This window comes from Mchenga conophoros, linkage group LG7 (assembly GCF_057382185.1).
Source record: "Mchenga conophoros isolate Kocher_MC1m ecotype Shallow Benthic linkage group LG7, M_conophoros_male_GT1.1, whole genome shotgun sequence".
Classification (NCBI taxonomy): Eukaryota; Metazoa; Chordata; class Actinopteri; order Cichliformes; family Cichlidae; genus Mchenga; species Mchenga conophoros.
The window spans coordinates 3,164,798-3,307,219 of record NC_140532.1 but is presented as its reverse complement, the minus strand read 5'-3'; the positions used below and the strand labels follow the sequence as shown (position 1 = coordinate 3,307,219).

The 142,422-nt window shown below is 43.4% G+C and overlaps 7 protein-coding genes, 2 long non-coding RNA genes and 1 pseudogene across 11 annotated transcripts in view; 3 read left to right on the top strand and 7 right to left on the bottom strand.

Moving 5' to 3' along the window:
* cecr2 (CECR2 histone acetyl-lysine reader) overlaps positions 1 to 29,886 on the top strand; it is a 34,488-nt gene extending 4,602 nt beyond the window's left edge. The window contains exons 2-19 of the mRNA XM_085281537.1: positions 11,693 to 11,787; positions 13,774 to 13,957; positions 14,505 to 14,632; positions 14,823 to 14,906; positions 15,296 to 15,363; positions 15,467 to 15,627; positions 18,628 to 18,717; positions 19,422 to 19,581; positions 20,450 to 20,579; positions 20,684 to 20,721; positions 21,492 to 21,583; positions 21,726 to 21,852; positions 22,563 to 22,933; positions 23,048 to 23,194; positions 23,312 to 24,104; positions 24,524 to 26,561; positions 26,883 to 26,939; positions 27,072 to 29,886. Coding sequence (XP_085137663.1) covers positions 11,693 to 11,787; positions 13,774 to 13,957; positions 14,505 to 14,632; positions 14,823 to 14,906; positions 15,296 to 15,363; positions 15,467 to 15,627; positions 18,628 to 18,717; positions 19,422 to 19,581; positions 20,450 to 20,579; positions 20,684 to 20,721; positions 21,492 to 21,583; positions 21,726 to 21,852; positions 22,563 to 22,933; positions 23,048 to 23,194; positions 23,312 to 24,104; positions 24,524 to 26,561; positions 26,883 to 26,934 — 4,758 coding nt within the window. The 3' untranslated portion in view covers positions 26,935 to 26,939; positions 27,072 to 29,886. The remainder of the gene's footprint in view (positions 1 to 11,692; positions 11,788 to 13,773; positions 13,958 to 14,504; positions 14,633 to 14,822; positions 14,907 to 15,295; positions 15,364 to 15,466; positions 15,628 to 18,627; positions 18,718 to 19,421; positions 19,582 to 20,449; positions 20,580 to 20,683; positions 20,722 to 21,491; positions 21,584 to 21,725; positions 21,853 to 22,562; positions 22,934 to 23,047; positions 23,195 to 23,311; positions 24,105 to 24,523; positions 26,562 to 26,882; positions 26,940 to 27,071) is intronic.
* An 827-nt stretch (positions 29,887 to 30,713) lies between these two features.
* ada2a (adenosine deaminase 2a) lies at positions 30,714 to 36,833 on the top strand. Of its 2 annotated transcripts, none has more exons than XM_085281533.1 (10): positions 30,714 to 30,964; positions 31,267 to 31,591; positions 31,759 to 31,975; positions 33,496 to 33,709; positions 33,821 to 33,948; positions 34,560 to 34,650; positions 34,785 to 34,893; positions 35,059 to 35,216; positions 35,565 to 35,767; positions 35,856 to 36,833. In XM_085281533.1, the coding sequence occupies exons 2-10, from the start codon at positions 31,288 to 31,290 to the stop codon at positions 35,944 to 35,946; spliced, it is 1,515 nt and encodes a 504-aa protein (XP_085137659.1). In that variant the 5' UTR covers positions 30,714 to 30,964; positions 31,267 to 31,287; the 3' UTR covers positions 35,947 to 36,833. The 2 variants fall into 2 exon arrangements, with proteins under 2 accessions (XP_085137659.1, XP_085137660.1); XM_085281534.1 differs by having other exon boundaries at positions 30,714 to 30,990.
* Positions 36,534 to 38,847, bottom strand: ribc2 (RIB43A domain with coiled-coils 2). Of its 2 annotated transcripts, none has more exons than XM_085281536.1 (7): positions 38,493 to 38,847; positions 38,004 to 38,085; positions 37,589 to 37,909; positions 37,379 to 37,497; positions 37,107 to 37,280; positions 36,839 to 37,005; positions 36,534 to 36,751 (listed from the first exon to the last, which is right to left on the bottom strand). In XM_085281536.1, exons 3-7 carry the CDS (start codon positions 37,899 to 37,901, stop codon positions 36,682 to 36,684), a joined length of 843 nt encoding a protein of 280 aa, XP_085137662.1. In that variant the 5' UTR covers positions 37,902 to 37,909; positions 38,004 to 38,085; positions 38,493 to 38,847; the 3' UTR covers positions 36,534 to 36,681. The 2 variants fall into 2 exon arrangements, with proteins under 2 accessions (XP_085137662.1, XP_085137661.1); XM_085281535.1 differs by lacking the exon at positions 38,493 to 38,847 and adding an exon at positions 38,191 to 38,395.
* A 20,464-nt stretch (positions 38,848 to 59,311) lies between these two features.
* LOC146569339 (uncharacterized protein F54H12.2-like) lies at positions 59,312 to 60,553 on the top strand. Its single transcript, XM_085281360.1, has one exon. It carries the CDS (start codon positions 59,312 to 59,314, stop codon positions 60,551 to 60,553), a length of 1,242 nt encoding a protein of 413 aa, XP_085137486.1.
* A 6,864-nt stretch (positions 60,554 to 67,417) lies between these two features.
* LOC146569338 (uncharacterized) lies at positions 67,418 to 68,424 on the bottom strand. Its single transcript, XM_085281359.1, has 6 exons — positions 68,406 to 68,424; positions 68,190 to 68,327; positions 67,967 to 68,029; positions 67,824 to 67,883; positions 67,624 to 67,737; positions 67,418 to 67,521 (listed from the first exon to the last, which is right to left on the bottom strand). Exons 1-6 carry the CDS (start codon positions 68,422 to 68,424, stop codon positions 67,418 to 67,420), a joined length of 498 nt encoding a protein of 165 aa, XP_085137485.1.
* A 10,500-nt stretch (positions 68,425 to 78,924) lies between these two features.
* LOC146569337 (putative polypeptide N-acetylgalactosaminyltransferase 8) lies at positions 78,925 to 85,709 on the bottom strand. Its single transcript, XM_085281532.1, has 11 exons — positions 85,532 to 85,709; positions 84,751 to 85,084; positions 84,420 to 84,586; positions 83,787 to 83,973; positions 81,675 to 81,872; positions 81,448 to 81,562; positions 81,140 to 81,325; positions 80,808 to 80,945; positions 80,606 to 80,698; positions 79,881 to 80,051; positions 78,925 to 79,101 (listed from the first exon to the last, which is right to left on the bottom strand). Exons 1-11 carry the CDS (start codon positions 85,707 to 85,709, stop codon positions 78,982 to 78,984), a joined length of 1,887 nt encoding a protein of 628 aa, XP_085137658.1. The 3' UTR covers positions 78,925 to 78,981.
* Positions 85,710 to 87,067: 1,358 nt separating this feature from the next.
* LOC146569334 (putative polypeptide N-acetylgalactosaminyltransferase 8) lies at positions 87,068 to 107,832 on the bottom strand (annotated as a pseudogene).
* Positions 99,204 to 99,945, bottom strand: LOC146569336 (uncharacterized). The gene is made up of 2 exons (XR_014893274.1): positions 99,799 to 99,945; positions 99,204 to 99,721 (listed from the first exon to the last, which is right to left on the bottom strand). It is a non-coding gene; the product is annotated as an uncharacterized LOC146569336 (long non-coding RNA).
* On the bottom strand, positions 105,649 to 106,397 carry LOC146569335 (uncharacterized). Its single transcript, XR_014893273.1, has 2 exons — positions 106,244 to 106,397; positions 105,649 to 106,166 (listed from the first exon to the last, which is right to left on the bottom strand). It is a non-coding gene; the product is annotated as an uncharacterized LOC146569335 (long non-coding RNA).
* A 17,131-nt stretch (positions 107,833 to 124,963) lies between the features above and the next one.
* LOC146569333 (putative polypeptide N-acetylgalactosaminyltransferase 8) lies at positions 124,964 to 135,563 on the bottom strand. Its single transcript, XM_085281072.1, has 11 exons — positions 135,270 to 135,563; positions 130,267 to 130,612; positions 129,972 to 130,138; positions 129,602 to 129,788; positions 128,951 to 129,148; positions 128,724 to 128,838; positions 128,239 to 128,424; positions 127,590 to 127,727; positions 127,370 to 127,462; positions 126,602 to 126,772; positions 124,964 to 126,492 (listed from the first exon to the last, which is right to left on the bottom strand). The coding sequence occupies exons 1-11, from the start codon at positions 135,517 to 135,519 to the stop codon at positions 126,373 to 126,375; spliced, it is 1,971 nt and encodes a 656-aa protein (XP_085137198.1). The 5' UTR covers positions 135,520 to 135,563; the 3' UTR covers positions 124,964 to 126,372.
* Positions 135,564 to 142,422: the final 6,859 nt, after the last annotated feature.

Genomic DNA, 142,422 nt, shown 5'->3' with positions numbered 1-142,422 from the left:
TGTGTCTTCATTAGCTGCCTGTCATCTTCTAACTGAGATGTAGATTTAGAGATGTTGTATTTCATCGTAGTTAATAGCTGGTGTGAAAACAACTTAAACGAGAGTCTTTCATGTACTTTTTCTTTGACTAATAAGAGGAAAACGAGATTGCCCAGGAGTGGGTTGACAAATCTAACAATAAGTCTTGATGTTTTTAGGCAGTTTCAATATCCCACACTATGATAAGAGCTCCTCTGCAATCCCTTTTCATCTCAAACAACAAAAACACGTCTAGTTAGGGTAGCCAATCTCTTTTGCTGCACGTCTGTACACTACAGATCCTATTTGACATGGTTAAAAATGAGCAGTATGGGCAGCGAGTGCAGCTTTTTAGTAGCGTGGATCACTCGGTGGTAGTGTTGTTTTACTTTTCAGTAAAAATTGTACTGTCACTTCAGAAATTTGCAAAACTCAAATATTTCATCGCTACTGTGGTGAAAAAGCTGTTAAGCTTTTCTGCTCATCTCAAATTATCACTTGAAATGGTTGTGCAGCTGTTGGTTTATTGTAAGATCAAAAACAATAGTCCCTGTGCGCTAACAGCATCTGAGGCACTGAATATTACTTTTGTCTTTAGGGGCAATATTTCCAAACAATAGTAAAATCCTCACTGGGGATTTATGCTTCAGCTACTGCGTAGTTATATCACAACTGCATCCCACTTGAAACCCTACATTGTACCCTGACGTGCACCTCCCTTGAAATGTAACAATGCATCGCATCAGTGCAGCCTGCAGCTACTGTGATTGGTCCCTTCAGTGTCATTGATTCCTCCTATGCCAATCATTGTATCAATATAAGAAATAATAATCATATATCATCAATTTAAGGACTCAATAATATCAGCAAGATCCTGAAACAGGGCAAAATACACATGGCAGAGAGTGGAACCACTCTCTAATAGTGACTGAAACCAAAATTATTCCCACTTCATAGCCATCTTTGTAACACCTCAAATGCAGTTTGTGTGCCAGCAATATACGAGAGTACCTGCAGTTTCAAACCCGGAGTATAAAGACTTCATGTTATACATCTACCACAAATACTCAAAAGTGTCACAGCATTGCAGCTCCATTTCTTGCTAAATCAAGAGTGCTGATTTGTCATTTCAAATAGTATGCTAAATTGCATAACGGATACGGTTAGCCAAAAAGTTCTAACTAACTGTAAGCTTTCATCGGTGGAGCAACACCGTTAACTTATATGCTTCCTGATTCAGCTAATGATTGGTTCTTTCAGGGCAGGGCCAGAACTACAGCTGCCACTGGCATTACACGAGTCACTGTTGATTTCTATTGAGAGTTCTGGAAGTGCTATGTAGCTCCTTTAAGGAGCTACATAGCTCCTTAAAGTTTTTTTTTTTTTTCTTCTCCTAGTTGACAGCATCAGGGAGGTCATACTAATAAAAGTGCTTTTGAACACTGCCACCTTCTAGGAGGGAAGTGCGTTTTATAATGGCAATATCTGACATTTTGATCTCTGATAAATTTCCCTTTAAATATATGATGTTATGAGCACCTGCTGATGTCATTATCAAACAACATTAGAATACATGCAGGGAAATGACACGTATCTCTGCTGAGTTTGTTTCTTGTGTGTAATTATGTTTAGATTATATTTTGCACAGTTTTTATAATGTTGTGGGCACCTGGCTAAAAAGTAACCGCGACAAGTGCAGCGCTTTGTACGAAGTTAAATATTTGTCCATTCTCAGCAACCATAAAACAAACAAAAAAAACCAAACATCCTCAAGGGCTTGGCTTAGACAGTTGCCACCATGACACGCTGCTCACGTTTTGGACAACAATGGAAAAAGTATTCTTGGTTAGCTCAGTGCAATACAGTCAACGTCCCCCTGAAAAGATTGGATCAACATATTCAGTGTTGAAATGCAAAATGTTTACAGTTTCTCCTGCTGCCCATTGCCCCAATCCTGTTTCGAAACGGTCTCGCTGTCAACATTTCATGGAGTTGGTGACATCTTATATGTCCTAATACACTGACACCCAACTTCAGTCCTAATTTAAAGAACTGAAAAAACCCTCTTTGGCTTGATTTTTATGTAAATCATGAATTATACACATTTTAATATAATTAACTGCCACTTGTCCTCTTACCTCATACGTAACAACCGTTCCTCTGTGTTATTCGTTTTTGGAGGCCCAGTCTGCCTTGCCTGTTACTGTGCACGAACCCCTGGCATCACCATGACTAAACCCCAGATGGTGGTTCTTTCTCTCCCTTCCCCCCCAGAGGGCTCTTCTCTGGGTGCTTGTCGCTGCTGCTGTAGCCTTTCTGAGGGAGGGGGGCTTCTGTTTTTTGTAATAGCCTCCTGTATGACTATAAAAGATTTCGTCCCATTAGATCTGGTAAATAAGTGAGAGCAGGCTGTCTGTGAGCATGCCCTTGTTTCTGTTGTCTAGAAAGCAAATGGATTAACAGGGGGAGTAGGATCAAGGCTTAAGTGTTGCTCCATCATGGCCCAACTTCAGAGTGAGACTCTCTCCTGCTCCCCACTTATCCTGCATTATAACTGCAGATAGCAGCCATTTAGGATAATACCGGCCTGGCCTCTGTTAGAGGTTGTGATGTGAGGGCCAAGTATGGCTGTTGTGAAGATGGCAGGACATTACTAGCAAATGGGATGGGAATCCCTGACGTTTACCTTCAACCTTGGGCTGCTTTACCTCTTTGGTCATTTCCTGGCAGGAGATTGGATCCCTGCACACATTAACAATGATCCATTCTCTTCCCACAGCTATACTGATCAGTCATCCCTGGCATCCCATTGCCTTTCTTTGCTACTGTCCCACCCACGGAAACATCCCAGCTCAACCTTGCTTATTGCCTTGCAGACGCCAGCCTCTAATAACTTCCTTTCTAGATCGTAACCCCTTAAAGAGTTTTCACACTCCGCAACTGCTGCTGTGACATCAAGAACCTTTTTGCATGTCTTTTTAACGCCCTCTCTTCCATGCAGTGTGTGTGTGTGTGTGGGTGGGTGGGTGGGTGGGTGGGGGGGCTTTGTAATAGTCTGCTGCCCCTCCCCCAGTTGTGATTGACAAGTGAGAGCAGCAGTACATGCATCAGATGGTTTCACATGGGGACTATGTGCACAGAGGGGGAGGTAGAAGGGCACATATACTGTTTTTTCCTCACAGTTCCATTGTTGCAGCACCCCATGGTTCCCTCCCTCTGTCTCTAGTCAGGACAGCATCCCTTCAGTTTGCATTTTCACTCAGCGTCTTTGCAGCCGGTTGTGAAGCAGACATCAGAAGTGTCGAAGAAACAACATGATAAGAAGTTCTCATCCAGTGAGATGGTGTTACTCAAGTCAGCAGATAAGGAGACGACCTAGAGGCAGTTTTTACAGACAGCGTGGCTTTCATCAGGTGTGAGAGTGTGTTTGTGTGAGAAAATGGCACAATGACATCCTGGAGTCAGCTACCGTAGTAGAAAAACCATGCAGGCAGTTTTGAGAATGTTTGTGTCAACAGATTTTAGCAATGCAGTAATGTTGACAATTGTTTAAGAGGTGGCTAGGAAACATGAAACTAGTATTGGTATGAGAGTTAAAGGATCCCTGGTACCTGGACAGATGTCGCAGGATCACTAGTGTATCAAGCTGCAAAACAAATCCAGAACACATCCTACGTATCTACATAATATTGCTCCAATAGTTGGAGTGGAAGTATTTTAGAGCTGTGCTGGCACAAAGAAGAGGGGTGTTTATCAGGGTAGGGTTAGATTTTACTTGAATAACCGGTCCAGCGAGTTACCGGTGGATGTTTCATTTTGTAACAGCAAAAGCGTGGCCTGGTTCAACGTGTTTACTGGAAGGCCCGCTGTTCTCCCCCAGCAATTCTGATGCCTCGACAGAGCATTCAAATGAATTAGGGGGGTGGGTTCCTTCACACAGGGGCTAATGTCGGTTTGAACACGGCCCTAGGAGCTTTTGCGTCGCTGTTTGTGAAAGTCGGGACCTTGGCATAACTGTAAGAGCTATAAGACCCTGTGCTGTGTCGCATCTTATCCTGTGAAATGTTCCATTTAAAGGCAGTGCTACACTCAGCAGCCATCCCACCTTAAAACATGCCCAGATTATAGTTTGAAAGATGTACATCTCCTTAAGTAAAATGAATTGATCCAAAGTTGATCTTTAATTCACATAATTGACATTTATGTGAATTAGCAGCGCATATTTCACATAATCTTTTTAGGCTCCCTACACATGTGAGATTTTTATTTTTTGTGTGTGTGTTTGAACCATCTGTTTTCTCTGTGCGTGCGTGTGTGTGTATGATTCTACTGGGATGTCAGCTGAAGCAGGAAGCTCAGTTTTATATGAGAAAGTTGATGCTATGTGTCCTTAAAGCTGGCAGTGAACACACAAAACGCTCGCTGTACTGGGTGGCCTCCCCTTCTCCTGTGCTTAATGATCCTCTCCCACATACTCGGAGAGGTAGTTCGTGTAAAAGGTTTCCGTCTGTCTGAGAGAGCTCAACTGAGGAAAGATCTGTGCAATGCCCATCCCTCTCCTCCCTTCCCGCGGTCTCCTACTCTGTAGCCAAGCCACCTGTCCCACCTGGCCATGACACTGATACTAAAATAAAACTTAGCAGTAGGGCTGAACGATATATCGCATTTGCGATAATATCGCGACATGATCAAGTGCAATTTTCTAACCGCAAAGGCTGCGATTATACTCTGGACATGTCCAAATTCATGGGCTGCATCCTCCTGAGGCCGCATTTGTAGACCGATTACGTCACAGCGACGCGCCGAAGGCTGTCCAAATTACTACCATATCCCAGAATTCATAGCGCGGCCCAGCCAAACTCCAGTTTCCAGCAATGGCGGCCGCTACTAAGTTTTAAAATTACTCATACTAATCTTTCTGGGTCACAAAATAAACTTTTAACATATTTTCAGGCAAGAAAGTAGTTGTGTAAACATCAAATATCTGCTCGGTTTATCAAGATATCCCATATTTGCAAAAGTGCTTCGACGTTTTCAGAGGCGTCTGCTACCCACCAGCTCGACAGCTAGCCGGGAGCTCGAGGGTTACTGATGCGGCCGAGAACGGCACAACTCCCGGCACATCATTTTCAGATCACCGCGGAGTTTCGCTGCTCGGGTTAAACGTAATATATAAGTCACTTAGACAACCTAAAAATGTTATTGTTGGGCTTTTTTCAGTGTTTTGTTTGTTCGTGAGTAAATCGGTTTGGCTGAGATTAAAGTTATTAGATTAGATAAAATAAAACTTTATTAATCCCCCGGGTGGGTTCCTCCTTGGTTTTCACACAGCTGACTAAACGTCAAACAGAAAACTTATTAAACAGAAGTATGAGACAGTCGAGAATTTACACCAGTGTCTGGTTATATTTTAGATAGCAAGAAGCAGACGGCCGAGTTTATTAAACTCCACCGAGACAGCGGTGACGCTAACCAGAACTAGACCGTCCAATTTCACGCCTTTAAACTTTAAAGGCGTGTTTGTGTGTGTGTTTATACAATTGCTATTATGTTTGCACTTTATGTGTAATGTTTCTGACTGCAGAGATCAGTAAGATGTGTGTATTTTTTATTTATTAGTTTTATTTATTTAATATTATTTTTTTATTGAATGACTGTCTAGTAGTTCACAGATGTCGAAAAACTGAGTGTGGTAAAGCCACTGATTTTTTTTTTATGTATATTTCTGCAATCTGCACATTGTACTGACTTTCATTTTAATGTTTACACCAGGGTTCCTTGTCAGCACTTTATGCTCAGATGTTTGTAAGCTAAAAATAAACTATTGTGTATGTTCAAATATACTGTTGTGATTGAAGAAGTTAAATAAAAATGTCAGTCATCAATTCATGCATCACCTCATGTCATCATAACAGAGGTCTGTCTTCCAGGAAAGAACAGTTTAAAATTAATGTAATATAGTATTGGCCATACTATATGATGTATTGCTTGTCTTTGTTTAATAATACAGAAGACAAAGACCTTAAAAAATAATCGCATCGCAATCGCAATATTGGGGCAAAAAATCGCAATTAGATTATTTTCCATAATCGTTCAGCCCTACTTAGCAGAATGTTTAAACTGACCCAGAAGCTGCGAGTGTATCATGTTTGTTTTTGTCTCTATTCTAAGAGTGGTTTAATTTGCATGGAACTATTATTATTATTATTTTTTTTTTGGTGGGTTTTTTGTTCATTTTGTTTGTTTTCCTTGTCACATATGTCCATGAAGAGATCTAATTCTTGTAGGAATGCCTTGTGTGAATCTTGAGTGTAAAGTGCATTACTTTTTCACTATTTTAAATTTATTATATACATATATATATTTTTAGAAGTTCTTGTTTTGATGAATCAGTCAAATGCATTTGGCACCAACAAAAAGTTGTTGATGCTTTCCTCTGATCAGATGAACCGTACATCCTGAGGATGTGAGGGCGTTTTCCTGTGGTGTTACGGCTATGTGTTCATGTTTGTCATGTGGCAGGAGGTGGTTACGTGCGGGGGTGGAGGGTGTTGTCAGATGATGGCTCCTGGAGGAGCCATGTGTAAGCTGAAAGTGGGAGGGGGGTGGTGGAGGAAGAAATGAAGAAAGAAGTATAGGAGAGGAAGAGAGGAGCCTTTACACAACAAACAGACATCCCTTCCCCCTCCAGCTAGCCATGCACACGTCCTCCAACTGTTGGTGATATAGACCCCGGAGGAGCTGTTAACGGCAGTGGCATGGAAAGTGTCTGCTGTGAGGGTAGCCGGAGAGGCCAACCTCCAGATATTAAAGGCTTTGAGGATCTGCTTTAACCTTGGAGCCGCTGATACAAAATGCCACTTATCTAAACCCCTTCTTTTTCACTCTACAGGTGGTACTGGCCAGAGACACACATGCACACATTTTATCTCAGGTTTTCTCTCTGTGCAGATATGGATTGGGGCACATGATGGGTCCGTTAGCATCCACTGACAAAAGCACATTTCACTTCTATGTGGATATGCAGCGTTTCTGCTTTGCATTGAAATCTGTTGGCTGCTTTTAGCCTTGATAGTGTTTCTTTCAGAAAGTCAGGTCTTCTCCTCCTTTCAGTTGATTCATGTCTCATAACATTTACCACTTTGATTCTCATATCAAAGAGTCAGACTGTGTTTTGTCCCAGTGGTATCATTGTAACCCTTATAACAGCAGATGTGCCCGCACATAATGCAGGTTTATTGAATACACAGTCAGTCCATGATGGACCCGCTCTTATGAGACAGCTGTGACTGGATAGAACGTGTCTGCCTCCTTTAGTACTAAATACAGCTGGGAGAGTTATCAGTCTACATCTCAGTAAACTGTTAACACACACATGTGTTTTGGATCAATACTAGCTGGAGAGATGGGGTAAGATTTAACTTTTAACATGAAAATTATGCTTCTGCGTCAGAGCTACGTTGTAACTTGCACCACAACCAGAATCCCATTTTAATCCTATGCTACAACCTTCTACGTAGCACGATGTGCACCTCCCGAGATGTTGGGGCGACTCATACCACCACGACTTGAGTGGAAGATTGAGGTGTAAGCATAGGAGTTTTTCAGTTACTACATAAGTTATTTCCTGCAGAAGTCTTAATTGAGCTTAAATCAAGCGTTGTCCTGGTTTGTCCATATGTCTCCTTATCTTTTGTGTTTTGCAAATTTAGTGTTTATTTTCACCGTCTCTAGGAGGCATTTGTATAAAGTTCTTTGTCAAAATCCAGCCCTGATACAGATGCGTGGTTACCAAACCAGGCCTGTGGTCTATGTTTAGACAAAGTTTGAAGGAGGAAATTAAGAAATGACTGAAACTTGTTGACTCAGGCAGATACAGTCGGATATAGTCAGACACAGCACATTATTGTCATGGTTTCTTCTTGAATAAGGAGTTGCCTGTATAAATCATATTGTTAAAGACATTGCAAGTAATAGTAGGTTTTATCAATGAAGTGACTGTAAATTCTGGGGTGTTTTGGCAGTTAAATAGGTATAGCTTTAATAATCTTTCCCCTGAGATGTCTATATTGCCACTTCTTACTTGGCCGTAAGCATAAAAAAAGATACCTTTTTACCGTTATCTGCATGAGGTGGACAAAGACTCTGAAAGTGCTTATCACAGATGACTGGACATTTGTAAATAGTTAGATACTTGGAGCCAAAACATACAATCATTAATCTATTTTTATAGTCAGTCTCATTAAAATGCAGTAATTTAGCTTGGTGTAAATGATGGAATAATACATTTAGAAGTTTCAATAGCAAAATTGAATTTCTTTTTTACAGAAGAAGAATAAACAATCATTTGTTTGTATCTGTAAGCTTTGCTGGTGTTCTGACTTTAGTCATGGCAGGCATGCTGTGAGTAGTAACTGGAACCTTTTTAGACACAATAATTTGTACATGTTTATAAAAATGAGATTCAGAAGTAATAGTGTCAACTGGGCTGAATAACAGAACTGAGAATGTAGGCATTTTATTCTGCAAATGTTAATGAAGACTCGTTAGGTGTGATTGGGCCTTTTGAAAAGAACAAGTGGTTAGCCACATTGTCACCATGGGTGTTACTTTTCGCACTTGTCTGCTGCTCTGAATAGACAAAGCAGTGACCCAAACAGTTTAAGTTGTTTCAGTGGATGTGGCCGGTCCATCTCACTGATGATGTAGTGCGGAGAATACCTGCCAAATGAGTTCTACTTTGCTATTCTGCCCTCAGCTCCAGTGAAGCCAACAACTGGTTTGGGTGTGGATAATGTGCGGAGGGAGAGGACAGATAAGGAAGATGGAGAAAGGAAAATGCGGGGTGGAGAGTGGAGCAAGGGTGTTGTCAGGGGAATAATAGAATGCCTCAGAGGCCCTGTAGACACTGGGCAGCAGGGCAGGGGGAGGAAAATGGTGTGAAAGAGAGGAATAAGAGGTTAAGCCAGTGAGAGGAGCAGAGAGAGAAACAGCAGGGGCGTCTGGTGAAAGAAGTGGCAAATACCTTCAGGGCGAATTGCTGATTGCAAGCCAGGCCTACAGAGGGAGTGAAGTGATGACACACACCTTTTGACTAAACCTTGACTCACCCTCCAATCTTTGTCCCAGTATCTGAAATGAATAGCCGGTTTTTCACAGCAGTATCTTGCCAATAAATCTGACAGCTCACCTTGATTTATGCAAATTATAGCCAAATTATATCTTATCAATTATTCAGCTTTTTTATCGTTCGGCCCCATTGATCATTAATGTTAGGCAGTCAAAGTACACGTTTGAATGAATTGTCATTGGTGTGTTTTTTCCTGTTATCTATAGTGTCAGTGCAGTGAGTTTGGGTGCTGCGTTGCGTGTGTGCATGTGCTTATCGAGGCAAAAGGTTCCCACAGGACGCTTCCAGCTGCAGCGGTGTCCCTTGCAGTCCTTTATCGTGCTAACTGTTTGTTAGCAACAGGCCACAGAGGGATTGGTCAATGGATGGGTGAGAGAAGAAAGAGCAAATAGACCCCAGTAATTTCCCCTCCCTTTGCCATCTGACAGACTGTGTGGCACTTCAAAGTTAGGGAAGAGTTGTTCATCCAGTGGGCTGCAGCGAGCCCTCCACTTGCTGTTCTGTACTCAACTCTGAACTCTTTCCCCAGCCTTGGCCCCGGCTTTTTTCAAAGTGTGATCAAAGTGCAGTTTGTCTCTGATGGATGTGCTCACTTTGGCCCAGAGGCTGCCTGACAGGGGACCTGGAAGTGGAAGAGCATGACACAGGATCTCACTGCGTCCTATGCACATGCGCTTACAAACGCCCACGTGTGTCTTTGTATCCAGAGTTAGCTCGCGCTGCGAAAGAGCTCTTCTGCATATGTGACCACCCCATGACGAGTGAGCTAGCCTGAGCACATGTTAAGAACTTTAAGGAGTCTCTATTGTTAAACCTCGGTCTACCTGATCTATACTTGATATACAGTACACAGTACTGCTGTTTAGGAAGGTATTCCAACCTGATTTTCATAACTCGAAGCAAAGTGGCAAAATAATGTCCTTAAATGCAGTCTTGCTTACATTACTGTGAGTTTGTCTATCACTGTTACTCCTGGTCTTGTAGCATGTGCTGCACAACCAGGAGATTTATTAAACTTGTCAAAAATGCTGTAGAAATACAAATGCAATTCTGTAGTATTTAAAACGGTTGGTAATGATCACCCAATTATTGGTATGCACTGGCCTTGACAAGAAATTGTGCCTCGTTTTTAACCACAACAAGGCAAAAGTTGTGGTCGGTAAATCTTACATGTCTGGCTACTTCAGAACTTAAAATAGACTTTGATTTGCTCCTGGCAGTCACGCACTCGTAAAGCCTACAGTTTAAGCCGTACACCTAAAATCCATTACAGTCTGACTGTGGTCACTGTGACCATGTCAATCTTCAGGCTTTTAAAATAGCCTCAGTGCGCTTGTAAACATAATGAGCTGTTCTTCTCAATCACGAGACGTGATTCTTATCCGCTCTTATGAAACTCGCCCTCCTGGTTTGCATTTTTTCTTTCGTTTTTCCTTCATGCTCTTTACGTTCCTAACCTCGAGCAGAAACGTTGATCTTATCCTGTTTTTCAACTTCTTTCACAACCTTGTTGTTTTTGGCTCTTTTTGTTTTTTCATTGAGCCAACTTGTTGTGTACCGGCTTCTGTCATTTCCACAGCAAAGAGGTGTGTACACTGACCTTTAAGGACCTTAAGTAATTGATGCGTCATTTCTTTTCCCTGGTTAAAGCTGAGAGAACCGATCAGCATTTATAGGACTTTCACAAGTACTACAGGTGCAGAAGTACTTGTGAAAGAGGGGCAAGAGTGACACCAACAACAGAAGTTGTTGGTGTGAAAGCAATGGTTATTAGGGGTGGGAGTGGTTAGCTGCGAGCCGTCTGTATGAGCTTTGAAGAGTTTGCTCTGTATCCTGCGGGAGGGTGCTTTTAAATGAAACGGACACTAGGTTGATGGAACACTGTTCATTTGCATTTCCTTCTCTTCCCTCTGGCTCAACTTCAGAGTCCTTGGGTGTGATCAAGGAGAGCTGTGCATGCTGGGAAGCTGTGTGGTGTCCAGTGTCTTGGTTGATCAGCAGAGGAGAAGGGGCATGTCTGTGTTGTAGCTCTCGGTCTCTGCTGCCTGCTGTCCTTTCTTGGTGCTTTCAGATCTTTGAGATTTTGCTCTGCCGGTTATTGCCGCTTCATAAAACCTAAATGACTAACACAATGCCAGGCAGGAGAGGGGTCATGACTGAACTTGAACCTCAGCTACAGCCCAACAAGCACCAGCAAACCAAGACGCCTTAATGAGACAGGATGCGAGCTCTAGCTGTTACACCTCCCACCGAAATCTGCCAGCTTACCTTACACTCATCCCAGCAGTTTCTCCATTTTGATCACATACCACTTCCTTTATAGTGGCCAACAGTCTAAACACACAGAAAGCCACCTGTTTATTTCCCAGTCACAATACTTTTGCCTTTTATTTATTTATTTATTTATTTTTTTAGATAGTTTTCATTTGCGAGATGCATTTCTCTGCTTCCATTATTGCGCAAATCGGCATGTTTGCACAGTTATCGCTTGCTAAGTGCTTGTAGTTTCTTCACATGTTGATTGACTGTGTCCTCTGTGTCCAGGAGCTGGAGAAAGCCCTGTCAGAACAGGACTTGGATTTCCTTGGGGATCTCGTTGCCTGTCTGTTGCAGGGATGCTACCAGCGCACTGACATCACGTAAGTAAAGAATAGAAAAAGAACCTGGCATATAGCAAACGCTGCCAGGTCACATCAGGTCTGCTTGTGTAACACCACCTGTAACACATAAGCCGTTTTCAGACGTGGGATGCGTAACACGGCTGGCATCGTGACGTAGGTCACTTTTGACAAGAAACATGTGTCTGAAGGGGACGACCGAAAAAGTTTTGATTCATGATAGAACCCCGGGGTTGAACCAAAGTTTATTTGGACATAATAAAAATGCAACAAGTTGACTTGTTGCAGATAGAGGTGTGCACATTTCAGAGCTGAGATCGCTGTCCAGTACAGTAAGGAGGTCCCCTTAAATCTTTTCACATTTTAGAAATAAAGCAAAACTTATTACAGTTTTCTAAACAATGAGGGTAAGAACATTAACATTTAATTTTAAGCCCAGTTTTACTCTCCTAATCATGGAGTCTTGAGTGTAGGACCATGTCCAACTTTAGCTACTTTTACATAATTGAACGTGTTAAATGAGGCAGCGTGTAGATGGCTGATGTTTGGCTTTCTTATAGTATGTTTAATATTTTTAGTTACATTTGTTCTGAAAGATAATAAATAGGTGAATATAAGCAGGAACATTCACATTTTCCTGCTGCTTAAAACTGCCCCAAGTGGCGTGGGAAATTTACTTCGTAGCTGACTGTAGGTCTAAGTAGTGGTGGAAGTTGGAATTCAAATTTAGAGTTTTTTTTTTTTTTTTAATGAAGCAGAGGCACAATGGAAAAGAATTACCATTTTTACTTAAATGTGTCAAGATAAAACTTGTCTTTCCATCTTCTTCAAATTAGTCATAATACCCAGGAAGCTTCATAGGAAGTCTGAGTCACGAGCGCAATAACTCACTGAGGAGTCAGAACTTAGTCACCATAAGGAGCGCTGAAAGTAGTGATAGGTGGTATGGTGACATCATGTTTACTACCGCGGTGATCCGAAAACGGCGTAGCCACAGAAACTTTTCTATAAAGTGGTGGGAGAAAGTGAACGCGAAGCAGAGGCTGTTATTCAAATCCGCAAATGTTTTCTACCTCCCATGGGGCTTCCCCTTCGATACGCCTGTTAATCTAACCCATCGTTATAGAGTAGCATAGTGGTACAGTACAGTGATAAGCACAGAGCAGGAGTGATCCAGTTTTTCCAGCCAGGCAGCCGGTAACAAGAGGACAGCCTGCTTTATTGGACTGGACAGGCTCTGGCATCCTGGGGGTGGCTGCTCAGCCCTGGCCTTTCACAGAGCTGCCCTTTTCATCCGCACGCGTTAAACGCTCTGCCGGAGCGGGGGAAAGAAGGGAGGGAGGATGTCGGAGAAAACGAAGGACAGAAAGGAGGAGAGAGATGGGGTAGTAGTGAGGAGGGGCGAGCCTGCAGCTGTGTGAAAAGTGCACGCTGCTCTTTCAAGATAAGCCATTTTTTTTCTCTCCCTCTTTCTCTGTGCTGTTCCATAGATGCTCACCCTTGCCCCAAGCTCTTGTTCTGTTCATGTGAGCTGGAACTGAACGGTACAGATTAATCGGCTAGACCTGAACCGGAACCAACATTTATTTACCAGTTTTCACTCATAGATACAACACAACTCCCCTTCAAAGAAACTAGTCCTTTTCTTCTTCTTTTTTAAACCAGCCCCACCTCCTCTCTTTTTCCAGCCTGTATGATAGTGTGAACCTTGCCTGTTTCCTAGAAAGCGATGCTAGTTTGTACTGAAGCATGCTGCGTTGGGTTTACAGTGCCAAGATTTGCAACTGAATTGGTTGAATCTAGCCATCCATAGAAATCTCAGTACAAAAGTGAAGCCCTGTGTTGGATTGTTATTTTTGACATGCAGCTAGTGCTTAATTCTGATTTAATAATCTTTCATGATTAAGATGCGTAAAAGGACAAATTTACTCGAGGTGTAGCTAACCCAGTAGAGTGACATCTAAAAATCAATACGGCAGAGATGAGTAAGGCCGCTCTACTGTTTAGCCCCCAGGCATTTAGCAGTTACCTGGACGACATCATCAGCTACCGCTGGGAGCTGGAAGAGGGGAAACCCAACCCACTTCGAGAGGGGCCCTTTGAGAGCTTACCCCCTCGCACTCAGGTGGAACTGCTGCACCGGCTGTGTGACTACCGTCTGGATGCTGCTGATGTCTTTGACCTGCTTAAGGTGACTAAAAGAATACATGTGATCATAATAATGTATTCACAATTTATTAAAGAGTTAAACATTCACTCAGTATTGAGTCAGTAATTGTACATAAAAGGTTCCATGCTCCATTAATGCTGCCGAGTTGTGTACATGTGTACTGTTAAAGTTTGCTTTTTTGACAACATGATGAATGATTTCGTTCACCCAGCTGTTCAGCTTTAAAGCATAGTCAGATATATTTGTCACTGAGCAGCTGCCTCGTTTAACTTTGGCCTAAGAGTGCAAGATCTTAGTTTTACTGTTCTTTAAAAGTATATTTACTGCCATGAACTAAGGTGGAGTTATCATAATCTGAGGCTTTACCCCTGTACTGTCAATCGGTTTCTAATTTTTAAACTGTAAACTGCTATAATTCATGAACACTCTTAACAAGATATCGAAAGTACTTATTGTCAGCACATGATTCACGCCTCTGTACGATCAAAGAGCTAAAATGACATCACCCTCTGATGACACACTGCATATTATTTAAGAAATGTTATATCCCCACCCCCGCCACCTCCAGGGCCTGGATGCAGACAGCCTGAGGGTGGAACCCCTGGGGCAGGATGGAAATGGAGCCCTCTACTGGTACTTTTACGGCACTCGCATGTACAAAGAAGAGCCAGTGACAAAGAAAGTAGGAAAACACAGGTAATGCTTCTTTTTCTGTCAACCAAGAATGAATCATCTGCACTTAGCTGAATGTTGAAGTGTTCAGTTGAAATAAAATTTTACCACTTGTTTAGAGTCCTCTTAAGGGTTAATTTACTTGTCTTTTATTCCTACCTAAGCTGTACTTTTAACCTTTTAACCTGCTTTTTTTTTTTTTTTTTTTCCCCAGTGATGAAACAACAGAACTAACATTACCAGAGAAAAAGAAACGTGGAAGACCACCAAAGAAGAGAAAGCTGGAAGATTCACCAAGGTAAACAAAAACAAGAAAAACTTTGCGGTCAGTACTAACAGGGCGGAGACACAGACGTTTAGATTTGGGCATGTGCTGTGCAGATGAGCTCGTCTGTTTCCCGTGTGAAAACGATACTCGCCCAGGTTTTGATGATCTGGGTCTTCATGTCCTTTGCTCTCAGTCAGTTGTTGACTTGACCTTTATCCTACTGCTGGACCCAAAATGTAATAAATGATTAATGGAGTATTTCTTGAGCACACGCTCTCTAACCATATTCTCACCATGTGTGTAGCGAGGAATTTTAATTAATTCCAAAAAGTAGTTGTGGAGGATCAGCTCTTATACCAGAGTTACTTTTAAGCATGCCATTTTTTTGTAGGGACTTCATGGCTTTATATTTCTTACAGTGAGGTGGAAAGTGATGTGCCAGAGATGAAGATGGAACATGAATTGGAAGATCTTCCCCCAACCACAGGTAAAGAAACTTTGTGCTTTATATCCTGACATTTTTTCCCTTTGTTTGCATTTTTCCCTAGAATCAGTGGTCCGATGTTGTTTTTCCTTTCTTTCCTGTGCAGGCCGTAAGCGAGGCGCTTGGTCGCTGGTGTGTGATACAGAGGAGCAGTGGCTCAGTCTGGCAGAAAGCATCAAGGACAAAACCTCCCCACAGGATCGCCACCTCTACCGTGTCATTAGCCAAAACTTCCTGCCTGAGATCAGCAACATGATTGAGCACAAGGTCAGACACCAGAGACACCACCATCAGTCTCCATTACACCAGCATACAACGCCTTCTATGCGTCCTCTGTTTTTGATAGGCTGTAGATTCGTTAATATGAAAGCGATTATACACAGACTTTAATTTGTCCTCGTTTGTGTGACAAGTCACAAGCGCCAGGGCGATTTTGATGAAATACCAGCTCATAAACGGCTAAATGAGACATCCCAAATGTGACAGTGATGACATTTGAATATGCAAATTGAATTTTATTGATGTACACTTGACTGCTGTCTTTTCTTTCTTCCTGTTTCCTTAATCTAATCTCGGGTTTTAAGATTACTGATATTCCTTCATCTCAGTTCAGCTGCTTTTATCTTCTGGTTGTCTTACAATAGTTGTTTGTAGGACCTCTCGACTGTGCTACACAATAGGTGGAGTCAAGGAAAGCTGGTCCCTAGTCAGCTTTTTGGGATTGGTCATATGTCTGTTAAGGTATAATTGGTGTTGAGTGCTTTAATGGGAGATGATATGCACACTCTGCTCCAGCATGTCTAAGCCAGCACTGCTTTCTTTACTTTGCAAAGGAATTAATTTGAGTCACTGACGGCTACAGCTAGTCGAGAAAACCTAGGTTCCTGTTTTGATCCCACCTGATTGCATAAAGATCAGTGGATGCTGTCTACTCCAGTGATGTATAACCAGCCGTGGCTGTTGCTATAGGAACGATCCTTTTTCTGCCGTCATCAGCATTGAAGTCAAGAATCCTGAAGGCAGGTTAATGTCAGCCGAGAGGTCACTCAGTAATTGCAAATGGTTATGAATGAGTGAATTTGGTTGAGTCGTTAATCAGTCACACCCTCTGCTGTTCTACTTGTGCGCACATTTCTATGCATTCTAGTCTGTCTATAGCTTCTCTACATAATATAAGTAGAGCTGGATGAGGGGTTTTTGGCTTGTTGGCGTTTCCTCCGCGCCGCCGCACTCTGGACTTGAAGAGATGGCTCTCTGCCAAACGCGATCACAGTATGGGGTGAAAACTGATTAATTTAAATTTGCTCAAATAACAGATTCAATTAAAGGAATGCACATTCCCATAGTGAGCTTCTTATTTATAATATAGATCACACAGCAGGAGATCACATTAGGATGCTGTGCTTGGTAATTATATTAATTACACTGCCGCTGTGATGGTGTATAGATTCTGTGCTTGATTTGCTGCATAGACCAAATTTATATTAGACAACCAGAAATGAAAGCTTTTCAGAAATGGTGCATGTATACTTTTTCTGTTTGGTAGTCTGTGCTATGAAATGAAAGTTTTGTAAATACTTGTTTGCACTTTGAAATAACAGCAAAGGGGAAAGTGTCTGTGTGATATACAGCTTCTACAAGGCTGCATGTAGTACGTACATGTAGTTTGCAGCCTGCACTGTGATCTGTTTTGCATGGCCATTTTGTAGGATTGTTTGTCTTGCTCTCTCTCAAAGTATGTGTTAGTGCCTGATGTGTGGCTATAAATATCTCTGTGTTCACATGAGAGTGTCAGTGTGTATATTCTCCCAAATCTTCCACATGTCTCAGTCTGCTGTCATCAGCCATTTCACGGGGCACTGACAGCTGGCAGGAGCTCACCTTGGGGCAGAATGGAGACTCTTGAGTGACAGCTTTGCTGTGCTGCAGGATTCTGTCGACCTCTCTAAGTGGTGACACCAGAGGCACTCGATCATGTGTGTGCGTGTCAGATGATGGACTTGCGGTAATACGGGGAAGAATTGTGAAGCCTGGGGAGATGTCAGTGTTTCCCATTGAGGCAAGACAGAGGCGGCGCGGGGGCTCTCAAGCACACATGTGGACTGCCGCCCTGAACTTTTCTACACATTACCAGGCGGAGGCAAATGTGAGAACCCAATTGTTCAGTGTGATTGGGTGTAAGACGTCTGTAGCCTGCCAGCTCCCTGATACAGAGTCGGTGTGCTTTCTGATTGCGCCCATGTGATAGTTCCACAGCTAATTGTCCCATTGATTCATAGTGACCACGTGGGCTTGCGCTGCTACCTTGCTCACATCAGGTGAATCTTTTCCAGTAAGAGCATGTCTAAAGTGGACCCGTTGATAGGTACGTGTCACGATGGACCGCTTGAGACAACGGCAGACATGATCTTATTTTCATTTTTTATGAAAAGATGGTGTTTGAAAACATTATCTAGTTTTAGAAAGCACGTTAGGTTGTAAACATCTGTCTCCTTTAACAGTATTTTTTCATTTTAATCTTCTCCGCAGTGGGCTCCTTCCTCATTTGTTTGCTTCCCTACCTGCACGCACAGACAGTCTGACTTTGTTTATATAGCGGCAAATGCATATTTAGGACTCTCTACTTGTTATCTAGCAAGGTGTTACCTGTGCCAGGGTGGCAGCCCTTAATAGTCCTACATCCTGGATGTACTCTGACATAAGCTGCAGGGGACAGTCCCTGATATAGACAGGATTTCAGAAACCACTTGGCGCTCTGTTGGCTGGTGTTTCCTTCCTTTTCTGTTTGCTCTAACTGGTTCTCTGACACGTCAGCGCTCATTAACCCTCCACGCTCTGTACTGTATATTTTGGATGAAGTTCCCTGCTCAAAAGTTGCCAGATAGGCTATTGTAGAACAGATTGTGCACTACCACAAGCTAACAATAATATCACACAGGTTGTGATTTATTTTTTGGTGCAAGTATGTTAATTTTCTTCCCAAGCAGAGATGGAAGAGTAGGGAGCAAAGGTGAGAGAGTCACTTGGGGGATGGGAGAAATAAATCAATGACTTCGCTATAGTCACTGCTGCACTGCAACACCAGAGTGTCTGTCAGTGTGTTGGCTTTAGACAAAATGAATTACACAAACCGTATGTGATGTTTTAAAAGAAAGTTGCATTTGTGGACGAGAAAGCATTACAGACACAACAGTTTCCAGTTCACGAGTCCCTGTGTGTCATGAGAGGCATGAGGAGCAGAACCAAACTACATGTCTTTTATTTCAGGAGCGTGAGCAGAAGCAGAAGCTGCTGGACCCAAACCCAGTTCGCGTTTCCCAGCGGTTCTCTCAAAATCACATAAAACACGAGGAGAGGGTGAGTGTTTGTCTGTGCTATGCTTTTTAGGTAGTGTTACACACCTAACAATGTCAGAATAAGCTGTGCCGATTTATTTAGCAATACAACGGGCATGTCATCCACTTATCTGGTTTTTAGTGCAAGACAAAGGAGCTTGCAAAGAAAAGCGTCTGGACTTCTTTAAGTTGCTTGAAGACGTTTCACCTCTCATCCGAGAAGCTTCTTCAGTTCTAAGGTCAAATGGTGGAGAGTCCCAGATATAAACCTAGTGGGAGTGACCCCCCCACAGAGGGACAAAAGGACCCCCTGATGATCCTCTAATCGCCTGAGCCAAGGTGTGAAACTGGGTGTGGGTCCCAATCAGCCAGAGTTTCGGGTGAGCTCACTCTCCACCATTTGACCTTAGAACTGAAGAAGCTTCTCGGATGAGAAGTGAAACGTCTTCAAGCAACTTAAAGAAGTCCAGACGCTTTTCTTTGCAAGCTCCTTTGACTACTATGACCTGGATGACTGAGAACCTCCACAGACATATTTAGTGCAAGACATTCCAGCACAGTACATGTTTGCACACGCACTGTGTACATTTATTCTCTCTGCTGTATATGTTGGTTTAGGGCCTGATTGTTTCTTTTATGTACAGAAACGTGTAGTTTTCTATACATCTAGCTTTCCTGGTGTGAGAGAAGAGTAGACTAATAGACTTTGTGGGTGTGTGCATCCAGGACAATCTCAAGGCCGGAATGGAGGAGGAGGAGGAGGAGAAGAAAAAAGATGAAGAGCTGGACAGGCAGGTCCTGCTGGCCGAGCAGAGACGAGAAGAGGAAAGGCTTCTGCAGGAAGAACGGCAGAGAGAGAAGCTAGAGAAGATCAAAGCTGTGGAGGGTAAGATGGTTACCGATATAGATGGAACACAAGTAGCACACTGCCAAGATGTTGTTTGTGTTTAAAAGAAGTTTGAAAAATCTCTTTCCAAGAATTTTAGTATATGCAGAAAGTTGTAAGATATTAAGAAGCAGCAGTAAGTTCACATTCTCTCATCAGTCATGTATCAGCAGCAGGTAGGCGGCTCTGTCAAGGGCAGAATGTATCATGAAGGGCACTCCCCACACAGGCTTTCACATCTTCTTTGCCGTGCTTTGGCTCTCACCAGCTGAAAAATCTGCAGTAGCATAGCAGCATTTGAAGCCTTGAGATTTATGTATAGTACACAGACACTGTGAAAGGGAATGCTCAGGGCCTTTAATCACAGGATCACTCTTCTTCTTCTCTGATGTCATCTGTCAAGGGTTAATGAACTGCTGATTGTGCTTCAGTAGAGGAGCCTCATTATTGTATTATAGATGAACAGCAGGACCTGGCCCTACACTCTGTGTATTGCATATGTGGAATCCTCCTTCAAACATCTTTAATCCAAACGGCAGGGGGGCTGCCAGGCCTCTGTGCCTTTCTTGTTGAAAGATAAAGCGGTTATGCATATGCACTCTCTGTGCTCTGTTCTGCTCTTTTGATCAACTTGGCCTAAGAAAAGATGGCCGATGAATCGTTCTCCTTCACTTATCTGAGCTGCTGCTGCTGCGTGTCACATCTGAGGCCTGGTTTTCATCAATGCTCCCGACAGTCTCAATAGACATCAATACTGTAACTGTAGGGTCTGAATAAGCAATCAAACATTGTTTACCTGCACTCTGAGACTGGCGTTTTTCATTATTTGTGATTTTAATTGCCCCCTGTGTTCACGATTTTCCATTAGAGCGTGCAAAAAGGCGTAAGATGCGAGAAGAAAAGGCCTGGCTGCTGTCTCAAGGAAAAGATCTACCACCTGAACTCCTGAATCTGGAGCCATCCTCTCCCGTCCAGAGAACACGCAAGAATAAAGAATTGTAGGAAGTTGTTCACATTTAGTTTCAGATTCACTATCTGCTTTAGCGACTCATGATTGCTGTTATTTTAGCCCGTCTAACATGCCGTATGTTCAACATTTCAGCTATGAAATTGATGATGACTACACTGCTCTTTATAAAGGTATGCCTGCAGAATTATTACCTGTTGCTATGTTTACATGTATGTACCCGTCACATGACAATTCACGTCATCTGGGCAGATGTGTGGTAGTGTAAACGGGAAGCAGAAGTTGGCTGCTTATAGAAAGTATGTAAAAAGAAGAACAGCTATTGCAGAAAGTAAGACCAGCGGTTTCTTTTCCTTAGTTGACAATGAAGTGGAACTGTTACTCAAAGCAACACACAAGTAACAGCTGGTCTTTGTGTAAAGAGAATGGCTCTGACCCATCAGGCAAAGATGCAAAATCTCTTTGGTGTCTGACGCTGGAGCTTTATCCGTGGATTTGAGGTGATGCCTGCGGGGATTGAGCTGTGCTCCTTAACTGTACCTGAGCAGTTTTAGTCTTTGTAGGAATACCAGGGCCTTAGATTTACCAGCAGCATATCCTCAACAGAAAAACAACACTGCTACACAATAATTAATGTTATCCACTTCAAATGCTGGCAGTTTTAAGGTATTAATTATGGTTCGGCTTACATGTTTCATGCTTTTTACTCCTCGTCATAACACACCATTGTAATGGCAAACAAGCAGGAATAAGCCACAAACTGTATACGAGTTTAGTGATACCGTTGGTTGATATTTATTTTTGTTTTTAGAACCAATGTCGGGGTCTGTGACATTATTTCCAAAAATCTTACATCTTCCCTTTCCATACTAAATGCAGTTGCTGGGTTTAAAACATGTCGATGTAAATTTACAGTCAATGTCTGTTCTACTCTGTTCTTCAGTGCTTGAAGCCCTGAAAGCCCATAAAGATTCTTGGCCTTTCTTGGAGCCCGTTGACGACTCCTATGCTCCCAATTATCATGAGATCATCCAGGTACAGAATACTGTTGTTGTTTTTACAAATGTGTGACATTGGCTTCATGTTTGTATCAGTCTGGTTTGTGCATTAATGCATATATAAAGTTTATTGATTCATAATTTTAATTGCTTTATTTTTATTGTCGTTCTAATTTCAGACTCCTATGGACCTATCCACAATTGAGAGAAAGCTCAATAACGGCGAGTATGTCGCTAAGGAGGAGTTTGTTTCCGACGTGAAGCTGATGTTTGAAAACTGTGTCGAGTACAATGGAGAAGACAGCGGTAAATTAAGCATTCTAAACCATTTTTAAAATAACTTTGTTAAAGGCATCAAAATCCGTTGCGTTATGGATGCATTTTGAAAAAAGAATTTCATATGGACATTGAGACGCAGGGGGTGAGAGTGGGAGAGATCGCAGAAGAAAGGGGGGCGGTCTTAGTACTGTGTTGGGGCCGGGGCCGGGGCAGCCTTGACAGTGATTAATGAGGAGTGATTGAGTTGTGCTCGAGTGCTCTGGGGGATTCAAGTCCTGCAGTGCCAGAGAAACATTCCAGCCCCTAAGCCCCCTGTCTGGAGCCATCCATCCAACTGAATACTCTCCTCAGGGAATGGGGGGAGGTGAGTGGTGAGGAGGCCCAGGGTGGGGCAAGAGTAGAGGGAAGGGGTTGAAGGAGCAAGGGTCAAACTTACGCCCTCTGACTTGGTCAGCTGGTTAGCACTGGGCCAGGACAAGACAGGATTTTTGTGCTCTGTTGGTATGTGTCTCACCTAATGGTCACTTCATGAGTGGCTATTTGTGGGAGTGACTGCATGTAAATGAAGCGTTATTCTTTGAGTATATGAGTAGATGCTATAGACATGTGATGTATGTTTGTTCCTTTGCTGAAGATGTGCGTTTATGTAAAAAAAAAAAAAAAAAAAAAAAAAAAAAAAAAGTTCTCAGGGTTTTATCACAAAAGAATCGCTGATGTTGGTGTCTTCCTGTCCTCAGAATACACTATCATGGCCGAGTCTCTGGAGCGTTGTTTTAGCCGAGCCTTATTAAAACATTTTCCATCTGAGGATGGTGACACGGACGAAGAGTTCCACATCAGTCGAGAAGACAAGGAGCGCAAGGAAAGAAAACGCAACCGTAACAGCAAAGCTTTCGGGCCTGAAAGCTTGATCAGGGCTACTGAGCAAGTACAACGTAAGCGAAGCTCACAAAAGGGCAAAAGTAGTGCAACTTCAGAGGAGGATGCCAGGCTGGCACGGCTGCATCCTCATTGGGCTAACGGCCCCCCTCACCCGCACAGCTTGCCTCCAGGCCAGCAGCATATCCGGGAAGGAGATATCAGGGGGTTATACCACCCAGGGCAACAGGTATCCACAGATAAGACTTTAATCCTTTTTTTAAATATATTTATTTATTGGGAGTCTTAATTCCTGTCTGAAATGCAAGAGGGGTAAAATATAATAAATTCTTTATTTTAACAGCTCCGTCAGCCTGGTCCCCCTGGGCCTCATGGTCCACACATGTATGCCCAAAGAATGGCCATGGATCCCCGCTTTGCCTACCAGGTTCACTTTTCTAGACAAGGAGACCCCAACTTAAACCAGTTGCCTCACAACTTTAACATTCAGGTATGCTTGACCTATTACACACAACCAACCACCTAATTGTGTGTATGATGCATCTTGATGCTGTTATAACAGACAAAGCCAGATATTTCATATTTTATTTTCCTTTTTTCCTCCAAGCAACGCATGATTGAGCCACACCACATGGGGCCTAGGTATCCAGTGGGTCCAGATCCAAACCAGCAGCAGCACTCGTACATGGGTCCGACTCATGGCCCATGCTTAGGACCACGTCCCATGACCCTACAGCCTGGAGCTCCTCCTGAGGCCAGCATCTACCCATCCCACCACCGTCCAGAGGGCCACACTGTGCATCCTATGGGGAACAGGTTCTCAGGCCCGGAAGGATCACCTCAGCACAACTACCCAGGCTTGAGACCTGCTGGCATGCCACTACCTACTATGTGGAGTGGTATGAATCAACAGGGGCAGGAGAGGCCCAGCGGCATGTCTATTCAAGACCCAAACATGGTGAACCAGCGCAACTTTAGTTATGGTGGAATCCCCCCACCTGTGGGTCATAAACCGTGGCCAGAAGCTGCCGGATATCCCAACCATCCTTCCAATGCCCAGTTTCAAATGACTGCAGCAGCCAGCTCCCCTGGGCTCATGTCTGCACGTCCCACTGTGCCCCACTCAGACTCCTCCGGCAGGACACGCTTGGCTTCCATGCTGGAAAGCCCAGAGATGCTGGCCCTGCAGCAGCTGTCAGCCTCTTCTGGACCCCCTGCTGGTGCCCCTCATCAGCACACAGGCAACTTTCAGCAGCCTGGGCCCCCATCAAGAATTGGCAGCATCCCAGCTCACCCCTCTCAACAGCTCCCCCCTGCCCCTGAGGTTCAGCTGCTGCATCCTGCTAGAGACAAAGGCCCAGATAGACAGCCTCCCCAGCAGACAAACTTGCACCCCAAAGGTAGACCTGACCTTCTCTTGCTGTATTTCACCAGTCTGCGTGATAGAGCACTAGACTCTAGTGTCTCATTTGTTAATCAGCACAGCCCCCATCTTCTGTCAAGTACTTCTTACAATTTGACTTTAATTATTTCTCCCAGTAAGCAGCAAATTGAATATTCATCAGTTTGGTTACATTTTTGCTGATATCTTTGAAAACATAAAAGAGATTACATGTCATCATTTCAGCCTCACGGGGACGCCTTTAAATGTTTCTATAACCTAATTGTAAAGAAATGGAACAGAACGTTTTTTAAAATTTGATTTGTTTTGTGCTTCTTTTGGATAAGTGGCATAAAACGGGGACAACGCGTGCATTGTACTTCTAGTCATAGTAAAACAGTCTAACCTGCAACATTGTTTTCTCCTGTACGTTAACAGGCACAACGTCAGAGAACAAGATGGCTGCCAGCAACATTTCCGAAGAAGCTCCATCACACAAAAACATGTTTCCAGTTAACCAAGAGAGCCCATCCAACCCTAGCCCCACAAGGCAATACTGTGGGCTTGCGGATAAAATGCAGAGCCCCCCAGCCCCAACCTTGGCCAGATCAGAACAGAATCCTTCTGGATCAGCGGCCGCACAGAGTTCAGCTGAAAGCCAGTTGGATAGTCGGGGACACTCTGCCAGTGAAAGTAATGGTACCATTCCTGTTTCATCCCATCCCAACTCGAGTAACACTGATCCTGCTCTACACAATCCCCCACAGCTTAAACCAAACAGTCCACAGCCAAATGTTCCAAGCCTTGCACTTCTTCCTCAGAACTTCCCACCACTGGATGTTGCAGCAGCTCAGAATTCCACTCAGCAAATGCCAGACAACTTAAAACTCGCAGATGGTGTAAATCAGGAAGGCAAACCCCAGCAAGCCATTCAAAAACATGAGCAACCTGAGGCGGGCAGCACCTCTCCTGAAAGCCACTCTCAGAGCTCTCCTCAGCCACTGAACCAGAACACACAGCAACACAATTCTCTGCTAACCTCTCATCATGTCCCCCAAAGCATCTCACCACACTGCACTACACAAAGCAGTCCCATGCATGGGATGCCACATGGCGCTACTCAAGGAGCCCAGCCTGGACCCCCACACCCAGCCCCTCTGACCTCTTTGCCACCCAGCCATCCTGCCCCTCTATTACCCTCTCAGCCCAGTCCAGCTGATCTCGGAGATCAAAGGCCTAGCGAGCCTACGAGGCTGGACACGAGAAGCACTGCCATGTCTCCACAGCACACCAGGATGACATCAAGTGTTTATAAACACCCGGCTTTTAGTCCAAATCGCCATCAAACTCAGTTGGTGGGTAGTAATGTGGGAATACAGGCTCCAAGCGGGCCATCAGATGGGCACAATCCAGCCGTACCTCCTCACTCGCAAGGCCCAGAAAATTCAACTATGAGTACTTACGGCATGGGGAACCCTCCACTTCCACACTACAACCGAGCTAATATGAATAGGTCCATACCTCCGTCTGCTCACCACCCATATCATAACCAGTCCATTAATGCTCTCCACAATCTTGCTCCCAACACCAACTACCAGCAGCAGCAGGGAGGGTCAACCTACCCCTACCACGTGCCAGGTCAACCGCACCCTCATGGTCATGGCAATGTGTACCCACCTCATCAGTATCAGCAGCAGCAGCAGCGCTACTATGCCCAACCCCATCCCCAAACTCAGGCCCATAACCAAGCCACGGGCAGAGGGGGTTACCCTCCAGAGGAGTGGCATCGGCCTCATTATCAGTCTCACCAGGCAATGCCACACAATGCCTACTTACCTGTAGCCAGTGCCAGAGCTAATGGTCAGCTAAAGGAGAGCAGTGTCTCACCGCTGGGGTCTGAAGGCTCCAGCGGTACAAGTTTGGTTTCCCCAGGCCCAATGCCAGGAACAGGGACTCATCCTGGAGGCACAGGCGAAGGGAAGTGTGAAAACCAGCAAGCTGGTGGAGGCAGCAGCATTAATGGCAGTCCAGCAAAGCGGCCCCACAATGAGGGCTCAGAGCAACCTGAAAGCCCAAAAGAAATCCTGGACCTTGACAGCCATAATGCTGCTGCTCAACGCCGTAGCATGCAGCATCCACATGCGTCTGTGGCGCACATGACGTCCGGTTTTGTGTACGACCCTCGAGCCTTACATCCAGGAATGCAGCAAGGTGTCGTCCATCATATGATGTCCCAGGCCCGTGGAGCTGGAAATGGATCCCCTTACGCTGGCCAACCATACCCTGATCCACGACACTATGCTGCCCAAAGACCCCACTCACACCTGATGGAAGCTCTGCAGCGGCCCCAGCAGCTTCCCTATTCCCCTGGCCAAACACGCATGGTCATGTACAGACACCCCCGACCTGGGGGGCACTTTCAGGGCATGATGATTCAGCAGCGAGGTGTGGGACCAGAACGCTTCATGCATCCAGGGTAAATTTTTACAAAGTTTATATTGTCAGTGGGTATTTGACTGTTGTTAATTATGATGGCTTAAATATGTTCTGTTTATTACCTGATATATTTATGTCAAAACAAAATGTGAAAATGTCCCCTTGGATCTCAAACTCTGGTGGGCATTCCTTATCACTACTGTAATTTAGTTTGCTTGTTTTAAAGGCTAACACTATAATAAGAAAATAAAATGACCACATCAGTCTCACAGTCTTAACCAAGCAGCATAATGTTGCAGAGTCTTATTGTCCTACCAATGGCACTCGGACTGCAAGAGCTAACAAGTCTATTTATTTACAGACAACAGATGATGGCTGCTCCAAGCGGCCTTGGCAGTAAACAGGGATTGTGATTAAAGTGAGTATAAAGACATTTCATAAATTGTTAAAACTTGTGTTTTATCCTGTTGATTTTTAGGTTTCCAGTCGAAACAGCAAGATGAATACTGCCAGAGGCATTGTTAACTGATTGTTGTTGTTCTCCTTTCAGAGATGATGTTGTCAACGAACATCTGGATAAACCAGTGAGCCAAACCGCTTCTGAGAAGAAGAGACACTTTTTCCGAATATATTTCCTACTGATATTCTGCCACTGTGCAACAGTTTTGTTCAGCAGTGGGATTAAAAATCCAGCCAGGCAGCTGGTACTACAAAGTAGAATTTAAAATGTGAAATGTTACTGAGCCTTGGAGAACAATTCTTTCTCGTGTGCCCTCCACCGCAAGAGCTCACGGAGGTCACTGACAGAATAGCTGTGAAACTGTTAGGAATTCACCGACTTGCTCGAGGACACTCCAGTAGCATGATTGCTTCCCAGCGTGAGCATTTGAACTTTAAACCTCCTGCAGAAGGGGCGCCCCTTTTAACCACTATGTCAACCTGTTAAACACAGGAGACATTGCCTTCAAGAACACTGGACAGCACTCTTCGACGTGAGCCGTCAGATTGTAAAAGGACGGATTAGTGACCACTGAACATAATGTTCTTATCCTGTCTATTGACTGTAGGGCAGGATACTGCACCTACTGACAGGACTGTGAAAAAGAGGAGATGGACTGGGGTTGGTTGTTTGTTTTCTTTTTGACCACGATTTTCTTCTCCAACCATATCTAAACTCAGGTGTACAAAAGGAGGTACTATGAGACTGTCACCCTAACCTAGTCAACTCAAAAGCTCCTGGTAGTTGCCTTGGTTTGTTTTTATGAATGTATGAGTGAATGTGTAGACAGGAAATGCAGTGCAGCAGCTGCTTGTGAAAGAACAAACAACACTGATCATCCATCTGAAGCACAAGTCATCCCACCCATTTCTTGTTCATTTCCACCCAATCTCTAATGTTTTTCTTTCTCTGGAGCACACACACAGTATATGCATCATTCAAAGCTGCCTTCATTTGTTTGAATGTCTTTGAGTAGCAGAGAGGGACCGGCAAGGGTGGTGTCATTATTATCTAAATATGTGTGATTCTCTGTTGTGCACTATGGATTTCTGTTAGTCTGGACATCCTGGAACCAAGTGGCCTTGGATAGTCGTATTTTAGTCGATACTTATTAATGCGTAAATGTATCTAAGAGTGTATACTATATTAATCACCGCCCTTCACTGCACAGACTTATTTCGGACGATATACTCACTGGTGTATATACGTGCACAGAGCAAATGCATACACAAAAAAAATTATTTGGCTATTCGAGTGTCCTCCAACAAGTTTGTTTTAGTTCTTTGTTCCTTTACGGTTCCTTCCCCGTGTCAGTACTAAACATATCCTCAGGGTGTACAGTTTCTTTATACGGGTACTGTTCTGAATTATTTGAAGGAGGAACAGCATAAAGAAAATGAGACTGCAGCTGTGGTAAATCAATCCACCTCATGAAGAAGCTGACTTGTGAGAGTCATTGGCCTTAATAATAAATAACTGCCCCCTTTTTTTTTTCTTTCTTTTTTTAAATATATTGCTTTCGTCAGAGTTAATTGGATTTTAATAGGATCTAATTTGTTACTCTACATTCCACTTAATTTGATGTCAAATCATTTGTCATCACAATGAATTTTGGTTCTTTGTCTGCGAGCCCCACTGGGGAAGTTTAGCAATGGCGAAAAAAAGAATAATCTACCTCATCTAGCCAGTCTGTGGCATCTACAAAGTCTATCCACTTCTTCTCGTACTCTGCCAGACTCCTGTGGGGTGACGTTCTGTGACCAGCATGAATTGATGTTAGCACCACTTTTAGATCTCATGACTGTAGAACTGAGAATGAAATTGCCTTACAATGCTTTACCATCTTTGGCGGGAAATAAAAAGCTTGTGTGTCGGATCTCTGTGACTAATTATGGTGCTCACTGACGACCTCAAGTAGAGGTGATTACTCGGCTGTCTGCAGGTGCTGAGGCGTCCACTGTTCCATGGTATTGCACCTTCATTATCATCATTTTTTAAAAATATTAGAGAATGATGGACAATATTTAGTATTTTAAGATGGGACTATGTCTTAACTTCTACAGATCAAACGCCATTCCACCTACAGGTTGTGGGCAGTAGTCCAGTCTAAGGTCTGTAATGGGCTGTATACAGTTTGGCAGCATTAGAATGTCTTAAGTTATAGGATGTTGTAATGAAATATTCAAGAAAAGAAGCTGGGTCGGGGAAAGCTAGACGCTATGAGACAATTTTGTAAATGTATCACAGAAGACCTGTCATAGATGATTTGCTATTTTGTTAAAATAGGCAGTATTGGTGAGCTCAGTGGGGCCACTAAGGAGGTAGTGTGTTCACTCGTGCTGTCTAATGTATGAAGGGCAGTTTGTTTTATTTTTTTTAATAAGGTCTGTAAGGTTGTGATGTTATCTTATGATGTACAGGTGTGTGTGTTTGTGTGTACAGATGTTTTTTTTTTTTTCTCTTTTCTTCTGGTGCATACAATCGGCACCAGATGACTGGAAGTGCGCGTTCATCTTTCACTTTACTCTGCTGTCATCTCTGCACTAGTTGTAACCCAGTTAGGCGTGATTAAATGTGAATCATATTTATTTGCTGTTTTAAGAATTTTTGTACATTTTTGGACTTTGTTTTAATATAATTCTGGCGTCTGTCTCTTTTTCTCTCAATGTTTTTGATGTTTTTAAGCAGTCGTCTTTTACCTCAGTAGCCATTGGAGAAGAAAAGACCTGTCTTTCATTTTGAAGTGACGTTTACAAGTTCTTATCTGACTGACATAGATTATTTTGGAAATGGAATGGAGTATTTTCTCTACTGTACATTTCTTAGGAATAAAAAAAATGTTTCTCAAACATCACTTTGGCCTTTTTTTTGAGAAATAAACACTGGGTTGGGTTTATTTATTTATTTTTTTAAATGACTATTGGAGCAACTGAAACGTTAAAAATAATGAAATGAAAAAGTCCACAATGTGACGGCTGATGCATGACAATGCATTAATGTATTTGGAGGCTTTACACCATCACTTTTGATTAGTGTTTATCCTCGTGATGAACACCCTCCACAGATTGAATGCTGCTTTGTCTGACCCTTCTCCTGTCAGCAGGAGTCACAGATGTGACGTCAGAGGGCTCCTCCTAATAAAAAGTAATATATTCTTTTGTTTAGGCCTAATGAGGCCAAAATTGGCATTAGAAAGAAAATGCAAATGAGGCATGTAATTAAGGCGCTTTAATTGAGCCCAATTACGCACATTGTTGTGCAACTAGCTTTTAAAATACGGAAATGCAAAACGCAACATGCCAGTAATGCTAAAGAACTACTATATGATCAAAATGTACTAAAACTTGACTTGATGAAGCTGTGGAAACAATAACCAAAGTTTGTTTTGCTTTTATACAAAGGAAACAAGGATGGCAAGTTCTGTGTGTATCTCTTGCCCCACCCACTGCTCGTTTTTATTATCAACAAAACCATAAGGTTTTTGTTTTGTTTTACAAACAGTGAAATGAATTTTCCGTATTTTTCCTCTTTTTTTGTTTGTTTGCAGGGTAATTATGATGTCACCAGCAAAAATATTTTTTCGTTCTTGTTTGGTTAATCGTTACTTTGTTTTCTCTCTTTCTCTCTTGACGACTGGTTTCCGCTGTTAGAGTAACCAATCAAATTATTCCAGGGAAAAGCTTTAGCCAATCATTAGGCTTCTAAGCAAAGCGACGGAGTGAGAAAGAGAAAACATACAACGGAGGTTGTTGCGTCTTGCAGAGTGTTTACTTTCGTGAGTCTGTCGTCTTAAAAGCGCAACTTAAAAGAGAATGCGGACGTTTTTAGCTGACATAGTCGTGCAAGGTTTTCCGATCATCTCTGTTCATAAAGCGACTCTCGCCGGGACTGTTTACAAAGTCGTCTTCACCAGCTAAGCTAGTCGCTGTGCACCAACACTCTGAGTAAGTCGGGCTGCTGTTAGCCTAAGGTAACTTAACGATAGCCCCTGTTTCTTTTTCTGTGTTTAGTCTGCTGTGATAAGTTGTGAATTTGTCTTCTAAAAAGTAATTCTGATTACGATAGAATTTTGTAAGGGAAATAACCGCTGAGGAAGCGGCACCTGGTTGTTTTCTCTGTTTCGCCGGTGTTATAGGTTGGCGTTTTATTTTTACCCCAGAACAACTGTTTTCTGTTCCGCAAAGAGGCTGCCGTGCTTTCTCAGTGCAGTTTGCTTTAACTCGTGGCGTTTTCTGTCTTAAACCAGCTCCCACCTTCTCTACCTAAAATGGCAGCCCTGCTACAGCGACCCCACGCGGCTGTGCTCTGTTTGTCGATACTCTACTTGACCGGTGGCATGTCCATCCCGGACCCCAAGCAGAGAGAGGCTCTAATAAAGCAGGAGTCCTCCATGCAGACAGGTGGGCAGCAGGTGTTGACTGACGCCGAACAGCGTCTGAATGCTCGCCTGTTAAAAATGAAACAAGACGAGATGGAAAGAGAGGAATTCCCTCCTGCTATGCACTTCTTCAAAGCCAGGGAACTCATCAGGAACAGTCCCATCTTCAAGCTGCTGCAGAAAATGCCTAAAGGTAGCTACTGACAGAAACATGGATAGAACCTAATTTTGACACAATAATATTGTATTCTCAAAAGATATTGGAAAATAACAAAATTCTCATTTAGGAAATGTTGCAAAATATTTATGCAGAGTATCACAGTTTTTATTTCATTATAATTTTATTATTCACGGTTTCAGGTGGAGCTCTACATCTCCATGACTTCTCCATGGTAGATGTAGAATGGCTGGTGAAGAACGCGAGCTATCGGCCACATTGCTATATTTGCTTTACTAGCCGGTCCGTCAGATTCATCTTCTCGTCTCAGCAACCGAAGCCTCTGCCATATTGCTCTTCTTGGTCCCTGCTGGAAAGCCTCAGGGCCAAGACCGTGAACACCACAGATCTCGACAACAGGTGATCTTGTCTGTGTTGCAAAAAATAATAATTTAGAAAGAGACAGAAACACTCTTGCGTAACTTTTATGTAATCGTCCCACCGAGTTCTGTAAGCTTCTGTGAGGCTTCTTATTGGTATATTTAGTTTTCTCTGCATTTCCATACATTTTCCTGTCAATGCTGAGATCATGTGTGAGAGCACCCCCGTAACACATGGCCTCGAGTGCACCTCTGATTTTTGACCTCTGGCCTCCTAAAATTAATAGGCAACAGTATCAATTTGTCCTTAGGGATGGGTACCGGTGTCCGGTGCCATCATGGCACCGGTTCTGACATAAACGGTAGTAACCAGACCGAAAAGCAGCGCACATTTCGGTGCTTTATTTCGGTGCTTTTTTTTCCTGAGCTGTGATACACTTTAGATTCTAGCCAATCATTTTACGTTTCCCAGGATAGTAGGCGGGGCCAGGTACGTACGTTCTGTTAGAGCAGAGCTACAGATTAAAAATGTCCAAGGCGAAGCGGTCAAAGTCTGGCTGTACTTCACAGCAAAATATGCAAACTCAGCAGCAACAAGTGCTTTAAGCTGATACTGTGATACTGTCAGAGGAGGAAACACCTCGAAACTGATGAAACACCTGGCGACGCATAGCGTTTTTTTAAAAGCCGAGAAATGCGCCGTATTTGATAGCTTGCTGCGAGACCTCACACTGTGCACGTTGGGTGGGTTGCCAGTTATCGGACCCGGAGCAACATCCCCCAAAAACCCGAAGAATAGAGTCCTGGCCCCTAGCCCTGCCAGTGTAGCAGAAATGATGAGGATGATGATGCAGCAGCAGCCGTTCTTCTCTGCGTGAGTCGCTTAATGTTGTTCGAGTGTAATTTACATTGAGTAGGCTAACCACGTTATTACATTAATGCATGTAAGGTGAACTAACAAACATCATCATAGCTACATGCGGCTGTCCTCTTGTTTGATGGCAGATGCTCCCTTCACCCTGGACAAAAAGGCTAAAATGACCAAAGAAAAAGTGGAAAACAGTTAAACATGAGAGGTTTTTGGACAAAGTTTGTGTTCTCCATTCTTTAAGCACCAGTTCGAGCACCGTTTAAGCACCGGCACCGTTTCAAAAGTACCGATTTGGCACCGGTATCGGATAAAACCTAAACGATACCCATCCCTATTTGTCCTTCTTGTATTTGTATTTTATTGGCACAACTAAGTGGCTTTAAATCTGTGAAATATTACATCCGGATATTATCAGTTAACTGAAACTATTAGGAACAAGGTGAAGTCTCATTAAAGGGAATGAAGTCTGTTATCGTAATCATAAACAGCCCGGCTATTATGAAAGGTAGGACGGTTTAATTTGACAATGTAGTGATTGTTGTTTTTCAAAGAGTTAATAATAATCCTGCATAGTTTTAACTTCAACCTCAGGAAAATGTTAACAATATAATGTTTTGTGCATGTTTGATGTATGGAGTATAAGCCAGTTGTTGGTCTTATCACAACCATATCTGCATACTTGGTCTTAGCATCATGGGCAATCTGACGCTCTTCACTGATAAGGATCCAGAGGCAGTGTACCCCACTCAGACTGTGGTGTGGAGTATATTTGAAGAGACCTTCCAGGCAGCGTATGGTCTGGTTACTTATGCTCCTGTGTTCAAAGACTATTTCTACCAGGGCCTCAGCCAGTTCTACATGGACAATGTTATGTATCTTGAACTTCGCGCTATACTTCCAAAGGTATTTTAATACTTACATTCTAACTATACTCTATATATACTGATTTCCCTGTGTGTCTGATGTACCCAATGGATTCACACGTGTTAATTTCTTCTTCTTTGTTATATTTAGATATATGATTTGGATGGCCGCACTTATGACAAGGCCTGGATTTTGAAGACCTGCCAGGACATCTCAAGGCAGTTTGTAGCAAACCATCCTGACTTTGTTGGCGTGAGAATCATCTTTACCGCCAAAAGGTTGCTGCTCTGAGTGCTTTTAAAAATTAGTCAGTACTATTTATTTATAATTCCACACTGCTTATGACAGATAAAATGCGGATTTAATCACTGATCAATTCTGCCTATAATAATTAGAGGTATTTGTAACTGGGGCGGCACGGTTGTTAGCACTGTTGCTGCACAGCAAGAAGGTCCTGAGTTCAATTCCACCATCAGGCCGGGGTCTTTCTGTGTGGAGTTTGCATGTTCTCCCCATGTTTGTGTGGGTTCCCTCCGGGTACTCCGGCTTCCTCCCACCGTCCAAAGACATGCAGCTTGTGGGGATAGGTTAATTGGATAATCCAAATTGCCACTAGGTGTGAATGTGAGTGCGAATGGTTGTCTGTCCCTGTGTGTTGGCCCTGCGACAGACTGGCGACCTGTCCAGGGTGTACCCGCCCTATGACAGCTGGGATAGGCTCCAGCGCCCCCCGCGACCCTGAAAAAAAAAGGATAAACGGAAGCGATTGGGTTGTAACTATTGGAGCTATTTTGTTATATTTTGTAACTTATTTAATTTAGTTAGTTACTGTTCTTACCGTCTTGGAGCAACTGGAATTGATAAAGTATTCTGTTCCTGTGTATTTCAGGACAATAAACACTAACACAATGCTTAAAGTTGTGGAGCAGGCTATGGAGCTGTACAGAGACTTTCCTGATATCATGGCTGGTTTTGATCTGGTAAGAAACACTTTTACAGTTTGAAATCATTGAAAACAAAACATGCTGGAAGATCCCAAATGGACTGAAATGGTGTCATGGCTTCTATATATGTTGAAAACAAGAACACACGAAAACTTGTGTTTGCGTTACAGGTGGGTTGGGAGGATGGCGGGAGACCCCTGTGGTATTACAGAGATGCCTTGTCGCTCCCTGTAGAGAGAGGGGTCCCACTTCCTTTCTTTTTCCATGCTGGAGAGACAAGTGAGAATTCATCATGATTCCAGTGTACCAGTATAACAATCACAAGTTTGTTTTTAACCCCCATATGTAAAACTGCACAAATGTGAAGTTTACTATATGTTTAATCCAGAGAGTGCAAAAGAGTATTTGTAAGTCATTCATTTTCTTTGTCTTTACTGTGTGCAGATTCTCAGGGTACAGAAGTAGATCAGAACATATTGGATGCTCTTCTCTTTAATACGTCACGCATTGGACATGGATTTGCACTAACGCGCCATCCAGTCGCCAAAGAGTGGTCTAGAAAATATGGGGTTGCTGTGGAGGTGTGCCCCATCTCCAACCAGGTACACTGCTATCTGCCACTATACTGTACATCAGGGGTGGGCAGTTCCAGGCCCCGAGGGCCGGTGTCCTGCAGGTTTTAGATCTCACCTTGGGTCAACACACCTGAATCACATGATTAGTTCGTTACCAGGCCTCTGGAGAACTTCAGGACATGTTGAGGAGCTAATTTAGCCATTTAAATCAGCTGTGTTGGTTCAAGGACACATCTAAAACCTGCAGGGACACCGGCCCTCGAGGCCTGGAGTTGCCCACCCCTGCTGTACATGGATGGTAATGTTTTCCTGTTTGTAGTGCGAGTGGACTAAAACCCTTTGTCTCATCTTCTCCTTCCACATACCCTTACCCAGGTGTTGAAGTTGGTCAAAGACTTGCGAAACCATCCAGCTGCTGCACTAATGTCTGAAAACCACCCGGTTGTCATCAGCTCTGATGACCCCGCCATATTTGGTGCATTTGGCCTCTCTTATGACTTCTATGAAGCTTTCGTTGGTTTGGGGGGCATGCGTTCCCATGTAGGCTCCCTTAAACAGCTGGCCATAAACTCTATCAGGTGAAGCTCTGCTAAGATGTGACTTGTAGTTGCATTGTGTGCGCTAGCATGCTTTTGGGTGACTGATGTTCCTGTGTCTGTGTTTCAGGTATAGTTCTTTGAGTCCCGAGCAAAAGGAGAAAGCACTGTCTCTGTGGCAGAGAAGATGGGATAAGTTTGTCTCCGAAAATGCCTTTTAGTAGTAAACTTGCATTTGAAAACGACAAACAATGATACAAGCAGTCCTTTCTGCTGTGAAAGGGGCCTTTTGTAGGACAGTCGAAGCTGAATCATGAGTGTAAATGTCAAAAACTGCTGAAACAGCCACTGAGTAGGTTTGTGGTCGGCACAAATATAGTGTTGTTGCCCACAATGTTTTGTAATGAATGAAATAATGTGTCATAACATGTCGGCTACTGTGGGGGAAAAAAAGCCTTTAAAAAAAGGTAGAACAGACTCACAATGCCATGTTAAATACAGTAACGGTGTCACACAGCTTTAAGTGATTGAGCTGTTAACTGCTGTTTTATTCTCTGTGGTTCTCTCGCATGTTGCATAAGTGTGACAGGTAGCTTTTGTGTGTGTGTGTTTTAAATCACATGACCTATGGAACATTTTCCTTTAAAGACAGCATTTTTTTTAAAAAAAAAAACATCTGTAAGACTTTTTACTTGAATGTAATTTTAACACTTATGCCTTCAACTGACTAGTAATTAATATTTGCTTATGCAGGCAAAACTGCGCGAAAGACTTGAAACACAAAAAGTAATCATCTTTCAGAGGCTACTTTTTAAAGCAGTATCTGAAATTTAATTAATAGTTTTCAAATCATGCAAACATGAATGTTCTGAACTACATTTCACATAAAAGCAGCTGGTTATTCATTGTTCTTTTTATGTAACACCATCACTGGTATCAGAGCGGTGCATCACCCCTCATCTGCTGCAGGTGTTGAACTTGGAGAAGAAGCTGTCATCAATACATCCTCTTTTAATGTCTGGTTTCCTTAAAAATGAAGCGTTGTTAAAAACAGCGAGACAGTGTACACTGTGTTAAATTTAATAAAAACAATTTTGCTCAAAAGTTACTAACTGTTGTTTGTGTGTTTCGGCCAGTTGGGCGTTGGCGCTGTCCAGGTCTCGCCTCAGCTGCCTGTTCATTCGTGCCTGCTGCCGCTCAATAAGCAGAGTGGTACGAGCTGAGTTCAGGCGCACGCGATCGTGCTGCTCTTCTTCTTGTTTCTTCTCCAGTTCTTTTCTCTTTACATGCACAGACAACACACACATTAGGAGAAAAATGCTTAATATGGGCTAACTTTTAAATAATCCACACTTTGAGTGCAAACATGTATTTTTTTTACCCTCTTCTCCTCCATTTGATGTTTCTGGATTTGAATGATCTGCTGCAGGCTCTCAGGAGCTGTTCTCCTGTCACTGCTGGGACTCAGGCCGGGCACAGCCACCGTACTCGGGGTACCTTGAAACTGGCTTTGCCTGCCATTGATTTCTTTGTCTTGACAGCGCTTTTCTTCAGCCTTTGCCCGTGGAGACACATGAGTAACAAGGTGGAAATAAAAAAATGTTTATTGAAGCCTATAGCAGCGTTTAATGCAGTTAAATTCCTCTGACTCACCATAGACCGATTGAAGTCTTTAGTGGCGATGGCAGCTGCCTTTCTCCTTTCTATCTCAAGGCTCTGAAGTTGCACAGCTCTGTTGTCCATTCCTACTCTGCTTTGGTCATAACGCTGCTCTAAAAATTTCAGTAGAGACTATGACGTGAGCTTGACTTTTGTGTTTGAACTGAGCATGTGTATCAAGCATGGTTTTAAGGCAAAACCCACCTTCCAGCTCTTGTTGATGCCTTTCCGCTGCCTGCTCAGTCTGCTGCTGGGTGAGCCACTCTCTGAGCTGTTCCCTCTGGTTCTGCTGCCTGATCTTACTTTCTGGGTCTTCACCCACCAGGCCAGGAGGCATCATCTGTGCATCACTCTGCTCTACTTTTTTAATACGGCTGGGATCATTCAAATCATACTCTCGCCGATCTTCAGGGTGCTGGTATTGCTGCCTGTAGGCGACAACGGCTTTTTCCAGTGCACGCTTCTCCTTCATTTGGCGGCTGTCGACAATGCAAGCTACTTTGCCATAACGGAGCATATCAGCATCTGCATGACGATCACATGACACACATGTATCACAGTTCACTTTAATGAAGGATTGAATGACATCACATCAGGAAACAAATTTGAAGTAACTCACCATAAGCGTTTTGTTCCTTTTTTGCAGCTTCTACTTGTTCCCTTTTCTCTTTCACCTGCTCATCCAGTGCTTCCTTGTCAACCTGTAGAACAGTCATTTAGAGACAAACACAGTGCGTTAAGCTCCTCTGCCGCGGACTTTCCACTTCTGTTTAATTCAGACCCACAGCAGAGCCTCAAACACGCACCCCGATCGTCCTCAGCTTGTCATTAAAAATCCTTTCTTTTCTTTCAGTCTCTATGTTGCGACGCTTCTCCAGACTGGCTCTGGCGAGGCGCTCTGAAAGTAGTTCAGTTTTAAGCATTTTGGCTCAGCGGTGGCTACAATTTAGCTGAGGATTTGCTCCCATCGGAAACTTAGATTTCAAACACACTGGTTGCTAAGACACCAGTGCTCGCGAGCCGTCGTAAGACCTCGGCTTTTTCCGGAGCACTCACCCCAGATGCCTCGGATCGAAACATTTCAGCTAATGAAAGCAGACCGACTCACATTTGCTCGTCACGTTTTTGAGATGAACATCACCAAACTATCCGATCGATCCTTTTTCCTTCTCCCAGAATGTTAGTTTTGATGTTTCTATTCGGCGTTAGAGCACATTCCTGCCACTTAAGCTCTAAAGAAAAGATGTTTGAGGGACACGCAACAGTATTTTCCCATCACGCTCAGATTAAAAGTTCCCTGATGTCGGTTTCCCATCACTTTTGTATCTTGATGACATATGTCCCCATGCTCATCGATGACATCTCCGTGATTTGGTTGAGATGAGAAATGTAAACGTGCATCTCCACTGACATTCTGGTACTCATGAGCTGAAATGCTTCCAGCATGTTATACACAAGCTCAGCATAATTCTCTGCTCTCTGATTGGCAAGAAAGTTCTGGACAGCCTGCACAAATGCTTCCCAGTCCTGCTGATTTCACTTTCCTTTAGGACACGTCATGAAGCACGAGTTCACTGATAAAAGTAACAGGTGATATTAGCTAGTCTGTCTGCATTTGGTTACAATGAAGCTTCTGACCTAATTTGCAGACTTTATGAGACCTTATCAACGTTACACATGTAGCAGGATGGTTTAAGCGAGGCTCTATCACCTCCCTCCCTATGCTCATTGACGGCATCTGTTGTCGCTCGCTATTTGGTGGCTGCATTTTAACTATGGGGCGCCGTTTGTAAAGTGAAACATGCTGAAATTAACGGCAACATTTTTCCACATTTAGCTCAAAACCTTACAAAAACATGTTTTTTCGAGTCATTTTTTACAACATTTAGTAAAATATTTGTAAATTTTCATATTTAAAACACAATTTTAAATGTTAAATCTAAATGTTAAATGTCATTGTTACAGGAAACTAACTATATACTATACGGATCAACGGAAATACCAAAATAAAAGCTTTACAAAAACCTCCGGTGCAAAAGTGTGCCGGTAGGTAGTGGTCAGATTGGCTGTGGCTGTGTCCCAATTAAGAGACCGCACGCTTGAAGTACGCGCACTACGCGTACTACGTACGGTGCGTACGAGAAGTGCGGAAGTGAGAGGATTGTGAAATGGGACGGTCTACCCTTCTTCGCGCTGTTCAGGTTGCCTAGCAACCATGATACTAACTGCGAGAAATGTTACACACAGCTTTGTGTGACAGAAATGAAGGAGAAAAATGTTTTTTTGTCATGACATCACTTTGATTAGTTGAGTATCTGAGGCTGAGACCACAGGACTGTAAAACATGATTGTTGGGCTTCATTTATGTACTGAACAGTCATTTAAGATTAGTTAGTAAATAACAATTAGCTAATGTTGTTCATGAGACTAAAATCATCTCACTGCTGTAATGTAAATATAATATGGCTTTTATCTATCTATCTATCTATCTATCTATCTATCTATCTATCTATCTATATATATATATATATATATATATATATATATATATATATATATATATATATTACAGCAGTGAGCTTGAACTCTGGGTCAGAGATTCAAGTTGCAGTTATTTATCTTTCCTATCACCTAAAATCTTCATTCAAAGACAAGCATCTTTGACAGTGTATATACAGATGTATTATACATAAGAGACAAATATTTTTCTTTTAATATGTTGGCATTACTAAATTTGGCTCAATGCTTACATACATGTGTAAAAACAAAATGTAGGAGCTGTGATAACTGTTTCTGATAGAATGAGGAGTAGACTAATATATGAAATATTCCTTTATTGGGTGAGAAAATCAGACCATGTCATAACTGCTTTAAGTCACACAGAATAGATATCAGAGCCTTAAACAGGCTGACGTCTGCTAAATGGGTCAAACTGGGCAGAAAGTCTACAAACACATAACATCCTTATAGAATATGATGTAACACTATAGATCAACTTACCTCAGAATATATAAAGCATATAAACAATTACAGCAATATGATGCAACACACACAGCAGCTACTGATCCAAAATACTCAAAGCTTCATAGAACTGAAACAAACATTTATTTTTAGCTCCATCCTGCTGCTGATACAGACTTTAGGTTTCTGAACATTAAACTTGTTGCTGCCTTTCATAGTGTGTAACTTGAAGGCCCTGAGTACTCTGAGTACTTTCTCCCACACTGAAAACACTGGGATGATAAAATTATTTGAACATTACCTAATAAGACTGATTCAGCACAGACAGTTATGTTAAACTTTCCTAGCAGTCCTTCACAAACAGGGAACAGTCTGTCTATTCTCTCCATCTGTCAGCTGCTGCTGGCTCTTCCTCCTCCTCTTCCTCACACACTGCTGAGTTTGTCCTGGTGGATCACCAGGGGTGCAAAGCCTCACAGATGATGTGCAGCAGTGTGTCCCTCAGTCTGTCCTCACTCTGGACACTTGCAGTTGTCACACATGGAAATCAAATGTGCGATAAGCTGCAGGATTCAAATACAAGTGTAACTTATAAACACATGTTCATACTTTTATTCCACAATCAGAGAGAAAGAAACAGAGAGAGAGAGTGCAGGACAGACAGGTGACAGTCTCAGGTGTATGCACTGCTACACAACAGCACAGAGAAGCAGGATTTAGTGTTTGTGTTATTACGAGTGTAAACAAGAGGAGTTCCAGATGGTACAGTGGACACATGTGTGACTGCTGTGATTAAAGCATCTTTCTTTCAGCTTAACGAGTGAACCGTCAGCTTGTTCAAACACACGTTAAAGTCCGTTTGGCTCAACACCACCGAACAGAGGCAGCAATATAACACAGCTCACATTAACAGTGCAGTGAATCCTGCTTGTGCCGTGATATTCAGGACTGCAAACCGAGCAGCATCACTGACTTTCAGCTTGTTGTGTTTGTGGATATATGACTGACTTTAATTATCCATCAAATCATCACATTCTCTGTAAGGTTCTGGACAAGTATAACTGACACCAATATATCAATTACACCAGGAAATGACATGGACACGTTGAAATTAATTCTTCAACAGAAAGTAATTGATCTAGATTGTGAATATAAGGAGCATAATATAATAGATCCAGAAATAGATTCTGAAAGTAACTTTCTCTCTACTTCTGTTAAAAATTGTAATTATTTCACTCAGGAACAATATGAAAAAGAAATTAACCTAGACGGGAAGCTCTCATTAATTCACTTTAACAGCAGAAGTATGTACTCTAATTTTGATTTCATTAAGGACTATTTGCAACAATTTTCTCGCCCCTTTAGTGTTATAGCCATCACTGAAACTTGGTTCAATGTCGATAAAGGAATAGATTTTTGTTTGAATGGATATGATTTAAAATACATGAATAGATTAAATAAGGCGGGCGGCGGGGTTGCTATATATGTTCATAACTCTATAAAATATAATGTTGTAACAACTATGTCTATGGCTATTGATGGAATTTTGGAATGTTTGACTATTGAGATTATGAATGACAAAAAGAGAAATATTATAATAAGTTGCATATATCGGACACCCAGTTCAAGTATTGACACTTTTAATGAATGGATAGAAAAAACGTTTGCTTCGGTGAACCAAAAATTACTATTTATCTGTGGTGATTTTAACATTGATTTGCTAAATCCAACAAGGTTAAAAGCCATTGATGACTTTACTGACACGATGTACAGCTTATCACTATATCCAACAATAACAAAGCCAAGCAGAATAACATCACATAGCGCCACTATTATTGACAATATTTTTACTAATGTCATGGATTTCCAAATTATAAGTGGCCTGCTTGTCTGTGATATAACTGACCACTTACCAGTTTTTACTTTGTGTGACTGTGATTTAAAAAAAATAGATACCAAGATCATGATAGCAAAGCGAACAATAAATGAAGAAGCAATTCATGCCTTCAATTTAGATTTAGCACAACAAGATTGGAGTTCGGTGTATGAAGAGTCAGATGTGGACAAGGCTTATGATAATTTTCTAGATATTTTTACTATGTGGTACAATAAACATTGTCCTGTAAACGAACACATGACAAAGAAAAAAAAGATAAAAAAGTCCTTGGCTCACAAAAGGAATTATTAATGCTTGCAAAAAGAAAAACAATCTGTATAAACAGTTTATCAAAGTAAAAACAAAAGAAGTGGAACAAAGATATAAAGCATATAGAAATAAATTGACTGATATTATAAGAACGAGCAAACAACTTTATTATAGAAGAAGATTATGTGAAAATAAAAACAATATAAAAGGAACTTGGGATGTGTTAAACAACTTAATTAAACAAGGATCTTCTGGAACATCATATCCTGAATATTTTACTGATGCAAATGGTGAAAATCACAACATGAGTAATATTGTCGATGGGTTCAATAAATTCTTCATAAATGTTGGCCCTGAACTAGCAGCGGACATCCCGTGTCATAAAAATGAAAATATCAGTAATATAAAATCAAATCCCTTTTCACTGTTCCTCTCAGCTACAAATGAGCAAGAAGTAATAAATATCACATTAAAATGTAAAAGTAAGTCTTCAATGGATTATCATGACATAAATATGTCTGTAGTTAAACAGGTTATTCTGAATATTGCTAGTCCCTTAACATATATCTGTAATTTATCATTTCAGTCCGGTTGTTTTCCAAAAAAAATGAAAATTGCGAAGGTAATAACACTATATAAAAGTAATGACAAACACAGTTTTACCAATTATAGGCCTATTTCTCTACTGCCTCAATTCTCAAAAATTCTAGAAAAACTTTTTAATTCAAGATTAGAAAAATTCCTTGAAAAACATCAAATAATAAATGTTGGTCAGATATGGTTTCAGAACGCAAAGAACCACTTCAATGGCGATAATTGAGGCAGTAGAAGAAATTACTGATACACTGGATAAAAATAAATATGCAGTTGGTATTTTTGTTGATCTCAAAAAGGCCTTTGACACAATCAATCACTCAATTTTATTGGATAAATTGGAAAGATATGGTATTCGAGGGAAAGCTGGTAACTGGTTAAAAAGTTACCTAACGGGTCGGGAACAATATGTTAGCATAGGGCATTACCATTCAGAGAAACTTGGTATTATAATACCAAGTTTCTCTGAATGGTAATGCCAACACTGTTGGTAATCCCAACACTGACCCTTGGGGAACACCACATGTATACATGTGGTGTTCCCCAAGGGTCAGTGTTGGGACCAAAACTTTTCAATGTATACATAAATGATATTTTTGATGTTTCTCAAGTACTTAAACTCATACTGTTCGCAGATTACACCAACATATTTTTCAGTAGCGATGATTATACTGATCTTGTAATGACCGTAAACAGGGAGCTAAAATTAATAAAAAAAAATGGATGGACATAAATAAATTATCATTAAATATAAATAAAACTAAAGCAATGTTTTTTGGTAATTTAAAATATAATATAGAATTACCAATTATCATTGAAGGTGTACCAATTGATAATGTGAGTGAAAACAAATTTTTGGGAGTTATAATTGATAACAAAATTTCATGGAAACCCCACGTCAGACACATAAAAACCAAAATTTCCAGAAGCCTCGCAGTTTTGAACAAAGTGAAACAATTCCTTGATAAAGATGCACTTCGTACTCTGTACTGTACCCTGGTTCTTCCATATCTTACATATTGTGTGGAAGTGTGGGGAAATACATATAAAAATACAACTAATCCATTAGTCACAGTACAGAAACGAGCACTGCGTATTATTCACAAGGCTGGTTATCTAGATCATACTCACAAATTCTTTCTTCAGGCAAAGTTACTTAAATTTCAGGATCTGGTTAATTACAATACATCCATAATTTTGTATAAAGCTTTTACTAAACTTTTACCGGCAAATTTACAAACTAGATTTGAAATTCGAGAAAAGGTTTATAATGTGAGAGGCTTTGGAGAATTCAAATTACCCAGAACTCGAACAACCCGTAAAGGTTTTTGTGTGTCTGTATGTGGTGTGAAAATCTGGAACAGTCTGAGTTTACAATTGAAACAATGCAAAAATATTCATAGATTTAAATTTCTCTACAAACAGTTGGTCTGGTCACAGTATACTCAATGATGGGTTTTAGTGTGCTCTGTAATGTCTGTCCTCTTACCATTGCTGGTATGGATTCAAAAAAAAAAAAAAAAGTGTGCGTATGTATGTACATATATGTACATGTGTGTGTAGATATATATGTATGTATATGTATGTGTGTTTGTTACTTGTAGTTATTACTGCCTGTTACCTGTGGTAATGCCATTTATAATTTATATATTCTGTATTCAGTTATGAAGGCTCTAATTGTTGTTTGCGAGCTGCCGTTTAGATGCTTGTATCTGCCCGGGGCTGTTGATGGGACTGTATGCAATGATGGGCGTAGCTGCGGGAAGTTTATTGTTTTTTTTGTTGATGAGTGAGTATAGGGGTGGGATTTAATAAGTTTTCTTCGCCCCACTCCTTTTTCAGGCAATTTTAGTTTTTTTGTTTTGTGCATTTTATGTTCAATATAGGTATTTGTTGTGCCTGAAAATGAACAAATAAATGAATGAAAATGAATGAATGAAAATAACATTTATGAAGAAATTTAAAGGGGCATGCCAGTAGGTGCGTATCAATGATTGTATAAAAGATGGACGACGCGACAGCTCCCCAAAAATGAAGCCAAAACGTCTCTATCGCCCCCTGGTGTCTGGCTGCAGTATAGGTCATAAATCCCGCCTCCTCCATGTTAGTGGATGGGACTGGGGTCAGACTAAAATAAATTAATTCTCCTAAGATAAACTTTTTCCAAAGATTCTTTCTTTTGTTATCAATAGTTCTCATCCCGCTGATTGATGTCCAATGAGTCTCCTTTCCCATAAGTTTGATTCTAATTCCTACCGCGGTGATGTTAAATTGGGGTGAAACGTCATCATAGCAGCTTTGACTGGCAGCTGCAGTCACGGAGAAACTTGCGTATCTCTGTCCGGGAATAGCAGATAGAGCGTAGGCTCTGAGAGGATGCCCAGTGTTTACACTACGAAAACACGACTGAGTGTTTTAACCTGACAGCCTGAGGTGTTCTTCAGTAAACTGGACTACCCGACAGAAGGACCCGAGGCCCTGCTGCACTTTTTCGGTAAGTTAAACGTGTTTGTAAGCTAATCCGTAACTACCGTCCTTAGCTAGCTCCTGAGACCTAGCTAGCTAAAATGAGCACTCGGCTGTCAGGGTTCATTTAGCTAACCCGTGCAGGTGAATGAATTTACACCGACTAAAGAAATCAAGAGAAACGCCCCGGGCTACTCAGTCACTAATTACTGTTACTGTACTTTTATTACAAGTATTATACTGTAAAAGCAACAGGCTGCATCCTGCTTCAGCTCCTGTGCAGAGCTGAATATTAAATGTGCAAACAACAGCATGCTTTCAGTCTCTTGCCACATCTGTAAAGACAGTAACTTTTTAAAAAAAAAAAGCTTGTACTTCAGTAACTCCTCATTAATCAGGAAATATGGATTAAAGTACTGTAGTGTACTGTAATACTGAAAAAAATGTAAGAGAACAACTTCAGATCCTGAGTGTGTGAGGACAGAGGAATCAGCGCTATTTCAATTTTGAGGGATAAAATTTATACTTTTGGAAGAGAGAGAGAAAAGCCAAATCCAATCTCCCCAGAACCTCGAGCACTCTTTAACCCCGATATGTTTTAATCGGAGACAGCTCTACTTCTCGTTATGGAAATTACTAGGGCGCGGTCCATCTGCTCCAGTAAAACTGGATTTGAAAATCATCAAATGTGCTCTCACACAAGCGAAAGAATGACCGCTCTGCCTCACTTGGTTCCCGTCCTGGGCTTTCACAATAATCAACTAAGCACTGAAATATCAGAAAACAACAACACAAAAAGTCTTGTAATTCTGACTTGCTTATTTCTGCTGACACAGTAAACTCGTACGGTGTCTCCACCGTCCTCCCGTAACAAACACAGCTTACGTCAAGAAGGTCTCCTACAGGTGAAATTCCGATACAGCAAGACCCAGAAATGAACATCTCTTAGTTTATATGTAACAGTATCAAACCTGGATTTTATAAACTTCAAATAAAATTTTCTTTAAAGTCTGACTGTATATATAAATTAAATTCAACTTTCAGCAAGGCTGGTGATAAACTACCCCTACCAAGTCCACTTTATTGCGTGCTCATTGACTTTCTCTGTTTAAGAGGTGCACTTTACACAGACTTATTGATCTGTCACGCTTATCAGTGGCTCATGGTTGCTTAAAGCCTATGTCTTGTTACGAAATCAGTTTTACCCCGGTTCTTTTATTCGTCGAAACTTCCAGAGACGCCACCGGAACTCAGTAGTCATTTCACAAAACCTTTATTCATCTTTATTCATCTTCATTTAAGCATGCACTTCTAGAAGGGAAGACCAGGCCGGTGTGTCCCTCTGCAAAAAATCTTCACTCCTTTCTCTGTGAAACACAGCTTTGTAGGGGCGACCCCATCATAAAACCCCCCACGGTGTGCTGCAAACTCTGTCTGTGTCTATGTGCACGAGCACATGAATGCCTACATGTGCGTGTTCCCACGTGTCTATGTGAGTGCTCGTGTGTGACTGTGTGCGCATACCTGTGTGTATGTGTGAGTGCACATGAGTGAGTGTGCGTGTGGATGTGTGTGCGTGACAGTTAAAACACTGTGGGTGTAGGTGACTCCCTAGGTCATAAAACCCATCTCTCTTCCAGACCACAGTTATCCAGTTATAAATGTTGAGACCCCCACCCAAACATTCTGTGGGGAATTTCCACTCAGCATTAACTCCTCTCTGTTTTACTTTCACAGTTCAAGTGGGGGAGGGGTCTCCTACAATCTACTCCTAAGTTCACAACACAATGAGGCCTTTATTATATTGAGGGCAGTGTCAATGTCTCTACAATAGTTCTACATTCTATGTTAATGTAACCGGTGTGATTCTGCGTTGTGTCTGATAAAAAAGGTAAAAGAAAGAAAGACCTCCAAGTAAATAATTTGCCCACTCCAGCTCCTCTCCCACAGGGGAATTGTAGAAAAAGGGCTGGCATTTATTTTTACATTAAACATAAAATATGCATTTACACGTAACATATTTGACATAAGATAAAACAAAAACAACAACATGAAATCCGACATACCTGATAAAAAAGGTAAAAGAAAGAAAGACCTCCAAGTAAATAATTTGCCCACTCCAGCTCCTAGACCAAATACAAACAGTGGGGAAGAGGGTTAGCTCAACCCACCACAGCTCCCAAGCTAGCAAGGAGTATATATTCATGCTAGCATTTATGGCGCCTAAAACACATTTATGATACACACATACTACACACTTATAACATCTTACAAAAACAGGCTTAATAATGACAATAACTGAACTAACATCGCAATCATAAACATCAGGGTGGCTAAATATGAATTATGTGTGTTTCAAGGTGTTGGAAAGAAATGACACCCACCTCTCCCACAGGGGAATTGTAGGAAAAGGGGAGAGGCAAAAGGGGTACACTGTATTTATAGTATTGCACCAAAGAAGAAGAAGAAAAGAATGAGGAGGGGCTCTAACTGATAATGAACACAACTACAGGCTTGGAGGTCCTAAAAGTCCGGTATAAAAGGAGCAGTTTGGGGGTTTAGAACACATTTTGTGTAATTATAACAATGTGATTTATGACTCTGTTACATTCACCCCCCAAGAATTACACAAAATCCTAAAGAGTACAACAACAAAAAAAAAGTACAAACCCACACTAACAGATACAGTGGCCTCAAACAAATTCACATCACATATACAATGAATTAGATCAGCAACATAGCTTCCTCCAAGGAGGATAAGAGACCTGAGACCCACTCGGCGCCTAGCATCTGGGGGGGAGGAACCGTAACATGTTTCCAAGGGTGCGATTAAATCTCTCCGTGGTACCATTACCCATGGGGTGGTATGGTGAAGTGTGAGATTTGGCAACGCCACCCAAAACCAGAAGCCCTGCGAGCAGCTCACTCTCAAAACTAGCTCCCTGGTCAGAGTGAATGCGCTGAGGGAAGCCATACACACAGAAGAATCCATCCCAGAGCTTTTTAGCAACTCTCTTAGCTGTCTGATCCTGGCATTGGAATGCATGTGCTAATTTTGTGAAGTGGTCAGTAATCACAAGGACATCCACAGACTTGTTGTTGCTGTCCTCAGCTGACCAGAAGTCAATGCACACAAGTTCCAGTGGAGCACAGGTCTTAATGCTTTCCAACGGGGCCCTAGCTGCTGGCTCTGGGGTCTTGCTGAGAACACACCTGCGGCAATTTCTCACATGATCGCGCACATCCTTCTCCATATCATACCAGAAGAAACGCTGACGAGCCAAGGAGAGTGTGCGAGGTTGACCTTGATGACCAGCATTGTCGTGTATGCCAGACAGGAGTCAGGTACCACAAACTGGAATCTCTTGTGTTTGGTCAGTGGGTCCCTCACGACTCTGTAGAGGACACCATTGAGGAATGTGAGCTTATTCCATTGTTTCAGGAGCCGCAACGTATGTTGGTTCTCATGACAGCGCTCACGTCTGGAGGGTCTGCGCTTACGCTCAACATAGCGGGCTACTCTGGAGATCACAGGATCCCCTGTTTGATGAGACAGGAGATCAGCATGGGACAGCGCATGAGTAACATCACAGTCAGGTGGACTAATGGAGGTCAGGTGACCAGCGAGGGATGTTGCACGCTGGCGAGAAGCAGACTCCCACTCACAGAGGGAAGACATGAGAGAAGACACGTCAACAGTTGACAGAGACACATCAAGCACAGCAGAGGGTGGAGCACTGCATATCGATTGAGGCTGACAGGTCAAACGGAAGGCATCTTGGACACTGGCATCTTTCACATCACTGACTTGCTCTAGCAGCTCAAAGTAGGGCTCCGACAGGAGGCGCTGGGCCAACAGCCTCACAAACGGTTCCCTGCTCAGGGTGTCTGCCACGATGTTCAGCTTTCCAGGAACATATTTGATCTCAAAGCAGTATGGTGCAAGCTTAGAGACCCAACGCTGTTCACAGGCATCCAGCTTTGGCTTAGTCAGAATGTATGTGAGAGGATTGTTATCAGTCCAGACAGTGAACCGATGACCCTTGAGCCAGTGGCTGAACTTATCGCACACAGCCCACTTCAGAGCCAAAAATTCAAGCCGGTGTGCTGGGTATTTGGCCTGACTGCGGCTGAGAGACTTACTAGCAAAGGCTATAGGTCTTGCTCTCTCCTCACCAGCTGGCACCTGGGATAAAACAGCACCCAGCCCATCCATGGAAGCGTCAGTTGAAAGGATGAATGGCCTCTCAAAATCAGGATGTGCCAGCACCGCACAGCTGAGGAGTGCACCTTTGAGTCCCTCAAATGCCTTCTCGCAAGCAGGAGTCCAGTCTTGAGGGGTGAGCTTGCGAAAAGTTCCAGGTTTCCGACTCCCATGGCAGCCTTTAGTCCTCTTCTGACCGGCAGTTAGAGCAAAGAGTGGCTTCGCAATACGAGAGCACCCTGGAATGAAATGCTGGTAAAACATCACCATGCCAAGGAAGGATCTCACTTTCCTCTGAGAAGCGGTGCAACCGTCACCATCCATAAGGTCAGTCTTCTGAAAATTGGCGATAACCCTCACTTTATCCTGATCAACCGAGACACCACCAGCATCCACCACATGACCCAAAAACCTCACAGAGCGTCTGAGAAAGTGACATTTTTTCTGCGCCAGCTTCAGATTGCTGGTCCTCAGGCGAGAGAAAACAATCTCAAGACGTTTTAGGGCCTCCTCTTCTGAAGGCGCAAACACCAGCAGGTCATCAAGATAACACAGGAGGCTGGAAAAGTTCAAGTCACCAAAGATGCTGAGCATCATCCGCATGAAAGATGCTGGGCTGTTGCATAGACCCTGGGGAAGTCTGTTGTACTCATACAGGCCAAGAGGTGTAGTGAAAGCCGTGTACCGTCTGTCAGACTCATGGAGGGGAACGTTGTAGAACCCGGATGTGAGGTCCATGGTGCTGAAGAAAGCATTCCCACCAAGGGCAGCAAGACAGTCAGCCTGATGGGGCAGTGGGTGAGCATCCTTAATGGTTTTGGCATTGAGCCAGCGGAAGTCAGTGCATATCCTCAAGTCACCTGACTTCTTCCAAACCATTACCAGTGGCGAGGCGTATTCGCTGGTGGACTTACTGATGATGCCTTTCATCTCCATGTCTGACAGCACCTCTCGCAACTTATGATAGTGAGCCGGGGGTACTCTGCGATAGGGAAGCCTGAAAGGGCGGTCGTCAGTGAGGTGGATACGATGGACAAAGTCTTTCACCTCACCACAGTCCAGTTTGTCTCTAGAGAACACATCTTGGTAAGTCAACACAAGCTCCACCAATTTCCTCTTCCACCCATCTGACACTTCACAGCCCTCAATATCAATGTCAGCCAACCCAGCATCTTTGAGTAGCTGTGCAGAGTCAGGCACAGAGTCTGATGAGGGGGGAAAACTGGTATGCTGGTCGGTCAGAGTCTCGCAGAGACCTTGAGTGATGGGCAGGTCCTCCACAGCAATACAAGGAAAGACATCCGCAATCTTAGCATTGCGACGAAGTGTCACAGGGCTCTCTGTTGGGTTAAGGACTTTCATAGGGACCCAACGATCTCCCCACATGGGTGTTATAATGCGCCCCACCATTATGTTCTTTGGAGTGGAACGGGCTGACGTGGGTTCCACAACGACAGTACTTCCTGGAGACACAAGGGCAGAAGGTGGCAGCTTTCCCCAAACTATATATTCTTTTTGTGGCAGGAGAGTGACACTCTTCCGCAACCTGACTGTACCTACTTTATCTGGCAACACAGGAGCAGACCACCGTGAGATACAGCTCAGCAACTGCAGGAAGTCTTCACAATCAGTGCCAGTGTAATTGGAGTTAATAAGCTCCCAATACTTTGTATCAGCCTTCATCTTCTGAATGATGGGCCGGATCACATTGCTCCCCACGATGAGCTCATCTTTTTGCCTAGGAACCACAAATGTTGGTACAAGAAACCTAGTCCCATATACTTCAATGTCCAAATCATAGATGCATTTCGGTTGTGTGAGAAGGCCACCGCAACCAACCAGCACCACATTTTCAGGGGCATGCTGCGGAATCAGAGCAACACCAGCGGCTCTTAGCTTGCTATCAGCCTCTTCACTTAGTGTGCATGACATACTTCCTGAATCAAGCATGCCTGTCAGGGAACACCGGCCACTGACCGACACTGGAGTGTAAAACAACTCACTAGCCCTGCCAACTCTTTGTGAACCCATAATAACAGTCTTCTCATCAGAGAGGCTACTACAGCAGTTAACATATATGGCTTCTGGGTCTGTTCCATTTGTGAGGGTTTCATCAACACTGCCCATGCTACCCCTCTCGTTACATGGGCTGGCTAGTTTAAAGCAGCATTGGTGGAAGGAGGGACTGAAATGCTTGGTTTCTGGCGCAACTGTGGGCATTCACGCCTCATGTGTCCAGGGTCAAAGCAGCTGTGGCATAGCTTGTACAGCCTACAATGCACATGGGTTGTGTGTTCATGTGAGCCACACACTCTGCACGAAGCACGGTGAGCACTGCGGTGCCCATGGGAATGACCTGTGGGTTGTGGGCACCTAGGACCAGTGTCTAGTGATGCAGTGCACATGGACAGAACCTTGTCAAACAGTGCTACCATCTGTTGAACACCTGGCTCAGCTGGAGGAGGGCCGGAAACTGGCAAAGATGGGGGCATGACATGAGGAGTCAAAGGAGGACAAGCAGAGGGCTGCTGCACACTTACCATGCCATCAGAAGAAAGAGGCTGACATGTGGCTGCAGAGGGAACAGAGGGCATAGGATACGAGGCTGGCTCACGTGTTACTGGGACTGCTTGAGCACCGCTGGAGTGGGGCTGGCTGTTAACAGCAACAGGGCTCTGATGTGGGATGGACAGACATGCTGTATTATGAGACAAAACACTAGACTGTCTCATTTTCCTCACATAGTTGTCCAGACTGCTCTGAACCTCAGCTGCAGTCCACTCCTCAGGAGCCTTCAGTTGAAAAGACAACGCAAGACTGTGGTCAGGACAGTGATTAATGAACATCGAAACAACCTCACTACCGGGGTCCTCTACCAGCTTGCCGCGCCTGCGGAGACACTCATCAGCAGCGTCAATAGACTTGTTCAACCGGATCCAGTAATCCATGGCGTTCTCACCTGGACGTGGCACAGTACTGTAGAAATCTTTCATGGGCAGGCTGGAATATGTCAAGTCGCTGAAGTTGACCTCAGTATGTCAAACACAGCAGTAATAGGATCATTCCGATTCAACTCAGGGCGGCAACGAAGTGACACCTTGACCACATCTCTGGCTTTGCCAGTCAGTCTAGACATTAATATGGCAAACATTTCTTCATCTGTGTCACAGCTGATTCTGTGCAGATAACATCTCATCATGTCCTCCCATTCACCGATGGGAAATAGATCTGTGTTGTCGCCCTTGAAGTATGGTGGAGCTTTGGTGTCTGACTGAACAACAACCTTCAGCTGGGACTGGTCATTGCAGCTCGAGGGCACATTCTGGGAAGACTGTGGCTGGGTGGGGGCTGGCTGGTGCATAGAGTTAAGAGAGGATGTGATATTTTCCCCAATTTGCTTTGCTAAGTCAGTGATCAAGCTGCTCAACATGTCACTAGTGACAGCCTGGGTGTGTGTTTGGCGTTCGCAAGCAGCTGGTGTGGAGCTAGCTGCTGGCATTAATGGTGAGTGCATCACTGACTGGTCTACAGTGTGGGCACCAATACCTGGGACTACTGGCCTACCCCTCCCAAAGCACTTTGGAGCAATCTGATGACCCCTCCCCAAACCAAAGGTCATATTACTCCCCACAGAGAACAGATCAGGCAAAGCGCTATCCATAGTTTCCTCACTTAACATGTTGGCCCAAGTGAGATATCACTGTTTAACAGCAAAAAAAAAAACGAGCCTAACCCCCACACACAATTATGCAAAACTTCACAAAACAATGAAATGTGGGGAGAAGAAAAAAAACATCAAGGAATCAAAACACCATAGAAAATAAAATAAAATGTTGTTTTCTCCTCTCAATTAAAACAGGCTGTAAAAGCCAATATCAATAGAAAAAATAAATAAATTACAATCCGTGCCTGTATAATTTGAAGCAACAATATGAAACAGTGACAGAAATGATCACCTACGTATTTGCCCTTTAAGTTCACACGAGAGAGATAATCCCATACAGCTTATGACAAAATTTGATCTGAAGTGATTGATGGCCCTAATCACGACCTTTTGACCTCCCGCCCCTCCCCCCCGGAAGCGTGTAATGAGCGTGACGAATCGCATCCAGAGAAGGGGGGTGGGAAACCCCCCGCGTGACGAATCGCATCCTGAGAAAGGGGGGTGAACCCCGGAAGCGCGCCATCTGTTGCTAACCGTGTCGAATCGCATCCTGAGAAAGGAGGGGGGAACCTCCGGAAGAGCGCCATCTGTTGTTGGGAAAAAAAGTTTTTAGTGGGAGGGACTGCAGCGAGGGAGGAGAATAAAAAGCAGAGAGGAGGAGTCCGTCACAATTTCTAAGTCACACACACACACAAGATGGATTCTTTCCTTCTGCAGCCCAGCAGCGGTCCTGTTTACTTGGACGGTGAAGAAATCTGCTCTCCCGCAGAACCCTCGAGCATGGGCGGCAGCAGCAGCGAGTGGGCCTCGTCGATTATCAGCGATACGCCTGTCTCTGTCTACAGTACCAGACCCGAAGCAACCGCCACTCCGCGGAAAGAAGGAAGAAGTAAGAGCGTCTTCATGTTCCGCAGCCAAATTCCAGCACCGAGAAACTTGCGAGGAGAATGGCCTCTGCCTGCTGAGGGTTGTGGAAAGTGGGGCTACATATTCAAATATGAATCAGGGGAGCTCTGGTTTTATCAGTTGAACGAAGGAGAAAGCTTGACGGAATCGAGCAGCATTGTGAAGCTGACTCCCAATGACTGGGCCGTGCTGAAGCTGCTGGTTGCGATGGCTATCGGAGAGGCAAATGAGGATTTTCCCATTCCTGAAGAGGAAGATGTTGCCGCTAAAAGACCCCGGAGAGAGGTAGATTCTCCTCCCCCTCCTCCTCCTTCTCCTTTCGGCTTCAATGATGAAGAAGAGCATGATGCTGCTGATGATGAAAAAGATCCTCCTTCCCCTCCTTCTGTCTCCTCTGATGAAAAAGAGGATACTGACCCTGCTGTTGAGAATGACGAGGATAAAGAAAAGACCCCCTCTGTAGAGGATGTTTCCTCCCCTGATGAATCAGCTGTTGAATCAGCTGATGATGATGATCATCCTCTCTACACAGTTACAGAAGAAGAAGAAGAAGATGATGAGCCCCCAGCTCCAGAAATAAAAGAGGAGAAAGCAGCTCCTGAGAATAAAGAAAACATTCCCCCAGCTCCAGAAATAAAAGAGGAGAAAGCAGCCGCTGAGAATAAAGAAAACATTCCCCCGGCTCCAGAAAAAGCTACGGAAGAAGAAATAGAAGCTATTCCCCCTCCCCCGCCGCGGAACGGAGGCATACGCTTCAATGATGAGCAACTGATCAAGACTAAAACAATCTTGTCAACCGTCTGGTCTTCAGGAACCACAGCCACGGGGAGATGGAGAATGAGAGCCAGCCTGCGCTCAACTGACGAATCTGATGCGCCTGACATTTTTGTCATGGAGAAATTCAACCCCGACTGCGGATTATTTCGCAGCATGATGGTTATACCAGCCAAAGAGTGGGTCGTAAGAATGCTGCAAGTGAGGAAGGATATTACAATTCTTTTTCAAACTTGCCGCTGCTGGAGGGATGCTGTAGGAGTAAGGAAATGTCTCAGCTTCTGAAAATCCCCGCCCCTCCCGGACCACGCCCCCCTTCCTTCTGTTTTAAAAGTCCGATCAAAAAGCCTTTTTTAGCTCAGAGAGAGAGATGGACTCTGCACCCCTGCTTCGCGATGAGGAGACCAGCTCCACCGATTGTTTTTCTGACGAGGGCGAGCTGGTACCCGACACTCCCGGCTACTACGGGCCTCTGAAGCGCCAGAGGCGGCAGCGGCAGCAGCATACCGACGAGATGGACGGCTGGGCGTCTTCTTTATTCATCGACACTGTGAAAACGGCTGTGTATCATCTGGTCAACTTGGTGATAAACAAGCATCGCACCGACGAATGTAATGGCTGTAAGATAGACCATCCCAGCCAGAGACAACACGAGTGCCTGCAAATTCTGGAGGATGATTTTTATTCCGACAACTATTATAACATCAGAAAGAAACTGCTCACTCCTCGCTTTGTCCCTTCCATTCAACGTCTGCTGATTGCCCGCAACATCAAGACTGAGGACGTTAAAGTTGGGATGGTTGCGGAGACTCTGCTTCATGAGCTGAAATCGGTGAGGAAAGTCTTTGACGCCATCACAGACGCTTATGACAATTTGGTGGGGCAAGACGTGGTTAAAATCGGGGAACTCCGTTTGGTTACGGAGTTTTACAAAGGTTGCTGATTCTTATCCTGCATGCTTCCTATATTTAACCTTGTTTTTTAAATCATGTATTCTGTTTCTTTTTAAAAAACAAAAAAACAAAAAACTACCTCGTTTTTTAATTCTGCTTTATTTTAATCATGTATTCTGTTTTTTTAAAATCCTACCTCATTTTTTAATCGTGTATTCTGTTTTTTAAAATCCTACCTCATTTTTTAATCGTGTATGCTTTAAAAAAAGTATCCTGTTTGTTTGTAACCTTTTAACATGTTTACCTCATGTTTTTAAAAAAAGAAAAAAAGAGTTTTTGTAACCGTTTGACTCTATAACTGTGTTTTATCTCAGGGTTTTGAATAAAAGTGTATTCTGTTTCTTTTTAAAAAACAAAAAAACAAAATCCTACCTCGTTTTTTAATCATGTATTCTGTTTTTTAAAATCCTACCTCATTTTTTAATCGTGTATGCTTTAAAAAAAAAAAAAAGTATCCTGTTTGTTTGTAACCTTTTAACATGTTTACCTCATGTTTTTAAAAAAAGAAAGAGTTTTTGTATTCTATAAGTGTGTTTTATCTCAGGGTTTTGAATAAAAATGTATTCCTGTTTTTTTTTTTGTAACTTACTTGTATTCCTGTTTGTATTCTATAAGTGTGTTTTATCTCAGGGTTTTTGAATAAAAATGTATTCCTGTTTTTTGCATGTTAAACCCTCTGGTTTTGAATAAAAAATATTTAAAAAGCATTCATCTCTGGTTTTTGAATAATGTATTCCTGTTTTCTGCACATTAAGCCCTCTGGTTTCGAAAAAAATAATAATAAAAAACATTCATCTCTGGTTTTTGAATAAAATAATAAAAGCCGACTCCTGCGACGTTATAACGCAGACGAGCTTTTTATCAGAAGACGAGATGGCCGAGAAAAGTGAGATGAAAAAAGTGTATTACGACCCGCATCACCCAGGTAGTTTCGGAGGAGTAAATAGACTCCGACGTGCTTTAGAAGATGAAACTGGTAAAAAAGTTGATATCCGCAAGGTGCAGAATTTTTTATCCGAGCAGGACGCCTATACTCTACATAAGCCGGCGCGAGTAAGATTTAAGAGAAATAGAGTGTTTGTGACCAAACCCCTGAAGCAGCTTCAGGCCGACCTGTGCGACATGAGACAGCTGTCTGAATACAACGACGGATTCAATTATTTATTAACCGTCATAGACGTATTTTCAAAAAAGGCTTACGCCCGCCCCCTGAAAAGGAAGACGGGTTCGGAAGTGACTGAAGCTTTCGAATCTGTGTTGAGAGAGAGTGAAATACCGGAAAATTTACAGACCGATGCGGGAAAAGAGTTTTTCAACAAGAGTTTTCAAGCTCTGATGAAAAATCACAGCATCTCCCATTTTGCTACCGCCAGCGACCTAAAGGCCTCGGTGGTGGAGAGATTTAACCGCACCCTGAAAACGAGGATGTGGAGATATTTCACCGCGCACAATACCAGACGCTATCTGGAGGTGTTGCCCGACCTGTTAGAAGGATATAACTGCAGTTATCACAGCAGCATTAAAATGGCACCTGCCGAGGTGCGCCCCGAGAACGCGGATCAGGTGTTTCGCAACTTGTATGGAAAGACACCCGCCCGTCCTAAAATAAAGTTGAAATTTAAGAGGGCGGATCTGGTGAGGATATCCAAATTGAGAGGAGTATTTGATAAAAAATACGAACAGAGTTTCACGGATGAAATCTTTACTGTGATCAGGGTCCTTCACCGATCGCCACCCGTGTATAAGCTACAAGATTATGACGGCGAGCCCATCGAAGGGTCGTTTTATGAGCCCGAGCTGCAGAAAGTGAAACTGACCGAGGACAAAGCGTTTCATGTGGAGAAGATTTTAAAGCGGCGCACAGTCAGAGGGGAAAAACAGGTTTTTGTCAAGTGGAAAAACTGGCCGGATAAATTCAACAGCTGGGTGAAAGCCTCGGAAGTGGTAGGCGTATAAAAAAAGAGACCCCTCGCATCATTCGGCTCATTTTTTAAAATTCATCATGGAGTCCGAAGGGTTTTACGTGACCCTGCCTTCCAACGCCAGCAAGGGCTTATTTAAAGATAACACCAGCGGCTGCTACACAGTGGATCTGGCCAAACCCCTCGAGCTGACCGGAGAATGGAGCGTGGGCTTATGCGAATTCATTTATCCGCGCACATGGTACAATCTACCGCCGGACGCCTCCTACTTGGAGCTGATGCGGACGACGGAGGAAGATCAGCCCCTGGTGATTTTAAAATTCGGCAGGGGAGGTCATTACGGACGCGTTAAAGATCTATTGGATCACCTGGTGCCGGCGATCCAAAAGTACGACCCGTCCTTCGAGGCTTCATTCAACAACATCACCAAACGTCTGGATGTCAAAGGAGTCGGGAGCCATAAAATAAAGGTCTTCCCTCCTCTGGCTTACATGCTGGGATTGAAAACGAACGAGTGGTGGACTCTGTCGAAGCGCTCTACTCGGTATCCGTGCGATATGAACGCGGGCGTATATAACCTGTTTCTCTACACCGACATCGTTCAGTACCAGCCGGTCGGTGACAGTTACTCACCGTTGCTCAGCGTCCTTAAGGTGAAAGGCGATTACGGAGACGTGATCAGCATCAGACATAATACGGTCCATTACTTGCGCGTATCTAAAAAATACATTAAAACCATACGCGTAGAAATTAAAACGGACCGCGACAGATTCGTGGATTTTGTTTACGGGAAAACGATAGTCAAGCTGCACTTTAAACCGGCTTGAGAATGGCGGCGCGTCTCCCGCAGGACCCCCACCGTTTTGTGAGGTATTATGAGGGGCAGGTGGGAGGTTCCCTTCCGGGTTTTTACGGAGCGCCCGTGATGTACGGCAGAGGGATAGGATCCATCTTCTCCAGACTGTTTCGTTTCGTGTCTCCTCTCTTCAAATCCGGGTTCGCCGTAGCTAAACCTCACCTGAAAACGGCCGCAACCAATATCGCTACAGACGCTGTGAAAAGAGTGATGGGTAAGCTGACAGAGCCTCGCCAGGAGGGGGCGGGGGGTATGATGGTCCTCTCCCGCAGGAAGAGGAAACGCCCTCCGGGCGAGCGGATTAAAAATAAAAGCGTCGGAGTAAAAAGTAAATCAGTTAAGGCTGGCAGTGGGAAGAGAAGGAAGCCCCAGAGGAGCTCGGACATATTTTAGAAGAAAATAAATAAATAAAAAAATGTCTCTCTTACACAAGAAATCTGCCGAATGCACCCTTGCCGAACTGGATCTATTTTCGGCTCCCATGACCCAGCTATCCATAGAGGATAAAAAATATCAAGAATGTCAGCCCCTCTCTGCTTTGAACGACAACTCACCCATTGAATTTTTCATCCCCGGAGACGGGGAAAAGTATCTCGATCTGAACGACACCATGCTCCATCTGAGAGTGAAAATTACGGAAAAGGATGGGAGCAACATCCCACCCGATGCAGGGGTAGCCCTCATCAATTATCCTCTCAACACAATTTTCAGTCAGTGCGACGTTATTCTGGGGGATCGATTGATTTCGCAGTCCAGCGCCACCCATCCTTACAGGGCCATGATTGAGACGCTGCTCAACTTTTCAGAAGACACTCTAAAGAGTCAATTCAGCGCCGGTCTGTTTTACAAAGACACTGCCGGAGACATGGATTCTATAGTTATAAGCAACGGGCCGAACAAAGGGATAAAACAGAGAGCCGTTTTCACGGCCGAGTCGCGAGAAGTGGACCTGCTGGGTTCCCTCCACGCTGATATTTTCTTCTGCGAGAGGCTCCTGCTGAACTCTGTGGATTTGAGAATTAAATTGATACGCAACAGCGATGCCTTCAGTCTGATGGGAACTCGGGATTCGCAGTTTGCCCTGAAAATAACTTCGGCCTCTCTGTTTGTTAAAAAGGTCACGGTCTCGCCGGCCGTCAGGCTGGGGCACGCCGCGGCCCTGATGAAAGGAAACGCCCTCTATCCTCTTTCGCGCGTTTCTGTGAAAACCTACTCCATCCCTGAAAATTCCAGGATCTGCAACCAAGAGAATCTCTTTCTGGGAGCCATGCCCAAATACGTGGTCCTGGGCATGGTTCATCACGACGCCTTTACCGGGAGGAGGGATCTGTCGCCTTTCAACTTTAGACACAACGATGTGGAGTATCTGGCGTTGTGTCAGGACGGCAGGCAGGTGCCCGCCAAAGCTTTCCAGCCACAGTTTGACCGCGGAAATTCGGTCAGGGAGTTTTATCACATGTTTTCCGCCACGGGGAGACACCTCAAAGATTTACCTCTGAGCATCGACCGCCGGGAATTTAATGAAGGGTACGCCCTTTTTGCCTTTAATCTGGAACCCAGCGAGGATGCTGACGCCCTGTCTCCCGTCTCCAACGGGAATTTGAGGCTGGAGATGAGATTCAGAGTTCCTCTGCCTCAGACCACCACTCTCATAGTGTACGCCTGCTACGACTCAATTTTGGAGATTGACTCTAAAAGACAGGTGCTGGTGGATTATTACTAAAAAAATATATACATGGATAACCTTCAGCTGGAGCACATTCTACATCGCGCCTTGGGAGACGTTTTCTGCGGGGTTTGGGCCTCGGACCAGCTGGCCTTTTTGAGGCGCGACTTTAAACCCCCCGCCTACTTTATAGTAAACACTCACCCCTCGCACTTGAGGGGAGAACACTGGCTGGCTCTAACTCTGGAAAGGGACGGTTCCTCCACTTTTTTTGACTCTTACGGATTCCCTCCCGACTTTGCTCACTATCCCTCGGTCATCTCAGAGTTTCTGGAAGGCCGCTCTGACAAAATACTCTATCACGATCGTCAACTTCAGCACCCTATGTCTGTCGTTTGCGGGCAACATTGCATTTTTTATCTATGTCACAAGGCTCAGGGGTTATCCGTCGGTAAAATACTTTCTCTGTACTATAACGATGTGTTTAAAAATGATGACATGGTGTCTGACTTTCTGAAAGGACGCTGCCCCGCTCGCTCTCGCAGAGGTCATCACGGGGCGTGCTCCTTACAAAAGTTTAAAGATGTGTGTATCGAATAAAGAAACGTAAACAAAAAAAAAGTTTGTTGCAGCGTTTTTTATTTCATTTGTAAACAAAAAACATTTGATTTTACATAGAGGTCCAGGTCGGGGAAAGCGTTATTTTGACCCGAGAAGGTTTTCTCCCCCTTCGCGCAGGTGTCTGTCCTCCCTCCTCCTCCTCCACAGATTTAAGACGCGCATACTGGTCGCGAGCTCTACGGTTATGTATTGAGGATGAGGGTATGTTTGTTTCGACCAAAGTAGTTAAAAACGCGTTCCATCCTTTCGGTCGCGTTTGGTTTTTACTTTTAAAAGAGAGGGAGAGGTTTTTAAATAGATCGATCATGTGCGAACCCCGCACCGCATCCCCCTTGTAAACAAATTCACCCCTCTTTGTCCATCCTCCTCCACCCTCAGCTAATTTCTGCATAATGTAGCGGGCGTTTTTGCGATCTCGAGGGGGTAAGGATTTTAATACTTCTTCCATCATTTCATCATCCTCCTCTCTGGGCCGCTGCACCTGCTGCTGCACTTGTTGCTGCACCTGCTGATGCACCTGCTGCTGCGCCTCCTCGGGCGGGAGGTGGAAAGTCACCCTACTCTCCTCGTCCCGGTCCTGTTTAGAGAGTGTGAGATATCTCCGCAGCAGAGACTCGTATCTTTTGATTTTTTCATACGAATTTAGCCGCGGATCCTCCAGTATGGCTTTCATCTTTTCGTCCAAATCGTCTTTGGCAGTTTCTCTGACGGTAGGCTCGGTGGGTCGGGTCAGTTTTTTCAACTCGTGAGAGGGAACGAGAATCATTTTTTTAAACATCTCAGCGTTTTTGAAATATTCCTCCCAGCAGGTTCCCCAGAATGGGTACGGCTGCGGACAACAGAGGGAAAAGAAACCCGCCCGTTTGTTTCTTTAAAACTTGACGTTTACGGTTTAAACTCGTTTTCTTGTCGGCCAGCAGCCTGATGATCTTTTTCTGGCGTTTCAGTTTTTGGTATTGAGGAGCGGAAAGAGGTATGTTTCCCCTTAAAAGATTTAAAGCTATCTCGCACAGCGCCTGGAGGAAATCCGGGGAGCTGTGAGCGAGAATGTCTTTGCGTTTCTGCGGCGACGCGTGGTACAGAGCTTGCAGTAAGACTGCGTTTCTTTTTATACGCTGAGACATGGCTACTTGGGTTTAGGCAGGTAAATGACGGGGTACTGCCCCGGAAGCAGACCGGCGCGCACTCTGTAGCGTTCTGGGCACGAGGGAGTGAGATCGAGGATTAAATACCCGTGGGGCTCCTCGGTGGCGTCTTTGAAACTGTCTGAGAAAAATGTTTTTTGCGAAGGGAAAATCTGACGGGCCAAAATCTCAATCTGCAGCTTGTCTCTGGGGTTTTTAAACAACACCATATAATTGGAGTTTAAGCTGATGGTGCGGCTGTATTTACCCTGATGGAAAACATTCTGGGTCAGCATCATGACCGAGACGTTTTTATGGTGGCGGTATTGAGTGAAAATTTTAACCACTTCCTGGTGATCCGAGGCCTGAAAGATGACGTCATCCAGCACCACCAGAACGTCTCGGAAATCTTCAAAAGAATCAGGCAACCCCTCGACAAATTTAATGTTTTTATTGGTCTTTGAAAGCTCCTCGTACATGGGTTGAAAAGAAGTATAAATCCACACAATATTCGCGGGCACAGTATCCATGACGCGTTCAGTTTTCCAAAACACACTTTACAAAATGAGTTTTCCCACACCCGCTAGGACCCACAACTAGACAGGAAAAAGGCACTTTCAGTCTGTGATCAAAATCAGTTTCCTCCATTTTTTTTTTTTTTTTTTAGAAGAAAACTAAAACAAAAACACTAGTACCCGAAAGGCAGAGTTGTGCCGTCTGGAAAGAGACGTCTCTTGTCGTAAACCACGCGAAACTTTTTCTGAAATGTTCTGTTTTTGAGCACAAAGCCTCTCTTATCCCTCTGAATACCGTTCTGAGGGGTCTCGAGCTCCGCCTCTTTCATACCAGAAAGGTAACTTTCCACCAACCCGCTCATACTGTCGAAATTGACACGTTCGCAACATTCTCTCGTCTGCGTTATTCCTTTCATTTTTACCACCAGTTTCTTTTTGTTTCTGGTACGGTAGGCGTAACTCTTTGGACCCGCGGAGACAAATTCCTGGATGGTGTCCCCGTCTAATTCGTCCGTGAGATCCCCTAGATAGTTGCCCAGCTCTAAAGGTTCCTCCCCCTCTTTCACTACGTAGATCAGAGAGTCGGTGTCGGTGTACAGAACGCTGCGCTGCAATTTTTCTAAATACTCGTAGAGTTTTAGACGGGCGTAGGCTGTGGTGAAAGCGGCGATGAAAACGTTATTGGTAGCGCCGGGAGGTATCACGCACCGCTCGTTATAGCTCCACTGAATTAAAGCCACTTCCTGTTTTTTGGTCTTTAAAAAAGAGACGTGTTTAAAGACGTACTGTCCTGAAAAGACGTAGTTAAAAAACTGACTCGGCTTTCTGACCAGAGTGGTCTGAGTCAGGTTGGTTCTCTGAGCAAACTTTCCCCAGAAACTGTTGAGACACAATTTCGAAACTTGTCTTTTGGCCGGATTCACCTCTATTTTTGACGGGTCTAAACGTATGCCCTGATGCCTGTGGTACTCTTCCACGTATTTGTTCCTCTCATCCTCGTCGCGAGCTTCCGGAGGATAACCGGAGGCTTCCTGTTTGCCTTTGAGAAAAGTGTTAATATAACCGGCGAAAATATCGCTGCTGCGACTATCAAAGTGCCAGACCTCTGTGATTTTAGCCACTCTGTAACCTAATTCTAAGGCTTTGTTAAACTCGACGGTGACCCAGACCCCGGTGAGAGCTCTGGCCTCGTCGTCGTGAAGGCACGGACCGCTTTGTTGATTAGTCTCGGCGCAGGTGCGACAGAGGGAGAATATTAATTTACCTCCGGGGGTTTTGTACGGTAGAACGGGGAAATAGAGCCCGCGCGGCGGGTAAACGGTGGCTCTGATCAGCCCGAAATAACTGCGAGGGTCTGCAAAATTCTCTCTGATGATTTGGGGGTGATGCAGAGGGTAAGCGCGCTTGGCGTTGACGTAAGGGTACAGGGATGTGACGTCTACGTAATACACATTTTCTCCTGGCGAGGCGCTGTAACGCAGCCTCAAGGCCGAAGTGCGGCCTCCGTAAAGTCCCGAGCGAGGAGACAGAGGTTCCGGGACTTCGTAGCTCCGCATAAAATTTATAACCTCCTCGTTCGATTTTTTCATCTTGTTCCATTCGTGCTCCCACAGAGTGACCGTGCGGACTCTGTAAACGTTTCTCAGCTCCCGGAGCCTCACCTCGGCAGAGGCGTGCAGGTCCCCGTAAGGAGCGCGGGTCAAAGGGCAGATTTCCTCAGGCCTGTAGCATTTTGGACAGCCGTGATAAAAGCATCCCAGAAATTCCCACACCCACTTTTCCCCGTTAATCAGCGCGTATCCGTCGACAAAGTACGGGCCTATTTTTTTCTCCCCACCGGTTGTGAGAGCGTGTTGAACGGGAATTTTCTGAGAGTGAGCTACCCACTCCAGCCACTGAATGGACGCGTGCGAATAGGCTCTGAACCTGCGCCCGTAGTTGTCGGGCGAGGGAATGGCCAGACTGTTTTCGGGTAGGAAATTGGTGAGAAACACTTTCATGCAGGCTGAAGCTATAGTGACGCAGCTGAAAGGGTCTACTTTAGTTTCGCCTATAAAACCGTCTCTGAACTTTACGCACGCCTCTCTCAGGATATTAACGTCGTTTCGACAGTAATACAGGGACTCTTTTTCAAAGTTAAACACTCCCCGGGAGGCCTTGCAGTGCACACGCAAAAACTCTGCCCGTTCGGGGGGTGACATGCGCTCCACCCCGTAATCTGAAGGAGGAGGGTACGGACCCGAGTATTTTAAACGGTCCCGCGAGCTGAATTTGTGAGGAAAAAATCCCTTGGATTTGTCCTCGAAGCCTAAAGCTTTGGGCATAGCGCTGAGACACATGGTGAGAAAAGAAAGCGAGTCTATGAATTTGAGAAGGAAATCGGATTCTGTGAAACATATAATTTTATTGCCTTGCATGATGAGAGAGGGCGTCATCCCACCCCCCACCAGGTGACTTAGAATTAAATAGCTGTCAAACCCTTTCGCGTTGTGCGCAACGAACGTGGTCTCTCTATATCTTTTCCTTCTGTATCTTTGGAGAAACTTTTCAACACAGTCTACACCGTAAGCGTGCCACTCTTCTCCTTCTAGAGATTTTGTGCACACTAGGTAAGGGACGTGCGCCCCCTCCCTGTCTGGGAAGGTTTCAAAGTCATAAAAGATTATGGAAGCGTTATCAGAGTTTTCATGTTTCAAAGGTTGGATGTAACACAGGTGTTGATCGTTGTCGGGAGGAAGCTCCGCGCGACAGATTTTACATCTGGCGGCTGTGCACCTGTGCATTCCGCGACGGGAGAGGTGCTTGCAGTCCGGACATTTATACAATTGTTGACAAACGCTGAGGTCTGAACCGGAGTGAATTCTAGGTTGTTTGTGCTTTAAATAACACGCACGTGTGCGACATGATCTGTTACAATCCGTACAGATTACAGAGTCCAGAAAGTGAGAGGGGCATGCGGGGTCAAAACAGAGGTTGCAGCGGTTTTGACAAAAGTGTTCCTCTCTTTTATAATACCCGCGGTGACACTCCTCGCAAATGTACTGGATTCCTAAAAATGTTTTTAGATTTTTTATCCCGTAATAGTGATGGTGGAATAAGAATAAGTACAGCGGGTGAGGCGTGTTCGGGTAGTCTGTTTCGATTAATGAAAGAGTTCTGTCCTCGGGCGGGCGGTAAAACACGACGATTTTACGTTTTAGTATTTGTTCGAATTTACCTATGTCGGTGAGAGTTACCTGAGTGCGATCGCTCAACCCCGCTAAACGCTGCAGCTCTCTGCCGCGTTCCAGGGCCTGTTTATCTGTGAAATGAGGTTGAGTGAGGTGAATCAGGTTGATGGCAAAACACAGATTATCGTTTTTGTTTTTTACCACGTACAGACAGCGACGCTTTTTGACTAGAATTTCATCATCTAACATTTTTTGAATCTTTTTACGCGGGTCATTACTGCCACCGCCTCTAGGATTTCTAATTACTTGCACAACAATTTCTAGGGGAGAGCCTGCGACGATCGCTCCGTTTGATTGTATCAGCCTGGCTAGCAGGTCCTCAAAAACCGGTACAGTGTTTTCAGCGCTTTCGTCGTCGACGTTAAAAACAGAGTGATTTCGCGCGTGCTCGCTGAGCATATAGTTAGGGCTGGACCAGGTGACCCTGAATCCTCCCTTTGTTATGCTGCAATAGATGTAGGCTGCCGGGGGATTCCCATGATGCATTGAGTTTTTCCTTTCCAGTCACCTTTCTCACTCACTATGTATTAATAGACCTCTCTGCATTGAATCATATCTGTTATTAACCTCTGTCTCTCTTCCACAGCATGTCTTTATCCTGTCTTCCTTCTCTCACCCCAACCGGTCGCAGCAGATGGCCGCCCCTCCCTGAGCCTGGTTCTGCCGGAGGTTTCTTCCTGTTAAAAGGGAGTTTTTCCTTCCCACTGTCGCCAAAGTGCTTGCTCATAGGGGGTCATATGATTGTTGGGTTTTTCTCTGTATCTATGAAGCGCCTTGAGGCGACTTTTGTTGTGATTTGGCGCTATATAAATAAAATTGAATTGAATTGAATTGAATGATCTCCAGTTGAACCCGGTCGTTACAACTAACTTCCGGTCTGACCCTATCCGCTAGATCTACAAAATTATCCCTGACGTCGAGGTAAAATTGAGCGAGGTCGCTCGCTTCATCCGGAGAGGGAATGTTAAATACTCGCCTTATTTCGAAATTATTAAAATGTTCGCGGCGAGTCACCGCATCGTTCTGTACCCGAGATCCTCCTCCTCCTTGTTGATGCTCCGCAGGCCGGTCCTCCTCCTCCCTGGGCTGCTGATGATGATGCTGCTCCACCTGCACCTGCTGCACCTGCTCCTCCCCCTGCTGCTGGTCGTAGAGCTGAAGAGCATTTTCTATCGGCTGCAGAGGGTCAAAGTTCAGTAGACCGGCAAGCCGTTCGTTTTCAATGTTTTGAAGGAGGACCTGCAATGCGTTTTCTAAAGGTTGTAGTGGATCGTTTGGTGGTGGGGCTATATTGTTTTCTATCGGTGGGGCTAAATGTTCATCGTTTCTGTTTAATTCTGCCACGGCTTCCAACAAAGCCTCAGGAATGCTGTGTTCTTCCGACATGATTTTCTTTATTTCTTAATTCACAGACTTTTACATGCTTTTACTTTACAGGTCCTTGTGTCTGTATATCGATGCATATGTGCGAACTGTTATGGCGTACATGAAAGCGAGGTTTTCAAGGATTCTCTTCTTATGAAGCATCCGTCGAGCTGTAAGAAAAGACGGACAGAATGTATTTTTAAACCTTACATTTTTTATTTTTATAGAGCAGAGAAGTTTAATAGGATCGATTCATCCCCCCCGTCAATTACCTCTCAGTCTCCTGAGAGGAGCTCTCAGTCTCCTGAGAGGAGGAGGAGCTCTGGACGGTTCCTCCTCCTCCTCCTCAGCCTGATTTTCTTCCGCCTGATTTTCTGTATCGGTCTCTGTCGGTGGGAAATAAAACAGAAGAGATTTAAGAAAACAATCTCCTCCTTCCTATTTTTTGAGAATGAAAAAACTTTTTATTTACCTCGCTCCTCCGCCCGATTGTCTGTAGCGGGGGATTGGTTAGGTATATCCGCAATCTCGGCTGCCGAGAAATAAAACAGAAGAGATTTAAGAAAACAACCTCCTCCTTCCTATTTTTCGAGAATGAAAAAACTTTTTATTTACCTCGCTCCTCCGCGCGATTGTCTGTAGCGGCGGGGGTTTGTATAGGTATATCCGCAATCTCGGCTGCCGAGAAATAAAACAAAAAGAGAAAGATTTAATAAATAAAAACTTTCTAGCACGCTTTATACCACTCCAAGTCGGGAGGGGCAGTATAGCACACTCTGATTACTCCGCCACATCCTGATATTTATCGAAATGACGGATATTGCATCATATTGTTTACCTTTTGGTTTAAAAGGTATTTTCCTGCAGTTCTCCCGGTATGCGTTGACGAAAATAACGTCGTCGTCGTCTTCTTCTTCTTTTCGCTGCGGCGGGGTCTGTATATTCTCGATTACCTCTGTCGAGAAATAAAGCAAAACTTTTTTAAAAATCTGCTCCGGGTCGGGAGGGGCGGTATAGCACACTCGGATTACTCCGTCACATCCTGTTATTCAACAAAATGGCGGATAATGCATCATATTGTTTACCTTCGATTTTAAAACTTTTTTCTCCGCGGTTCTCCCGGTATGCGGAGACGAAAATAGCGCCGTCTTCTCGTTCTTCTCTTCGACGCGGCGGCAGCGGAGGTTCTGCGGGGGATATGGCTTCTAATTCGCCGCGGAAAACGGCCGGATTTTCGCTGTTACTCACTGCACTATCAATTGCTTCTGTAAGTATCAGAGCATGGTTAAATCAAGTCTATCTAAACTTATTTAAAAAATGGTATATACTTATTTAAACATACCGTAGTCCACTTGCGTGAAATCATTGATGTAGAAATCTAAAAGAAAGTAATCAAATTATTGACATCTCTGTTGATATATATAATTTAAAGTCGTAAAGAAAAAAACTTACCGGGGTGAGGTATGAACAGTTCTGGCGAGATGGCCCTGGCGCTCTGATCGGCGGTGTTGTTTGAACGGAATGCTGACATAATATTCACGGATTCTTCCTCGCGATTGGTAGAACTGTCACAGTAGGGGCTGAGCAGATAACGACTCCCCTCCCGTTTCTTCTCTCATTTTATCCTAGTCTAGCGAAGCATCTGTTTTTCGCATCTTTCTCTTGACAATACCGATAGTTAGAGAGGGTTGTTTTTTTTTGATTGCCTTCTTGCGAACGCCGTCTGTTTTCCACATTCTGCAACGGTAAAATATGGCTTTGAGACGGGTATTTGTTTTACCAAATGGACAATTGCTGTTGACAAAACTCGCCTCATGGTTGACTCTTTCCCACAGAGGGGGGTGCTTTAATAAACTTATTCGAATATGAGCTTTTTTTTCCGCTAAGGCTTATTTTAGGGGAGGAGATGTACGAAATTATTTACCGGGTTACAAGCAATGATAATATCGGCTGTTGACTCCTCAACGTCATCATTTTCTATCTATTGAGAAAACCCATTGTAAAAGTACCCGCGGTGTGTGTGTGTGTGTGTGTGTGTGTGTGTGTGTGAAACAAGATCGCCTGTCGCGGCAATTATGGTTTGTTTTTTCAGTCTCTTGTAAAAAGGACTCTCAAAAGGAAAAGTAGTATTCAATTTTTTACACATAGGCAGCCTGTAGGTTACAAGCGGATAGAAAGTTCTTCTTTTCATCACAAGCTATGGTGTATCTTAAAGGTTTTTTTTTTTTTTTTTTTTACAGCGTCTGTATTATAGGAAAATAAAATACTATTGAAATCTCTACAGGAAGTCACTCTTTATTTCCATTACAAACGCCGGTGCAGCTTAAGAAAGTAAAATTACATCCGCTCTGTCTCTCTATACATCACAGAATCATCTGCTGCATCACCGCTGTGCTTAGGGAACATGACGCAACAGGCCTGAAAATGACTAGACACTTCCGGAGTATTTCCGGTAGGGTCATAAGGTCCGGATCGATGCCTTCCATAGTAAATATGCTGTATTTGAATATGTCATATTCAAAGCCTTCTTCTTTGGGAGAGCAGATCTCATCGGACACAGGACCGCTGTGGGGCTGCAGAAGGAAATCCATCTTGTGTCTGTGCCTTAGAAATTGTGACGGACTCCACCTCTCTGCTTTTTTATTCCCCTCCAACAGATGGCGCGCTTCCGGAGGTTCACACCTCCTTTCTCAGGATGCGATTCGACACGGTTAGCAACAGATGGCGCGCTTCCGGGGTTCACCCCCCTTTCTCAGGATGCGATTCGTCACGCGGGGGGTTTCCCACCCCCCTTCTCCGGATGCGATTCGTCACGCTCATTACACACTTCCGGGGGGGAGGGGCGGGAGGTCAAAAGGTCGTGATTAGGGCCATCAATCACTTCGGATCAAATTTTGTCATAAGCTGTATGGGATTATCTCTCTCACACGTGACAGAGATGCCTGTAAGCCAAATTGCAGGGCATCGATCACACAGTCGTTATAAAAACCTGTGAGTCAAAGCGCAGGGCACAGGATTCTGGGACACAGCTGCAGAGAGGAGGCGGGAAAACAGCGGCAGCAGAAGGAGGAGGGGTGGATCGCGGATTGGCGATGTGACGGGTCAGCGGCACCAAGTGTAACCGGTGTGATTCTGCGTTGTGTCTGATAAAAAAGGTAAAAGAAAGAAAGACCTCCAAGTAAATAATTTGCCCACTCCAGCTCCTCTCCCACAGGGGAATTGTAGAAAAAGGGCTGGCATTTATTTTTTACATTAAACATAAAATATGCATTTACACGTAACATATTTGACATAAGATAAAACAAAAACAACAACATGAAATCCGACATACCTGATAAAAAAGGTAAAAGAAAGAAAGACCTCCAAGTAAATAATTTGCCCACTCCAGCTCCTACGACCAAATACAAACAGTGGGGAAGAGGGTTAGCTCAACCCACCACAGCTCCCAAGCTAGCAAGGAGTATATATTCATGCTAGCATTTATGGCGCCTAAAACACATTTATGATACACACATACTACACACTTATAACATCTTACAAAAACAGGCTTAATAATGACAATAACTGAACTAACATCGCAATCATAAACATCAGGGTGGCTAAATATGAATTATGTGTGTTTCAAGGTGTTGGAAAGAAATGACACCCACCTCTCCCACAGGGGAATTGTAGAAAAAGGGGAGAGGCAAAAGGGGTACACTGTATTTATAGTATTGCACCAAAGAAGAAGAAGAAAAGAATGAGGAGGGGCTCTAACTGATAATGAACACAACTACAGGCTTGGAGGTCCTAAAAGTCCGGTATAAAAGGAGCAGTTTGGGGGTTTAGAACACATTTTGTGTAATTATAACAATGTGATTTATGACTCTGTTACATTAACACATTTCTAAACTCTAAAATAAGCTAAAAACTCCTACAAATCCCCCTTTTTATCTGCCCTATGGCAGATAAAACTAAACTAAATCTCTCACCATAATGTTTTCATACTGTGACTCCCCATTTCCCAAAAGTGGCATCATGGTGTCGGCCTTTGTATCAGATTCTCCCACAGCACGATTGATGAGTCTTACGAACAAGGCTCTGATACAAGGCACACAACAACACCCACATGTCACTAATACTGCAATAAAAACAAACAAAGAAACCATAATTGACATAATGAAACATTTCCATTGCCCAAAGACAGAGGTCATCCACGCTTCCAGCGGGTCATCTAATCCCGAATGCTCCTACATTGCGGTGGACAACGTCTTTAGGCCTTCCAGAACTCGGGTCACAGAGCCGTCAGGAACTGTTATTTGGAATGAAAGTACAATACATATCCCCAAACATCGCGCAAACGCCCCCTTTTTCTCCCAACAACATATCTAACGCCATCCGATTTTGTACTGCCATTAAAAATGTTGGACTCAACTGTTCAGCAAGCCCTTGCATTTAATGACAGCACAAAGATCAAATGTATACCAGATTGTGGACCCTTTAACGTAGTCCAACTCTATACCGCCATAATAATCAAAACACTCATCTGATTTACCTGTTTCACTACGTTTGGTTCGCTTCACCGTGGCCTGTGATGGTGGAGTCGCTGGAATGGATTCAGGTCTGTCTCTGGGCAATTCACTTATAAAAAAATCACAGTTACAATAACCACAGTCACACCTAACACTACCGTTTCTCTCCAATTCCCCCTCAACCAGCCTAGAGAAGTTAACATAAATTAAATGTAGATAAAAAGGCTCGTCTGTTTACATCTCTCCCTCGCAGAAGGCTTCTCTGCAGAGCATCAAATCTGCATGGCAAAGTGACACACTTTAGGTGATCTTCATCCTTGGGAAAAGTGGTGTCAACTATTTCCCAGTCTCCTAGTATTTGTGCCTTACACAGAATCACAATTCCATCGCTGGACTTCCTCTGCGCTGTCACTTTTGGAGCTTGGCACGCTCTCTCCATCCCTCAGGTTCTCATGTTCCAACGCTGCTGAAGATTTAAGGCAGAGCACGTCGTACACCTTAGTTGTCTTCCTCAGCGTCAACATTGAATCTTTCATTTTATTTAAAATCTTGCTGTTTGAAGTCTCCTCTTGATCTCCTGGAAGCTCAGTAGCACAGCTCTCTGTGTGATGTCTGCTGTGCTGAAGATGATCTCTGATCCTCCTGAAGCCTCTCTCCTGGCCTCAGCTCCCATCTTGTGGACGATCCTCTCAGCCACTCCTTCTCGTCATGGCACCTCATGACATCTACAGATTAAAAAATGACACTCCTCTCGCCACACGGCTTTCACCATGTGTCAACTCCCCAATGAGACATGTACAAGAATGTTGCACATTCTCTCTAAAACAATCTCCAGGGTTTCCCACTTGGAGCAGCCATACTCCAACCTGTAACCCTGTGTAAAAACATTAACCAGCAGTCACATGTTAAGCTTGTTTAACTCCCAGCTCCACCTGGAGCCTGTAACCTGGAAGACAAATCTGTTAAATCAAACTTCACATTTGCAACCAACTATAGATCATGAGAGTGATAAAGTACTCAGCATAACAGACAAGTATCATGTGCAGGTTTTCTCCAATCATTAAATCACTATTATTACCATAATTTGTCCCAAATCATGAATCATCCCAATTTATTCCACAATTTAATCTGTGACTTCCCTTAAGCAATGTCACTCCACCCGTTTTATCACTATGAGTTCAATAGTGGCCAGCTAATGAGCCCATCTTCAACTATTCCATAAACACTGCATCCCTTATTTGTTTTTCTCATGTCACTTGTTTGCTTCTGCTGAATCCTCCACAATGCACTCTTAAAGAAAACAAACATTAGCAACACATGGATCGTGTGGTGGGCAGGCGTCGGCCATCCACATTCCAGAGGTGCCGTAAAAGGCCATAAAATTAAGCCTGCTGTAAAAAGAATGACACTGGTTTCAACACAGGAAATTTCTCACGTTATTCACATCGTCAAAGTAACCTTCAACATTTTCCCAACAACACAGTGTAACAGCATCACCAACTCATAACCTGTAGTAGAGAAACAAACATCCACCGATTGTTCTGTTAGAAATCACATCATCAAATCACATGAAGAACTGTAATGCTGTAGAAAAGAGAATGCAAATGTTAGCGCTGCGCAGGTGTGTACACACTTTCTCACAGTTTCCTCTGTGAGCAACACAAGGTAGTGAATAACACCCCTGGTAGATGCACAGACACAGAAAGTGGCACTTAAAAGGTTAAATCGTCACGCAACCTCGAATGTTGCTGTCATCTTTCTGCTCCTGTAAAAGGAAACACATAAATTCATCCACCCTTTTGTCCTGTCTAGGTGGAGGTTAACCTTGAATTGTGGTCAAGTCTTGTCAGCTTTTACCAGTCAGTCAGTTTGTTTTTATTTCCATTTCATTCATTCATCCATTCTTTCTTTCTTTGCTGATAGTGGAACTCATCGTCGCATTTAGTTTCCACTCTCAGCAAAATGACGTCATTTCAAAAAGAAAAAGAAGAACTTTAGATCAGATTACATCGCTGAATCCTTTTTAGGCAGGGACTCTCATTTTCTAATTGTCCCAGATAAGTGGCTTTCTCCTGAGCCCATTTTAATGTGGAGAAACTCACTTGCAACAATTTTCTTGACGACGTGTAGCACTTTTAATTCCCGACGTGCAGATCTGCTTAAAGAAAAGAAATTCCCAAACAGAAATCAGTGCACTGTTCAAAAATAAAAATAAAATGACAAATGACAAATAAAACTGAAAAACAAAAGAAAATAAAAAATACAGAAGCCCGGTCTTAGGACTTGTCACAGAATATTCTTTCTCTCATAGGTGAGAAAACACCAAATCTAAAACTTGGTGCCATGGTAAAACCTCCCCCATACTTCAGAAACAAAAACAAAACAAAAAACAAAACAAAAACAAAAAATCTGCTAGTTTCACTCATTCAAACTCTGGCTGCAGGATTCTGTTCACCCCTGCTATCATGTTCCCCAAAATAATACTAATTCAGTCGTCTATGTATCAGTTCTCAACCCACTCAATAAACCAGACAGGATGATGGTAACAGCATTACCTACTTAAAATTGTGTTTGATCTTCATTACGTGTGTGTGTGTGTGTGTTAGTCGGGTTAATACATTTTCTGTTTTTATGTATCCTTTTATGTACCTTCCCCCCTTTTTTCTGAAACAAAACTCCGTTCACTCCAAATTTTGTTTCAGAAACATCTAAATGAAAAACTCTGTCATAGTCAGGCACAGCTAAACCCCAAATGCTTGCAGGTTACCATAGGCAACCACGCTGTGTGTTGTCAACCCCTTCTACAAATGCCCTCTTTTAATGTGTTACACTTTGTGTATGATTTTTTGTTATCTCTGGTGCATATTATCTGCATGTGTGGTGTCACCTTTCCATTTTTCTAACGTGTCACCTTTCCATTTTTCTAACAGTACACTTGCATACCTCAGTGCTTGTCTTCCTCCCCCTTTTGTGGTGGTCTGGACACTGTGTCAATCCTCCACTTCCAGGCAGTCGTTTGTCTCCCCAGATTCCTTAACCTAATTTGATTCCCCACACTAAAACAGCAGCCTCAGTCCTCTTCTGCTCCTTTTCTTCTCTCCCACTTTTCAGTCCAATGGCAGTCAGTTTTCTTCAGCTTTGTCTCGTGTATCTCTTTGTCCCACTGTCTCTTTCATTGCCATCTCGCTCCAAACATGGCAAATGTCAAGCTCAGACAGTCTTCTCAAAAGTCCTTCACACACAGTGAGGTTGCAGCTTGCTGGAAACGCATCTCCATCCATCCAATCTAGATGGTGGTTCTTCTCTTTCTGATGCCGTTTGCCCACAGCGCTGCTGGACCTCTCTGCTCAGAACTCTGGTATTGTCTCTTGGACTCCTGTCCACTGTTGATGTTCATGCTCGTGCTTCTGAAACTGCACTTGGTGTCTTCAGGGAGAGATCAGCTTCCTTGGAGCTTGCTTGTTCAGGACGAGGACGAGAAGCTGCAAAGCAATTCAGCCAAAAATTCTGGCTGGGTGTTTCTATTTTTTCTAATGATTTTAACCTATAATTTTCTCCCGACTGCTGCCCCTGGAGAATTGATCCAGGTCCGTTCCCCACCTGTAATCGACAGACTGAGAGACTTTCATTATTCACTGTGACTGCATATGTTTTCATCACTCCTAAAGCAACACATCTCTACTTATTTTGTTTTGATCTCTACTGACTTTAAACCCCAAAAATGATATTTCTATTTGGTCTTAACCGCAAACACAAAAATCTTCTTGATGTTGTTGTTAATTATTTTCATCCACAATACTCCAAATTATGTTTTCTTTTGTGTCCAGCAGGGGAAGAAGATGACCTGTAGCGTCACTGCTTCCCCCAGTTGGAGACAATTTCCCACTCACGCTTCCACACTTTTTATTTTCTTTGTTTTCATCATTTTCTTTCTCTCTTTTTTATATATCTGTTTCACATCCCTGAGTCTGTGTTGGTAGTTCAATCTGTGGGTTCCAGTTTTACTTTGAAGGTCTGCGTCTCGTCTTGTTAATTAGGATCAGCTGTGCCTCCCTCTGGTTTGCCATTTCGTGCTCCTCTGTGTGTGTATTTATAGTGTGGGTTGCCTTTACTGGTTGCCTTTTACTGTTGTTTCTCTATGTCTCACTGATTTTCATCTTCATGTTTCTTCCTACTACTCGTTTCAGGTTTGTTCTTTAGTTTTCCCCAGTCTAAGTTTTGGTAGCTCCCCATTCCTCATTTGCTGTTTTTGCCGCTTTGCCACCCCTGTAAATAAATGCTCACTCGCATTACAGCATTTGCCTGCATTTTGGGTCCTTCCTTCACAAACAACACACGAGGTATGTACCAGCTCACTCCTGGTGGCTACCTGGCGGGGCCTGGCACCTGTTGCTCGGTCAGGCCTCCTCCGGGGTGCGGGGGGCCCTCGGGCCTCTGGGCCTGCGGCTCGGTTCACTCTGGCACAGCTGGCTGCCGGCAGAGCCGGCGGGCACGCCGGTGCAGCCCCCTCTAGCTTCTGCTCGGTGACTCCTGGGTGACGCCTTGTCTGGGGATCCTCAGCCCTTCCCATGAGGGTGGCACGGATGCCCCTCCGGTGGTCCTCCTTGGGCTCTTGCACTCTGGGGCCTCTGGATGTCTGGGGCCTGGATCTCCTCCATGCCTGCTTCATGCCCTGGGGGACGGGGCTATGGCTCGCTACATCCTCTTGCAGACCATTACATGTGGAAACCATTTGAATACAAGCGCGCTGATCCACACAGGTGTGCACACGGGTGTTCACTGTTTGTAGACTTAAATTACACCTTTCTTGGCTGCTACTTCAAAGCACATTGTGCGCTGTCTGTCCTGCGTGCTGCACAACAACATTCAATATTTAGTATTTACTGCTGTTTACACTTAGCTAGATTAATGTGATGGTGTTGTGTTTAGTATGTTGCTTTGGGTTTTTTTTGCTTGTTTTCTATTCTTCTTCTCTCAACAGGTGATCCAGGAGATTTTTTTTTCTCCCCCCCTCTCTCACTGTCCCTCTCCCCTTCTGTTTTTCTTTTCCTTCCTCTTTCTTTCTCCCTTTCCTATCCCTCACTCATGTCTGTCCCGTCTGTAACAACTGAAAATAAAATAAAATAAATAATAAAAACAAAGGTCGATCAAGTGTATTTATAGTTGGTGTCTGCCTGTGCTTCTCGTCGCGTCGTCTGTGTTTCTCTGTGAATCTCCCGTGTAGTCTGCATTATTCCATGTTTCTTCGTGTCTCTCTGCTCCTCGCTCCATGTCCTCCATTTTGTATTAGTTTTCCCAGTTTAGGTTTATGTTCGGTTCTGCCCACACCTTGGTTTTGTGCACTGTAAATAAAACCCACTTGCACCTCCGCCATTGTCTGCTATTGGATCCTCCTTTCTCACCCTCCACACGACTGCCGCCCCAGCCGTGACAGTTTGTCCTGGACTTCAGCTACAATGAAAAAGACACAAAGCTGGATTTATTCTGTGTCTTTGCTGCACAGCTGCCTCTTCTCCTCTCATCCTCTCCCCCTCCCTCTCCTGTTTCTACTTCAATCATGAATCTGATCAATGATCAGCTGATCGGCTCTCTTGTTTGTTTATTGCTCACTTTGCGCCAGAAAGAGGAAACCAGCGGATGTCGCGCTAAACAACAGCAGCACGTTTAAGCTTGATCAGCTGTTGTTAGAATTTATTTAATATTAATTTCTAGTATCAGCTGATGTTTGCTGGAGCCACAGCTGTAAAGCTGCTGGTCATGATGTCGGTTTGGATATGTGGTGAGAGGGAAACATGAAGATGAAACCAGGAGATGTCCTTACTGAATCATCAGAGCTGTGATGGAGAAACAGGTTTACCTTTTAGGTGACATGAATGAGTTGAAGGGAAGTTATGAACTGTTTCTGAGAGACAAATAACACCAGGATCCTTTTTTAAGTAGCTGACAGCTGGTAACTGTGCAGGTGCGGATCTAGCAAAGTGTTGCCAGGGGGCCAGGTAGGGCATTAAAAGGAAGAGGGGGGCACAAAGAAATACTTTCTTATTCTCATTTAAAATGTCTCACTTTTAAAAAAATAATTATCTGAATCTTACAACAAACGATTGATAGATTGATGCATATATACCATCAGAACAGTGTACATCACTGTCACAACGGCGTTTATTTTCATTCAAAGGCTTTATGATTTTTCCTATAATGGTGGGCCGGTCTCTAGTCAAATTCCCCGGGACGATTTTTTTTGTCCCAGTCCAGCCCTGTAAGCAGCTCATCTGCAGTCTGGTGTTACCTACATCTTCCTATTCAGAAGGCAGAATTTCCGAGTTCTGAGTACAATCGAAAGCACCACGACTGCAGTTTTTGTGTTGGATGTAAAAAGCAGGCTAGGATAGAATCAGGCGTGGGATTTCTCTCGTGGAAATGTGCACATTATTTTTTCCTTTCTATTGGTAGGTGGCACAGTGCACTTGTGGCAAGTAAGCAAGTTAGAAGACTGGCAATCTTGCTGGGTATCCAGTTATGGAAGCAACACATTAACAAGAGAATTCTGAGTAAAACCAAAGTTACTTTCCCTAGTAATTAGTTACTCTGAAAGTAACGAGTAACTTGAAGTAACTGAGTTACTTTTGATAGAAGTAACCAGTAATGTAACTAAGTTACTAATTTAAAGTAACTTACCCAACACTGGTCTCCACAGTGGTCTCCATTGTAGCTAAACATTTAATAAGTAAAGCAACATTTTGAAACCCCAATTTCCAAGCATGAGTTTTACTTTTACATGTACTGTGACAGAATACGTAAAGATGGATTTGTTGTACAGTGTGTTGCAGACAAATGAGGTGCAATTCATGGCACTTCTAGTAAGGGCATATATAACTGGAAACATCCTCCTAGGATTTTACGACTGTGTCCCTTTGTTTCGAATTTTGAAAAAGTCTCAAAGTTTGATGTTGTATTATAAAATGAAAATCTTTGGTAAAAAAAAATCACATTTCCTTTTTAGTTTTTTTTTTTATAAGAACTTTGACATTGAAAATATTTTAAAGAAAATGAAATAATGTCCACAAGAGAGCATCCTGGAGTAATTTATCCACTGCTCTATGAGCGGAGTTCAAACACACTTTAAAACGGCTTGGCTATGTGTTGACTTTGCCATCTTTGACCTGTACATTCCCGCATTAGAAGTTTCTGGTTTGTAACTTCCAGGCATCTCTTTGTCTTTCTGTTCTTCAGTTCTTTGCCCTTGGAAAGAAAACACAAAGAGTTATAAATTCAGCCATTTTATTTAATTTTTTATTCATTTATTTTTTTTGCCTGCCCTGTCAAGATCTGTAACAATCAGAATTATTGTCTGAAGGACAAGAAAAATGCCCAACAGATTTATTTTCCCAAGTGGATCATTATGACTTTTGCTCTACTGTACCACTTGATTGTCATAGTTTATTCAATCTTTATTATTCATTTATTTTTTTTACTTTTAACTCATTACAATCAGAGCGGATAGGACCGGGGGATGGAAAAGAGAAAGAAGAAGAAAAGTCGGGAAGACAATTAACAAAAGGAGAGAGAAAGACAAATAGAGGAGAAGAGAGAGAGAGGAAAAAGACACTAAAAACTAGTTAGATAACCTAGTAAGAATAAGAAAAAACAAAACAACACAGTAGGGAAATCACGGCAACAACCAACATAAGCATGAGTAACAGTAAATAATAAGTACTGAATGTTACCGAGCAGCATACAAGACTGATAATGCATGATATGTTTAGGGGCAGCAGCCAACCAAGATAGTATGTGTCTGTGAGTACCTGTTTGTACACAGGCAGGTACTCAGGTGTGAGCACCTGTGTTTGTAAGCCCGCTTGTATTCCTATTCCATGGTTCTCAATGTAACTTACAGTTTGTTTAGTTAGGAGACAAACAGTGTTCATTCAACCTCTTCTGAGAAATAGTAAACCATAACTGTGCTCCACATATCCCGACTTTAAAAAAACATGGGTTAAAAAAACTTCATTATGTGGTACCTGAGTGAAGTCCCAGTATATCCCCATTCCTTTCTGCACAGCCTCCTTACAGTTGTACAGGCCAGGCTCAGTTTCTTCTGTGCCTATGTCAGCTAAACAGCGGTTGTCATTGTACTTATGTGCCTTGATGCCACCAATGTAGAGCTCACCCGTTCCACGATAATATGCCAACTTAAAAGATAAAAGAGACAAAGGTCAAAATGATATCAAGATGTAAAAAAGTTAAACAAATGACACAGACAACAGGGTTTCAGACCACAAGGGATGATCATAAGCATGTGTAACTTATGTATGTGTTTTAATATACATAATAAATACACGTAATCTGAATTTGGCTCCGCCCTCCTTGCTTCCAGCAGGACTGCAAAATTAAACATCACTCTCTGGAAGTCCCATTCATTTGTTTTACATTTGTGCCTTTGTGATGGTTCTTGAGCTCAACCAGTGTGTAGCAAAGAAGGAACTTCAGTTTAAGCAACTTTGTGTTTCTGTGGACAAGAAATTATCTTAATGCCACTGCACATACACAAATGCATGTGCTTGGAGTGGGACATCCTGTGTGTGATTTAAAAATACCAGCCGCACTGGAAGCAGTCTCAGGTTGAACAAAGGTTTAAAATGGTTGACTTTTGTTGGTGTTTTTTGTTTGTTTGTTTTTATCTTAACTTTATGAATGCACCTCTGTTACTCATGATTCTGGACAAACATGTCACTACTTCACTTACTTGAGAAACATAATAGTGGCAGTTGTAGGCAATAGGTGTGTGACCTGGTACTGGACCTTGGTCTAGGCACATGTCAGCATCAAGGTTCTTCATCTGTCAATATGATGGATAAAAGCAAATCATGGAAAAACACAGATTCCCACAAATCCCGCAGGACTCGACTGTAACAAACTTACTAAGCAACAGAGAAGAGTCAACTTACTCCTCCGTATGCGAGGAGGTCGTCCCAGGGATCCAGCTTAGGATACACATTATCCAGGTACCATTTGAAAGGTTTACAGTTCAGCCTTTCTCTGAGTTTCTTCCTCTCTGAAATGTCGCCTATGTCAATTCCATGATTCTGCAGGAACAAAGAAAAAGATGTGAATCGATTCATAGATTGTGACTGAGGAAGAATTTGAAGAAAGATTTTCGTTAAATGTCGATGCTGAAAACACAAAGAGCTCTCAAAGGCCTCATGACTCTGTGAACAGGAGAATGAAATATCCTTTAGAGAAAACATAATTTGCTGTTTGTGTCAGTGCCACAAAACACCTCAAATGGGATGTTCCAAGCCAAGTTAACGTTGTGCTTGTATTCATCCATCCAGATCTCTGCAACTCTGAGGGCATTTCTCTTCATGGCAGGACCCAGGTCAGGCATGTAGGGCTTGTGGGCCCTCTCGATGTGGGCGATCTTGGAACATGGAACAACTTCAACACTGCCTCCACATGTCCATACCTACATGAAAAAAAAGTGCACCTTAAAACAAATACATATTTCATCACTCATGACTGCTCCACAACTCTTCTTTAAAATCATTATTATGAAAGAAAATTTATAACCATGTGGACTTTACTCACACGAATTCCCAGCTCAACATTTTCTCCACCATACACTTTCATTCCTTCATCAAGGACTCCAATTTCCCCCAGAAACTTTCTATCAGCAACCAGGATCCCCATGACAGATGGACTCCTAAAGTCAAAGAAGAGAACTCCATTTTAACTATTGTACATTGATATTAGATCATAATGATAGAGTTAATATGGCTGTTATATTGTTAAACATTGATTTCACTTGAACTTACTTGCCAGGCAGTGAACCGTCATTAAGTTTGTAATACTCGGGTGTAAAACTCTCATACATGCACCACAGAGCCCAGTCGAAGGCGTGTGCACTGGGATGATATGTAGTAACCTTGAGATCATCAAAGCTGACTTTATCAAACACCGGGGAAACCACCACAGTTCGGTCAGCTTTAATCTGTGTCAGCAGAGGTTCAGCCCTGTATGAAGGAGGGGAAAAATGATGGTTCAAAACATGTTACATAATAAGTGGAAGTCACACCCTTAAAGACTTCAGTGGAAGCACACACCCAGCTGTGGCATTTAATGGTCACTTCACTTGATCTCTTTTATTTTTCAAAAGATACACCCACCTGTTCAACTTTTAACTGATGCACAGGGTTGGGATGCTGTGACAGTTTGTTGTTTTAAAAATAATTCTTTAACAAAAAGATTGTCTAAGCAGCATCTGCGTCATCACCACCAGCACCATAACACAAGTTAATTACTGTCTCAGTAAATCTGCTCAATGGTTTGAAGACCATAGTGTAGTTGTACAGAGATCACTGCTCAGTGGGTTACTGGGAAGTTGCAACTGTGTGTAACGCTTGTGTGTTTAAGAAGGTAAACATGTTAATCTCAGCAAGTTTATTCTGAAACTATGGCACCAGCCAGCTATCCCATGTGGAAAAGATATATATAAATCTTATAAAGTTTGTATCTGTCTTGTGTGAAACTTGTATGAAAAGCATACAAGAGTGAAAACTAGGGATGGACATAAACGGTAGTAACCAGACCGAAAAGCAGCGCACATTTCGGTGCTTTATTTCCTGAGCTGTGATACACTTTAGATTCTAGCCAATCATTTTACGTTTCCGAGGATAGTAGGCGGGCCCAGGTACGTACGTTCTTTTAGAGCAGAGCTACAGATTAAAAATGCCCAAGGCAAAGTGGTCAAAGTCTGGCTGTACTTCACAGCAAAATATGCAAACTCAGCAGCAACAAGTGCTTTAAGCTGATACTGTGATACTGTCAAAGGAGGTAACACCTCAAATCTGATGAAACACCTGGCGACGCATAGCGTTTTTTCTAAAAGCTGAGAAATGCGCCGTATTTGATAGCTTGCTGCGAGACCTCACACCGAGCACATCTACTGCGGGTGTGGTGCCTGTTATCGGACCCGGAGTTAGCAACATCCCCCAAAAACACGAAGAGGAGAGTCCTGGCCCCTAGCCCTGCCAGTGTAGCAGAAATGATGATGATGATGATGCAGCAGCAGCCGTTCTTCTCTGCGTGAGTAGCTTAATGTTGTTCGTGTGTAATTTACATTGAGTAGGCTAACCACGTTATTACATTAATGCACGTAAGGTGAACTAGCAAACATCATCATAGCTACATGCGGCTGTCTTCTTGTTTGATGGCAGATACTCCCTTCACCCTGGCCAAAAAGGCTAAAATGACCAAAGAAAAAGTGGGAAACAGCTGAACATGAGAGGTTTAGGACAAAGTTTGTGTTTTTTCCATTGTTTAAGCACTGCTTCCAGCCAAGAGTGATACCATATATGCCCCATAGCTGCAGAAAAGGCTAACATTGTTATCTTTTTACAAAAAAACAGCTGAATATGAGAGGTTTTTGGACAAAGTTTGTGTTTTCCATTCTTTAAGCACCGGTTTGAGCACCGTTTAAGCACCGGCACAGTTTCAAAAGTACCGATTTGGCACCGGTATCGGATAAAACCTAAACGATACCCATCCCTAGTGAAAACAGATATAAGATCCCATGAAAAATTATATAAATGAAACTTGTATGTTTTGGATAGTTACTAAAACAATATATGAAAGTAGCCACTTTCATTAGCAAATCATATGAGCCTTATTCACTATATGAAGTAGGCCAAATCTGATGCAAGTCTTTTATAAGTTTTTTTCTATTTCTTTTCCGTATGGGATGGCCTCAAGTCAGTGGTGGAAGTTTGTGATTGGTAAAGATATTTATGTCATAAATATCATATATAAATGTGTTCTATACTGCAATGTTGTAATATAATTAAAGAAACTATTAGAAATATCCTAATAACAGAAAATAAAACACCTAAACAAGTGAATGAAAGCATATATTTCTGCCATGTTCCTACCACATCTCATGGACTTCAATGTGTGCGTCCAGGATGGCCACCACGTCAGCAGTAGCAGCCCTCCACCCGGATACTCTGGCATGAGCGAGACCTCTCTGCTCACTGTGCCTCACTCTCACAATACGGAGATTAGGGTTCTCCTGCTCAAGCGACTTCACATAAACGTCAAGGTCACCCTTCAGATTGTCTGAATGGAAAAGAGAAAATTATTCGTTGTTTTTTTGTTTTTAGTTTGTTTTTTGTTTTGCTTTTCCCTGAATTTTCGGCTGGGTCAGTCATACTATAGTCAGTGATTTCTATCTCTGCCCTGCAACAGACAGGCGACATGTTCAGGGTGTAAACTGTCTTTAGCTGTATGAAAGTTGGGAGAGGCTTCGGAAGCTTCAACCAAGCATGAAAACTGGTTTGACTACAAACATGCATGACATGCTTGTGAATGATTACAAGTGTTTTGTACATCTAACAAATAATCTTTATTTAGCTTCCAATGATTAATTTGAACTGGTAGACATATACAGGAAAGGAATGTGAGAGGCGTGTACATAAGACAACAGCTACATTGTCAGTCTGCACTCATTGGCAGTAATTTGCATGGCCAATAATTAGAGTTGTTTTTTAAAATAACCAACTCACCATTAGAACTATGGTCGTCCACCATTATTATCTCCTTCAGCAGGTTTTCAGGGGTGCGGTCGATGATGCTGCACAGGGCTCTTTGGAGAACAGACAGGGCTTCATCCAGGTAGATGAGCACCACACTGAGACTCGGCAGGTCCTTGGGGTAACTCTTTTTCAGACACCTATTTATTAAAAAGGATTATATGAAATGCCACTGTATTTGTTCAGAAATATGAAATATTTAGCAAGCGATAATCTGGGTGGACTTAGTTATTTGGATTTTCTTTTCTTTGCACGTACACGAGAGAGAATGAAAGATTAAAATCATGAAAAATGAAAGTTGTACCGAGGATCTCTGGTATCTGGAAGAGGTCGATCCAGAGGGAGGCGATCGCTCAGAAAAACATTGTACCCATACTTCTCATACAGGCTCTGAGCCTTTCTTTGGTCATCCTCAGAGAGATCTTCCCCCCATGTCTTGAACAAGTATGACTTAGGGAACAGTTTCTTAGGCTTTTTCATTCGGGCTGCCTTGGTTTGGGCTTGGATATTTGGATCACATTCCTTTTGCTTCTCTGCTTGCTGTTGGACCTCTGCTGATTTTCTGTGTCTGTGGCTGTCTTCTTCTAGCATCTTCTGCATGACCTCCTGCTTTTTCTCAAAATGTCTGAGTGCATCGTCTTCGGTAGAAAACAACATCAGCAAAAACATGATCAAGGAAATGGAACAGTTAATATTCCTACTAAACAAAACAAACACTGCACAAAATAATGTGAAAATTACAACATAAAACACATTTATAGTAAAGGTACAAACACCTGTTAAAATTTGACCTCATCTGTCGTTAATAACAAAAGTTCAGTTAAAAGCCATTTATTTATTTATTTTAATAACTGTACATACTCTTGTTCCATGACTGCCTTTTGTATTTTTTCTTTCTTTTTATTAATAAATATTCTAAAAACTTGTCACATCTTCAGTACATGTGTAGCCAATACCCTTTACTGCCTCTCAACTTATTTTTAAGATTTCAACTCCTTTTACTACTGGATCTCTTTTTTATTTGTGGTGCAAGTAATATAGGTACCATGAAATCATAATTAATATTAATATGTGACAGAACTCACTTAGATTGCTGATGCTTGCCTCCAGGTTGGATAAACTTTTGATCATATGCAGTGTGTCCAAATCTTTATGGGTATCCACACCAGGTTGGCATCTGTTCTTCAGAAACATGCCTAAAAACAAGAGGCCCACTATGGTCCCCAGTAAAAAGAATGGCCGCTTTGTCCACGCTCCCCTCATAGTGATAATACATAGAATGCCTAACAAGGGAATAACACCTCAGAGAACACGTACAGCAAAGCTCAGCTACTGACCTGACGGGATCGACTAGCTTGTACCTACTTTGCATTGTATAAAACGGTTGGGTTAACTCTACATGGGCAGACTCTTTGGCATCCCTGCCCACCCATTCAAGACACAGGTGATCCTTGTGTGCGCTGATGTCACTGCTCCTTTAATAAAACACCTGAAGTTCCATGTCACACCCTCATTTTTAACATACTGCTCAATGAGTAATAATAATAATAATGGATTAGATTTATATAGCGCTTTTCAAGGCACCCAAAGCGCTTTACAATGCCACTATTCATTCACTCTCACGTTCACACACCGGTGGAGGCAGCTACAGTTGTAGCCACAGCTGCCCTGGGGCAGACTGACAGAAGCGAGGCTGCCATATCGCGCCAACACCAGTAGGCAGTAGGTGAAGTGTCTTGCCCAACGACACAACGACCAGGACAGAGAGCCCAGGGATCGAACCGGCGATCTTCCGGTTACAGATGCACTTCCCAACCCCCTGAGCCACGGTCGCCCTGAATAGACAACTGTTGTGAACATACACTTTGAATATATTGTAATTTTCATTTTACTGGCTGTTGATTGTTTGGGTAACATGCAACGTCTGTTGTCTCTGGCCCTACCAGATGGCTGGCCACACCTGAAGATCATGCCACGCACCTGCAGCTGATCGTCGGGGGAGCTATTTAAGACTGCATCGGTAATACCTATTAAAATACTGGAAACGCACGTCCCTCAAACTTGTACCAGACAGAACAAATGTCTAATTAAAATACCCCCCCCCCCCCCCCAAAAAAAAAAGTTGTATGATCTGTGTTGGAACTGAAACTGAGTAAGAAAAGAACAACATTTTAAAACTGCGATATTCAAGCATGATTTTACTATTATGTGTGTACTGGGACAGAATATGTGAAGGTGTATTTGTGGAAAACAGATTTGCTGTACAGTGTGTGGCTGCATGAGATATGCTGTTGTATTGAAAGGCAATGTAATTCATGCCACTACTAGTAAGGGCATAGGTAATTGGAAACATCCTGCTAGGATTTCAAATGCGTCACTTTGTTTCTAATTTTGAAAAAGTCTCAAAGTTTGCTGCTCTATCATGGACGAAAAATCTTTGGCACAAAATAATTAAATTTTTAGGATATTTCTTTAAAATAACAAATTTGACATTAATTCATTTTGTATAAACTATTTTCAATTTTTCACATTTCATTTTTAGATTTTTTTATGAGAACTCTGACATTGAAAATATTTTAGGGATAATGAAATAATGTCCACATGAGGGCATCCTGGTTTAATCTTTCCACTGCTCTATGAGCAGAGCTCAACCACACTTTCAAAGGGTTTGATTGTGTTTTGATTTTGCCATCTTTGACATGTACATTCCTGTAATAGAAGTTTCTGGTTTATAATTTCCAGGTATCTCTTTGTCTGTCTGTCTGTAGCCATGTAGCCACACTCAGGTCATTCAACCTCTTCTGAGAAGCAGTAAACCATAACTGTGGTCCACATATCATGACTTTAAAAAAACCTCACTTAAAAAAACAAAACTTCATTATGTGGTACCTGAGTGAAGTCCCAGTATATCCCCATTCCTTTCTGCACAGCCTCCTTACAGTTGTACAGGCCAGGCTCAGTTTCTTCTGTGCCTATGTCAGCTAAACAGCGGTTGTCATTGTACTTATGTGCCTTGATGCCACCAATGTAGAGCTCACCCGTTCCATGATAATATGCCAACTTAAAAGATAAAAGAGACAAAGGTCAAAATGATATCAAGATGTAAAAAAGTTAAACAAATGACACAGACAACAGGGTTTCAGACCACAAGGGATGATCATAAGCATGTGTAACTTATGTATGTCTTTTAATATACATAATAAATACACCTAATCTGAATTTGGCTCCGCCCTCCTTGCTTCCAGCAGGACTGCAAAATTAAACATCACTCTCTGGAAGTCCCATTCATTTGTTTTACATTTGTGCCTTTGTGATGGTTCTTGAGCTCAACCAGTGTGTAGCAAAGAAGGAACTTTAGTTTAAGCAACTTTGTGTTTCTGTGGACAAGAAATTATCTTAATGCCACTGCACATACACAAATGCATGTGCTTGGAGTGGGACATCCTGTGTGTGATTTAAAAATACCAGCCGCACTGGAAGCAGTCTCAGGTTGAACAAAGGTTTAAAATGGTTGACTTTTGTTGGTGTTTTTTGTTTGTTTGTTGCACCTCTGTTACTCATGATTCTGGACAAACATGTCACTACTTCACTTACTTGAGAAACATAATAGTGGCAGTTGTAGGCAATAGGTGTGTGACCTGGTACTGGACCTTGGTCTAGGCACATGTCAGCATCAAGGTTCTTCATCTGTCAATATGATGGATAAAAGCAAATCATGGAAAAACACAGATTCCCACAAATCCCGCAGGACTCGACTGTAACAAACTTACTAAGCAACAGAGAAGAGTCAACTTACTCCTCCATATGCGAGGAGGTCGTCCCAGGGATCCAGCTTAGGATACACATTATCCAGGTACCATTTGAAAGAGAAAGGGCTGAACTGTAAACCTGAGTTTCTTCCTCTCTGAAATGTCGCCTATGTCAATTCCATGATTCTGCAGGAACAAAGAAAAAGATGTGAATCGATTCATAGATTGTGACTGAGAAAGAATCTGAAGAAAGATTTTCGTTAAATGTCGATGTTAAAAACACAAAGAGCTCTCAAAGGCCTCATGACTCTGTGAACAGGAGAAACAAATATCCTTTAGAGAAAACATAATTTGCTGTTTGTGTCAGTGCCACAAAACACCTCAAATGGGATGTTCCAAGCCAAGTTAACGTTGTGCTTGTATTCATCCATCCAGATCTCTGCAACTCTGAGGGCATTTCTCTTCATGGCAGGACCCAGGTCAGGCATGTAGGGCTTGTGGGCCCTCTCGATGTGGGCGATCTTGGAACATGGAACAACTTCAACACTGCCTCCACATGTCCATACCTACATGAAAAAAAAGTGCACCTTAAAACAAATACATATTTCATCACTCATGACTGCTCCACAACTCCTCTTTAAAATCATTATTATGAAAGAGAATTTTATGACTCTGTGATCTTTACTCACACGAATTCCCAGCTCAACATTTTCTCCACCATACACTTTCATTCCTTCATCAAGGACTCCAATTTCCCCCAGAAACTTTCTATCAGCAACCAGGATCCCCATGACAGATGGACTCCTAAAGTCAAAGAAGAGAAATTATTTTACAACTACTGTATATTGCTGATATAATAAAAAATAAATTGAAATATAATGAGAGATAATAAGGCTGTTATGTTGGTTACACTGATTTCAGTTGAACTTACTTGCCAGGCAGTGAACCGTCATTAAGTTTGTAATACTCGGGTGTAAAACTGTCATACATGCACCACAGAGCCCAGTCGAAGGCGTGTGCACTGGGATGATATGTAGTAACCTTGAGATCATCAAAGCTGACTTTATCAAACACCGGGGAAACCACCACAGTTCGGTCAGCTTTAATCTGTGTCAGCAGAGGTTCAGCCCTGTATGAAGGAGGGGAAAAAATGATGGTTCAAAAAATGTTACATAATAAGTGGAAGTCACACCCTTAAAGACTTCAGTGGAAGCACACACCCAGCTGTGGCATTTAATGGTCACTTCACTTGATCTCTTTTATTTTTCAAAAGATACACCCACCTGTTCAACTTTTAACTGATGCACAGGGTTGGGATGCTGTGACAGTTTGTTGTTTTAAAAATAATTCTTTAACAAAAAGATTGTCTAAGCAGCATCTGCGTCATCACCACCAGCACCATAACACAAGTTAATTACTGTCTCAGTAAATCTGCTCAATGGTTTGAAGACCATAGTGTGGTTGTACAGAGATCACTGCTCAGTGGGTTACTGGGAAGTTGCAACTGTGTGTAACGCTTGTGTGTGTTTAAGAAGGTAAACATGTTAATCTCAGCAAGTTGATTCTGAAACCGTGACACCAGCCAGCTATGGCCTCAAATCAGTGGAATGAACAAGTGAATGAAAACATACACTTTTGCCATGTTCCTACCACATCTCATGGACTTCAATGTGTGCGTCCAGGATGGCCACCACGTCAGCAGTAGCAGCCCTGCACCCGGATGCTCTGGCATAAGCGAGACCTCTCTGCTCACTGTGCCTCACTCTCACAATACGGAGATTAGGGTTCTCTTGCTCAAGCGACTTTTAAAGGTCACCCTTCAGATTTTCTGAATTGTATAAAGAAAAAGATCCTTCGTAGAACTTTTTGTTTGTTTTTTTGTTTTCCCAGGGTTTTTGGGTGGGTCATTGACACTACAGTCAGTGAGTCATACTTTGGCACTGCAACAGACAGGCGACTGTGGCGGGGCGTGGTCTGCGATGCTGCTGCAGGTGAGATGGATGCACCTGCATGGCATCTACTATCATGCCTCGCCAACTTAGAAGTCTTTGCTCAGTCTGAGTTGTTGTGTTGGTGATGTGTGCGGCTGGCAGCAGGAAAGCTGTGCCCGTTCGTGTGTGTTTAACAGCAACTGTGAAATAAAGCGTGCTGAAAAGCATTGAAATGTTACCCGGTCTGCCGTGGTTTATCACAGCAGACCTATTCAGAGTGTACACTGTCTCTTGCTGTATGACAGGTGGGAGAGGCTTCAGCCCTCTCATGAACCTGAACTGGATAAGCAAACAAAACTGAATGGCTAACTGGCTGGATTGGTGGATCATTTTAAATGAACCAAGCAAGAAAACTAGTTTGACCACAAACATGTGTGACATGTCACAGCTTCTGCAGGAAAAGTGTATTTGCAAAACCACTGTTTTAAAGGTTAACTGATTAGAGAGACCAAGTATGATTCAGTGTTTTGTAATTATCTGTTTGTAAATATATTGTGAATGATTAGAAGTGTATTGTGCATCTAACAGATAATCTTCAGTTACCTTTTGATGATTAGCTTGAACTAGTAGACATAAACAGGAAAGGAATGTGATAGGCATGTAGGGGAGACCGGGGACAGTTGTGACATTTCTGTCTGTATCTTGGAGATCTTTTAAGGTAGTGGATTCAAAATACAATGCAAAGTATTTACATGTCTCTGCTATTAAATAGTAGAGCTATTCTCTCTGCAACGCAGTTGATAATCGCATGGCATCGTCTCAAACACAAAGAGTGAAATGTTACAATTAACCCTATAGTCTGGATTAGTTGTAACATACCCTGGGGTGAGATGTAACACAATGAAACAAGGGTACTGACAAAATCTTAACATGTAATCTTTTTTATTCAACACCTGAATGCACTTATAAACATTTATGTAGCTCTCTCTCTCTCTCTCTCTCTGTGTGTGTGTGTGTGTGTGTGTGTGTGTGTGTGTGTGTGTGTGTGTGTGTGTGTGTGTGTGTGTGTGTGTGTGTAGGAGTGTTTGACAGAGTGCAGAAATATAGCTTTTGAACATATTCTAACAAAAAAAGGCAACTTTTCACCAACTGAATATTTCAATCATTTTGTTTGGCCTTCATTGAGTCTGGCCTCATTGGCTCAGTGGGCATTATAACCTGCAACTCTTGCACTAACATTTGAACATAATAATAAAGCTGAAAAAAATGTAGCTTTGGACCAGCTTCATCAACTGATCTGCATGTGTTTTTGTCAAGTTTTTAATCACCATCGGAATCACAGTGGTGACAGATGTACGGCACTCCTGGAGTGCAGGCCTCATGAGCCCACAGAGTACAGGCCAGGCATTTAACCCAAGCTTCTTCTGGCTTTGAGTTATCCATGCACACGATACAGAAATTCTCAACAGCATCTGAGGAATCTGTGTTGTCCTGTTCAGTGTTATTCATTTTTAGATTTTTCTTTCGTGATGTGGAAAGCTTGGATTGTTTTAGATTTGTGGAAGTGGATTTGCCTTGTTTCTGGCACAGCCTCTTCTTTGGGAAACTTATTTTCCTCCTTCTCTGGTCTGCTTCAAGGGCCATCTTAACTGGTGTATCTGTAACATGGTAGACTAATGTGCCTGTGTTAATTCAGCTCCATATTATTGTGTGAAGTTGCACTGGGTTGGGAGTGGTTTTGTGTGTGTGTCACATTTTTGGTGAGCCAATGGCTGGAATGGGGTTGGACTAATTAGAGGCAGGTGTACTTGATTGCACTGATACACTGGTCTACTTATAGCCCACACTACAAACACTGCTGTGTCGTTTTGTCTCTCTGTGCAGATATGTTTGGGATGGATGGGTTTTGTCCTATGAATTCTATAGTGAAAGTGTCGTTTTGTCTCTCTGTGCAGGCCAGGGCCTATTATATGCCACAGCCTAAAGGCAGCAGAGTTGCAGAGGCTGGAGTGACCACTGGCTATATGCTTACAAGGTGGTGGGTCTCCAAGGACAACTTCTAACCCTGTTACAGGCAACACGTGGAGTGCAACTGGCCGTGTGGCATAGCTGGCTCTGGCCTTGAGACTGTGTGTTTTTTATACGATTCATAAATGGGACACTGGACTGTTTTATCTTTTATCTCTTGATATATTTTTTTGTCAATAAATTATCTTTTAGAATTTTATTGACTGTCATCTTTTTGCCCACGACAGAGACGGTTGGTCAGACCTAGAATCTTTCTTTGGGTGTGTTACAACTGGCGTTGTCGACAGGTTCTGGCTACCATAATCTGTAGTGGGCAAAAGCAAGATGACTGATCAGAGTGAATCACAGTCTGGCCCAAATAGAGAAGCACCAGTTTCTAGTGCAGGGTTTAGGCCCTTTGGTATGATCCCTATGTTTAATATGGTCACAACTAAATTTAGAGGGAAGGATTCAGATATTAGTCTAGGTGAATGGAAAAGTAATTTGCAGACAACATTTGCTTTGCAAGGAGTTCCTGTAGATTTTAGAGCAGAATTAACACTCTGTTGCTTAGAAGGCAAGGCTAAAAGAGAGATTTTAATTCTAGCACCAGAGAAGCGTAATTCACCTGAGCTAATTTTTAATGAGTTAGAGAAGTTGTATGGGGATAAAACAACTGCTTCGGTCCTGCGCTCTCAGTTCTTCAATGCTCGTCAAGAAACACATGAAGACATCAATTCATTTGCACTGAGATTACAAGAACATTTTCTCAGGTTAAAGAGGAAGGACCCTAGAGGTATGAATGACGAAGATATTCTTCTCAGAGATCATCTGGTTGAAGGCTTGAGAGACACTGCCCTTAGAGGTGAATTCAGAACAAAAATTCTAATGAATGATCAGTTGACTTTTGCAGAAATTAAAGCAGAACTAATCCTGAGGGAACACGTTTATGGTGAAATGGTTGATCCAGTCCAGTGTTTTGCTGCCAAAGGTGAAAGATACAAGACCTGTAATGCTAAGGATATGGAACAGATCAAATCAGAGTTGTGGGAGGACATGAACAAGCAAATGACCACACAATTCAATGATTTATCACAGACTTTGATCAAAGAAATCCGATCAGAACTTCATCAAGCTACACAAAAGACTTTGGACTGGAAACAGACTGACCAGTCCAGATCAAGAAAGAAAGGAGGGAGCAGACCCAGAGTTTACTCAAACAGGTATGATGAACAAGGTAGCCCCATCTGTAACACGTGTTCCCAGCCAGGCCACATAGCTCGGTTCTGTAAAAGCACGCCTAGATCTGGATCGTTAAACTAGACGACACCACTGTGGCGGCCCAGACAGTGGGTTGTGTCAATGCCAATGGGCCTCAAACTGATGTGAAAAAACTGATTGGAAAAGTTCCTAAAGTCAGCTTGTGTCTTGATGATGTCCCAATACAGTGTATTCTGGATACTGGATCAAATGTGTCACTGATAAAGAACAGCTACTTCTCTAAACACTTTGGCAGTAATGGGATGAAATTGAAGGATGCAAGCAGCTGGCTGGCGCTCGAGGCTGCTAATGGACTAGATATTCCATACCTGGGTTATGTATTGCTACATGTGAAGATTGGACAGGTGGAACTCCCTGAATGTGGTTTTTTGGTGATTAAGGACCAATGTTTAACCGACAGTGAAGGCGTCCTGGGTATGAATGTTATTTCACAGCCTACCTCTCCTCTAGTGGGGCCGAACAGAGAGCTTGGACTACTGCTTTTCAGATTTGTGCCAGTCAGGCACGGTTTGCAGCTTCAGATGGGTCCATTGGGTATGTACGTACCATAAATCGCCATCCTATACAGATTCCCCCTCGGAGTGAGATGTTGGTTTGGGGTCGTACGAAGACTGGAGTGGATGGCAGGGATTATCAATGCCTGGTGGAACCTGTCGAGGTGGGTGAAGTCTTAATTGCTAGAACATTATCTACAGTCCATGATGGGAGGCTTTTGATTAGGGTCCAAAACCTTAATGACTCACCAATGTACCTTTACAGACATCAGAAGTTGGCTAAGACTTTTATTATTGACCCAGCAGATATCATACAAGAGAATAGTGTGAACATGACTCGTGTTGGTGTAAACACAGTTAGAGTGAGTATGGACCAAACGCAAGCCCTGCCCAAGGATAAATGCATGTTCCCTGATTTAACTGATCTTCATTTGTCCACAGAGGAATTGGAGAAACTGCAGGCTTTATTGCATAAGCACCGAGCAGTGTTTGCTGTGCATGAGGAAGATTATGGATTGACAAGCACCATGCAGCATTCAATTCCTACAGGCAATGCTGCACCAGTCCGTGAACGCTATAGACAAATTCCACCAAAGTTATATCAGGAGGTGAAGAGTTTTATTCAAGGTATGTTGGATGCTAACATCATTGTGCCTAGTTGCAGTCCATGGGCTTCTCCGGTTGTGTTAGTCCGTAAGAAGGATGGGACACTTAGATTTTGTGTGGATTATCGTAAACTTAATGCTGTGACCCATAAAGATGCTTACCCTCTTCCAAGAATAGAAGAGTCACTTGCCAGTTTGGGTAACGCAAAGTATTTTTCCACACTTGATCTTGCCAGTGGATATTGGCAGGTTGGGGTGTCCCCACCAGACAGAGAAAAAACAGCCTTCACTACACCCATGGGTTTATTTGAATTCACCAGAATGCCCTTTGGCTTGTCAAATGCATCAGCCACCTTCCAAAGGTTGATGCATGTATGCCTGGGTGAAGAAAACTTAGTCTGTACTTGTCTACTTAGATGATGTAGTAATCTATTCTCCAGATTTTGACACCCACTTGGTTCATTTGGATGCAGTCCTTGGTAAACTGTCAAAGCATGGCCTCAAATTAAAACCCAAGAAGTGCTGTCTTCTAAAACCAGAGGTTCAGTATTTGGGTCATCGTGTTTCAGCAAAAGGGGTTGCTCCAGACCCTGACAAGATTAAATGTATTCAAGAATGGCCTATTCCAACTGTGAAACAATTACAATCATTTCTGGGTCTGGCAGGCTATTATCGGAGATTTGTGAAAGATTTTGCAAGAATTGCCCAACCATTAAATCAAATATTAGTTGGAGCATCACAAAATTCTAAGAGGAAGGATGTTCCCTTGTCCACTAAATGGAACTCTACATGTGACACAGCCTTTAGTTCTTTAAAAATGGCTCTAACATCTGCACCAGTGTTGGCTTTTGCTGATTTTAATCTACCTTTCATCTTGTACACAGATGCCAGCAACCAGGGCTTAGGAGCTGTACTTGCACAAGTTCAGGATGGAAAAGAGAAAGTAATTGCTTTTGCTAGTAGGAGTTTGAGCCCTTCTGAGAAAAATGATAAGAACTATAGCTCCTTCAAACTTGAGTTTCTGGCCTTGACCTGGGCAGTAACCAAGAAATTTGTTGAATATCTGTATTGTGTACCCTTTACAGTTTACACAGACAATAACCCTTTGGTACATTTGAGTTCAGCCAAACTTGGTAGCTTAGAGCAGAGATGGGCAGCACGTCTGGCTAGTTTTCAATTTGAGATCAAATATAGGCCAGGGCGTATTAATCAGAGTGCAGATGCACTATCCAGATATCCATCACCTGTAGTATCCGAGGCTACAGAGGGACAAAGGGAAGAAGTAGAGGTTCCATCCTTTAAACAGGTTGAAGTAAATGTGGTCAGAGCAATGTGTGTTGGCGTAAGCAACTCTAACCAGGAGGGTTTACAAAATGTAACCTGTGGTGTGCCTCTGTTTCCTGAACGCACGCCATCTCAGTGGTCTGCCTTGCAAGGGGAGGACTCAACGCTAAGAAGGGTGGCCTGGTATCTACGGAGGGGCCATCAGCCAAATAAGCATGAGAGGCAACAGGAGTCTAAACCTGTTCTCTGTCTTCTGTGGCACTGGGAACGACTGTCACTAAAAGATGGAGTGCTGTGTCGGACATCACATGATACCAAGGAGGTCGATCCAGTAGTTCAAATTTTGGTTCCTGAGGGTGAGAAGTATTCTATATGGCAACTGTACCATGAATATGCAGGACACTGGGGCCCAGAAAAAACAATATCCCTCATTAAAAGAAGATATTTCTGGCCCAAATTAAATGCTGATGTTATAAATTGGTGTTCCCAATGTAAGGCCTGTGTACTGTGTAAAGCGGCTGCTGCGAAACATGCTCCTTTGATTCCCATTAAGACATCTGCACCCATGGAACTGTTGTCTGTAGACTTTTTGTCTATAGGTGGTCCAGAAGATCTGTATCATAATGTTTTGGTCATGGTGGATCACTTCAGTAAATTTGCTTGGGCTGCAGTTACAAAAGATCAGACTGCAGTGACGACAGCTAAAGCACTTTGGAGCAAGGTAATTCAGCCCTTCGGTGCACCGAGACAACTGCTGTCAGATCAAGGTCCTAACTTTGAATCGCAACTAGTGCAGGAGCTGTGTGAATTGTATGGTATAAAGAAGGATCATACAACACCCTATCACCCAGCTGGAAATGGGGCCTGTGAACGGCTTAATCGGACTCTTCTGGGGTTGCTGGGCACATTAGGTGAAGAGAGGAGAAACTGGCGAGATCACCTGCCTGAGATGATCCAGGTATATAACCATACAGTGCACAGTTCTACAGGATATTCACCACATTATTTGATGTTTGGAAGGCATGGATTTCTTCCCCAGGATCGGCTGATGGGCCTTACTGAAAATGCGGGCTGCTCTTCTGTAAGCAACTGGGTGCAATACCATCAGAGACGGCTGCAGTATGCCTTCCGAAAAGCTCAAGACCATAGAGACTCTGAAATGTCCCAGCAAAAGAAATATCATGACCTAAAAGCAGATGCTCTTCCATTGCTGCCTGGAGAGAGAGTATTGCTACAGGACTTGAGAGCAAGGGGCCGAGGTAAGTTGGCAGATAGGTGGGAGCAGCGACCTTATGTCGTCATAAAACAAGCAGATCCTGATTTCCGGTGTATGTGATTAGACAAGAAGGGGGAAATGTTGAGAAAGTGATGCATCGTAACTTAATGAGACCTTGTTTGCTACCTATGCAACAAGATATGCAGAACTCTAGGAGTGAGGTGGAGACAGCCAGGCAGGAAGATTTAAAAACTGGAAATGCATTGCCACACACTGGTAGATCTCCAGCTGCTCCACCCTGGGTTGGGTTTTGGCTTCCTACAGAAATCCCTCTCGAGGCTGAAGGCATCGAGACAGGACTCATTCATCAAGAACCCAGACAGTCAACAAGAACAACCAAAGGACTGCCTCCACAGAGATTTGGAGACTAATATTTATAGATTACACGGTCATTGGGACAATGACCATTTCAGCAGGGAGGGGTGTAACATGGTAGACTAATGTGCCTGTGTTAATTCAGCTCCATATTATTGTGTGAAGTTGCACTGGGTTGGGAGTGGTTTTGTGTGTGTCACATTTTTGGTGAGCCAATGGCTGGAATGGGGTTGGACTAATTAGAGGCAGGTGTACTTGATTGCACTGATACACTGGTCTACTTATAGCCCACACTACAAACACTGCTGTGTCGTTTTGTCTGTCTGTGCAGGTATGTACTGTGATGAAATCAGATATGTTTGGGATGGATGGGTTTTGTCCTATGAATTCTATAGTGAAAGTGTCGTTTTGTCTCTCTGTGCAGGCCAGGGCCTATTATATGCCACAGCCTAAAGGTAGCAGAGTTGCAGAGGCTGGAGTGACCACTGGCTATATGCTTGCAGGGTGGTGGGTCTCCAAGGACAACTTCTAACCCTGTTACAGGCAACACGTGGAGTGCAACTGGCCGTGTGGCATAGCTGGCTCTGGCCTTGAGACTGTGTGTTTTTTATACGATTCATAAATGGGACACTGGACTGTTTTATCTTTTATCTCTTGATATATATTTTTGTCAATAAATTATCTTTTAGAATTTTATTGACTGTCATCTTTTTGCCCACGACAGAGACGGTTGATTAGACCTAGAATCTTTCTTTGGGTGTGTTACATATCGGTGAGTATTGCTGTTTGTTTCCGTTTTCTTCCCGTTAAAGGGGTTTTTCTAGATCCAGCTTTTGGTAAGGGTCGCACATCTTCTGGGTTAAAGCCCAAGCAGGTCTGTTGGTTTTCATCACAGCCTGATGAGGGAGCAGCTTGGAGGTCAGTTAGAAGACTGGAGATGTGAGCATCTGGAGGAGTGGTCATGTCGTCAGCTGTAGGACTGGTGAAATGAGCAGCAAGAAGAGCGGACTGTTGGTCAGCTGGAGAAATGTCCATATGGACTGTTGGAGAACGACAATCTGTGACCTGTGATGGAGCAAAGTCACTTTCCTCAAATATGTTTGGATTTTATGGCCAAATTCCACAGCACTGGAATTCAGCCTGTATATTCTTTGGCGTAGCTGCTGCTGGAAGTGCCATCCTGACGAGACCTGGTATTTCATATATTGTCATGGTCTTTCCTGGATTCATTCTCATCCAGGAATCACTTGCACTGTTCACCATCTTTTTCAGTGGGCCATAAACACTCCTGTCGAGTGGTTGGAGTTTGTGACGACAGTGAGGGGGAAATGTGAGCATCACAATTCCATTGCTCTTGCAGAAGTCAATGGCTGCAACTGACAGGTGTGAACTGTGGTTATCCATGAGAGGAATCACTTTTTCATGGCGGACCTTGGTGTGGTTTGCAGAGTGCTTCAGAAACATGAGGAACTCTTCTTCTTGCATCCATCCTTATTGATTTCCACTGCCAATACTTGCTACTGGCCCATCTCGGACAAAGTGGTCTGCATAACATGTGTGGGAAACATCGGAGGAATTGTGTTGCCAGTGGCATTGACTGCACATACAAGGGTGACCAGTGAACCTCTCTCTGTTGATGTCATTGCCCCAACTTGTTTAGTGCCACGTTTTGCAATCACTCTGTCCGGGGTTAATATTCCATATGTCATTTGCAGTTAAGTTGTGTCTCTTTAGCAACTCATCAAATTTTTTGAAAAACGTTTGTGACCCGTGGTAGGTACCTATTTAAAATAGGACAGAGCCGTAGGCGCACAGTCAGTTTAAAAGAGTTTAATTTTTAATACAAAATAAAAGAAACAGTGTAACAGCAGCACCTAAAAACAATTAAAAACGTTACCTTATTAAAAAACGATAAGACTGTACGATTGCCCGTGAGGCAGGACAAGCGCTGCGGAGAACAGTTTAAAAACAAATCGACATAGCACACAGGTTAAAAATGGACGGCAACTCACACATGACCCCAAATGGGTAAAACACTATAGAAAAAAAAAGGCAAATCTTCGGTGCCGTCTTCACTCGGGCCCCCCGCTGTGCATGCAAGAGCGGGGAGACGAAAAAGGATTTGTTTTCCCTGCAGCGCCTTCACCGCCTGCGAATCAATATCTGTGGTGCCTACTGATACAGAAAAAGTAAAACAAAAAACCAAAACCATCGACAGCCGCAGCAGTCAGTCTGTCGGCTTACACCAGTTTAAAACAAATTAAAACACACTGATGCGTCGGGTCCTTTGCCCGCAGCCAGAAATCCACCTGGCAAAGCAGCAGCTCGGTACTCTGTGAATAAAAGGCAGGAGATCACTAGCTGGACAATAAAACACAGGAATATTCCTCCACTGAATTGGTTTTGTTACCTGTCCACAAGTTCGTGTCACACCCTAATAAATGTGGGTCAGTGGCGATGAAGTCCACTATACCGTTCTCACGGGAGCAATGTTTCCCACCTACAAGGGTGCAAATAACTGTAAACCTCTGCCAACAGCCAGAGCTCAAGTGGTACATTTTTGTGTAACCTACCGTTCTAACAGAAGTTTAGGGGAAGACCCGTATCAGACTTTCGTAGTTAAGAAACATCAACTTGCCCAACTCGGACCAAGCACTCGCAGTTTCAGGTTTGCAGAGGAATACCCAATTGCCCACACCTGCGCTTATGAAAGGAGCGAAGACCAGCTCCGCCCACCAGGGGTGGTCCCAAGTCTCCAGGTCTCACCTGTCACATTCTCCCCCCTGGTTTTTGCATTGGCGACCCAACAATAAAACTTTAAAGCCACGGTCTATAAAAAGCTGTAACTGAATGTACACTAGGTGGCCTGGCTTCAGCTGATTGGGGCAGATGATGTGGATTGGAATGGTGGCCAGCTGTTGAGCGTGTCGTTCTTCTAACTGTACCACTTTCAGCTAATGGAGTGGGGACACTACACTGTGGAGTCAGGGTACCAGGCTCAGTCCCACTGGACTGCGGCCTCATTACTATAGCCAGGTCTTCTGGGGGTTGTTGGGGACAAGTTGCAGAATCAGTTTGTACACTTTGGGGGTCACCTCTTGGGGACTCCCTTCGTTGCCACACATAAAAGTCTCCCTCATCCTCAGACAAGGGTAACCGGTCAGGTGAACTTCTAGGGTTAGGAGTTTGCTGGAGCTCTGCCCTTATTTTCTCACAGATATCAGCAGGGATCGGCTTGATCAATTGTCTGTTAACCTGTCTTTTCTGTTCTGGATCATGGAGTGGGGCCACTGTACACAGGACCAGCATCAGCAGGGGCACGGACAATACAATACGGTGTAACACCCCAAAAATCTTGGATTTTATTCCGTCCCCGAATGCTATGATCTCTCAAATACACTAACTGATGCAATGGCAAGGGGTCAGAAGCTGGGGCAGGTTGACGATCTGCACGCAGCGTCGCTGCTGCTTTGGTGCGGTTACTCACACCTTTATAAGCTACATCTAGACGTTTCTGATGCTCTTGGACCCAAGTGTGCACCGGGCCATGGGTGGGTTCCTCCACTCTGCCTAACAGGAAGTCAATTGGGAGCTGGGGCTCTTGGCCAAACATAAGAAAATAGGGTGACTCACCGGTAGTTTGATGGATTGTGGTATTGTAAGCAAAGGTGAGCTGCTGTAAATACATGGGCCAATGACGCTTTTGCTCAGGGGGCAGGGTTCTCAACAGATCATGCAGAGTCCGATTAAAACGCTCACACTGGCCATTACCTTGTGGGTGGTAAGGAGTGGTGCGAGTCTTTTCCACACCATATAACTGGCATAGCTGCTGAACTAATGCTCCTTTAAAACTCCTCCCCTGATCGGAGTGGATCCTAGAGGGAACACCAAAGCGATAAAACCACTCATAAACCAAAACACTGGCCACAGTAGTTGCCTTTTGATCCTTAGTAGAAACGGCCTGAGTGAACTTTGAAAACACATCAGTAAGAATCAATACATTTTCACGGCCATCAACGGAGGGTTCAAGGCATGTGAAATCAATTGCCAGAATCTGATTGGGCCTCGCAGCCATGAGGTGACCCATGGTTGTTTTAGGTTTGGGATAAACTGCTTTAGCCTGCGCACAACGTTCACATTGCTGACAGTAATCCTGAACCTCCTTAGACATACCTGGCCAATAACACCTCTTGCGTATCAAGTCTGCAGTCCTGTCAGTTCCCTGATGACCATGGTCATTATGCAAGCCATGTAAAACCTCATTCTTGAGACTCTGAGGGACCACTAATTGGCACACTGGTTCCCCCCCATCTGGCTGAAAGATCTGCCGATAAAGGACGCCCTCCTTTTCTACCAGTTTCCTCCACTGGCGCAACATTTCCAGCACTGCTGCTGGCAAATCTCTTCTCTCCTGGCGAGTAGGGCCAGTTCCTCTGCGCCAAAACTTCAAAAAACCACTAATCGTGGGGTCCTCCCTCTGCAAAGTAGCAAGGTCTGCAAGTGAATGAGAGGGTAAAACCGAAATCATAGATTGGATTACTTGCTGGGGTGGTAAAACTGTTTGCACTAAAGAGTCTGGAAGGGAAGTACCAGGAAGCAGTGTTTCTAAAGACACAGTTTGATCGGATGGCTGACACTGTCGGGACAAAGCATCTGCATTGCCATTTGTATGACCCGGACGATACTTAATTGAAAAATCAAAAGAAGAGAGCTGAGCCGCCCAGCGCTGTTCCAAAGCTCCAAGCTTTGCTGTAGTCAGATGGCTCAAGGGGTTGTTGTCTGTATAGACAACACACCTGTTACCCAGCAAATATTCTCTGAATTTTTCAGTCATAGCCCATTTCAAGGCTAGGAATTCAAGTTTCATGGAGCTGTAATTGGACATGTTACGTTCCGTGGGCTTTAGCCCTCGACTAGCATAAGCTATAGGACGCACCTTGCCATCAGCTTGCTGTTGTGAAAGCACTGCCCCCAGACCCCAGTGGCTGGCATCAACCTCCAAGATAAAAGGTTGTGAAAAATTAGCATAAGCCAATACGGGGGAATGCACCAACCGAGCTTTCAACTCTTGAAAGCTATTTTCACACTGCTCGGTCCAAACTTCCTGCAATGCACGCTTGGAGGGGCGTTTGTGCTTAGTCCCAGCCAGTTCGGCCACCAGCTGGTGGAGCGGAGCAGCTAGGGATGCAAAACCTGGAACAAAGCGGCGATAGTAACTAGCAAACCCTAAGAATGATCTCAATTCAGCAACAGAGCTAGGAGTTTGCCAATTAGACACCGCAGATATTTTGTCTGGGTCCGTGGCTACCCCGTCCTTGGAGATCACATGTCCAAGGTACTTTACCTCTGTCTGCAGAAAACAGCATTTTTCCAACTTGGCCTTCAAGTTTTGTACCCGCAAGGTCTCCAGTACTGCTCCTAGGCGCTGAATATGCTCGTCTACTGTGGTAGAGAAGACAATCACATCATCCAAGTACAACAACAAAGACTGGTGATTCTGGGAACCAAACATTCGCTCCATCAATCTCTGAAAGGTGCTTGGTGCATTACAGAGGCCAAACGGCATGCGGTTGAACTCAAATAACCCAAAAGGAGTACAGAAAGCAGTTTTCTTTTTGTCTGGCTCAGCAACAGGGACCTGATTGTAGCCACTAGCCAAGTCCAAGGTAGAGAACCAACATGCACCTGACAACACATCCAAGGACTCCTCAATTCGGGGCAAGGGAAAAGCATCCTTCCTAGTCCTTGAGTTCAGCAGACGGTAATCCACACAAAGCCTAATACTGGAGTCCTTCTTTTGTACTACCACGATTGGGGATGCAAAAGGGCTACAACTTTCTCTGATCACCTGACTCTCCAACAGGTGTTGAATATGGGCCTTAACGCTCTCATACTCTGAAGGTGGAATCCGTCGATACCGCTGGCGGACCGGAGTCTCATCTAAAAGTGGGATCTCATGAGTCATTAAATTGGTACACCCTAAGTCACCATCATGAGAAGAAAAAACAGATTGGTAGTCACGCAAAAGGGCCCTTACCCTGTCCTGATCCTGTACAGTGAGGGCTGAGAGATCAATTGCATTAATTGCAGTTTTCAGAGGGTTGGATTCCACACTCTGGGTTGCCATGGTAACACGTTTTTCCTCTCCCAAATCTTCCAAGAGCCTGGTCGAGCCATCCGATTGGCTGACAATTTCAACGTGGCACAAGGTGCCAAGCTGACTGCGAGGTGGCAAAATGGCCTCAGTTAATCCCACATTGGTAACTGGGATAAATGCAGTGCCACTGACCACCTGGACCAAAGCTGGAGAAGAAAGGAGACCATGAGGCAAACCGGCATCTAATGGTTCGAAAAGCGCTGTTCCAGTGTGTGCTGAAGGGACTTTCCGACATGTAGTTGGTACAAACTTCATTGTGCCTGCGGGGATGCAAATTTTTCTCCTACCCTTAACTCTCACTGGGCCACTAACTTGTGCTTCAGGCTGTAGCTGCGCTGTATGGCAACGCTGCAAAGCCTGCTGCCAAGGATCCTCCTGCACTAAAGGAAGGTCAAAAAGAGCAAAGCCATGTTCCAAAAACAGCTCCCTATAACACTCACGGATCACATTCATGCCGAGTACTCCACATATTTCTGAGTTGGGGCTGGGCTCCAAAGGATCTCTAACAACTAACACACCACGTTTCGGTATGTGCCTCCCTAACACTTGGCAATCAAGCTCCAGGTAGCCAACATAGGGAATATCTAGCCCATTAGCTGCCCGTAACCGCAGCCAATGGCATGCTTTCAGTTTCTCTGGACCCCAGTTCTTAAAATGTTTGGCAAAAAAACTCTCCGTGATGGTAGTGACCATGGATCCAGTGTCTAATAAACAGGAGACATCTACCCCTCCCATATTAATGGTAACCTTTGGACAGGAGCCTACCAACTTGGGTGGGGGACCAGACATTTGAGCATTACAACTGTTGGAGCCAGTTATGTCCCCATCTGATATGTGTCTCAGCATAACAGAGGGTGCTAGTTTTCCGCCTGCATGGAAAACGTACCCTGCCCAGATGAGCTCCTGCTAGGGGCTGTAGATTCAAAGGCTACTACCCTCTCATTATCACAGTCTTTAGCAAAATGGCCAGGCTTCTGACACCGTCTGCAAATAACCTGCCTTCCTCTCTGCGTGAACCTAGACTTGATGTATGGGCAACTCTCAACTCATGTGTAAGCTGATCAATCTGGGCCTGCTGCCGTTTTAACATTTCCTTAACCTCTGCTAATTCTGACCCAATAGTATCCCTTGGCCCCTTTGTTTGTCCTGTATGCTGAATGCTGTAGACTGCTGGGACAGAATAAGTCCTGAACCGGCCGGGTTCTACTCCTACTCTGCCTTCCCGCTCCCACCTGAGGCCTTCATCTCTTAAAGTATGGAGGTCATAATCTGGATGTTCGCGAACAATCCTTTTAAGCTCGCGGCTCAAATTTCCATCCCGGACACCCTCTACAAACTGATCAGAAAGCAGTCTAGCAGCCTCAGGAATTCGCCTCTCTGGACAACTTTGGATCATTTTGTCCATGAGAGAAAACAATGCATGGGAGAATTCCCTCAGTGACTCTCCTTCTTGCTGCCTTCTTGCATAAAAAGCTTCCTTAACAGCAATAAAGGACATGGGGCAACCATACTGGCTAAGGAGAATATCAAAAATGCAGTCTGGATCTTCTCTTACTTGCTGGGACCTATATTTTATTTCCTCACGAGCATCACCAGTCAAATGATCATAGACATAATGGGCTCTATCAACAGGGGCAAGTCTACGAGTGCGCATTACAGATTTTATTTCCTCCACCCAACTTTGGACACCAATTTCCCCAGTTCCACTAAACAGGGGGCACGACCTCTCTCTAGGGATATAAACCAGCCTCTCTTGGAGAGAGCCCTCCATAGAGGTAGAGTCATGAGGTCTACAGGGGCTAGAAATGCCTGATTGGGACTCCATAATAAAAAAATAAAAACCCTCAACAGTAAGTGCCTACTGTGTTTAAATGCAGATTACACTTTGTTACCACCAGGATTTACCAGCTGCTGCTTTGCCTAAATAAATAAAAAAATACAAATATAAAACAGTTTAAAACACACACCCATAAAAATAAAAATTTTACACAAACCAACTGACTAATCGCTGTGCACACCTAGAGGCTCGTCCTGTCCGACAACGCCAGTTTGTGACCCGTGGTAGGTACCTATTTAAAATAGGACAGAGCCGTAGGCGCACAGTCAGTTTAAAAGAGTTTAATTTTTAATACAAAATAAAAGAAACAGTGTAACAGCAGCACCTAAAAACAATTAAAAACGTTACCTTATTAAAAAAACGATAAGACTGTACGATTGCCCGTGAGGCAGGACAAGCGCTGCGGAGAACAGTTTAAAAACAAATCGACATAGCACACAGGTTAAAAATGGACGGCAACTCACACATGACCCCAAATGGGTAAAACACTATAGAAAAAAAAGGCAAATCTTCGGTGCCGTCTTCACTCGGGCCCCCCGCTGTGCATGCAAGAGCGGGGAGACAAAAAAGGATTTGTTTTCCCTGCAGCGCCTTCACCGCCTGCGAATCAATATCTGTGGTGCCTACTGATACAGAAAAAGTAAAACAAAAAACCAAAACCATCGACAGCCGCAGCAGTCAGTCTGTCGGCTTACACCAGTTTAAAACAAATTAAAACACACTGATGTGTCGGGTCCTTTGCCCGCAGCCAGAAATCCACCTGGCAAAGCAGCAGCTCGGTACTCTGTGAATAAAAGGCAGGAGATCACTAGCTGGACAATAAAACACAGGAATATTCCTCCACTGAATTGGTTTTGTTACCTGTCCACAAGTTCGTGTCACACCCTAATAAATGTGGGTCAGTGGCGATGAAGTCCACTATACCGTTCTCACGGGAGCAATGTTTCCCACCTACAAGGGTGCAAATAACTGTAAACCTCTGCCAACAGCCAGAGCTCAAGTGGTACATTTTTGTGTAACCTACCGTTCTAACAGAAGTTTAGGGGAAGACCCGTATCAGACTTTCGTAGTTAAGAAACACCAACTTGCCCAACTCGGACCAAGCACTCGCAGTTTCAGGTTTGCAGAGGAATACCCAATTGCCCACACCTGCGCGTATGAAAGGAGCGAAGACCAGCTCCGCCCACCAGGGGTGGTCCCAAGTCTCCAGGTCTCACCTGTCACACATTGCTACATTGTGTTTATTAAAACTGGTGGTCCTTTCCAGTCACCTTTCTCACTCACTATGTGTTAACAGACCTCTCTGCATTGAATCATATCTGTTATTAACCTCTGTCTCTCTTCCACAGCATGTGTTTATCCTGTCTTCCTTCTCTCACCCCAACCAGTCGCAGCAGATGGCCGCCCCTCCCTGAGCCTGGTTCTGCCGGAGGTTTCTTCCTGTTAAAAGGGAGTTTTTCATTCCCACTGTCACCAAAGTGCTTGCTCATAGGGGGTCATATGATTGTTGGGTTTTTCTCTGTATCTATGAAGCGCCTTGAGGCGACTTATGTTGTGATTTGGCGCTATATAAATAAAATTGAATTGAATTGAATTGCCAGACTTGTAGCCTCTGCACTTCTAATGGACAAAGTTGGGTTTAGTTTCATGTAGGCTGAGAACCAGTCTGGTCCAGCCCTTGAGAATGTGTCCCATCACTTAGGATATTTGCGTCCATGTTTCACTGATATGCCAGTTCTTTTACCTGTAATTTTAATCACGAAATATGCTAGTATTTCTGATATACTATATTTTAAATTGCCACCATTACAAATTTCTAACTTTCCCTTGTCTTATCCTTTATCGGTACAAAGTGACATGGAAAATGGCATACAATTTTACCAAAGATCTATTGGACTTGCCCTGATTTCTAACATCATTTAATTTCTTTATTTATTTCACACATGGTTCAACAGTGTTTCGTTTCCTACATACAGATCCTCCTTCCCATTAATATACCACTGCACCCATGGGTGAAAAGGAGCAGGAAGAAGAATAAATTCTTGTTAGCACCTGCCCCCTATCTGCAATCCAATTATTCTTACAAGAGGGCGCCAATAACCTCCAAAAAACCCCTCTAACATGTATCTTTATGTAACAATGCAAAACTAAACAACAAATCAGTATAATCAGCAATATACAGCACTAAATGGCAATGAAAATTTTTCCTTCCACATTTAGCCCAAATTGCTTTCACGTTCTTCATATTGATTTTAGCACAAAATAGACTGGGTGGACTAAATTGTCTTTGCATGTACACAAGAGAGAATGAAAGATTAAAATCCTGAAAAATAAAAGTGGTACAGAGGATCTCTGGTATCTGGAAGAGGTCGATCCAGAGGTAGGGGGTTGCTCAGAAAAACATTGTACCCATACTTCACAAACAGGCTCTGAGCCTCTCTTCCCTCCATTTGTCAAATCGAATTAAATCGCTTTTATTGTCACATCACATGTGCAGGTACACTGGTACAGCACATGCAACTGAAATTCTTGTGTGCAAGCTTCACAAGCAACAGAGGTGTGCTTGAACAAGAATGACTTAGGGATGAATTTTTCAGACTTTTTCATTTGAGCTGTCTCATTTTTGGGTTGAATATTTACATCACCTTTCTTCTGCTTCTCTGCTTGCTTTTGGACCTCAGCTGATTTTCTGTCTGTCGCTGTCTTTGTCACGGCTAGTAGGGCAGGCTGTGTGTAATTTAACGAAGGACCCAAGATGCAGGCAGATTTTAGATGCGAGTGAGTTTTATTAGGGAGGTGAAACAAAGAGAAACGCAGTGGGCATGACACCGAACCTAAGGATTACCTAAATTGGAGAAAACTAAGAAAAGACCAGAAATGGAGATTCAGGGAAACTACACAGGAAAATGCAGGGAAATACACAGACAAACCAGCAACGCACACAAGAAAAAACAGGGCTTAAATACACACAGGGCAATCAGGGAATGGGAGACAGGAGGGAGTCACAGCTGGGATGAATTGGACATGATGAGACAAGGGGAAGCAAAATTAGACAAACTAATGTAGGACATGGCACTGTCAAAATAAAACAGGAAGTGACATGAACACAGAGACTCAAAACTAAGACAGTACAGAAGGAACACACATCCTCTGCATGACATCCTATTTTTACTCAAAACATCTGAGTGCATAGTCTTCAGTAGAAAACAACACGAGTAAAAAAACACAATCAAGGAATTTCAATAGTTAACATTCCTACTCAACAAAAGAAACACTGCACAAGAAAATACTGAAAACTAGAGCATAAAAAGCACATTTATAGAAAAGGGACAAACACTTGTGTTATAATTTGACCTTGTATGTCATTAACAAACTGCAAAAGTTCAGTTAAAAGCCATTTCTTTCTTTCATAACTACACATACTGTTCTTCCATGAATGTTTTTGTTTGTTTGTTTGTTTGTTTGTTTGTTTGTTTGTTTGTTTTATCACAACTTATTGTCATGTATTCAATACATGTGCAGGCAATACCCTTTACTGCGTCAATTTATTTTTACGATTTTAACTCCTTTTATTACTTGATCTCTTTTCTTTTTTATGGTGCAAATACTATGGGTACCATGAAATCATAATTAATATTAATATGTGACTGAACTCACTTAGATAGGTTGGAAAAACTCCTGCTCTTGCTCTTGACGAAGGCGGTCGCACTTTTCTCCTCCTCCTCCTCTCCCTTAGCTTCCCTGCTTAGCCTCTTATGTCCTTGTCTAGTCTCGTGTTTTTTGTATTACTTTTCCCTGGAACACTCTCTCACAGTCTGCTCTCTAAAACCTAAAAGAGGAATTATGGATTTGATCAACTGGTCCCTAAATGCAATTGACACCCCTTTCTCAACGAGAAGTTTGGGCTCGGGTGAGCCTGAGTGCTGAAGATATCTACCTATTCGGAACCATGATAAGAGGGTTCTGGCTGATTGGAGCTGGCTTGGCCCTGACTTATCAAAGAATTACACTGAACAAAAATATAAACGCAACACTTTTGTTTTTGCTCCCATTCCCCATGGGATGGACGTAGAGACCTAAAATTCATTCCAGATACACAATATAACCATCCCTCCCAAACAGTGGTCACAAATCAGTCCAAATGTGTGGTAGTGGGCACATCTGCTATATTGAGATAATCCATCCCACCTCACAGGTGTGCCACATCAGGATGCTGATCTGACATCATGAGTAGTGCACAGGTGTACCTCAGACTGCCCACAACAAAAGGCCACCCTGGAATGTGCAGTTTTGTCTCACAGCAAAATGCCACAGATGCCACAAGCAACGAGGGAGCGTGCAATTGGCATGCTGACAGCAGGAATGTCAACCAGATCTGTCGCCCGTGCATCGAATGTTCATTTCTCAACCATAAGCCGTCTCCACAGGCGTTTCAGAGAATATGGCAGCACATCCAACCGGCCTCACAACCGCAGACCTCGTGTAACCACACCAGCCCAGGACCTCCACATCCAGCAGGTTCAACTCCAAGATCGTCTGAGACCAGCCACCCAGACAGCTGCTGGAACAATTGGTTTGCACAACCAAACAATTTCTGCACAAACTGTCAGAAACCGTCTCAGGGACGCTCAACTGCATGCCCGTCGTCCTCATCGGGGTCTTGACCTGACTCCAGCTCGTCGCCGTAACAGACTTGTGTGGGCAAATGCTCACATTCGATGGCGTCTGGCACGTTGGAGAGGTGTGTGCTTCACGGATGAATCATGGTTCACATTGTTCAGGGCAGATGGCAGCTGAGAATGTCCCAGTTCTTGCATGGCCAGCATACTCACCGGACATGTCACCCATTGAGCATGTTCGGGATGTGCTTGACCGGCGTATACGACAGCGTGTACCAGTTCCCACGAATATCCAACAACCTCGCACAGCCATTGAAGTGGAGTGGACCAACATTCCACAGGCCACAATTGACAATCTGATAGACTCCATGCGACGATGTGTTGCACTGCATGAGGCAAATGGTGGTCACACCAGATACTGACCGGTTCTGGGTCCCCAGACCCCCAATAGCGCAAAAAACTGCACATTCCAGGGTGGCCTTTTGTTGTGGGCAGTCTGAGGTACACCTGTGCACTACTCATGATGTCAGATCAGCATCCTGATGTGGCACACCTGTGAGGTGGGATGGATTATCTCAATATAGCAGATGTGCCCACTACCACACATTTGGACTGATTTGTGACCACTGTTTGGGAGGGATGGTTATATTGTGTATCTGGAATGAATTTTAGGTCTCTACGTCCATCCCATGGGGAATGGGAGCAAAAACAAAAGTGTTGCGTTTATATTTTTGTTCAGTGTAAGAAAGCAGAACTGGCTGTTCAAACCCCCACAAGGCTGCCCGCTGGGATTGAAACGATGGGAAGAGGCGTGAGTTTCTCAAAATGGGCTCATTGAGTCAGTACGGATAAGATCTTGGAGAGGCTACGGCTGCTGTGAATACTCAGAATAAGATCTCTGACTGTAGACTGGATACATCTCGGAAGGGCTCGCTCAGAATAACATCTCTGGGTGCAAATTGGATGACATCTTGGGGAGGCACACTGTCGTGTGTTCTCAGAATCAGCTCCTTGAGCACAAGAATGACAACATCACAGAGCGCAAGTATGGCAAAGCTCGCGGCTCTCCAACGGAAGATTGAGAGACCAGTGTTGGACTGTAGAACAGCTTTGAAATTCATATGAGCTGTTCGCACTAAAGTAAAAACCACCATCACTTCATGCGGATACCCCCTTTGGCGCCAGCTGCGGTCTCAAGGCTGGAGCTGAACAAAAACACCCTGATAACGACTGTGTTTAGTCTGTTCCTTCCCATTCCATACAAGGCCACCTGGGTTGGCTGGAAGACTGTTTACTTAGCCTGGCAGGACGAAGGACACTCTCTCAGGTGAACTCTGGACACACACACACATACATATACACTGATATGCACACACTCATCCCCCCTCCCTTTCCAAACGCCTTCGACGCTTATCCCCTTCCGATGCTGCACCCTTTACCCACTCCTGTTGCTTGTCATGTGTTTCTTTGGTGTATTAAGAGTTTTTTCATGTGCTGAGGTGTTTTTTTCTGTTCTCAAACTGATCTCCCTGTTGGAGCTCAGTCTGGGGGGAGTTATTGTTTTCTCCTTATCTTTCCTCATGTGGTGCATTTTCCATTGTTATACCTCTCTGACCTGTCTTCCCCATGTGATGTTTTGTGTAATGTATGTATGGTCGGAGGGTAAGATGGCGCTGCCATTGTGTGCAATAGGTCGGCAGCCTTATGAAATTTCCCCTTGTGGGACTAATAAAGGTATATCAATTCAAGTCAATCATATGCGGTGTTTCCAAATGTTTATTGGTATCCACACCATGTTTGTATCTGTTCTTCAGAAACATTCCCAAAAAGGGGATGACCAGTATGGTCCCCAGTAAAAAAAAAAGGCCTTTTTGTCCACATTCCCGTCATGGTGGTAACGCACTGACCTCCTAGTCAGATAATAAAACTTCAGAGACATTAAGCTACTGAACTGCTGAGATAGTTTGTACAGACTGTGGTTCATGTAAATTCAACTGAAAATGACCCCAATGACCCCCAAGTAAGAACAATAGCCAGTTTACTCATGAAACCCTTACAAAAACGACTCAGCTCAGCGTCACCCGTACATGTAAAATTCTTCCTGCCTACTGCCACAATGTCTTCGGTGGAAGAGCTGCGAGAAGAGGTTGTGCATGAAATGCACACTCTGTCCAAAGATCAACTAGTGTCAATCTGCGAGTTCCTTGGCATTGCAGAGAAAATAGATGTTGGCAGAAAAACACGACTGTCACTGCTAACACACATCCAAATACACATTGAGAGAGAAGGTATAACAGTACTTGAAGATGAAGGAATGTCAGAACTGTTGTTGCTTAATGATAAGATTGCTGAAGTAATGAAAGAGACAATTGTTGAGACTGAACCAAATGCAAATGAAGAGGGTGATTCAGGACACAGAAAGAAACCAAACACTGCACCCACGCTGGTAACAGAGACAGCTAATGCAGTCAACACAGCGGTTATTTCTCACTCCCAAGGTAATCGCTTTGTCCCTAACTCATCTCTGTCAAGTACCCCCCAACGACCAAGCCCTTACTGGCAGAAAGATTTCAAAATATCAGGCCAGATTGGCGAACCAGGTCAAAAAGATAAACTGACATTTTCCAGTCTTGCTCACCAGATCGAAAATGGACTGAGCAGAGGCTACTCAGAGCTTGACATTGTAGATGCTGTCATCAGAGCTATCTTGCCAGGTATGCAACTACGCAGCTATTTGGAGGGAAAAGCTCAACTCACCCTTCCGACTCTACGCCGCATACTGCGCTCCCATTTCCAGGAGAAGAGCGCCACCGAACTGTATAAACAACTTGCCTCTGAGGTACAGACCCCAAAAGAGACTGCTCAAAGCTTTCTAATGAGAGTCTTAGATCTAAAGCAGAAGGTCTTATTTGCTTCCCAAGAGTCAGAGTCAGGACTCAAATACGACCCAGCTTTAGTCCAGCGTATGTGTTTACACACCATACTCACAGGCTTCCAGAGTGACAGTGTCAGGATAGATATGCAGCCGCTCCTGTTAGACTCTAAGACACCTGATGAACTCCTGTTAGAGAGGTTAAATATGGCTTGTGCCAATGAGGCAGAAAGGAAAAACAAGAAGAGATGTTTAGCATCACAGACTGCTACAAGTGTGAGTGCAGTGCAGTCAGATGATGTGTCACCAGCTAAGAACCCTGTGAAAGAAGTTAAAGCTAAGATACCACCTGAGCTTTTAACTGAGTTAGCGGAGCTTAAGACAGGTGTAGCCTCCCTGAAAGGTCTCAGTGCAGAGATAGCTCAGATTAAAGAGACTCTACAGCAGCCAGTGGCTGGTCCTCAGTCATATGCCCCACCACCAGTTATGTAGTATGATAGGGACCAGCAGTATTATAGCTTCCAGGGCCCCCGTCAAAGACCACCACCCCCTCAGTATCCTGTACAGCACTACACAGGTAGTCCAGCCCGCCGTGAGAGGAGGTGCCACATCTGCCAGCAGAATGGAGTCAACGAGCGCTGCACCCACTGCTACCTCTGTGGGAGTAGAGAACACTTTCAGGCTGGATGTAGAAGCAGAGGTATGAGACCATATAAAGAGAAACATTTAAACCAGCAATGGTTACCACCGAGGGACGAGTGTTAACCATGCCCATCATCCAGAAGTCCCAACATTGCTCCAACTGTAAACAAGAAAAGTCAGGCATGAGACAGTGTTCAGCATGTAAAAACGCACTTTATTGTTCAAGAACATGCCAGAAACAACACTGGAGACAACATAAGAGACAATGCACTGGCTTAAAGACTAAGAAAGAAAATGAGACTGTCCAGGTACCACTGTCGCCAGCTCATGTAAATTATTCCCCTCACAAAGTCACATCTCTGGTGGGCAGGCAGTGTCTGGTTGAGTGTTTCCTGGACGGCCACAGGCTTCAAGCTCTATGGGACTCAGGCTCACAGGTATCAATCATCGATGAGAAGTGGAAAAAGGACTATCTGCCACACACAGAGCTGAGAGATGTAGCAGATATTATGGACACATCTGAACTCACCCTGACCGCAGCAAATGGGACCAACATGCCATATCTTGGGTGGGTTGAGACAACCTTCCAACTTGTTTCCGGAACGGAACAAACTGAGAAATTGACCATCCCCATGTTGGTAATGAAAGGTTTTCAGCTCACATGCCCTATTATAGGCTACAATGTAATTGAATACATTGTGAATAAGACTGACCAAGCTAAACTGTACAGCACAGTGAGAAAAGCATTTCCCAGCCTCAAAAGACACAAGGTGAAAGCTTTTATACAGGCTGTTAGTGCAGATGCAGTTGACGAGTACAAAGTGATGACAAAGAAAGACTGTATTACTGTACCTAAAAAAAGCCACATGCATGTTGAGGGTCGTATAGCAGCAGGGCCATTTAAACAAGATATGGTCATGATATTTGAGCCAGACTTAAACCCCCAGTGGCCAGACAATCTTGAGTTTTTTGACACTTTGGTTAAAGTTAAGAAGGGTACTTTACCCGTCATAACACTAGGTGTTTCTAACCCAACTGACCATGAAATTGTCATTCCAGGCCGTACATTAGTTGGCTCGGTTCAGACTATTACAGCTGTTTTACCTGCCCAGGTGTTTGAAAAAGCCAAATCTGTAGCTACTGTTAACCAGACAAATACACAAGCCCAGTGTTGCGCTAGTGAAGAGTGGGACCCACCTGTAGATCTTAGCCACCTGGGTGAAGAGCAGAGAGTATTAGCGAAACAGATGCTCAGAGAGGAATGCCAGTCTTTCTCTAAAACAGACAATGATAGACAGGCTGTATTGAAAAACTGAAAATGACCATATCACTCAAAGTCTACGAACCAGTCAAACGCACATACCTGTCTGTGCCACGGCCGCTCTACCAAGAGATGAAAAGTTACCTGCATGATTTAATAGCACAAGGCTGGGTCAGGAAGTCAGACTCGTCATACTCCTCACCAGTTGTTTGTGTTAGAAAAAAAGATGGTACTTTAAGACTGTGCATAGACTACAGAGACCTGAATCGGAAAACCCATCCTGATCGCCAGCCCATCCCACGCGTCCAGGACATTATGGACAGTTTGGGTGGAAACTGCTGGTTTTCGCTTTTAGATCAGGGGGAAGCGTACCACCAGGGGTTCATGTCAGAAGGAAGTCGTCCACTCACTGCTTTTGTGACCCCCTGGGGATTATATGAGTGGATTCGCATCCCCTTTGGACTTATGAATGCCCCTGCAGCATTTCAGCGCTGTATGGAAGAGTGTCTGGATGGACTGCGCGACAACATCTGCATCCCCTATCTGGATGACACATTAGTTTACAGCAAAACGTTCAAAGATTACTTGGAGGACGTGAGAAAAGTGCTCCAGAGATTGAGAGGCTTTGGTATAAAGCTTAAGCCAAGTAAGTGTGACATGTTTAAGTCTGAGGTGCGCTATTTGGGCAGAATAGTGTCTGCAGAGGGCAGTAAAGTGGATCCTGCAGACTCTGAAGCAGTCAAAGCCCTCAAAGGTATAAAACCACAAAATGTTGGTCAGCTCAGAAAAATGTTAGGCCTTCTCTCCTACTACAGACAATACATAAAAGACTTCTCCAGAAAAGCAGGTTGTTTGTATGAACTGTTAAAAGCTGACAAAACCTCAGAGAACTCAGACACCACAAAAGGGACAAGGGCAAGACCAAAGAGAACCAGTCAAGTTGTGCCCTCCTCAAAACAAATCGTGTGGACTGGCCAGCATCAAAGTGCGCTTGAAGAACTAATAGACTGTTTGCTCCACCCACCAGTGCTGGGGTTCCCAGATTTCACACAGCCGTTCATCGTACACACAGACGCCTCACACAAAGGGCTAGGCGCAGTGTTGTACCAGAGACAAGATGGTAAGCTGCGAGTTATTGCTTATGGCTCCCGTACTCTAACAGCGGCTGAAAAAAACTACAACTTCCATGCAGGAAAACTAGAATTTTTAGCATTGAAGTGGGCTATCACTGACAAATTCAGAGACTATTTGTACTATGCCCCAACATTTACTGTCTATAGCGATAACAACCCGCTAACGTACATTCTGTCAACAGCCAAACTGAATGCCACCACATCAAGATGGGTCGCTGAGCTCGCTGATTTTCACTTCACCATTAAGTACAAACCAGGGAAGGAAAACAGTGATGCAGATGCTTTATCAAGAATGCCACTTGATGTCGAAACCTTGATGAGAGACTGCTCTGAGGAAGTGCCACCGGACACTATTGCAGCTGCTATCCAGGCCATTGAGGTACAGAAAGACACACCTGCTGCATGGACACTCTCAGCTGCAGCAATGTCAGTCACAGCAGACGGTGAGCCAGCAGAAGCAACATTCACACCCATACCAAAAGAACAGCTTAATGAAGCGCAAAAGTCTGATCCTGTTATAAGCCCTGTATTACAGTGTAAACAGACAGATTCAAAACCACTGCCCAAAGAGCTAAGAACATTTGACCCTAAGACAAAATGTTTGTTCAGAGAGTGGGGCAAGTTAAGACTAGATAACAATGGCATCTTGTACAGACTCACTTCTGCCCGGAAACAGCTAGTCCTGCCAGATCAGTTCAAAAAGACTGTACTTGAAGAGCTGCACAATAATATGGGCCATCAAGGTGTTGATCGCACAATGTCTTTGATACGTGAACGCTTCTTTTGGCCACACATGCAGGCAGACATCGAGCATTATGTGACCAACGTTTGTTCCTGTGTAAAGCAGAAAAAGCCCAGCCATGAAGCAAGAGCTCCTTTAACAAACATTATAACTACGCAACCCTTTGAGCTGGTGTGTATAGACTTTCTCCATCTTGAAAAATGCAAAGGCGGTTATGAATATATTCTAGTGATAACTGACCACTTCACACGTTTTGCGCAAGCCTATGCCACCACCTCAAAGTCAGGCAAAACTGCTGCAAACCTGATATTCAATGACTATGCCCTAAAGTTTGGCTTCCCCTGTCGCATTCACCATGACCAAGGAGGTGAATTTGAAAATCAGCTATTCAGTCAGCTCAAGAAACTTTGTGGCATGGCCGGTTCTAGGACAACACCCTATCACCCAATGGGGAACGGTCACGTTGAACGTATGAACAGGACATTGTTGCAAATGCTTAGAACGCTAACTGAAACACAAAAGTCAAACTGGAAGGAATCTATCAACAAGCTAATGTATGCATATAATTGCACACGTTGTGAAGTCACTGGCTACTCCCCATTTTACCTACTGTTTGGACGGTCACCCAGGCTACCAGTAGATATGCTCTTTGGACTGTACTCAGAAACAGATTTTAGTGACCACAGAGACTACGTTGAAAAATGGAGAAAGGGCATGGAACAAGCATACTCTATAGCAAATGAGAATGCAAAGAAAGCTGCTGAAAAGGGCAAAAGACACTACGACACAAAAGTAAGGAGTTCTGTGTTACAACCTGGCGAGAGAGTTCTGGTCAAAAACCTGACACCTAGAGGAGGCCCAGGGAAACTGAGAGACTATTGGGAGGACACTGTTCACACAGTAGTCAGACAAATGGGGCCTGACCTCCCGATCTATGAGGTAAGACCGGAGAGAGGCAGAGGGCGCTCTAGAGTGCTTCACAGAAACTTGCTTATGTCATGTGACCACTTACCTTTTGAATAAGTGCCTGAAAACGATAATCGTACAAGACATGAACAGAAAAAGACTGATAAACCCGTCGCTGTTGTGCCAGACTCTGATGATGAGGGCAGTGTTGATGAATACCGCTGTCATTACGCACCACCTCAACCTGTGTCCCAGCCATCAGAACAAGAACGTCTCACAGCAACGTCTCAGCCCGCAGCTTCAGTCCCTGCTCTTGCACCAACACCAGAGCCTCTTGCTGGAGACCATCTGGAGGCGCCTGACCCAGCTGTCGTGGAGACAACTTGTGAGGAGGCAGAGCCCGCTGCAGGTGACATACCTGCCCCTCCTCCACCTGTTGTACTCGAGAGACTTGAGGAGGAGACACCTCAGCGGCCACAGCGAGAGAGACACCCGCCAAGACGGATGACGTATGACCAACTGGGCACCCCATCTTGCTACAGTGTTCAGCCAGCACCGCAACTGCTTCCTGTGTACCCGGGCCTGGTTCCATGGTTTCCAGCTGTGCAGTCATACTGCACCCAGCCCATTGGTTTGTATGAACTCCAGCAAATGTAAGTTGACACTTTTTCACTGATGACTTGAGAACTGTACTTACAGACTGTCATCAAGAAAAAGACATGAACCTTTCCCCATCTGTGGATTATAACCATAGACAATAGACTTTGTGAAGACTCACATATGGACTGGTTATAGACTTTGTCTTCAGTCACCAGTGATGGACTGTGGTGAAACAGGTGTTAAACCCACAGAATTGAGGACATTGGTTCACCCTGCTGTTGATGTCCTGACTACAAGAGAATATAGACTGAAAAGCATCTTGTTGGTATAATGTCGAGACGACGTTTTTTGAGTGGGGGAGAGTTCAAGGTTCAAGGTTCAAGGTTCTTTATTTGTCACATGCATAGTTATACAAGTATAACACACAGTGAAATGTAGCCTGACACGCTCCTCGACATGTGCAAAAAAATTGGGGGGGGGGGGGGGGTGTAGAGGAAAAACATTATATATATATATATATATATATATATATATATATATATATATATATATATATATATAACACCCAGCACGCCCCTGCGGGCGGTTTATCCTTCAAGCTCGGGTCCTCTACCAGAGGCCTGGGAGCTTGAGGGTCCTGCGCAGTATCTTAGCTGTTCCCAGGACTGCGCTCTTCTGGACAGAGATCTCCGATGTTATTCCCGGGATCTGCTGGAGCCACTCGCCTAGCTTGGGAGTCACCGCACCTAGTGCTCCGATTACCACGGGGACCACCGTTACCTTCACCCTCCACATCCTCTCAAGCTCTTCTCTGAGCCCTTGGTATTTCTCCAGCTTCTCGTGTTCCTTCTTCCTGATATTGCTGTCATTCGGAACCGCTACATCGATCACTACGGCCGTCTTCTTCTGTTTGTCTACCACCACTATGTCCGGTTGGTTAGCCACCACCATTTTGTCCGTCTGTATCTGGAAGTCCCACAGGATCTTAGCTCGGTCATTCTCCACCACCCTTGGGGGCATCTCCCATTTTGACCTCGGGACTTCTAGGTTATACTCGGCACAGATGTTCCTGTACACTATGCCGGCCACTTGGTTATGGCGTTCCATGTATGCCTTGCCTGCTAGCATCTTGCACCCTGCTGTTATGTGCTGGATTGTCTCTGGGGCATCTTTACACAGCCTGCACCTGGGGTCTTGCCTGGTGTGATAGACCCCAGCCTCTATGGATCTTGTACTCAGAGCTTGTTCTTGTGCTGCCATGATTAGTGCCTCTGTGCTGTCTTTCAGTCCAGCTTTGTCCAGCCACTGGTAGGATTTCTGGATATCAGCCACCTCCTCTATCTGCCGGTGGTACATACCGTGCAGGGGCCTGTCCTTCCATGATGGTTCCTCGTCTCCCTCCTCTTTCTTGGGTTTCTGCTGCCTGAGGTATTCACTGAGCACTCGGTCAGTTGGGGCCATCTTCCCAATGTATTCTTGGATGTTCCTTGTCTCATCCTTGACTGTGGTGCTGACACTTACCAGTCCCGGCCCCCTTCCTTCCGCTTAGCGTACAGCCTATATATATATATATATATATATATATATATATATATATATATATATATATATATATATATATTGGGTGAATGTGCAGTAGTAGCAGTAGTAGTGTGACAGGTTGAAGGACTACTGCATATAAAACTGTTCAGTTAATACTAATTCATATTAGTTGATATAAGGACGAAAATAATGTAAATATGGTAAGAAAATGGTTAAGAGTTTATTATTTTTCATGTTATATTAATGGCTTTCATGTTACTTAAGAGAACTACAATCTATACATCAGTGATCGGCTAGTAAGCCTTTTCTGGGATCAATTAGTAGTGTCTCTATTCTCCACTAGGGGGCTTTCGCGCATTCTCCTCACTGCATTAAACTACTGCATGAGAGACGCAAGTCATAATCACTCTCGTGATTCTTTTCCCCCTGTTTTCAGGGGTGTAACAGAAGCACAGCATGAGTAGAGGTCTCTTTTTTTCCTCTTGTACTTTCCCATTGTAGTGTACATTTCAGTGTTTTTCTCCGACTTGTATGCACATGTAATGTCTGTGTTGTGTGTGTAAGGTCGGGGGGGGGGGGGGGGGGTCCCATTTCACTGCAGGGCAACCTGCAGTCATACTGCACAGCTGGAAACCATGGAACCAGGCCCGGGTACACAGGAAGCAGTTGCGGTGCTGGCTGAACACTGTAGCAAGATGGGGTGCCCAGTTGGTCATACGTCATCCGTCTTGGCGGGTGTCTCTCTCGCTGTGGCCGCTGAGGTGTCTCCTCCTCAAGTCTCTCGAGTACAACAGGTGGAGGAGGGGCAGGTATGTCACCTGCAGCGGGCTCTGCCTCCTCACAAGTTGTCTCCACGACAGCTGGGTCAGGCGCCTCCAGATGGTGAAAGCTTTGATTGATTGATTGATTGATTGATTGATTGATTGATTGATTGATTAATTGATTGATAGATAGACTAACGAAAGAGTTTTGTGCGTAACATTTTGAAATTATGGCAATTGATCATGTTGATGAGATAGAGTTCTCAGAAACTCATGTATCAAATCAATCATCTACAATACAAAGGGCATTAAATGTATATAATATTCATGTAAATGTTTCACAGCAGAAGCTATGCGGACTAATCTCTTGCAACGGTTGTAGAAGGATCGAATGGCCAGTAGCAATGCGCCAGACACCCCATACTCCCAAGCACCTCCCACAGGAAACTCTGAGGGACATGGTGAAATGCCTTCTACAGGTCCACAAAACACATGTAGACTGGTTGGTCAAACTCCTATGAACCCTCAAGTATCCTCGAGAGGGTAAAGAGCTGGTCCAGTGGTCCATGACCAGGACAAAAACCGCATTGTTCCTCCTGTATCCGAGGTTCGACTAATGGAACCTCGGATACAGGAGGTTCGACTAATGGACGGACTCTCCTTTCCAGTACCTTGGTACCTCTGCCAATCTTGAGGTGCCAGAATCTCTTCGAGGCAGTCCGAAAGTCTTTTTCCATGGCCTCTCGGAACTCCTCCCACACCTGATTATCACCATGACAGGCACAAACTATCTTGTGGCTGCAGCTCAATGCAGCAGCTTTGGCAATGCGACCTAGGGTGTCCTGGTGCCACGTGCACTTATGAACACCCTTATGTTTGAACATGGTGTTTGCTATGGACTAATGGTGATTTGCACAGAAATCCAACAACAAAACACCACTTTGGATCAGATCCGGTAGGCCTTTCCTCCCAATCACGCCCCTCCAGGTCTCACTGTCATTGCCCATATGAGGGCAAAGCACAGACGACCTTTTCCCCGATCCAAAGTTGCAGGGAACAAACCCTCTCGTCCACCAGGAGAAACCACAAAGGACAGGCAGCAAGCCAAGGAGATACCCCTGTCTTCCGCATCTCACCAATAGCAACTCCAGACTGAGACAGAGTCCAGCCCCTCTACAGGAGACTGGTTCCAGAGCCCAAGCTGTGCGTTGAGGTGAGCTCGACTACAGGGAGTGCAGAATTATTAGGCAAATGAGTATTTTGTCCACATCATCCTCTTCATGCATGTTGTCTTACTCCAAGCTGTATAGGCTCAAAAGCCTACTACCAATTAAGCATATTAGGTGATGTGCATCTCTGTAATGAGAAGGGGTGTGGTCTAATGACATCAACACCCTATATCAGGTGTGCATAATTATTAGGCAACGTCCTTTCCTTTGGCAAAATGGGTGAAAAGAAGGACTTGACAGGCTCAGAAAAGTCAAAAATAGTGAGATATCTTGCAGAGGGATGCAGCAGTCTCAAAATTGCAAAGCTTCTGAAGCGTGATCATCGAACAATCAAGCGTTTCATTCAAAATAGTCAACAGGGTCGCCACGGCGTGTGGAAAAACCAAGGCGCAAAATAACTGCCCATGAACTGAGAAAAGTCAAGCGTGCAGCTGCCAAGATGCCACTTGCCACCAGTTTGGCCATATTTCAGAGCTGCAACATCACTGGAGTGCCCAAAAGCACAAGGTGTGCAATACTCAGAGACATGGCCAAGGTAAGAAAGGCTGAAAGACGACCACCACTGAACAAGACACACAAGCTGAAACGTCAAGACTGGGCCAAGAAATATCTCAAGACTGGTTTTTCTAAGGTTTTATGGACTGATGAAATGAGAGTGAGTCTTGATGGGCCAGATGGATGGGCCCGTGGCTGGATTGGTAAAGGGCAGAGAGCTCCAGTCCCACTCAGACGCCAGCAAGGTGGAGGTGGAGTACTGGTTTGGGCTGGTATCATCAAAGATGAGCTTGTGGGGCCTTTTCGGGTTGAGGATGGAGTCAAGCTCAACTCCCAGTCCTACTGCCAGTTCCTGGAAGACACCTTCTTCAAGCAGTGGTATTCCTCAAAAATACAACTTGCCTAATAATTCTGCACTCCCTGTATATCTAGCTGGCACCTCTCAACCTCATGCACTAACTCAGGCTCCGTCCCCACCAGAGATGTGAAATTCCATATCCCAATTGTGAGTCTTGTTAGACGGAGATCGGTCCACCAGAGCCCCTGCTCCTGGCAGCTGCATGACACACATTGTACCCAACCCCTATGGCAGCTCCTGCGGGTGGTGGACCTAAAGGAGGATGGGCCCATGTCCAGTCTGTGCCCAACGGGGAACAAAGACCCGGCCACCAGACGCTTGCCGTCGGGCACCCTCCTCAGGCCTGTCTCCTGGGCGGGGCCCCGGTCACCCTATCCTGGGCAGGGTAAACTGTTCCCTTAATTGTATAATCATACGGGTCTTTTGAATTGCTGTTTGTCTGGTCTCTCACCCAGGACCAATTTGCCATGGGAGACCCTACCAGGGGGCAAAAGCCCCCCCCCTCCCCCCCGACAATATAGCCCTTGGGATCCCTGGGACACAGAAGGTAGCGATTCACGGAGGGGGGAATGTTGTCTGTCTAATGTAGAAAGTTTTTGATTTAAAATTGAAACAGGCAATGTGGAGTCGGTATGAACAGTGTAATGGAGCACCTTTAACAGAATGGGATCTGCTTAAAAGTAATGGGAATCAGTTACACTGAAGCATTAGGAAAAAATAAATGAGCAGTTTTATTCAGGACTGTGTGTTTGTATTAGTTTTTCATTATGATGCACTACATTCCAGAGAACTCTACAAAATAGTCAGATATCTGTTCCCTTTTAGGCATGCATCCTGATGTTAGTCATGTTTAAATTAAATATTTAAATTATATTATATTTCAGTTGAATGATATTCCTTCATAGGTCTTTACCACATTTATTTTTCATTAGTAACATAACAGACATAAGATCTATAAAATACATTTCAAAATCTTTTAACTACCCACTAGTGCCAACAGGACTGTGATGGACCGAGTTGAAAAAAAGGAGTCCCAGGAATTATTAGAAAAATATAGTTTCCATTTATTTAACCCCCAAAAATTATATTTACAAGAATAATAAATGTTGAGCTCATAAAAGAGGTCAAAGAAACAAAACTGAACTCAGGCAAAGACTGCAAACGTAACAAACCAAATGACTGCTACAAACATACATAATTGACCTAAACATGAAATGACATACAAGGGTATATACAGGGAGTGCAGAATTATTAGGCAAGTTGTATTTTTGAGGAATAATTTTATTATTGAACAACAACCATGTTCTCAATGAACCCAAAAAACTCATTAATATCAAAGCTGAATGTTTTTGGAAGTAGTTTTTAGTTTGAGCTATTTTAGGGGGATATCTGTGTGTGCAGGTGACTATTACTGTGCATAATTATTAGGCAACTTAACAAAAAACAAATATATACCCATTTCAATTATTTATTTTTACCAGTGAAACCAATATAACATCTCCACATTCACAAATATACATTTCTGACGTTCAAAAACAAAACAAAAACAAATCAGCGACCAATATAGCCACCTTTCTTTGCAAGAACACTCAAAAGCCTGCCATCCATGGATTCTGTCAGTGTTTTGATCTGTTCACCATCAACATTGCGTGCAGCAGCAACCACAGCCTCCCAGACACTGTTCAGAGAGGTGTACTGTTTTCCCTCCTTGTAAATCTCACATTTGATGATGGACAACAGGTTCTCAATGGGGTTCAGATCAGGTGAACAAGGAGGCCATGTCATTAGTTTTTCTTCTTTTATACCCTTTCTTGCAGCCACGCTGTGGAGTACTTGGACGCGTGTGATGGAGCATTGTCCTGCATGAAAATCATGTTTTTCTTGAAGGATGCAGACTTCTTCCTGTACCACTGCTTGAAGAAGGTGTCTTCCAGAAACTGGCAGTAGGACTGGGAGTTGAGCTTGACTCCATCCTCAACCCGAAAAGGCCCCACAAGCTCATCTTTGATGATACCAGCCCAAACCAGTACTCCACCTCCACCTTGCTGGCGTCTGAGTGGGACTGGAGCTCTCTGCCCTTTACCAATCCAGCCACGGGCCCATCCATCTGGCCCATCAAGACTCACTCTCATTTCATCAGTCCATAAAACCTTAGAAAAATCAGTCTTGAGATATTTCTTGGCCCAGTCTTGACGTTTCAGCTTGTGTGTCTTGTTCAGTGGTGGTCGTCTTTCAGCCTTTCTTACCTTGGCCATGTCTCTGAGTATTGCACACCTTGTGCTTTTGGGCACTCCAGTGATGTTGCAGCTCTGAAATATGGCCAAACTGGTGGCAAGTGGCATCTTGGCAGCTGCACGCTTGACTTTTCTCAGTTCATGGGCAGTTATTTTGCGCCTTGGTTTTTCCACACGCTTCTTGCGACCCTGTTGACTATTTTGAATGAAACGCTTGATTGTTCGATGATCACGCTTCAGAAGCTTTGCAATTTTGAGACTGCTGCATCCCTCTGCAAGATATCTCACTATTTTTGACTTTTCTGAGCCTGTCAAGTCCTTCTTTTGACCCATTTTGCCAAAGGAAAGGACGTTGCCTAATAATTATGCACACCTGATATAGGGTGTTGATGTCATTAGACCACACCCCTTCTCATTACAGAGATGCACATCACCTAATATGCTTAATTGATAGTAGGCTTTCGAGCCTATACAGCTTGGAGTAAGACAACATGCATGAAGAGGATGATGTGGACAAAATACTCATTTGCCTAATAATTCTGCACTCACTGTATAATGGCTGATCAGACCATTGTGACACATGAGGGGTAACAAACAAAACACAATCATAAATCACAAACGATGCAGTACAACCTAGTTTGCTAATAAACTAAACACTAAAGAAGAAAATCAAAAACCCCATTAAACCCTAAACTCAAATATTTAATTAAATACAAATACTTTGTTTTTAAAGTAAAGAAAACACCCATTCTCCCCTTCAGCAGGAAGTGGTGGTGTGGTCCAATTATCTTCCTTTGCATTTAATGGTTTCAAACCCTGGCTACCATCTTTTGTCCAGCAACTCCCAGGGATTATGGCAGGTAAGAAATAAAAAGACAAAGGTTAGTCAGAAAGCAAAGAAATGAAGTATGAATACATAAGTAAACTAAATGCGCGCGCTTACAAATAGAACAAATGTATCCAAACCAATCAATAAAGTTATTGGAAACTAAAATGTATTACTATGTTCAAATGAAGAAAGAAAATACAAAAGTTACCGACTTTAGAGTGTGGCCACGGGTTTGGCCATCACAAGGACAGATATGAATTATAGATTTTGCTATGGTAACTACCGTTAAAATACTGGAAACTCAAGTCCTTCAAACTTTTAACAGACAGAGCAAATGTGTTATTAAAAGATATTATTTTATGGTCTCCATTGTAGCTGAAACTTAATAAGTAAAGCATCACTTTAAAACTGCAATTACCAAGCATGAGTTTTACTGGGACAGAATATGTGAACATGGATTTGCTGCAATTCATGTCAACTCTTGTACAGACATATAATTGGCAACACCCTGCTAGGATTTCACAACTGTTTAACTTTGTCTTGAATGTTGAAAAGACTCAAAGTTTGTTGTGCTACTCTAGACTGAAAATCTTTGATACAAAACCTATTTAATATCTAAGGTATTTTTACAAATATCTTGGCTTTAAAATCTGTAATACACACACACTCACATTAAAAGTATTGGAAGCAAAAGTAAATGTATTGTTCTCAATAGAGCACCCAGGTGTAACTTATCCACTGCCCAATGAGCAGAGCTCAAACACACTTTAAAAGGGTTTGATTATGTGTTGAATTGTCCATCTTTGACCTGTACATTCCTGTATTATAAGTTTCTTGTTTATAATTTCCAGGCATCTCTTTGTCTGTCTGTTCTTCAGTTCTTCGCCCTGGGAAAGAAAGCAAAGTGTTAAAAAAAAGGCAGCTAGTTTGTTCAGTTTTAAGACTAACAGTGCTCATTCAACCTGTTCTGAGATGCAGCAAACAACTTTGTAGTACCTGAGTGAAGTCCCAGTATATCCCCATTCCTTTCTGCATAGCCTCTTTACAGTTGTACAGGCCAGGCTCAGTTTCTTTTGTGCCCGTGTCAGCTAAACATCGGTTGTCATTGTACTTATGTGACTTCATGCCACCAATGTAGAGCTCACCCGTTCCACGATAATATGTGAACTTAGAAAGGAAGAAAGAGAAAGAGACAGAGAGATACAGAGGGCAAAATGATATTAGGATGTTAAAAATGCTAACAACAGACAATAAGGAACAATAATTAACTTCTTCGATCTCTGTGGACTGTGACATTCATTTCAGATGGAATTGCACGCACAAATGCTTGTGTTTTGAAAGAGACATCCTGGGTGCGATCTAAAAATACCAGCTGCACTGTCAACAATCCTGAGCTTAACAAAGAGACAAGCTTAAAGACAAAATTACTCAGTTGTAACCCTTTAAAGCTTGAACCATGAAATAATTGCAAGAAAGGTTTTGAAAATAGAAAATAGAGTGTTTACCATTAAAAATTTTAAAAATATGAGTTCCAAATTTATTTTTTCTTCATTTTTTGCTTAAACTTGTGTTGTGCAATTTGTTGAGGTTGTTTGGGGGGGAGGGGGGGAGTCTGAAAAACTCCCAAATTTGTATCAAATATGATACAGTATGCGTTAAAAGATTTAATCAATTTATAGTGTTTTTCGTTTTGATTTTTGTTTTTTACAACTGCACTGCCTTATAATCATGATTGTCAACATAATTATAAGGTGCTTCACTTACTTGAGGTCCATAGTAGTAGCAATTGTAGGCTATCGGTGTGTGACCTGGTACTGGACCTTGGTCTAGGCACATGTCAGCATCAAGGTTCTTCATCTGTCATCAGGAGAACATTATGAATATTACAAATGGAAACAGGCAAATCATCAAACACAGATTCCCACACATTGTGCAGGACCTCTCTGTACCAAACATACTAAGCATCAGAGAAAAGTAAACGTACTCCTCCGTATGCGAGGAGGTCGTCCCAGGGATCCAGCTTAGGATACACATTATCCAGGTACCATTTGAAAGGTTTACAGTTCAGCCTTTCTCTGAGTTTCTTCCTCTCTGAAATGTCGCCTATGTCAATTCCATGATTCTGCAAAAAGCAAAATAAGGTGTTAATCAGCTTATAGTTTCATGTGACTGAGGAAGAATCTAAAGAGAGGTTTCCTTTGAATGTCAATGTAGAAAAAGCTAAGAGCACTCAAAGTCTCATAAAGTTGTTAATTAACCAATGTTTTTTTGCGTCATGTAAGTAAACAAATGAAATATCCCTTAAAGAAAGTGTCATTTGCTGTTTGTGTCAGTGCCACAAACACCATGCCACAAAGTTTCTTCCTCTCTGAAATGTCGCCTGTGTCAATTCTATGATTCTGCAGGAACTAAGAAGAAGATGTGAATCGATTCACAGATTGTGACTGAGGAAGAATCTGAAGAAAGATTTTCCTTAAATGTCAATGCAAAAAAAGCTAAAACTCAAACACACAAAGAGCACTCAAAGCCTAATATGTACCCATAACTCATCTCCTCATGACTCTATGAACAGGAGAATGAAATATCCTTTAGAGAAAACATAATTTGCTGTTTGTGTCAGTGCCACAAAACACCTCAAATGGGATGTTCCAAGCCAAGTTAACGTTGTGCTTGTATTCATCCATCCAGATCTCTGCAACTCTGAGGGCATTTCTCTTCATGGCAGGACCCAGGTCAGGCATGTAGGGCTTGTGGGCCCTCTCGATGTGGGCGATCTTGGAACATGGAACAACTTCAACACTGCCTCCACATGTCCATACCTACATGAAAAAAAAAAGCACAATAAAACTCAGTCACTATTCTTTCCATGGCTAAGATATAACTTTGGACCTCATCTCCTTGTTTGTATTACATAATTCATTTACTTGCTACCTGCACCTTCAGTTTCTATGGTATGTTTATAGCCATTTTAAATGATCTGCAGATTCGGACACCTGTGGTGATTATAACAAAATCCAGAAGATCCATCTGCACAAATATTCTATATAATCTGATGGCAAAGACACTTATGTTTGCTTTACTATGAAAGAGAATTTATAACCATGTGGTCTTTACTCACACGAATTCCCAGCTCAACATTTTCTCCACCATACACTTTCATTCCTTCATCAAGGACTCCAATTTCCCCCAGAAACTTTCTATCAGCAACCATGATCCCCATGACAGATGGACTCCTAAAGTCAAAGAAGAGAACTCTATTTTAACTATTGTACATTGATATTAGATCATAATGATAGAGTTAATATGGCTGTTATATTGTTAAACATTGATTTCACTTGAACTTACTTGCCAGGCAGTGAACCATCATTAAGTTTGTAATACTCGGGTGTAAAACTCTCATACATGCACCACAGAGCCCAGTCGAAGGCGTGTGCATTGGGATGATATGTAGTAACCTTGAGATCATCAAAGTTGACTCTATCAAACACCGGGGAAACCACCACAGTTCTGTCAGCTTTAATCTGTGTCAGCAGAGGTTCAGCCCTGTATGAAGGAGGGGAACAAAGAAAAGGTGGAAAAGTTAGTCAACTAATGTGTACATTTCATTAATTGCTGACATGTCTGGGTCAACACTCTTCAATCACACTATGCAGCATGACTATGGCAACTGGTATAAACTGGAATTATGTGTCACAGTCTGGCTGGCAGACCGTGGGGATGTGGGGAAAGGAGGACCAGATCACCAGACATGTAAAGTGTTTGTATGTGAGAAAGAAAAACGTATTACTCTCAGCAAATCTGTCGTGAAACTTTGACACATCCATGGCCTCAAAAAATCACTGATGGCAATTTATATTTGGTAAACTTGTAGCTAATCTCATGAAGACAGCATTGATATGTTCTTTAACACAATGTGGTAATATAATGATAAAAGAAAACAGAAAATATAAGACTTAAACCAACAACTGAATATATGTATTTCTGCCATGTTCCTACCACATCTCATGGACTTCAATGTGTGCGTCCAGGATGGCCACCACGTCAGCAGTAGCAGCCCTCCACCCGGATGCTCTGGCATGAGCGAGACCTCTCTGCTCACTGTGCCTCACTCTCACAATACGGAGATTAGGGTTCTCCTGCTCAAGCAACTTCACATAAACGTCAAGGTCACCCTTCAGATTGTCTGAATGGAAAAAGATAGTTATGTTTTTTTCTGAAGGAAGTGTGGGTAAGGAAGTGATACCAGCAGATTCAAACCATCTAAAGAAGAAAACTAGTCCCAAACATGTGTGATGTGATAGTCTTCACTCAGCTTTTGATGATATATTTGAATTGGCTTATAACCAATCGTTTGTATCCAATTTACCATTAGAACTATGGTCATCCACCATTATTATCTCCTTCAGCAGGTTTTTAGGAGTGCGGTCGATGATGCTGCGCAGGGCTCTTTGGAGAACAGACAGGGCTTCATCCAGGTAGATGAGCACCACACTGAGACTTGGCAGGTCCTTGGGGTAACTCTTTTTCAAACACCTATTTATTAAAAAGATCAGAAATTTGAAATATTTTAGCAAGAAATAGACTGGATAGAGTAATTTTTTTTCTTTGAATGTACAGGAGAGAGAATGAAAGATTAAAATGAAAAGTTGTAAAAGTTGTACCGAGGATCTCTGGAATCTGGAAGAGGTCGATCCAGAGGGAGGCGATCGCTCAGAAAAACATTGTACCCATACTTCTCATACAGGCTCTGAGCCTCTCTTTGGTCATCTTCAGAGAGATTTGCCCCCCACTCCTTGAACAAGACCGAGTTAGGGAACAGTTTTTCAGACTTTTTCATTTGATCTGCTTCATTTTGGGGTTGGATATTTGCATCATCTTTCTTCTTCTCTGCTTGCTTTTGAACTGCTGGCTGTTGGACTTCTGCTGATTTTCTTTGTTTTTCTCTGTCCTCTTCCAATATTTTCTGCATGATATCCTGCTTTTTCTCAAAACCTCTGAGTACTTTGTCTTCAGTAAAAGAGAATGTAAGAAAAAACATGATCAAAGAAATGGAATGAGTAACTTTCATACATGCACTCATCTTCTACATTTACTACCTCTGTTTACATGCATACAGAAGGATAAAAACAAAAGCATAAATAAAAATACACTGCACGTTCAAAAGCTAAAATTGCAGTATTAAACACTGTTAGATTTGTGTTCTCATGAGTAAATATATTGATTTATTTTATGTTGGGAGAGACGATTTTTCTGATTGTCGTTTTCTGATTATCATTTTATTTTGAAAGAGATTTTACTTTGGTGATTGTTTTTTCATTTCCTCTTCCTGTTCCGTGTGTGTGTTCAGTTGGCGCGAACTGCAGCAATGATGTATCTCATTCCCTTCCTGTGTTGCTAACAATAAAAGAAACGGGCAAAGTAATCAACCAAGTGAGTGTATTATTAAGAGAACATGGCCGAAGAAGAAGAAAACTCTTCAAGCTCAACAGGTTATGGGCCCAGGCGTGACACAACAGGAGGAAGATGGCAGAGGTTAGTGTTCAACGGAGACGAAAACAGTTACGAACTTTGGGAGGCGAAGTTTCTCGGCCACATGCGGATCATTGGCCTAAAGGACACTATATTATCAGTCACTAACCCAGATGCAGAGAAGAACGCTGAATGCTACGCTGAACTGATACAGTTTCTCGATGATAAAAGTCTGTCACTGGTAATGAGAGATGCGGCTGACGACGGAAGAAAAGCTTTAAAAATACTACGTGACCACTACGATAGTAAAGGCAAGCCCAGAATCATCGCACTGTACACAGAGCTGACGTCTTTACAGGAGAAACCAGATGAGACAGTGACAGATTATATTATCCGAGCTGAAAAAGCAGTGACCTCCCTAAGAAATGCAAAAGAAGTCATCAGTGATGGACTTATTATCGCTATGATTCTAAAGTGGCTTCCTGAAACTTACAAGCCATTTGCTATCCACACAACTCAAAGCAGTGAAGATTTAACATTCACACAGTTCAAAAGCAACCTACAAAGTTACGAGGAAACAGAAAAATTTGACAACAAAGTAAAAGTGGATAATGTGATGAAGGTTGATTTAACATCAATCACCTGCCATGGATGTGGAAACAAAGGACATTTTGTAAAAGATTGTCGCCAAAAGGGAACACCTAAGTGGTGTAACTACCATAGAAGCTCGACACACAGTGATGAGACATGTAGAAGAAAAACCAAGTACAGAGATGACGCAAAACTAACTGTAGTAAAACTAGAGGGCAAGAAAGAAGAGCAGACTTTTGTATTTAAAGTCAGTCAAAGACCTCTGACTACTGACATAATGAGAGAAGGACTAATGGTGGACTGTGGTGCGACTTCACACATCATTACGGAGAAGAATAAGTTCATAAAGTTCGACGAGACCTTTGATCCTGGGGAACACTACATGGAGCTCGCTGATGGATCCAGGACAAACAACATTGCACTCAAGAGGGGAGACGCGAACGTCTCTCTACGAGACACACAAGGACACTGTACTACCATCACACTGAGAGATGCCCTGTTCATCCCATCCTACCCTCAGAGCATATTTTCAGTGAAGGCAGCTACAAACTATGGAGCACAGGTGATCTTCAAGAAGGGACAGAACGAACTAGTGAACAAAGATGGGACAGTCTTCTCCATCGAAGAATACAACAGACTCTACTATTTGAAAACGGTAAACATTGAAACATCACTCAATGACATAATGTCCTGTGATACTGTTAATCTGGCTTGTGATGTAAAAACATGGCACGAAATTTTAGGACATTGTAATGTTAGCGATGTGTTAAAACTACCTGATGTTGTAGATGGCATGAAAATCACAGGCAGTGGGATGCTAGATTGTAATGTGTGCACAGAAGGGAAATTCACTAACAACAGAAACAGACAAAGCGACCCAAAAGCGAGTGAACCATTACAGTTGGTACACACTGACCTAGCCGGCCCTATTGAACCAAGTGGCCAAAGTGGTCATAAATACGCTATAGTATTTACCGATGATTTTTCAGGGGCAGTGTCAGTTTACTTCCTAAAACAAAAAAGTGACACGACAGAGGCCACAGCAAAGTTTCTAGCCGACTGTGCACCATACAGCAGTGTTAAGTGCATTAGATCGGATAATGGCACAGAGTTCACAAGCAGTTCCTTTCAGTCTCTTTTAAGGGAAAAAGGCATAAAGCATGAAACATCTGCACCATATTCTCCTCATCAAAATGGCACAGCTGAGAAGCAATGGAGAACTCTCTTTGAAATGGGGAGGTGTCTCTTACTAGAAAAAGAGCTGCCAAAAGAATTATGGCCTTACGCCGTTCAAAATGCAGCTCACACCCGCAACAGATGCTACAGTAACAGGACTAAAAGTACACCATATCAAATGTTAACAGGGAAAAGACCAGATCTCTCAAAACTGTGGATATTTGGATCAGACTGTTATGCATACACACATAACCACAAGAAACTTGATCCCAGATGTGAAAAAGGAATATTTGTGGGTTATAGTAAAAATAGCTCAGCATACCTGGTCTATAACCCTCGCACAGGAAAAGTGTCAAAACACAGGCTTGTGAGATTTATCAAGAAGAACACTGTTGAACAACAAACACAGACTGATGAATATGACTCAGAAATTCAGACTTATGAGTATGTAGTACCCTCAAAAGAAAGTACAGGACAACAAAACGAAAATGCAACAGAGAACAGACCCCCTAGAGATGAGGAAACCACCACAAACGAACCAAACCCTGACATAGAAAGACATGAGGATGATGAGCAAAAACAAACTGAGCGCTATCCTAACAGAGAAAGGAAACCTCCCAAATATCTAGAGGATTACACATCTAACTGCAAAGATTTAACAAATGTAACCTCTGTGAGTGTTGATTACTGTTACAGAGCAACCTGTGGAATCCCCCAAACCTATAAAGAGGCGCTGAAATCACCAGAAGCACCAAGGAGGAAACAGGCAATGACAGAAGAAATCAACCCTCTGAAAGAGAATGACACATTCGAACTGACTACTTTACCTACCGGTAGAAATACCATTGGAGGAAAATGGGTCTACGCCCTCAAAGAAAATTAACAAGGACAAATATTCAAAACCAGGTTTGTAGCAAAAGGTTACAACCAGACACAAGGGATAGACTACCAAGAGACATTTGCACCAACAGCAAACATGACATCTGAATGCAAACCCAGATCCACACCGTGTGATCTAAAAACGGATACTACCACGTGTGGAGAAAATGATGGAAATGAGACTGTTAACTCAAGAGAGTATAGAGAAATAGTGGGCAGCTTGATATATGCCATGACGTGTACGAGACCAGATATAAGCTGGGTTGTTAGCAGACTATCTCAAACACTAGCTCAACCCATGAGAGAGGACCTAGTAATGGCAAAGCAAGTCCTCAGGTATCTGAAAGGTACAAATGACTTTGAACTGATCTTTAAGAAAAGCAGTGAGGATCTAGATCTAATTGCTTACGGTGACTCTGACTGGGTATCCTCTGTAAAAGACAGACGCAGTACAACAGGCTACTGTTGTGCACTTACTAAAGAGGGACCAGTAATATTTTGGAAAACAAAGAAACAGCCTACAGTGGCACTCTCAACATGTGAAGCTGAATACATTGGTCTTGCAACCACTACTCAGGAGAGCATGTATTTAACCCAACTGTTAAACGGCATGGACAAGAAAAGATACACATGCACGAAACTGTTTGGGGACAACCAAGGGGCCATTGCTTTGAGTAAAAACCCTGTGAAGAGACAGAGGTCCAAACACATTGATGTGAAATATCACTTCATTCGTGAGGCGGTAAATGAAGGGAAAATCTGCATTGAATACTGTCCATCAGAAGAAAACTGCAGACATACTAACAAAACCAGTCACAAGAGTGAGACTCAGAAAGTTTCAAAAATGTTTCTTTGGAAATGCATAAGATGCTATGGGTTGATAGCATGAGAACAAGGGGGGGTGTTAGATTTGTGTTCTCATGAGTAAATATATTGATTTATTTTATGTTGGGAGAGACGTTTTTTCTGATTGTCGTTTTCTGATTATCATTTTATTTTGAAAGAGATTTTACTTTGGTGATTGTTTTTTCATTTCCTCTTCCTGTTCCGTGTGTGTGTTCAGTTGGCACGAACTGCAGCAATGATGTATCTCATTCCCTTCCTGTGTTGCTAACAATAAAAGAAACGGGCAAAGTAATCAACCAAGTGAGTGTATTATTAAGAGAACATGGCCGAAGAAGAAGAAAACTCTTCAAGCTCAACAAACACTTTAATTGAACAGGGACATAAACTTGTGTTATCATTTTATCTCATTTGTCAACAATAAACTGCAAAAGACCTATTTATTTCTTTTTATAACCATACTAAGGGTGCTTTCATTAATGTCTTTCCCCCTATACTTTTTACTAATAAATCATTGGCGGGCATTGACTTAATGTCATATCTTCAATACATGTGCATGTAAAACTGCCTCTGAATTTAATTGATATTTCGCTTAATTTTATTACCATATTTAACTTTCTTTCTTGTATAAAACCCACGGGTAGCATTTAATCTTAATAATAATAATAATCATCTAAAAGAGAAACTTTAATCTGACTGAACTCACTTAGATCGCTGATTCTTTCCTCCAGGTTGGACGAGGTCTTCATGCGCGGTGTGTCCATCTCGTTTTTAGTGTCCACGCTATGTTGGTGTCCATTCTTCAGAAAGATGCCGAAGTACAGCATGACCCCCACAGCTCCCACTAACAACAACAGCCGTTTTATCCACGTTCCCCTCATTCTGATAACACACCAGCCTCCCAGCCAGACAATCCAACGTGAGAGGACACAAAGAAGCACACACACACAGCTCATCTACTGACAGGACGAGATCAAATAGCTGATAACTTCTGATGTGAATGCTATTAAATCGTTAGTTGAGCAGACACGTGAAGATCGCTACCCGCCCATCGCGGCAGGTACGCCCTGCAGCAAGCAGCGTCAGGGTCATGGGCGGGCCCTGTGCGTCCAGACCTGCCCAAAAAAGTGACTGTGCCTCGTGAATGTAACAGACAATAAAAGATATATTGTATATTTAAGAATTCTTTGTAAGAATAGTGTGTTAATAAACATGGTCCAGCCAAATTAATTAAAAACAACTCTCATCTCCTCATTGAATAGCTAACCAGTCAATTAGCCTGTAGTCCAAGCGGGCAGAAATCTCAGACTTGATAAGTATCCCTCACGCTTCTTTGGGACTAAAAAGAGGTCTGCAGAAAAGTCTGCAAAGACCAAAACACCACCATATTACCAGATGACGAGGGGAGGTGCACAACAGACTATCACACAAAAATGACTACATTCCTCAGTGGCTAAAGGATAAATCTAATGACAAAAATCAACTCCTACTTCATCTCATTAATATTACGAGTCCATAAGTAAACTGTGTCTTTTCTTTTTTATTCATATTTCTAAGTATGTGTGAACCCTGAACCCTGAATATTTCTAAGTACTGATTGTAAGATGTGACTGGATTAAAGAAAGAAATTATGGTGAAATGATGACTGAGAGGCTGTACATTTCTGCATTTATCATACTGATAACATAAACGTATGTCTAAGTTTTACATATAAGGACATATTAATGCCGCTGTTGTTTACCAGGACAGACTCATATGCAAACCGATGACCTCGGACTTCTTTTCTTTATTTGAGTCACAGATGATGAAGGTCGGTTCTCTGAAAACCTTTTACTGTATTTTAATCTATCGACCTGCTGGACCTGCTGGGGTCTTTCTAACTGAATTTAACGACCTTCTGACATCGATCATTAAACTGGAGAAGGTTGTAATATTGGGAGACTTAAACCTTCATATTGATGACGCTTCCTGTAACACTGCTGCTGAGCTCATCACTATCACTGAGTCTTTTAACTTTAAGCAGCATGTTTCTGGCCCCACACATACAAAGGGCCACACACTGGATCTTGTTTTCTCCTGGGTTTAAATATACATGATGTATGTGTGGAAGATGTCCACATGAGTGACCATAGTTGTATATTCTTTAATTTGTCATTTTACGTGGATCCTTCACCTCCTAAATTGATGATCCAAAGGCGGATTATAAACCAGGATGCTGCTAGAAGGTTCTCTGCCATGTTTGACCCTCGCATGGCTCAAAATGATATGGATTCACTTATTTTGTCTTTTAACAATCAATGTAAATCTATTTTAGATACGGTGGCACCTCTGAAACTAAATGTTGTCCATTCTTCAAATTTCTGTCCTTGGATAAATGAAAATATTCGAAATTTTAGGAGATATTGTCGCAAATTAGAACGTTTATGGAAGGCTTCCAAGCTTGAGGTCCATAGGGTACATCTCAAGGAATCAATTTCCTCACTTAACGACATGATAAAAAATGCCAGAACTGAATATTTTGCTAATCTAATAGCTTCAAAAAAGAAAAATCCCAGAGTATTGTTTGATACAATTAAAAACATTGTCTCTCCTGATATTCCTCATGTACCAGTCTATACTAAATCTGATTGTAATGAATTATTATTATTATTATTATTATTATTATTTTTTTTTTTTAAATGACATCAGAAACAGCAGTATGCGACATTACGTGATGGCAGAGCTTCAGTTCATCCTTTGTCTTTTTTTTTTTTTTTTTTTTAAATAAATAGGACAGGGGGAATGAATGAGAGAAAGAGGGGGAGAGAAAGAAAGAAAACCAAAGGGGAGAAGAGACGGTGAGAAGGGGGGGGGGGAAGAGAGAGAGAAAAAAAAAGAACTCCTGGGTCACCTGTATGGAGAAAAAAAAAAACAAGCAAAAAAAAACAAACAGAGGAGACAGCAAACAACAAAGAGCAACATAATAATAGAGAAAACAAAGCACCATCACAATAAACTAGCTAGTCATAGATATCAATATTTACTAAATAATAAACGATATTGTGCAGCACGCAAGATAGACAGCGCACAGTGTGCTTTGAGGCAGCAGCCAAGAAAGCTTTAGTCCGCGTCTGTGAATACCCATGTGTGCATACCTGTGTGGATCAGCATGCTTGCATTCCAAGGGTTTCTCCATGTAATGATCTGCTAGGGAGTGTGGGGGGGCCACAGCCCCGTCCTCCAGGGTGTGAAGCGGGTATGGAGGAGATCAAAACTCCAGACATCCAGAGGCCCCCAGAACACAAGAGACCATGGAAGACCAACAGAGGGGCAGCCGCGCCACTGTTCCAGTAAGAGCTGAGGAGAGTCCCAGATGAGAGCTCGCCCAGCAGCCGCGGAGCAGAAGTCAGGGGGAGTTGCAGTGACGCGCCCGTGAGCTCCGCCGGCCCCCAGCTGTGCCTGAGTGACCGAGCCCCAGGCCGAGAGGCCGGGGGCACCCCACCTCCAAAGGGGCCCGAGCGAGCCCCAGGCCCCAGGCCCCGACAAGCGGCCGCCAAGGAGTGAGCCGGTGTGTACCCGGACGCCCACCCCCAGACACAAAGAACCACCAACACACCGACACCTGAGGGAGTCCGCCACCGGCAGGGGAAGTGGTGGTGGGTGGAGATAGGCCTCCAAACCTTGGAGGGCCTGAGGTGTCCCCAGAGAGGTGGCGTCTGATACCCAACCTGACATATAGACACAGACATACAGGCACACACAGACACAAACATCCATTCCCACCCTCATGCTCTCATATGCACTCACTCCACACTCAACCAACGCGGAGACAGACATAAAGAGACGCTGTACACACAATCACACTCCCCAAGCGTACTCTACAAACCGGGTCTAGGTACCCTTGCCCCTGGAGGGGGGAATTGCACCCAGACCCAGGTGGTGTTACCCTTTTCCCTGCGGTGGGGAGAGGCAGACCACCCCGACTCCGCAGCAGCAGGGAGGCCCCACGCCCCAGACCGCAGTCGGACGGCCAACTCCTCCTCCTAGCCCTCCCGCTCCAGCAGGCCGCAGAGAATGGGGGTGGGAGAAGACTCCAAACCTCCCTCCACCCGCTCATTGTAGTGTTGATGCATGTGTGTTCTAAGGTGCAATTAAAACCCAGGAGGGCATGGAGCTACCTGCCAGAGAGCAGCAGGTAAGCGCATGGTCCCTCCTGCTAGCCCTCAATGTCTACGTGTATTTAAAATTGAGAGGTGGGCAACGACGTCAGGGGTGACGTGTACACCCTGATGGTAATTTGGACTCCGTGATTGTGCCCACCCCCAAGATCCTATATGTATGTGTAATGAGAGTGTGAATAATGTGAATGTCTAAGTTGTGGGATAAAATTGAGGCAGAGGCAGCCAGAAGGGGACGGGGGGGGGGGGGGGGTGTAGCCTCCTCTGCACCCTGGTGACATACCCCCACTCGAAGGCCCTGCATGTGTGGGTGGTTGTGGAGGAGCGGGAAGAGGGAGGCAGCTGGAGATGGGGAGGGAAGGAAGGGAGGGGCAGGTAACCCCTCCCTGGGGCCAGCTCCCCCGCTGACCCCAGTAGGCACTCCCACCCTCCGCGACCCGCCAGGGAAGGGGAGGGTGGGAGTTTTTAAACTATTTTATTAATAAGGTCGCTGCCGTCAGGTCTAATATTTCTCCATCATCCTCGATCGGGGCGATCGTGGCTCAAGAGTTGGGTGTTCGTCTTGTTCGTCTTGTAATCGGAAGGTTGCTGGTTCGAGCCCCGGCTCGGACAGTCTCGGTCATTGTGTCCTTGGGCAAGACACTTCACCTACCGCCTACTGGTGAGGGGCTGATGGCGCTTCTGTCAGTCTGCCCCAGGGCAGCTGTGGCTACAACTGTAGCTGCCTCCACCAGTGTGTGAATGGGTGGATGACTGGGTGTGTAAAGCGCTTTGGGGTCCCTAGGGAGGACTAGTAAAAGCGCTATACAAATACAGGCCATTTACCATCCTCTCAGTATCACACTGACACGTTGCTGATATCTGGTCCTCTTTTACTCCTGTTACCTTACAGGACATCAGTGCTCTGCTTGGTCAAATGAAACTGACTCAAGCCACCTTGATGTACGTCCTCCATCATTTTTCATTAGTGTGTTTGACTCTATTGGCCCCTGTATTCTGGAAATAATTAATACTTCTCTTTATACTGGCTCAGTTCCCAGCTAACAAGCTATTGTTGAACCAATATTAAAGAAACCAAATATGGACCCATCTCTTCCAAGCAGTTACAGGCCAATATCAAAATTAGCATTGGTGTCAAAGATCTTGGAAAAAACAGTTGCAGAACAACTTAACAACTTTTTGGAGAAGAACAATGTTCTGGACATTTTCCAGTCTGGTTTCCGCAAATTGCACTCCACTGAAACCGCTTTGCTTAAAGTGTCTCTGATGGCAGCAGACACTGGAGAGAACACCGTTCTGGTTCTGTTGGATCTCAGCTCTGCTTTTGATACTGTTGATCACAGCATCATGATAAATAGGCTGAAGGACTTGTTTGGGATTACTGGTGTCGTTTTAAAATGGTTTATGTCGTATCTATCTGAGAGATCCTTTACTGTCTGTATAAATCATGTGCTGTCGGAAACATCAGTTCTGCCTTCTGGGGCACCTCAAGGATCTGTTTTAGGTCCTATTCTCTTTTTGCTGTATAGCCTCCCTCTAGGCCACATTATCAGACGTTACAATAATATTGCTTATCACCTCTATGCTGATGACATTCAGTTATACTGTTCTTTCAAAACTTCTGAGTTTTATAAATTGTCTTGTTTAAATAATTGTCTGTCAGAAATCAAACAATGGTTAAATGACAGTTTCCTTCAGTTAAATGCAGATAAAACAGAAACCTTGATTGTTGCACCTGATCACATGCTCTCAGAAATTAGGCAGCATATCAGTTTTTTAGACCCTTAGAAACGTAGGTGTTATATTTGACAGTTCGATGTCTCTTGAGAAACACTAAACAATTTGTCCGGAACTGTTTTTATCATCTAAGAAACATTTCTAAACTCAGGCTACTTGTGTCAAAGGCAGAACTTGAGATGATTCATGCTTTTATCTCTTCTCGTTTGGATTATTGTAAGTCTTTTTTACGTGTCTCAACAAACCAGCTCTGGATCGCCTTCAGTCTGTACAGAATGCAGCGGCAAGACTTTTAACTGGTACAAACAAGAGGTCACACATTACTCCAGTTTTGGCTTCTCTTCATTGGTTGCCTGTAAATTTTAGGGTTCATTTTAAAATTTTAGTTGTAACTTTTAGAGCTCTGCACAGTGAAGCTCCCCAGTATAACTCTGACCTGTTGAAACCTCATGCTTCATCCCGAGCACTTAGGTCTTCAGGTCAGAGGCTACTGGTGGTCCCACGTACCGGGTTTAAAACACGTGGGGATCGAGCTTTTCAGGCACCGAGGCTGTGGAACTCCCTGCCGTTGTCTTTACGCTGTCTAGACTCTACTGACTCCTTTAAAAAGCAGCTGAAGACATTTTTATACAAACGGGTTTTTAATTAATTTTAACTTGTATGCCTGATCTTATTGTGAAGCACTTTGTGATTTTTGTCTGTGAAATGTGCTATATAAATAAATTTTACTTACTTACTTAATAATAAAAAATAATCGAGTCCTCCTCAGGTTTTAAAATAACTTTATTTTACAATCCCAGATGAACAACATGTGACCTGTTATACCTTCTCGTTATTGGTTCAAAAATAACAGAAGCAGTGTGTAAACTAAGTAGACCCCATAATTCAATACTTTTTAGCACCAATAAGTTAAAATAATTCTTCCCTCTCATGCCATTATGGAGGAATCTTGGCCAACTCCTCTTTGCAAAATTGCTCCAGTTCATTGAAGTCCTTGGGCATTTGTGTGTGCGCAGCTTTCTTTAGAGCTCATTCAGCCTTTTAATTGGCTTGAATGTGGTCTGGACATTGACTGGGCCATTGCAACAGCTTTTTCTGCCATTCTGTTTTAGATTGACTGGTGTGTTTGGCATCATTGCTCTGTTGGTCAAGTCCGACAGATGGACTCACGTTTCACTCTAGAATACTTGATGTACAGAGGCGTTCCTGGTCAGCTCAGTGAGTGCAAAGTGCCCAGGTCCTGTGGCTGCACAACAAGAATAAATTGTTACCCATCAACCACTCTGCTTGACAGTTTATGTGCTGCGTTTGATTTTCACCAATTGTGCCACTGTGCACCATAGCTCAATATCATAGTTTGATTTTGTGTGTGCAAAATACATTTTTGCAGATATCTTGTGGTTCAGATACAATTTTCCAACCCTAGCCTGTGCTGCCATGTTCTTTTTAGAATTTAGAGGCTTTCTCCTGGTAATCCTTCCAAACAAGCGAGTCTTGTTCAGTCTTTTTCTTTGGATACTTTCATTAACTTGAATATTCTAATAGAGCCCTGTAGAGTCGGCGATGTGCATTTCTTTTCCAGTTTCTCTGAACATTGCACAGTTTGACCCAGAGGTGGGACCAAGTCATTGTTTTGCAAGTCTCAAGTAAGTCTCAAGTCTTTATCCTCAAGTCTCAAGTCAAGTCTCAAGTAATGTCAGGCAAGTCCGAGTCGAGTCTCAAGTCACTGGTGTAAAAGTCCGAGTCAAGTCACAAGTCTTAAACTTTGAATTTCAAGTCCTTTCGAGTCTTTAAAAAAACCCGAAAAAAAGCATGTTGCAGTTATATGCTAAATGTAAATATTAGACCATGTAATTTTAAAATCTGTGTTTTTCTCAACACATGACAAAATAGTGAACTTAGAAAATATACACAAATTGTGAAATTGCACCTCTTTAAAATGCAGCTCAATTAAACCTAGCTCCA

What these genes read in the sequence shown, in the direction of transcription:
- LOC146569339 (XM_085281360.1), top strand. Translation starts at nt 59,312, where the DNA reads ATGACCCAGCTATCCATAGAGGATAAAAAATATCAAGAATGTCAGCCC.
- LOC146569337 (XM_085281532.1), bottom strand. Translation starts at nt 85,709, where the DNA reads ATGAGGGGAGCGTGGACAAAGCGGCCATTCTTTTTACTGGGGACCATA. An exon ending in ATTGAAGTCCATGAGATGTG is followed by an intron (nt 81,873 to 83,786) that starts GTAGGAACATGG and finishes TCCTTCATACAG; the next exon opens with GGCTGAACCTCTGCTGACAC. An exon ending in ATGTTGAGCTGGGAATTCGT is followed by an intron (nt 81,326 to 81,447) that starts GTGAGTAAAGTC and finishes TTTTTCATGTAG; the next exon opens with GTATGGACATGTGGAGGCAG.
- LOC146569338 (XM_085281359.1), bottom strand. An exon ending in AATACCTTTTAAACCAAAAG is followed by an intron (nt 68,030 to 68,189) that starts GTAAACAATATG and finishes ATTTCTCGGCAG; the next exon opens with CCGAGATTGCGGATATACCT. An exon ending in CAATCGGGCGGAGGAGCGAG is followed by an intron (nt 67,738 to 67,823) that starts GTAAATAAAAAG and finishes TCCCACCGACAG; the next exon opens with AGACCGATACAGAAAATCAG.
- ada2a (XM_085281533.1), top strand. Translation starts at nt 31,288, where the DNA reads ATGGCAGCCCTGCTACAGCGACCCCACGCGGCTGTGCTCTGTTTGTCG. An exon ending in ACCACAGATCTCGACAACAG is followed by an intron (nt 31,976 to 33,495) that starts GTGATCTTGTCT and finishes ACTTGGTCTTAG; the next exon opens with CATCATGGGCAATCTGACGC. An exon ending in TCATGGCTGGTTTTGATCTG is followed by an intron (nt 34,651 to 34,784) that starts GTAAGAAACACT and finishes TTTGCGTTACAG; the next exon opens with GTGGGTTGGGAGGATGGCGG.
- ribc2 (XM_085281535.1), bottom strand. Translation starts at nt 38,307, where the DNA reads ATGCTTAAAACTGAACTACTTTCAGAGCGCCTCGCCAGAGCCAGTCTG. An exon ending in ACAAGCTGAGGACGATCGGG is followed by an intron (nt 38,086 to 38,190) that starts GTGCGTGTTTGA and finishes ACTGTTCTACAG; the next exon opens with GTTGACAAGGAAGCACTGGA. An exon ending in ATCAAATGGAGGAGAAGAGG is followed by an intron (nt 37,006 to 37,106) that starts GTAAAAAAAATA and finishes GTGCATGTAAAG; the next exon opens with AGAAAAGAACTGGAGAAGAA.
- LOC146569333 (XM_085281072.1), bottom strand. Translation starts at nt 135,519, where the DNA reads ATGAGCTGTGTGTGTGTGCTTCTTTGTGTCCTCTCACGTTGGATTGTC. An exon ending in GGAAAGAATCAGCGATCTAA is followed by an intron (nt 130,613 to 135,269) that starts GTGAGTTCAGTC and finishes CTTTTACTGAAG; the next exon opens with ACAAAGTACTCAGAGGTTTT. An exon ending in ATTGAAGTCCATGAGATGTG is followed by an intron (nt 129,149 to 129,601) that starts GTAGGAACATGG and finishes TCCTTCATACAG; the next exon opens with GGCTGAACCTCTGCTGACAC.